The sequence below is a fragment of the Netta rufina genome, assembly GCF_964035555.1.
Source record: "Netta rufina genome assembly, chromosome: 2".
Taxonomy (NCBI): Eukaryota; Metazoa; Chordata; class Aves; order Anseriformes; family Anatidae; genus Netta; species Netta rufina.
In genome coordinates, this window is record NC_140124.1 from 151813767 (window position 1) to 151957945 (window position 144179).

Below are 144179 nucleotides of genomic sequence, written 5' to 3' on the forward strand. Positions count from 1 at the left end.
TTTTCACCTGCATCTTTCACTGGACTGACTTCCTGGAAGCTCAGCCCCTGCCCAAGACACCATGAAAATGGCAATCATGAGGGCAGCCAGCTCAAAACTCACTGCAGCTCTCTGGGATCCTGGTGGGCTGCTACCTGCACTGAGAGCTGCTGCGATGCTCTGCCTTATGCTAATCAGACTTGACCTTTGGACGCCAAGAAACTGGCAGCACAGCTCTTCAGCAAGTCCTGAGAAACTGCTCTGCGTCTATTTATACAGCAGCTTCATCTCCTGTGCCAGATAGTGCCAGAGTCCTCCAGTCACCCGGTGTGCCAGGAGTGCAGGAATTACCACCCAGCTCCCACCTGAAGGCACGGAGCTGTTGAGCACTCAATTAGCGGCGATGAGCTCCCAAGTTCCTTGGCATTGGAGAATTAGTCCTGTTGTTCAGGTGCTGATGCCTTAAAATCTCTAGCTGTGCATAGCTGATTTTGTTTTTAACCACTCTAGCTGTTCCTCGCCATCTCTAAAGCCTCCCGAGGAGCAGTATAACCCCATTGGTTCCCATTTCCATGATGCATGCTCCTAACATGTGCAATTACCACATCCATAATTGCCAGTGCACATAGGCTCAATTATTAGTTTCTAAATCAGGTATTTAACTAGTCCTTTTAAATCACCAGGAGGGTGATTTAAGCACAATTTCGTATACCCTTGTGGTGTCAGCCTTAGTGAAATGGTTTGAGCACGCAGTAAATCACCCAGTATCTAAGTCTTAGCACCTTCTGTTTTATAAGCAGGATCTATCGTCTCAGAACAAGTGAAGTCCTTCAATACAGAGAATCCTTTCCCATTTCTGAGTATCTGGATAAAGCTGTCTTGAACAAAGGTTGAAAAGCAGACCAACATATTCAGCATAACAAAAGAGCATCAAGAGCTCTGAGCACATAGCGAAAACAGTAAGCACGTTCTGCCGAATATATAGCATAAGGGAGTAAGCACAAATGTCCAGTTCGGATGGATCTTGGCTCAAGGAGGAAATATGCAATTAAATGACAATTTGGCTTTACGCTGAGCTCTGATATAGGACATTCTGACATCTAGTGTAGAAACCTTACTGACGCCTTGCAGCACTCAACGCCCTCAAGTCTTTGAGGAACAACTTAAGCATAAAGCACCAGCACTAACAGCTAATGAATGGGGCTGTGAAAAGACAGAATAAAGTAAAAAGCAAAACCTTGTAGCTGAAGACAAAACAATTTGATTCCTTTGAAGAATGGGCATGGGGACAGGTGTTTGGTGGCTTACCCATAGGATAGTGTAAATACAGAATTTTGCTGCTAAACACATAACTCTTTTTAAAAGAAAGACTTGCTTTTCCTTCTTGTGATGCTACAAGTCTGGGCTTTTTGAAAGTATTGTGTCTTTTATATGTGGCTTTGCAGGCTGTGTTCATGCTTACCTTGGTGTTACACTCCTGTCTTGGTATCTGCTAAGGCTTGACACCAGAAGCTAGACTGTAGCCTCCAGTGGCAAGCCAAAAAAAAAAAAAAAAAAAAAAAAAAAAAAAAAAAAAAGTAAAATTAGCAAATAGTGTATCTTGCTTAGTATGCAGTATCAGGAATAGATTTCACCCTGCCTCCTTTTTTTAACATATGGCTAAATAAACACTAAGTTTTCTCAGAAGTAACATCTTGTATCTTTGTAGTTTACTGTACTGCAGGGAAAGCTGGAAGTTCTGCTGCAGCTTCAGGAAAAAGCAATATAAAATACAGTACTAGACTAAACACCAAAAGCATAACACAATCACTGTGACAGTCCCTCTGTTATTTACTTTCTGCTAAAAGTCCATATGCATTTAAATTTATTGTCAGCTAGCATATTTTTTACTTTTTATTTTTTCCCATTCTGATCCAGGCAAATTAAAGCACTGAGACTGGTTAAGGACATTATCTAGAGCTTTGTCCATGTTTTTTTGTTTGTGTTTTTGTTTGTTTGCTTTTGTTTTCTGTTTTATTCTTTTTAATCATGCCTTAAGAAAGAGAGCTATAGTGGATCGCATTCCTAATGTAGATGCTGTTAAGTCAGCACAAGTCCTTTTGCCAGGAAAAAAAATATATATTATTCAGACAGATGGGAAAAGAACTTTTTCAGCATAAAAATTATTTTAAGTAATACAGAACTCTAAAACATTTTACCATGGCACTCCCACCCTTAGTTACACAGTGTAGAGTTTCTCCTGTCCCCATTGCACTTTTTCCACAGCTAACCATAGGGGTTGATAATAGTGAAGTCCCCAGATGCTCACAATCATCAGCCTCCTCAAGGCTGCCCAACAGCTCTGTGAGCAGAGGGATGAGACGAAACCATAAAGTATGACCCAAGGAGAGGGTACGGGGTTAGATTAATGCTCCTGTTTCCTTGGAGTGGATGAGAAAGTTCCTACACAACCTTTATGTTGGAGTGGCCTTCAGCAAATGGAAGAGGAGCAGCACCTGAGGCCCATGCTGTCTTGATGAACACCACTAGGTTCAAAAGTGAACCTTGTGTAGTGCCTCAGGAAGTCAGTGTGGATGTTTCAAGTGTTACCGTCCCCCAGCCTCTCCTGACCTCACAGAACAGCACAGCTATGACAGCAGGACATACAAGGTGTAGGAGCAAGTTCTTGCACCATGGTAGTGCCCAGAAGTTCAACTCAACACCCGAGGTGCTGGAAGCATCAAAGAGGAAAGGAAAGCTCCAGAGGGACTGAACTCTAAGCAGACATGGCTCCACATGCAATTCATTGTTTAAAGGTTTCAGATGTGACCTGAATCTGAATAACTAAAACCAAATTTTAAATAGAGCATCACTATCTTGGCTGCCTTTATGGCAAGGGAAGGGAGGCTGCTTTAGCTGGATAAACTAACTGAGCTTTGATCAAGGGATAAGATGTGTACCAAATAAATAAATAATCAAAAAATAAATAAATAAAAATCCAGAGTTAAAGATAGGGGATTGATCATGCAGGCTTTTTTACATTAGAAGATTAGAATTTGCTAGTATTTCTGAACATCCATCATGTCAGAAGTGGAGGACTGGTTAGCATTAGGTCAGAGGTTGGACTAGGTGATCTTGGAGGTCTCATCCAACCTAGATGATTCTGTGATTCTGTCCTTTACTTCTCTTGAGCCACGAACAGGCACCTGTTGTGATGAAACACAAGCCACAAACTGAAATCAGCAATGATTTCATTTTCCCCTTGAAATACAGGCGTGTATTGCAAGTCCTGAGCTTGTTTCATGATGAAAACTGACATGATGACAACAAATTTAATTATTTGATTTGACTTCCATTCTTTCTCCAGTCTGGAAGTGTAAAAAATTGCCCTGGGGTTATTTACCTCCCACTCAGACTCCAGTTACACCAGTGAACTCTTATCAGCAAAATGTTCTCTTATTTATTTTTTCCCTAAATTCTAATTCTGGCAGCTTGGGTTGGTTGGTCCTAACATAAAACATCTCTCTACAGGGGGGTAGCTTTCAGACCAAATAAACTAAAAAGCCAACTACCTGACACTTGTGTCATCACCAAAATTGCAAATCATATATTCAAAGAAAAGAAGTGTCACAGAACTTGTATTACAACAGCCAGAGAAACTTTCCCACTTACTTACTAATGTATTTTTCAAGTGCTCTGGAGATGACCTAAATTCAGGCCCCACATGGCTGTTAGAAATATTGCTGTTTCAGCAAAAACTGATGTTACTTCATTTCCAATGATATGGTGAATTTTTGACCTGGACCTTTTCAATCATATCTTGAAACTTATTTAATTACCATTAGATGAAGGGAATACTCAATTACAACCATTTGAAGATGGATTTGAATAAGCTGTGTAGCACCCCAAAAAAAGGTCTGTATGTTATTATTAACCCATCCAGCTTTCAGGTCCCAGAAAGTATTTTCAGTCCCAATGATAGCAGAAAACTAAATGCTCTCAAAGCCTAAAAAAAAGGTGGGGGGAAGTATTTCCAAAACAAATTGTACACATATTGACTAGCTCTGTAATCTATGACAATATTTTGTCCTGTATTTCATTGCTAGCCCATAAAGAATATTGAATATTATGATTTAAGCAGCTCCTATAGTTTCAGTGTTGTAGATCTTAAGTAATTCTGTAAAATATATTTACACTACATTTCGTTCTGGGTGCACAACACAAAATGACCCCTTATTTTCCAGAAGATTCCTTGAACTGAAAGAAAAAAAAATATATATAACGAAGTTTGCTCTATAAATTTCTGTTTGATTTCATTCCAAATCACTGAAGATCTTTTGATTCTTTCTTATTTTACCTAGGCTGATAAAGTTATTTCCAGCTTTTCAGAAAAATTCACAGCATTGGAAAAATCAAGCCAAACTCTGTGTGATGTTTTGACTCCAGTTTCCCTCTTCATCCACATTTAGCAAAGAGGACTGTAAAATATTTTATAGAGAATAAAAAACCTCATTTATAGCATTGCCAGAACTGTTTATTTTGTGTTTTAATATTTTATTGGTAACCACCACTCATTTCAAGCCCTGCACTGGACTTTTCATAAGTGGCATAAGAAAATGTAAGCTGCAATCTTGCTCTTATTTAACAGCCCACCGATGCCCATCCCATCAATTACTTCAGAGTAAGCTCTCTAAAGCATCCTTGTTAGGTGTAGCTCAGAATATAAAACAGGTCATTTTGTTCTCCTTTGTTGTTATTAAACGCCTAGAAATCTGAAGTGTAAGAGAAACCTTTGAGGTCAGCTGCCCTACCCTTCCCACCAGGACCAGTCCCACTGTCTGGCTTTATTTCAAGTCAGGGCAATAATAAAGGAACCCAAAAAGGAACCTCAAGTGTGGAGGAAGGAGCAGCCGAGAGGGGCTGGGCTGGGCTGATCACCCCAGCCACTATGCCACAGGAGGAAAGCAGTCGAGTGTGGGATCAATCAGCATACAAGAGAAAGACTCTTTAAATAACTAGGATAACTATTGTCATTGCTTTCCTTCATCCTCACAGACATGAGCTTACAGATTTAAGATGTATTAGGAACCTTAAACTTCATTTAGAGAGAGGTGAAAGGAAAATACGTAGCTGCTCTAAAGCAGCTCGAATTCTTCATCTGGAGTCCCTGCCTGCAGACAGTGCGGTCAGAGCAGGAATTCACTGCCTTGCTGGAGTTACTTGCTGACCAGATGCTGCCGCAGCAGCAGTGGTTTCCTTCTAGCATTCTTACGTCGAGCTTTTGCTCCCCTGTAACTTGAGGGCTGAGTCTGTACCCCTTGAGAAACACATCGCAGCTGATGGCTTTGTATCAATCTGGCACGTCACTCCCGTAAGCATCAACAGGCTCCATGGGCTAAAACCTCTGTCTGGTTAATCAGGTTGGTCATTGGTATCGCTTTCTCAGAAAGAAGTCATTCTGGGACGGTGAGTCTGCGGTGATCTGCCTCATATAGGACTGAGAGGAATTATGTTCACTTACAAGCAGTGCATTTTTATCCCTTTGTGTTTAGCAAGAGAGAAACTGGCATTGCTTTCCTTTTTCTCTGCCTCATCCACTTCGAGGAGTGACTGTGGAGAACATAACAGACTCCAACAGAAGCTTTTGTTAGGAACCTACAACAATGGCTCTGCAATTTGTGCTGCCCTTTGAAATGTGTGGTGCTGCTTGTAATCACTAAAGCCCAACATAGGCAATTTGAGCAGGGACACATGAAAGATCACCTAACCAATTACCTGTACCTTGTGGAATTATTCCCGAGATGAATATGATGCTACATATTCATGTCATAATATCAAGTTTGGCGCTCTCAGGATGTGCCAAAATATAACTCTAAGTGAACATGAAAGTCTTCCAGGATGAAAAGTTGTCCTCATTTCAAGGAAGAAAAAAAGACAAATGCAGTCACACTGCTATTGATGGAAATGATGTCCGCTAATGATGTGAAAGCTGGAAATGCAAATTGAGAAGCTGTCAAGTCATGTGAGGTACAACTCAGTAACCTCCCTGTGATCAGATTATAAAAGGGAAAGGAATATCTGCAGTTTGTCATGTTAGGAGCAAAGACTGTATTTGCAGCATTTTAGCAGCATTACCTAAAGAAAGTGCATTTTTGCTAATGATGCTGTCTGCAAACAAGCTCATGTCTAAAATTTCACATACAGCTCAAACACGCCTACAAAAGGCAGGAACTGTACTGTGGCATCAAAAAAAACCATAAACCAAAGAAAAACAATCTCTGTAATTTTGTGTACAGCATCTGCTTCACTCTACTCTACTACATGCACTCTGATAGCAACCATCGTTATTCTCACATCAAAAGAACAGCAAAATAAAAATCAATATTCTTTCCAATTCAGTACTAGTTGCAGAGGTCTCAGTTGAACATCACTATTCTTACAGAAATAAAACCCCACATTTAGGCAGGGCTTGCTGTCTTTCAAGGCATGAGTGGTTGACAGTGCTACCTCCATGAATTAGGTGCAACTTTGAGACAAAAGTTCTCCTGAAGTGAGACTTCGGTGTTCAGTATGCTTTTATCCCTAGAGTCTGATGTTCAGAAGGGCCAAGTACTTAAAAATTCCTCCTGGGTCAATTTCCACATCTCCGTGGACCTCACTGAAGCTTCAACAAGCTGGTGCAGCAAATGACAAAACTTTTCCATGGGCAGGCACAAAGAGCTCAGGCCAAAAGTCAAACCCTGATTTTGCAGTTGAACACAGCTTCAAAAAGATCCCTTACATAACAAATTCTCTGTCCACTAAGAGTTCATTTCTTTGAAAATTTGAGTATTTTGCAATATTATTTCCTGTACTTTCTTCCTTTCTCTACTGTGGTAACAATACTTGCTTATTCTTGAGATGCAGGTTTGGTTTGTTTGACATTTGTAAAGTACACATCCATATGGTGAGCAAACTTATTGCAATGTGAAAGCATTTTCATTTTCATATAGACTAAATTCTATATGGCATTGCCAGGGTACTGTGAGAACTCAAAACTTAATAACTTTAGGAGATTATGCTGAAGAAATTCATTAAAACATTTTGAAAATCTCAAACTTGCAGCAATGTCATTTCTGTAAACTTGTTTAAAAACATGACACAAAAAGCATTTATTTCAAGTACATTTACATGAGGAGTGTTATTCCTTAACATTGTAGGAGCAATTTCCAGGTAAGTGATAAAGATTCAGCAAAAAGCCTGTATCGGTGCAGTTCCATGTAAGCCAGGATGCTACAAAAGCTGGTTAAAAGCTCTATCACTAGTATCAAGCAATGGTGCTGGGATCAAGGGGCACCACAACTGACCACAGAAAACAAACCATCTGCCATTTGTTGGCAGATCCCATCCTCTTTCGCTACTAAGGAAAGACAAACTAGTCTCTATGGATATAACTAATTAGAAAGGGATGGAAAAGAAAAAAAACTTAGAACACCCAATTCTCAAGCCTTCTCCTGTGGCTTTTGTCCTTGCAGGGCTCACATTTTCCCCTCTGTGTACAGATCGTTATTCCATTCTGTAACACAAGCAGAGATTAGCTTCAAGCATCATTCTTACCTTACATTAAGTAAGACCTCGATGCCACTAAAATTATTTGCAGTTTCCTTCTTCCATTTTTTAAAATCTTTGCACGATTCCAAGACCTATCTCCCCTGTGCTCAACACCTTCCCGGAACCATTTGATGTGTTCTTAGCCCTGCACATCAGTTAGCCCAGTCGCTCGATTTGCGCATGCATAAACTTTTAAAGAGCAATACTTGCTAAGTGTTAGCATAAAGCTAGGATAACTCCTCAGTTGTCAAAAAGGAAAACCAGAAGACTGCATAGAGTAGCAAATGCTAATAAAAATTAGTAGCGTGGGGAAGAATGTATAATTTTCAGAAGCAGGAGCTACTCAACTAAAAGCCATAACTCCTCATCTCCCCTGAACAGGAAAGGTCATCTAATCCTCACAAAAGAAACTGGATAAAAGGATTTGAACCTACATTGAAAACAATCTGTGCTGTTTAGGTGATAACAGAATCAGACCTTGTCATGCAAAAGAGTTAATTCTTACCTTCTTTGTGGTTCCCAGTTCAGACAAAAGACAATTGGAACAGCTGGGGCCTCTCCAAACAAATGACTGGTATGGACAAAGCTGTTTTCTTCCCTCCAGCAACCTGCTTCTGAAAAATAATTCTTTGGATATTCACTTTGTGAAGTGCAGTGACTTACATTCAAGAAGAATGTAAGTCACTCCTTATTACAGCTGCATATCCTAGAAGATGAAATCATTATGGCAATAACAATTTGTACTCAACACAGCCCAAAATCTTTCCTGATTTAGGATCATAGAATCATCCAGGTTGGAAAAGACCTTCAGAATAATCGTGTTCAGCCATCAACCTGACCTACCAAGTCCCATCACTAAACCACATCCCTTAGTGCCACAATCACACGTCTCTTAAATACCTCCAGGAATGGGGACACCACCATTTCTCTGGGCACCCTGTTCCAATACTTTGCTGCCCTCTCCCCATGAGGAAATTGTTCTTACACATCATATGTTAATTTCCAATTCAGGTGCTTAAGTTATTTCTAAAATAAAAAGGTTATAGAAAATTAACACAAATATTTATGCTTTAAAGTCAGAATACCTAAAGTCAGAATTCGTAAAATTTAGTAAAATGAACTGAAGTTTCTTCCTCTAACACAGCAGGAAGTACGGTACTTCCAGTGCTGTATAACAAAAGCAAGTCAAGCCTTAAATTACAGTAGGTATGCATGGCTATGACTTAGTGGAATTAAAATAAAGAACAAAACAAATTAAAAAAACACCCTAACCCTTCCTCTGAAAATTATTTACTTCAGAATTCTTGGATGATATATAGCAAAATACTTTTCCATTTTCCCCTCACAGTCAGGTAATAATACAATACGTTGCTGAATTAACTCAGAAAGGTTTTATGTTAAGAACACAGCTGTTACTACATACAATCACAATGCTTTTCTGATGCTTTTCCAAATGTAGTTTAATAGCAAATGGTCTATTTTCAATAAATTCTAAGAAAACCATTTGAGACTGTTTTCTTCTCTTTTAGATATTAGAAAGTTGTTATTGCATATCGACACTAAATGTTAAGCAGTAATTACAAAACCAAGTTTCTGTTGCAGATTAATCAAGTTGGTATGTTTGGTGCATTATTCTCTATGTTACAATTATTATTGAACACTTCATGGCTCATTTTATATAAGTTTAGTGAAATCAACACTGATATTTGTGACCAGACCCAGAGTAAATGGCAAAAAGGTCTCTGTCCTACAAACCACATGTCCCTGGGACATATAAATTTATTATCACCACAGATAAGGGAGAAGCTAACACTAAATGTTTGCACTCTGATTTTGTATAACATTGATAAAGAACGGCAGAATTACAAGAGGTAGGCAACCAACTCACTGCATTTCATCAATGCATTTAAAAGCTTTTCTTCACTTGTCCACTCAAAATGCCCATAAATAAGCTCAGTCACAAAAAATTCCTCCTAGATTTCTTTACACTACTTTCTTGATTAGAAACTACTGAGTGTAGGAATAATTTGTCAGAGCAAATGCAAATGCAAAACAGCATTCTCTACTTAGCTTTGAAAGGGAAGTCAACACTTAAAAGAAAACATGACAATTTTGTTATTAATTAATAACTTTTATAGCTCAAATTTAAAAATATTAAATCAGAAACAATTCAAGATTCATGGAGAAAAAATCTGGAACTATATACATGCATAATTAAGAATATCTAAATTTTTGTCAATATTTACTTAATTTTTGTACAAGTTCTTTCACACAGTCATATTTACAAACATCTGTTTAAAACATATGAACATACATCTTTAATAGAATTTACAAATCATTTGAATATATTTTTTTCATAAAAACAGAAGATCATTTCACTGAGTTGACAAACATTTGGTTTCATCATATGGTGGGATGGAAAGTTATTATTATCCAATCATTTAAAAAATAATTATGCTATTGGTACCCGAAATTATCATATATGGCTTTAAATATCTCCCAAATTATCAACTCACGAACACAAATGAAAGTCTATCTGTGGAATATTTATAACAAGTGTTGAGCTTTTCTTTGGGTTAGGTCCACAACTCTGCAAACACATTCTAAGCATATACTCAAAAATAAGAAATCCTTCTAATTTTACAAAAATAAAAAAATAAAAAATCCCTGCTTCCAGTAAAGTCAAACACATACTTAGTATCTGTAAGATGGGATGAATGGGAATGAGTTTTCTAGACGTTCTAGCTTCCCATATAGATATATTTATTTATTTTTTTTATTGTGGTATAACACTTTTGAACAGACAATATTTTGGGATATTTACAGGAATCAAATGACAGATTTCTTAAATAACGATGAATATTTATTCCTCAAAATATGTACTTTTTCCAGGGGAAAAAAAATCCAAGGAAGTTTTGTCCATAATGTCTAAATTACTGATGCAGTCCAACCAGATCTAGTATTATGGTCTCACCTCACACATAATCTGAAAATTTGTCAGCTTGATTGTTTTTGGTCTTGTTAGGAAAAGAAATGAAAGTTTTGGCTTTGGCAAATCAGTCAGCTGTCTCCTTTGAACCCCATTCTCTAGAGCTCCTGCACAGATTGTTCCACAGTTTGTTCTTCTATGGGCTGCATTGCTTCCTGAACGTAAACTATGAATTCTGAAGCCTCTCCACCTTGTGTATAGACAGTCACTGTCTCAATTCCCTCCACTTCGTCTGAAGAGACTACCAGGTGATGCTGTTCAGACAGCTCCACTGAAGCCTGCTGCAGAGTCTCTTGTATCATCAAAGTGTGATTGGCTGACTGCTCCTCTTCTTTTACCTAAGAAGAAATTGAAGAGGTTACAGAAGTTTCACCCTTCCAGTAAATAACTGGTACTGTGATGATTAATGCACACACAGAACAGAAATTAGAAATCAGACAGTTTTGAAAGAAAATATCAGTTTTACACAAAATTTGTAATGATCACTTTGAACAAGTGTATAGCCATACAAAATACTGAAAGCAGTAACTCAGAGTCTCATTTATATGCATGGAGAGCTATGAAGCTACAGAAACACAGGACTTTAGGAACAGCTTTAATCTCTCACCAGTCATTCACTCAAAACCAATCTTATTTAAATAAATTGGAAGTCAAACAGCTCCTCCAGAATCACTGATGTGAGAATATGTCTAAAACCACATGAAAAGACACTTAGAACCCCCATTTTTTAATTTATTTTAAAGCTCGTTAAACTACAAAATTCATTGTAACACTACTCATTGTAACCTAAACTTAATGGACTTTTATTTAATAAAAAAAAAAAAGTGAAATGCATTAATGAAATAACCTCCCTAATACTGGTTTGCAAGGCAGCAATTTTTACATGATTGAAAGGATATTTACAGTAGCAACTGAAAATAACAGACTTTTTAATAAACATTTTTCCTGTCAAAAAAACATAATGCAACATATTTTGGTATCAAATTTAAAATAACTCAACTATTTGTGAATTATCAGACTACAGTACTCACTGGGATTCAAGAACAGATCTTAATTCTTCACCCCATCCAGACAACATTTCTGTGCACAGTGCTCCAGGCCAACAACAGCACACTCAAAAACTAAGGAAATGCATTCTTACAAATATTAATGATAAAATAAGGTTCTTTTGGGTAAAGAATGGGATACCTATTTTTACACGTGCAAGAATATGGGAAGGCATTTGTTGAGTGTTTTCAGTACACCACCACTCCCTTTGTTCATTGATTTGTTCATCTATTTTATTTGCTTGAGCATAAAAGCTGACCCACTTGCATCTGCACCACATGGTTAATCAGATCCTCTCTTCCTTTCCCATTTGGAAAACAGGTAGTTTTTATTAAGGCCTATTTCCCTTTCATTTAGGCTTAGCAAATGTTCTATGAAGTGAGCTCGCAGACATAAATCATGTTCATTTCTCACTATAAGAAAGTAACTTACTGAATTTGCAGGACGTCATATTCTCTACAGAAGTGCTTTATTTCACATCATCCAGTGTATCTATAAATCACCAGCTTATACAAACAACAGGGCACGAAGACAGCATCGGTGGCTCACCGACATACCTTCACAGAAAGCAAACCTCCACGGTACTTCCAATAACCACACAAGGGGTAATATGAGGAGAACAAAGAATCAATAAATTATCGGTTTACCAGATTTCAGTGTAAACCTTGTATTTCAGGGCAGCGTATGTTGTGTTCCTGGCAGCACTGAAGTCGTAAGTGATTTTGAAAAAACAGGTCAAACATGGTAGATTCCAAAGCATGGAAGTCTACTATATTACATAGATTAGTAGCTTTCATTTCTATGAAATGTTTCTATGTAGTAGATCATTTCTATGCGCTGCTTTCTAAGCAGTATTATTAGAACAATGAAGTCCAAGAAAATATACTGAAGTTCAGTATTGGTGCTTAAAAGGGGCATGGGAACAGTAGGGAAGAATTACAGAGAAGTGTCCAAGCATGCATTTGGCTCCTTGAAGACTTGGAAGGAGAAAAAGAAGTTCTGTGAGTTTATTTTCTAGGTGCTCTTTTTTTAACTTCATTTTTTCCCCCCAAGCAAGCATTCCCGTTGCTGTACACTGACTTTCCTTATAACGTTTTTCTTCCACGTTTAAAATATCTGTCAGATCAAGAAGATTACAGAGATGCACAAACCCCATAGGACTCCATATCACTTTGAACTTTCACTCAATTCATCAGGCTATACAAAGCTTTTTCTTGAACAATAACAAGCCTGTTCAGGTGTTAAATTATTCAGAGGTCCCAAAGTCAGTATGTCTGTGGTACATTGATGAAATATAAGTGGATTTTAACTGGCGAAAGATTTAACTTCTAAAGAGAATCTTACCATTGTCATTGACCTTACTGCAACAGCACAGTTGTACCTACTGATGCTGACTCTGGCTTTGTTGCACAGGATTTAGATGATACGGATAAAACTATGGGAAAGGGATAAAGCCCTTTCCATGTTCTGTTTCTTTTACCAAGTGTACCTGAACATTTTAATTTGAAGTTATTTTAAACAGCGCTTGCTGGAATTCAAGCTCAATACCCTACAAAATTGGGCAATGCAGGTTGCTTTGTCTTGACACAAGAAAATTTGCAACCACCCTCTGAAAAACAAATTTCTGTTGACACAAAATATGGGTAGCCCCAAAATTATCCTTTACTAATGGAAGCTTTGAGTTTCTGTTCAAGACGCAACAGGCTAAACCATAAAAAGAAATGTAACACACCTTTCTTCTCTTGATGACATACCTTTTAGGATTTTTTTTTTTTCTTATAGTGGGGGGAAATGTTGTTAATTCAGGCAGAACTCCCCCTTTTTTAATTGCATCCTGCTCTTTCCTGAGGCTACTTGCTGAAGTGGCAGCTCCTGTTCAAAATGGAAGGATCCACACAAGATCTACTAATATAGGTTACAACAAGTGGACAGAAGGCTCATCTCTGGTGGATTTAGATAGGTAGCTGCAGTTAAAAATGTCAGGTAATTATAATCTTACAGTCCTTGATCCTGGGGATCTTCAAACATACACAGATAGGAGTCTTCTAATATCATTTGGCCTTTCAATTATGTCATGTACAGTAACTCTTGTGTTAGTGCATGATACATAATCCTCTGACAATGTGCCTCAGGCCAGAAAAATTACACTAAATTTACTAAGAGCAGCAAGAATGCACAACACAGTCTGAAAAGAATCTTGTACAGTCTCACTTTAGTCACTTTAAATCAAAACCCATAAATAATTTCAAATATAGTTCTTTGAGTGTACATAAATAATGAACAAAGGAAGATAAATAAAGCACAGTTGACATGAAAATGAAATGAAACCAGAATCTCATTCAATTCAATAGCAGCAATCTAATACTTATTCAGTTTTATATGCTTTTGAAATGAAAATGGCCAATAAAGAAAGTTAATTTAACCTCCCTACCTACCTTTATCGATATGGTTTTATTACCCTTGTCATGCAGGGTAAAGAAGAGTAATGCCCCTATTTCTAGTGTTTCTAGTTTCCAGTACCTTTTTTTTGGACAGCTATCTGTAATCCTTTTAGTTTGACAAATTACCACATTATTTTGGATATTTACATTTCAAATCAGTTCAATGTTTACATGCTTCTGCTTGGTTCCTATTAGATCGTTCCACAGGGAATCATCTCAAAACGCTAATTTACATCCCTCAATTTGATGAAACAGTGGGACAGCTGCCATCAGAATGAATGAAGTTACTACACTCAATTCTTTTTATTGGCATCTCAAATCTTTTGAAGAGTAGCATCCATGACCTCTTTTCTGTTTGAGAGCCAGCTGAAAAGCATCTGGCTGCTTATCCTTTGCTAAAGAATGGCAGCAAGAATCTGAAGCCATACACAGCTGGCATACTAAACCAATTCATTACCTGCATAAATATTTTTTACTGGCTTAATGTGCCTCTCATGAAAGTTAATGGATCCTCTGCCTTCATGTCTTTATAAAAAGCTCAGAATTTCTAAATTATCTAAAGTTCTAAATGCAAATATCTGAGGGCCATCCAAATGACACAAAAAGTGGGTACCTCTTACAGGAACCTCTTCCTCTAAAACCAAGCAAGTCATTTTTATTTTGAGATAAATTAATTCAAGCCATTGAGGAAAATAATGCTTCTTCCCTTCCCTGGAAAGTAGAAAAAGGAAATATGTACAGTAAATTGCTGCTAAAGCTACTTCTTTATTCTGGAGCTCATCCTCAGAAATAATGATTATCTTAAATTTTCTTTGAAGTCAGCAGGAGTACCAGAGCCATCGTGTTTAAAACAGCCTTGTTAGGCTTGACCCAAAATCCTCTGCGGAATCTCTCCCTTGATTTCAGACTGAATGCTGCCTTTCAGGTTGACATGAAGAAAAAAAAAGTTAATCACAGATTTTGCAGGAATTCAAAACCTTACACTAGGTTACAGTTGCTTCTATTTGTATTGTAAGACACCACAGTAAGAAAATTTACATATTAGCTACACAAAAGCTGAAAAGGAAAAGTGAATATAAGCTTTTTAGATCCCAGAGAGCACCTGGATATGTGACGTGCCAGCTTACATCGCTGCCTACAGGACTGTCTCTCATTTTGTTTGGTGCCACTTGGTAACTTGAACTCCATCCTTTCTTATTTGAGTTTACGTATAGATATATGAAAAATACACACAGACATGCACAGAAAAACGCTGTAATTTGATCACATGAATCTCTATAGAGAGCTACAAAACAAACACAAGCTGGCACACCATAGTTTCAGAACAATAGGAGAATTCAATATGCAAGACTTGCTTTGCATAAAATAAAAAAATGCAAAGTGGCAAACAAATCTTCCTACTGGTGATTTTTAAGAATGTTTAGCCACTGGCTGGTCGAATACACCCTGACAGAGAGGCTGTGACTGGCTGTGTCCCCTGTCTGGCAGAACTCTGTATCACTAGATTTCCTTCTGAGGAAATAAGGCAACGTTGACACCATTTCAAGAGCTCTAACAGAGGGCAGTAATGTTGACAGGAGATTTTATCTGGATGTTATACAGATGACAAGAACTCCACAGAAGCTAAGAAAGCAGGGACATCCTTCCCAAATAAAACTTCCCCTTGCTGGCACCATCAAGTTAAACAATAAAGTGCTCCATGTTCTAAAAGAACATCAGTCTTGATTACCAACCCATAGAGAACTGCATGTACTGGCAAATTTTCTGGATGAACCCAGCATCAAGTAGGCACAAATCAGAGCCAGGTTAAAATACAAAGAGTGTTGCTGAGGTACAATATGCAGGAGCCCTTGACATAACAGCCATGCTAATATTATTAGGTGCTTATTTTTGAAGGTGTGTTATACTATAAAATTCTGTTCTGTGATCATCTTCAAGCTGATGTGTAATCTTTGCTGTGCATTGCTTCTGCTGTCACTTTGAAGAAAGTGGCTGTTGCCATGGTATGATTTTACCGGAGCCTGAAGAGATCACAGAATAAAATGATGAAAGGAACTAAAATAAAGGGTGAAATGCATGAAATTCCAGTGTTTTCCTAAGCTTGATAAAGATCTGCTTGGTTAGTGAAAGAGTTGATATATTTATTCTGCAGAGCAAGTTATTTAGAAGTCCAGGTTGAAAACAGGTTACCGTGCTTTTCAGGAATAGACTTCATCCTAATCCTGCACTCGAAGGTACAGAGATAGTAAGGTCAGTCTGTTGTTTTTGAATGGGAGAAAACAAGAAAGCGTTCATCAGCCAATTGCTCTTCTTTACTGGTAATATTAGTGTAGTGTTTTAGACCAGGACTTGGACTGTATCAGGTGTTCTACCTGAAAAAAAGTATTTCGTGCCCCAAAGGCCTTATATTTTCAATATAAAACATGAGACAGTAAGCAGACGCAGAAGAAGGGAAATGGGTGAGTACAATATGAGGCAGCAATACCTTTGTGTAACAAGCAGCAGTATCAACAGACCAATTGCCTAACCAGAGATGATTGGCGTCATCATATTTCTGAAGACTAATTGAGAGAAGACAATGAGGTACAAATTGTTCTTCATTAAATATCCACATAACTAAGCACAATATGAAAGAAGGCGTTAAGAAACTTGTTTGGAAAAAATAATGAGCAATTAAAGCTTCATGGACTGATCAAAGGTGAGAGTCAAAATCTCAACAGCTAACGAGAGACAGGACACTAGGTCGGAAAGGAGTACAAAATCTTGGAAATGAAAATAAGGCTTTGTTGGATGTGGCAAAAAAGACAGGAAGATCACGTGGACATCCTGTAAGACAGGCAGACTAGAGAGAAGTAATATTTAAATTGTTCTGAGTGTATACAAAGGGGCAAAGCAGCATCTGTGAATGTCAGAAAGAAAGAATATCAAAGTAACTGTAGCATAAAATAATGACAGCTTGGTCAGCCATTTTAGCAGAGCGGATAAAATGAGAACCCAAATAAAAATGAGAGTGCACAACAAGTCAGCACCATTTAGCCCATCACCTGGATGCCCAAGCATCCTACCTGAAGAGGACACTAGCTTTCTGGCTTGATAACAGGAAGGACTTACATCCCATCAGATTGAACTAGAGTCAATTAATAATGACCAGTTGTGCAGAAAGACTGGTATAATCACCTTAGTGACTAATAATATTAATTAGTGATTAATGCAATCTTCTTAGTGATCATCAGAGTGAGCTTGAAGTGATTGCTCTAGAGCCACAGGAAACAATTAGATGATAGATGCTATCTCTAGATTGTGTAGAGTAGCCAGGTAGTTTTGCAAAATGTTCACACAGACAAAGATCCTGCAAGTCAAATGTGTGCTGTATATTACTTAGGACGTGAAGCCCTAAATTTTTGACTAAAGCTTTTACATGTCAATGTGCTAAAAGAACAGTGGCAGAAACAATTCTGTTGGTAGTGGCCACCCAGGTATATTATTGAGAAGAATTAGAAAATAAGGAAAAGTACAGGGATTTGAGGTGGTGAACAATACCTTTGGCATAGGTTAGTTGGATTTTTTCATTTTTGTTTTTTTTTTGTTTGTTTGTTTTTTTGGTTTGGTTTGGTTGTTTTCCTCTCTGAGAGAACAAAGTGTGCTGCTGTGCTCTAGCTGTTTTGTTTCTATATATCAGGCAGGCAGGATTTGTTCTGAATGAAGATGGATCTCCGTAGATTGTTCAGACAGGAAAAATAATATTGAAAACAAGATTTAAAGCTTTAAACACTTATTTGGTGATAAGTTTCTTAAACCAGGACAATAGCTTCTGCTCTAGTAGGACATACAAAACATATTGTGGGTCTAAAACCAGCAAATTAGCAGAATACTTGTTTACCCATATCTATGTGAAAATAGTTCAAAACACAGATAACACGCAACTAAATTTAAATGGCTCTTATGGTATACTTTGAGACTATCTGCTGCTCTGCTCAATAAACTGAGGCAAAAAGAAAAAAAAATAAATTTGGACAAAGCACCCTACATAGAACCCTCTGTTTTAAAGAGGTTTGGTAAAAATAATACACCCTGCAGTTAAGCAAAATAAATGAATTAAAACAAAATGTATCTTGTTACTATTACACATTTCTGCTAACAGGCACTGGAAATGGACAAGCAACAACTCTAACAAAAAATAGAGATGCTGGACACTCTCCGAAAAGGAACAACTCTCTGATGTTGCTGTCAAGACAGAGTGATTCGAGAAACAAGCATTCAAAGACGTTCATATGGTGAAACCAAGAAAATGCATCTTGAATCTTGTCTCTCCAGAGAATAATTTACAGTTTGTTCTGCAAAAATAACACGAGTGCTCATTTCTGAGGGAAACGTTTCTTCACAAGAAGCTCAGTGTTCAAAACAAACAAATGCTTAGCTTATCTTAGAATCATGAAGGTTGGAAGAACCTTCAAGATCATCTGGTCCAATCATCACCCTACTGCCAATATTGTCCTCTAAATTATTCTGCCTGGGAGCTAGGAAAATAGTTCTCCTATGTAAATAATGGACTGAACTGGCTCTGCTAGCAAAACAAACAAAAACACAAACAAATCAGTCTCCACCCTATGGAGTGAGGACAAAAGTGCATCTGTAATAGGTAACACCGTCAAATCCACATAAAGTGAAGTAACTTGTTTTACCATGCTTGTCCCTCCTCCTCCCTGCTACATGCTCTGTTCCTACAGAAGTGCTTTTCCCCCAATTTCTCGTCCATTTTTACTATCCATTATGAATGAGATTTCCTGTCTTTTTAAGCATTTATTAGCCTCTTTCATAGTTATTCTTCAAACTTACAATTCGGTGCTTTAACATTTTCCCTACCTTGTTACATTTTTTTCTTTAAGCAGTGCAGAACAACTCAAACTCTATGCCATAAATAAATACCACCACTAGCTGTAGTGATCCAGACTGAATTACTGTTAACTAAAATGGATTCAAACTGACAAGATTACACTTTTTGTGTCATGCTGCAATCAAAGCTTCAGCGTGGATTTTTGCCAATCTCAGCCCATACTGGCAGAACTTCACACTTGGATCCTGGTATTCACTCAGGCGTGTGCGGTACTTTCCTTAGTGGCAGCATGTTTGCATGGCTGTCACACAACAGGATTTCTCCCAAATTAGATACCTAAAAGTTTAATCTTGATAATAGGGTAATATACTGGCTCTCAGGCAAGGAGGAGCTAAAGTCATTTCAAGTTCCAGACAGAACCTTTAGAAAGGCCTCAAATAAATGGCATGGTCATAGCCAACACCAATTCATAATGATGAATCCTGATTCAGCCTGAGATGTTTTATTGTTACACTGTCAAAGGATTTTCTTTTATAATATCATTCCTATGAAAAACAAATATAAGGTTTCCAAAGCCAAAATTGAATATATATATATATATATATATATATATATATATATATATATATATATATATATATATACACACACACACACACACACGTATATTATTTCAACACAATTCAGGAGCTGGGAGCTTCGAATGGAAAATCTGATCTTGAGTTCAGCTCAATAATAATTTGTATTCATGATCTAATAAACATGCCTTATAAAGGCGTACATCTCAGGGAAATAATTTAATAGAACACTGTAAACATGATAATGTTTCTGTCTTGTGACTTAACAGAAAGAAATTAAAAAAGGAGATATCAGTCAGAGCCAGCAAATGCACTCAACTTATAGCAGTGTACTGAGAAGGACTTAAGGACAAAAACAAAGCTTGTTTCTGCAGGCAGAAGTCTTGCATTGCCATGAAACACTCCAAGTACTGCACACAGAAGACACTGCCCCTAACCGGTGTGCTCAAGGCGAAGATGGCTGTATTACTGATAGGTACATCTAGATTCATGCACAATTTTAGAAATCAAGGGCCAACAGCACTTTTATAGGTGAAAGTAAGGACAAAGTTGGAGGGAAGAAAAGGTAGACAAAGACAGTAATGATGTAGTGTGACATACAGAGCAAAAAATACTTTGAAAATATATAGTAATTTAGGATTTAGAAGAAATTTCTTGGTGCAAATACAGAAATATGAAGATAACTTATAAAGGCAGCTAAAAATGAGAGATGAAGGTGAGAAATGATGGGTTATGTATGTCCTTAAAGGAAAGAAAAAAAAACACATAACAGCATAAAAACCAGAACAATAAATGTTGTTAAGAAAAAAAATGGAGCCAAGCTGCTAAGTAAGGACTCGGGGAGGCCACTGAAGAACAAGAGTGGAAATTTAGTGACAGATGATGCTGATATATTGCTGACACCCGGAATGATTTTTTTTTGTCTCACAATCCACAAGTGAAGCTGAAGGTCACAGAATAGAGTGTGGAATAAATTTTCCAGTGGGAAAGTGAAATATGAACATGTCTTACGATCACCTCAAGGTTAACAATTAGGAACTCAGCATAATTAAAACCTGACAAAGTAGTAGGTACAAGTGAGTGATACCCATAGAAAGCAACCTGGTGTTAAAGAAAGAAAGAAAAGCCGTCAGTTCTAAATAGGAGAGGATTACAGTCATGCTAACGCCATTTAAGAACATTTTCCCTGAAGTTAAAAAAGGATGTGGCTATAATTCTGAAGCCATCTTCTGGTGGAAAGAGAAGAACTGGGAACAGTAACTAGAGCTGTGTAACAGGTCAAACATTTGATAAAACGTCAGTAGAAATAGAAAAAATAAATTATAATAAAAAATGTGGAATGATAATAATTAAAAAAAAAAAATCTACAAAACTCCCTTCCTCTACTTCCATGAAGCCCACTAAAGGCAACTAGGAAGCCAGTCAGGTGTCAGTAGGCCTCCTGCCTCGTGATACCCCTCTGGAAAAATCACAGATCTGCACACTTCTGCACACACAAACTGACAAGTCGCAAAGGCCACAGTCATTCCAGTAGCCACAAGAAGCAAGTTGGCAGAGGAACAATGCTCAGAGCATCTAAGTAAGGCATTAGTAAAACCTGATGTAAGCAGAGGTAGCACACAATCGCTCAGCATGAGATATACTTCAGTTCTGCACCGACTGATTTTGCTTCTCTGCAACTTCAAATTGGGGAAAAACAGCATTTTATAGCAACAGGACTCAAAGTGGGAAAAGAAAATGCAGCAAAGAGATTCTGTGCTCTGAGGATTTGATATTTAATTTGACATAGGAGTGGAGCTTATACCGGGCTTACGTTAGACCAATGAAAGTCATTAACGTATACAAAGCAAGGGAAAAAGCAGTGATCAATGCTTAGCAGCTTGCAAATTCAAAGTCAGAAATATGGATTTAAAAGTGACAGACAATTAATTTGTAATATGAATATTTACTTGCAAAATGCTATCCACACATTCAGATGGTCTAACAAAGATGAAGATAGATTTTAAGATGAATCAGAAATTGATCTGATTCCATACTTGAAAGATGAAAAATTGCTGAATGTTTTAAATTATGTTGTGTTGTTGTTGTTGTTGTTTGTTTTTTTTAAGCTTAACATTCCAGTATCACAAAAGTAATTTCTTCTTCACTGCTGCCACTTACCTAGGTTCCACTTTGTCCTAGACTGTTATTAGAGGGGCCTCAAAAGACACATTTTTAAGAACAGTTTTCAGTAATACTGACAGATAGAACAAACACCAATGGCTGATGCTGCATTCAACCTTTGAAACAGGTCATGTATAGAAGTACAGCATACACATTGGCAGTGACTACAGTTAAAGTTGCTTTGAAATTTGCACATAAAAAGGACTGGAACGTCTCTCCTCTTTGATGACTGAATTTACTTTCCAAATTTGGATCTTAATGAAAGAAAAATCCCATAAACTCTTACACAGTTTCTAAACAAAATACCTGCTAAGTATTGCAAAGTAACATTTGAAAATGCTTTTCCTTAAAATTCTGCCTTGTCTCCCTCAGATCTGGGTGACAATCATCTAAACACTGTCTTCACAGACTATGGACTTTCCACTTCTAGGGAGTTATCACAAATTTAATATCCACAATACTGAAAAAAAAAAATAAATAAATACTGAACTCAAAAGTTAGTTCTGGCATTCATCACAATCACACTTTTGGTTCATTTAAATAACAAGAGCTACATAAACTCTTTAGGAATTTAAGACTTCTCATGTACTTTCCTTCCCTGATGCATCAACCACATTGAGTCTGGGGACCCTGAGAAATCAAAGAATGTAAACAGAATGTAGAAAGGGATAATAAACTAGGGAAATATAATGAAACTGGCAGAACAAACATAGCTTGGAGAACACAATGGGAAGAAACATAAAATGTCAGCATCAAAATTAGCAGACACCTGTGAGGAAGAAATACTGGGCTTGATGTTCATACTCAACAGCCATCTCAAATTGAAAATGATTCACCTTCACTTGGTAATTATGTGTATCTTTCCGTTCTTAATTTCTAAAATGCTTTAGTAACACTGTACATTGCAAATATCCTTAGTAAAACCTGTGCAGTACTATGCTTCAGGAATATACACACATATATTAAAGTTACTTCTACCAGTATCTTGTAAGGTTTGTCTCATTTTAAAAGGAACTATATTGCCTACACCATAATTTCTGTCACTTAATTCTTTATCAGTTGAATCCAGCATGTTTCCCATAAACAGAACCCTTGCAAAAGCCTGAAATTAACAAGTCTTTTTTTTTTTTTTTTTTTTTTTAGAATATTGACCTATATCATCTGGTCTCGCACAATTTCCCTGGGAACAACAAAATCAATTATGTATCTGCTCAACCAACTACAGTTCACTTGATTTTTTCTTTATCTTTCCCCAGTGTGGGTGATCACACTGACTTCTCACATAAGCAACTGCTGTTAAGGAGCATCTGTAAATCCTCTTCTCAGAGCTGTTTCATGCCTGCAAACTGCTTGTGTTGCACCCCTCATTAGAAAGACAGGAGGAACTCAAACTGAGTATAAGTTTTGTTAGCTTGACTTTAGCCCCATATTACTTGACTTTAGTACCCTGAAAGTCTCTCTAGCCACAGGACAGCACTACAAAGACAAAGTGATGGTGGCTCATCACTATATAGGGTCGCATAGTTGTACACAAGCTGTAACCCTCCACACTCTTCTGTTTCTGGAAAAAGTCTGTCCCAAGGATCTCCTGACTCTTGACAGTGGGACTAAGTGATGACCCACAATACAGGTATGCTATTTTAAAAAGTCTGAAAATGCTTATATATATTTATCCATTCACATTTTATGTATTTATGCTGATGACTGTGTAATTTATACACATAAACACACAGGTGTATAGATGTACAAATGTCTGTGCATGTGCATATAAACATAAGTACACACACCACAGAGCCAAAATTAGTTGAGAAGAAATTCTGTACACATTTTTCACAGTCATTCACAATTTAGTCCTTGCAGAACAATACGCATTTCACAACAAATATACAAAAATAAACACCGTTGTTTTGGAGAAGAGAAGAGCTCTTACCTGCTTCACCACCGTCACGGTTCCAGGTGCCATGGTAACTACAGAAGCAACTGCAGTGGCATCATGGGTTTCCGAACCCAACTCAATGATTTGCTGCAGGATGTTTACAGCCGTTGGATCAAGTCTTTCACCTTATCAGAAAGACAGCAAGCATAAGATCATTACCGTAAAACAGCTCTGAGGGGATGTGAATCTACGTGCCAGATACACTCTTTCCCCTCATGCTTTAACCCTGATTCACAGTTCTGTCTATAAATTTCAAACGGCTCAATAACCTGACACTTTAATAATAGATCTATGGGAGGAAAGTATTCACAAAACAAATTTGCCAGAGGAATGCATGAATCAGCAAGTGAAACCACACTGCTCTTTTTTATGACTATTTGAAAAAGATCTAAAGGAATACATTGATTAAACAAACAACGGGTACAACTCATAGCAGGAACTGTGAGTTAGGAAGCTGAGAGACTTCCTAACTGAAATTGAGAACTGAAGAATGTTTGCTTGCTTTATTTTTTTCCTATATAACTGCCTTCAGACAATCTACTACTGTTTTTTATGCCTCGAGGGAATATGCCAGAAGACTGTCCTAAATTGGATGAATTAAAGTAAATTGTTCTACTTTTAAAATTACAGCCTCACGTTTAAAGTCAAAACTGTTATGTACGGCACATTCCAGGATCTTGCTTACATTAATTTAAATATTAAAAACCTAACAAAATTTTCTCCAAATATTTTTACTCATTTGGAATTCTCACTGATTAAAGTAAAATAATACACACAAGTTGTCAGTAGCATAACTGAACTGCAATGTGCTTGGAAATTCTGATAAAAATGGGAGCTTGAGAAACTTATCTGTAGTATGAACGATACAGTTCACAACTATAAAATGCAATCTTCTGATAGCCACTGCATTTATTCATACATTCAAAATATATGAACACTGATTCTAGTCTCTGATGTTTTAACACTCTCAGAAACATGAACTTATTTTTTTTGTCTAGTTTTTCTTATTCCTGACTTAGTAATCATGATCTAAATCCTCTCTTGTTCTTATTCAATGTGATACTGAAACAGCTTACTCTGTTTTCTGCATCATTACAATTAAGTTTGTTAGGACTGTCCTAGGAACACGGTAAATGAGCTATTCCACTGTGTCACTGTGTCACTGGCTGACTTAAGCAGGAAGAAAAATGATAGCAAGGGAATTGCCATTAGATACACACCATCTACTTCGCCAAGACAGCTGATTTCACAATATATTCAATAATACAGGCAGGAAATTCCACACATCTAATAATAAAGTGCAAAGTAGAGTGTGATAAGTATTAATGACTTAAGGACACAGAAATTCATAAGCAATGGTCACTTCTCATTACTTACCCTTGAAGAAAAAATATAAAACCCCCAGAAATAAGTTCTGGATGACAAATTTCATCTGTTTTAATAGTTTCACAGAATATCACATATTGTCCAGTATATTGAAAAGGATATTTATGAAAAAAATATATATTTGGTATTCCAACCCCCAAAAAGGTAATTTACCATTTTCAGAAGTATATCTAAGGTTCTGCAATGCAGCTACAGCAGCTTGAGTGCCTTGAACGTCTTCTCCAGCCTCTGTGATATGGAGATACTGAGTGGATGCTTCTTCAGAAACTTCAGCAGTTAACTTGAAAACAAAAACAAGTCAATGCATGGATAATCAGAGAATCATAGAATTGCAATTTTGTTAGCAAATTAGAGAAGAACTGAAGTTATGAGTTTAAAGGAATGAATTTTGGACAATAATTATTTTAACAAGAGTTACAGAAATCAGGGGTAAACACAATTCATGAGAAATATTATCTAGAAGTTGGGATATCATCTTAAAGTTTTATTCTTCAAGATTTTCCCCCTAAGAATTGTTTTTAACACACTAAATGATCTTGACTTCATTTCTGTTGCATAGTTATTTTATACTTAAGAGACTTCTGCTGTATCATGGTCTAGTAAAGACATTTTGTGCAAAATTAGGCTGTAATTCTTGTCTTTGACTTGTCTTTTCAGATCTGGTAAAATGCTTCTTACGTTTGAAAATGGTATTTTATTTTAGAAAAAAAATATCTTTTCCATAACCATGTTTTTTTCAAGACAAGCTGTTAACATGTACTTCTCCCCCGATGGGACTTTTTTATTTATAGCAGTTTCAATAGCAGAGACAGGCTCGAATCCTTGGGGCCCTCTTACTTTTTCATGTTTGGGCATCAACTGGGAGTGTGGATGTAGAACAGTTTGTGAAATGCAAATGGATACATTTTAAAATACTTGCCCTTTCGTCTTTGAATAAATGTCCATACAGAACCTACTGTGATAGTTTTGAGGATTTTACCCTCTGTTCACGGATACTGAAGAGCTGTTGAACACAAACTTGCAGGATGGCCCTTCCCAATCAGGAATTATGCTTATGCTTAGGGTTAGACAGCCTGAAATCCAGAATGGGTCTTAAACTGTGGAGATCAGACAACTGCAACTCCTGGATTTCCCTGTCGCTGGACACCAACAATAGCCTAATCAAGCATACTCAGCATGCTAACTGGGATTTTTAATATAAGATCTAGATAATTCTGTGGTTTTGTCACAGCTTCTTCATCTATGGTCAACCTTGCTTTATTAGAGTAAGTTTTCATTTTAAAACGAATTGCTACCCATGTTACAGCTTAAAATGTTATGGCTGATTAAGGTAGCTGCACTACCCCACCCAAACTGAGAAAATCCAGGTGGTGGTTTGATTGTTTTATTGTTTTGCTTTGTTTTCCTGACCTAACTTCTAAAGTCTAATTTAAATTTTTAAGCTCTGATCTTAATCATTGATATCATGACTCCAACGTGCTTTGGACTGAAACTAGAAACACACACTAAATGGTGGAAGACTTACTCTCTATAATACCATTTAATATAATTAAATATTTCATATAATACCATCTTTTAGCTGATTAACTTACAAATTCAGGTCTAACATTCCATATTCCAACATTGTCTGGACCAAGTCATAAGTTTCTTTCATTAATTCAGTATAACCTCACAGCTTCGCGTATCTTTGAACTAATATCAATGAATATTTGGCATATAGTAAAGACACTGAGTTTTTTCAGTTTTGTGATTTTTTGCTAAAACTTTTGCTCTTTGTGCAGCAGAGGACTATAGCCCTCCAACATTGTTACTCTTACCAGTTATGAAATCAGTCAAGATTAAGTGACCACAGTGTATGCATTCAAAATGGAGATGAGATACCACATGACCTCCTGATGTTATATAGAGTCAAGAACACGTTTTTGAATATTTCTTAACTTTCTCTACATCACTTTTTAAAATCTTAAGGCCAAAGCCATGGCAACTGTGCTTTACCTCCCACTTTGTCTCCCCGTCGTGCTCCACCAGCTTCATGCCATGCTTGTTCTTAAGATGTCTGTTGAACTCCCATTTTGTACCATATACAAAACTGCAAACAGGACACTTAATGCCACCTACAAGGAAACAAAAATAAATCCTTTGATTATTTTTATATCAAGTATTTTTCAAGGCAGTAAAGACCCATTTGTAAAGGAAAAAAAAAAAATAAAAAAAAAACACAAAGTAGGTGTACTCTTACAGAGCTTAAAAGACAAGTTTGGATGATGGAATTTTGGTAATAGAGGGAGTCTGGAGCAACTCAACTATCTGGAAAGTTTTGGCAATCCTGCTTCCCTGCCTGCATGCTTCCCTGTGATGGATGCAAAGTTGAAGGAATGCTCTTCCCCCATCTTTCCCTCCCTCTACAACTCTCTCCCTAGGAAACCTCTACTACAGACCAAACAGAAAGGAGCAGGAACATGCAGCTACCTGCATCAGTCTGAGATACTGTCTCATTTCTATAATTAGGTCCACATAGAAGGTATTGGTTTTCAAGTCTGTCGAACTAGATGCCAGACTGCAACAGAAAGAACTTAAATTGCAAAGTAAATAATAACTTATCTCCTGGGCAAGAACTTGTGCTTGCTAGCTGTTGCTTTGCTAACAAAAGCCATTTTCCAAGGGAAAAGTTTTTCCAATGAATGACAAAGTACTTAAGTTTGATTGACCTCAGCCCATTCTTTGGTTTGGCCACAAGCAAACTCACTGTAAAACTAGGGGATGTTTCAGCCTGTGCAGAATCATTCCCACGCTCGTGATTCTGCTTGAAACTCAGACTAAGCAGCACTCACAGAGATGACTCCAAGTTTCCAAGGAAAATGTCTTTAAAGACCAAGGGTGCCTATGATTCATATTCTGCTTCAGGCCCAACACAAACAACACCTATCACACGTGTTAAATAAATATAAACAAATACTTTGGTACTTTGAATACTCTTTTATTTGAAACCATAGAGTTCCTTAGAGACTGTTTTTAATATTTGCTCCATTACACATCACTGCAGCTTCAAATGTAAATTGTATGCATATTCAAAAAATCTAGAGGACTGGGTTCTTGAAGCTTTAGGTTTAAATATTGATTTCCTGGTGTCTTAAAAAGCCCTGGTCTGATGGCCTTCAGGATCCAACCCCAAACCATAGCATCATTTTACTCTTTCAGTAAGTGCTGGTGTTTTGTTTTTTTTTTTGCAAGTGCTTATAAACAACAGTGAAATCTTAATATTTAACATGCACAGCAGAGAAATATTTTCATGATTTTGAAAAAAAAAAAAAGTATCTCCTTGAAGACCATTGTTCTAGCTTTCTCAAGTTTCAAGCAAAATTAAGTCTTCTGGCACATTGTTAAAGCAAACCAGGAAGAGTTAACAACATGCCATCTGCACCCAACTATCTTTGCTTTTTAGGGTTTCTGCTGTTTACATTAACATACAGAACTGTAAACCTAGACTTTCTGCTTACCTACAAAGTGATAAATAGTATGAATTTAGCACAATGGTTAGTAAGTGTGCATCAGTACAGATTAAAGGACAAAAGAAAAACAAAAACCAAGCATGATGAAACCGTAAGTGTTCAGATTTATACACTAGATTTAAAAGCCTCTACTTCTTTTTCTCATGGAAGTCATTTGGTCAAATGTCAGATCTTGGTTTCTTCACCAGATGGCAAGTGATGGCTCTTACCCATCATGTTCAAATGCTTCAAACATACTCGCATAAGCTGGTTATAAACCGAGTTCTCATTGCACATAGTCTTTTATGAATAAGGCGATTAGAAAAATCATTTGGTTTTACAGTAATGGAAATTTACCATTTGGCATTCTACCAGGTGAAAAGAAACTTTCTATTTTGGTAAAACAGAAGATCACTACCCTCCATTACAAGGGTGTTTCCACTGACACTTATTATTCCTCTAGGATTTCCCGTCTTTGCTCTCCATCTAGTGCAAGTCTTTACCAGACTTCACTGTTACAGCAGATGTTCAATACTCAGTCCCTGAACAATACTAAAAAAGTTTCTCCGTTAGTGGGCGTAAAATTCTGCAGATCACAAAAGCAAAATACCTTGGTTCAGATTAGGACAAAGATACTATCAGTTAGAGAAAATGAAGTGAAATACTCATTCCACGCTAATCTGTATTATTAGAAAAAACACCATTGTAAAAGAGAGGACTTGCCCACATTATTTGATACTGCAACTGTTATAACAATACACCAGATTAATTAAAGCTGCCACTTTTGTTACTGTGACTTCAATTAAAGAAGAACTCTGGAAGCATAGAATCAAACTGATAATATGTAACTCTGTATCAGCACATTGGTATCAAAGCTCAGGAAAATTAATTTTCACACAATTCTTTAAAATTAATTGGCAATGTATAGAGAGCCGATAAATGACACACCTTATCTACATTTCATACCAAATCTGATGTGTGCATTACTGTGTTGCAGACAAATATTATACAGCTTATGCCTACCATTTTCTTAAGACAGCTGCTACTGTCTGCTAGAGTGGTGGCAGTGGCATAATAGAACACAGAGGCCACAAATGGATCATGCGTACATGCTGCACAAGTCACTACATGAACAAAAGCAGAAAAACTTCTTCCAGAGAATGTAAAGCAAGTGATGGCAGTGAAAATAAGTAACAAGAAAATAAACAATTTGTAGAAAAAAAAATGTATGTGACTGGCCCGGTACTAGAGAGCAAATTAAACTAAAAACGGAAGCTATCAAATGAGTAAGTAGGCAGAACCTTACAAAAAAATTAGCAAGGGAATACCTGCGTAACAGTTATCCCCTATGCACACTGCATCAAATTCTTACAGTATATATTTTTCTTTGTTATTTTAAAATACCAAAATAAATGTCATTTTCATGTTATTTTCATTTCATGTGAAATGAAATTTCACATTTTCATTTAAGTGAAATGTCATTTCACTTAAACAAAACAAAACACCACCCCACCAAGGAATTTTTCTCATCCTGACTGATCCTAATCTCTAACATAACCCAGAAGAGCAATACTGCTGCCTGTCCCTTCTATTCTTTGAGCACTCCAGGAATCTAGAGCAGAAGCGAGCAGTTTACACTCCTGCAGGTGTTTCCAATAGAGGTATTTGGAATGTCTGCAATGCAGTCAGTCATATACCAGGTGATGAGAGTGGAAAATAAAAGATGAGCACATCTGAGATAATTCACTCTGGGCTCAGTAATTCAGAAGAGGCAGAACACAAGAAGATGAATAGGGATAGACAGTTTTCATTAGGTGCTAATCTTTGTTAGTTTCCCTTCTCAATTTGTTTCCAAACCCATCCATTCGCAGGTTCTCCTGCCTTTTCTTGTTTGTCTACAGTCCTTTAATTTCAAAGGACTTGTTTAATACTGGGTCTGAATGGTCTTTTTCCCTTATATGAATACATGAATAATTTTCTAAAATTGCTTTCAGGTCTATGAATATGGTAAATTGAAACTTGATAGAGGCTAGTTAGGTGGCAGGTTGCAACTGCTGAACCAAGCAGCTCAGAAACACGTACCTTGTCATTCTGCATAATACATCCACAATGATCTGTTTGTGCTGTGACCCAGATTCAGAAGATATTATCCCAAAATCAGGAAAAATTTTATTAACTTCAGTTGCATTCGTGTATATCAACTCCAAATGCAAATCCCAATTAACTCAGTCTCCCAAAAGGAACATTCTTTTCCCCAGTGTGATACCACAACATTTTAGAAAAAAAGAGTCATCTTTTTACATTCTGATAACAAATCTGCAGGTCTCCCATTTTTATTTTTAGTCCACAGGTAAGACTCCACACAATGGGTCACATATTAGGAAATGGAGCTGGCAAGGGTGGTTGGATGGAAGAAAAGTGCAGCCACTAGCATGGCTTTCTTCATGATAGAGCTATGGTAAGAAGCACAGACCTGGTAGCTACTACATGGGCTTGAAGCGCCTTTACTGTCCTTATACCCTACACAGCAGGTCAGTATCTGGAAAGCAAGCACTGAACTAGTGGTAGTACAAGAAATATGAATACTCTGTAGGGAAAGGAAGAGAAAGAAGGATGCAAAGTCAAAGATGACAATGTCTACCACAGAAAAAAATTAAAGGCTGTTCCCTTTAATCTCATTCCAATGTCTTCATTATCAGAAAACTCCTGCATTCTCAACTTTAATTATTTTCCACTGAAATGAAAAAACTGTATTTTCAGAAGTGCAGTTATCTGGCTCCCAAAAGGGAAAAGAAAACTTAATATATGATTAATTTTATTTGTTCAAAAACATTGTTAATACAAAATTAAGGGTCATATTTATAGAATTCAATCTATGGACAAATAATTCCTTTCACTGCTCAGAAATTTGATAAGTTAAACAAAGTTCTGGAAACTGCAGAATTCTGCTTTTGCCAACCCTACTACAGAACAGTGACTTTGCATACTGACCAAGTAGATATTACATCTTTGACACAACTGCAGGTTCTCCGATGACCTTCTCCATCTGTGAAAATAATTGCGAAATTCTACAACACATTTCTGCTCAGATATTAACAGACAAAGATGTACTATAAGTTAATTCTGATTTCAGAATTCCTGAAAATTTCTTTTTTTTTTTTTTTTGATTAAAAAGAAAAAAGAAAAACATCTTCCAAAGAAGCAAAGTAATAAAATCAACTCTACCAAACACTAAAATATTTTCAACACAATTTTATATTTAATTAGGCTTTCCATCTTCACCACCAGGCATGAGAACTGATGAAGTTTTGTGCTTCATGAACTGCTAAGTATATTTTACACTCAAAAAAGCATCTGACTGCAGAGTCAATCATTTGCTTTGGTTCATCTGCCCAGTAAAAAGCAGCAAAACTACTTAAGGGAATCAGACAACCAGCACGCTTTCTTTACCTGCACTCAGACACTGCAAGGAATGAGTTTCAGAATTACTAGAAAGTAATAATGATTTATAGCGTAACACCCAATAAAGAAGAACACATATCCTGCAAAAGCTTGTATTTAAATCAAGTTTGCTTCAGCAAAAAACAATAACAAGTCCTATATAGGGGAGCTATACCTTGTTGGAGAAGGGCTTCTGCTGCAGGCTCCCCAGAACCTACGTTTACATACTCCTCATTAGGATGCTTTCTGTTGTAATGCCTCTTCAAGGACCCAGATATGTTGCAGGAATAGTGGCAGTGTGCACAACGGAAAGGCTAGGAGCAAAAAGGAAAACATTAGAAAGCATTTCTTGACTTCTTGGGGAACAAGGTCTAAGCCACGATGTTTAGATCCAAAGAAACCCTGCTGAGTTCCAGATTGGGCATTTTCCAAGGAGACCTTCCAAAATTAAACGTAAATGGATTTGTAAATAAATCTTACCTAGAATTTAGTACTTGTCATTATATGCAGAGCACCACATATTGTCAGGATTATAAGATTAGTACTTACTTTTCATAATTCAATAAACTGCATATTTTCATAATTGATGATCTGACCATGCAGAGACTTTTGACTACAAGTAAATGACTCAGCTGCCATGAGCAAAGTAACTTGTTTGAAAAGAGGGAGTGAGAGAACTAAAATAAATGAAGGTACAATGTGACTGTGCACCCAAGCTAATTAAACAGACACCCACAGATGACAAAGTTGATCGCTTCCCTTTCCTTTCCTGCTCTCTTCAACATGCTTGCAACTACTTCCCTTTCATTGGCACTCATATTCATACTACCAGAGAAGCACAGAATCACTCAGGTTGGAAAAGCCCTCTAAGATCAGCTGGTCCAACCTCTAACCTAGCACTGACAAGCAGTACTGGCTTAGTGGTATGAATTAAGTTTGGGGATCTAAATTAATTAATTTTTAAGAACATGTCTCCCTCCTACTGACAACAACAGACATTGCTAAAGAAAACATTTAGGAAAACAAGCTCTTGTGCCTAAAGCTAGCCTTTGAGGAGCTACTGAGTGAAATAGGTAACTGTTACAGGAGGCTGGGCAGAACCATTTTAGGCCTGAAACAGAACAAGGACATTGACTGAAATACTTCAGGGAAAGTAACAGTCCTCACAATGGGATGCAAAATGCTTCATGCACAGCAACCAGACCCACCCAAATGTAGTCATCAGGAAACAGCTGGTACAGGAATGCTTATTAAGAAGTTGAATTTAAAGCTGGGAAGTGTCTGCTGTGTGGGCCTACTGGCCAGAATGTTCTGCTGAGGTTATTGCTCATGAACTTCCTTCAGGCTCCAAGTAGCAGGAATACAGAAGAAAACTGGTGTTCAGATTCCCTTAACCCTAAAATTCAGAGTGTACTGTAACATTCAGCTATTCATTTTTTCAGAATCATCCAGACGCACTGGTTTGCTCTTGTACCAGCTGTAACTCACTTGCATGTACCGTGTTTTATCTACTACTGGACAGTAGGCCTGCAAATTCCTGGCACAGTACGGGTGGGCAGCATTTTTTTCTTTAATCTGGTTTTGTAGAGTTGAAGGCACAATCCCTATAGCTTTGTGCAAACAGAACCCTTTCGTACACATAATGCACACAATAAACATGATGAATATACTGAATTGTATTAATTCTAGCAGTGGATGTGGTCTTGGTCTCACTGGTCTTGAAGATGATGAAATAAGTACAGAAAAACTTGCTTTGGGGCAAGTTGTACCATGGATATATATCTGTGTTGGCTAATGATTCTAATTAGTTCTTTAGAAGTATTCAGAATAATCAGCCTTTTAAATTCAATTCAGTTATTTCAAACATGTCTAATGGTAATGAAAAGTCTGAACAACATGCAGTCTTTTATCCTATCTGGAAGGCAATTAATTACGATTACTTCACACAGTTCACGTAAGTACAGAGTAAGAAACATGACAAGAAACAAACAAACATGGGGAAATCTCATCTGTGGCAGAGAAATCTTTCCCAGACTTCTATTGTTGCCCATGACTATTCCAGTTTCACCACTTCCTGCAACTTTCATAAGTGTCTCCAAGCCCTAATGGAAAAGGGCTGTTTTCTGAATGTCCTGTTGATTCCTTTGAGCTGTATGATACTGGAGCAACAGCAGCAACTTCACAATACTACTGCTATCTACAGTGCAAACTGATGGAGCTTGATAGAAAAAATTGCTAAAATGTCAAATGACAATATTCTTGACAATAAAAATTATCTGAATGTATCTTACAAAGCTGCCCAATATTGATATTGCAATAAATCTGTCTAAAAGAATGAGTGCCAGAATTTGAGAACAGTAAAAAAAAAAAAAAAAAAAAAAAAAAAAGCACATGCACGTATCACTGTTAAAGTTTTCAGCAGCTACAATGCATCTACATAGAGAGAAATTAATGAATGATACATCTGAATGGATGTTCTCTGAAACACTGTCTGCAATTTTAATATTTGTGAGAATACACTAAATGATGAAGCGTATGTTGATTAGAAATGCTCTTTTCAAAAGAGGTTTTAAAAAAACACTCGACTAAAGGTACACTAAATGCTGAGAGCCATGCCAAACAAATTACATTTTTCTAACTGACCAAAAAAAATACACTGAAGTCGTGTAACAGCAGCACTTTTAATAATGTGGCAAGCATTAGTAAATGGTACGTATGAGCAACAAAAAAGAAAAGGTAATATTATCAAATCTTTAAATTGTTTTATATCAATGCAGCATTTTTTATTTTGATCTGTTCCTCCCTTGTAGCATTTAGCTGCTTCTGAATATCTTTTAACTCACTTAGTCTCTGTTGCCTTTCAGTTTCATGTACCATAACCCAAATACATTGTTAACCTTTAATTTGTTTTCTCTCTGGTTATCCACATCTACTCTACTACTTTCTATGTCATCCTGCATCTGAACATTTTTCTATCTACATCAAGATGTCATTTTTTCTTCAGATTCCACGTAAGTACTGACTGGTTGTTCACCAGAAGAATGTTTGAGCATTTCCTCTCCCGTGTAAAGGAAAATCTCTTGTGACCTGCTTTGGTTTAACTGAAATGAAATCAAAAAGTTCTATACAACATGATGATCTGTAGACTAGAAAAGCAGCAGAACAATAGTCACCAAGATCTCATCTATCTTTAAATGTACATATAAAGAAAACCCAAAACCCAATCCATTTCAATTCCTCAGATACCTAAATTTAAATTGAACCAATCAAATGCTGATAATTGCTTTTTTAATACACATTCTTTTTCTTCCAGTACATCTTGAAGTAACCAGGAACGTGAGTTCATGTGCTACTTGTCATTCTGAACTCCAGCTATCAGCAGTAAGTCACTGTCCAGTTAGAAGAAACAATGCTCAGACAATTAACAAACTAACTTTTGTCTCTGCAGCTCTGGAATTCACTTTTGAAAGTGTCCTGATATCCAGATTCTCTATAGGTACCTGTGAATCAGCAGGGCCTTGTGACTCTAGTGACACAGAGCTTGGAAATAGGCTGGATTAAATTATTATTAGGTCACATGACTACTGATATACCTTTTTGAGTTTGATATGCATGCAAGCAACTATCCCAGAAGGAGGCAAAATGTTACTGAGAGACGCAGTTTTTGAATTCCTTTTCAGCGTTTTGCAGTTCTCTTAATAATGTATTGAATAGCCGCATTTTAATGCTGCAAAGAGGTGCTGGGTCAACAGTTCTAAAACCTATCCTGAGGTCAGAATCATCAGCGTTTCAAGAGCTGCATTACGAGTACTTTCTTCTCATCAGCCATTAAAAAAGGCTAATGTGTATGTCCATCTATGAGAAAATATTTTAAATAAAGGATATAATTATACAGTAAAACCACGTACTTAAGAACGAAAAATTATTTGTTCAAAGTTTGTTATCTCTCTGAATGACTTGCTTCATTTTCTTATTTGTCTTGTCTTCCAAAATTCAAGCCATGATTCAAAAGACTGTCTTCCTTTCTGCCTTATGGAGGAACGGTTGAAGGGTACTCTCTACAGAAGCAAACTAATTTGTCAGATAATGAAAAATGTTGCCTATCAAAATAATATGACATTTTCTATAAGAAATATGTTCATTGCCAAGATAAAATGTTACATTAAAATGAACATTTTCCTATCTACAAAATACTGGATTTTTCTGGAAAAGAAACTGGTATCATTTCTATTTTCTGAATATAACATTTCACAATTCATTACATCAAGACCTATCATGCTGAGAACCAATATGAAATTTGGGAGTAAAACCATACTACAGTTTATTAATAAAAAACATATCTCTCATCTAAACACTTCACAGAAACATTAACAATCTTCAAAACTCTTTCCAAGACACATTTCAGATAAATGAGGTGTTTTAAAATTAATTCTGTTCAATTTTCTTCAAGTATATGAACTCATCTACAGCACATGAGATTGGCAAATTTTCAGAGATTAAGGTGTGCAATGAACAGTGATGGATGGGATTTACTTTCCTGCTTCCCTAGGACATTTTTTAGGTACATATGAGGTTAGATATCTCAAGGAATGACAGTCAGAAAAAAAAATAGCGATGCTTGTTTTATATCGCAAAACTTACATAAGTTTGGTAAGATTCTAAATATAAATTGTCTATGAACAAAACAAATCTATCTCAGAAGCCTGAACAAAAAGGCAAAATTCCTAAAATATTAAATGCATATGTATTTAATTAATAAATTACATGGTAATTACATTAGTAATGGTGAGAAGGAAGGAAAATGTGTTATATTTAAAACTGTTGCCTGAATTTCCATATAGTTCCAAATGTTATCAATAACCATGATTAATATGTTTGGTTACCTTGAAAGAGACATGTTGTTCCATATGACGTAGGAGCTGTGGCTTTTGGGCAGCTGTATAGTCACACACTGTACATTTAAACTGCTTTCCTGAAATGGGAGTAGAAAAAAACAGAATCAATTTATTTCTATTTAATTTCCAAAAACTCCTGGTAATATTTCCTCATAAAGATGATTTCCAAAAGATTTCCAAAATGGTAACAATGAACACTATAAGTCTGGCAGCTGTTCTCCAAAATTTTGGTTATATTTTGGGCTAAGAGCAGTAAGGAAGAAAAAAGGCTTAAGTGTCATCTTTAAATTATAGGCATTAATTAGTCCAGATGCTCCTGTAACAGTCTCTTGGGCGAAAAAAAAGAAAGAATCACTACAGTAGAGCCTAAATGGAAGAAGGAAATGGAGGATTTACAACTGCAGGCACCTTTATTTTGCTACTCTTAAAGCAGATTTGTAAATCTTTAAAACACCAATGTGTGGTCATGTGTTTACCCTACTTCTGTCTCTGACACTGAGCTGTTACAATTCAAATACACTTAAATTTTCTCAGTTTTCTCTGCATGTTTTCTTGGTGTATTTCTGGTAGGGTATGACATGATGTAATATTTTTACCACAAGATTTCCTTTTATATTTAGCTCTACTCTTCCAATAATGATTCAAATGACTTTAGAAGCGATTTCTACAGAGGCTCAAGGAGAAATAAAACGTGTCATAGAATGAAATAGGATTAACACAGCAAATAATACAGAAGCCTTGTGTTCCCACCTTTCACTTTTGCTTACACAGTTTTAAAAACAATGGGCACAAGTTGCTCCATCAGCAGCAGATTGAATGATGCCTGCTTGCCTTGTTCATTATGACTTTTTGTCCTTTCTCATCTAAATCTCTGCAGTAACCCTCAGTCTTACATACAGTCCTACAAGGCAAGAGAGAGCACATACTGGGATTAGCTCATATCTCCTATGTGGTGTCTTGCAGCTACCAAACAGAAGGGAGAACAGTCAGATTCTGTCACCTGTCCTTGAAGTGCTGATTCATATTTCTTTATTTTACAAAGGTGCATATTTCCTTAAAATGTATGGATTTAAAATAATGATCGAAGTTCTTCTCTACTGAATAAATCAATTAAAAAGCAGTGGACAGGAAGTCTAAAGACAAGTGGTTCACATTTGCACATGCTGCTCCCAAAGATACAAAGCTACAAAGTCACAGAAAGATTTGAGATGCTGTTTCTCAAGTACTTTGCAGATGGGAAGTCTGAGCTGTAAGCAGGTCTTCCACACAACACAACACAAATAGTCAATGTAGTTTGAAGGTTACTTCTTGAAAAAAATATTAACTCAGTTCAGAAGTGTTACCCAAAGAAAGGTGCTTCTTTACATTCTATAGAGAAGAAGAGAAGACTACTATTACATGTTGCATTCACAGTATATTTTAAATTTGTTTAAGACCTGCTAAGTCAGGCCTCAGTACTGCAGGTAGTGCCCTCCAACCTAAAACAGCAGCAACAAAAAGGAAGAACAAGAATTGGAATTTCAACTCCTGAAAGCTGATGGTCAGAAGACTGATTCTAAAATAAAGTCAACATTTTTAATAGGGCGCATGATTAACATCAAAGGTAATTTCCTCAAAATCAGATGGATGTCCTGTCACATGAAGTCTTTCAATCAAGTCTGCTAAGCTATTCCTAATAAAATGTATTACAATCCAGCTGAAATGAGATGCAAAATTATTAGATTAAATTATGGCCTGTATTCTGCAAGATATTAGACTGTGTGATCATAAGAGATGACTTTTGGCTTTGAAATCATTACTCTAACAGGAAAGAATTCTGACATTTTCAAGAACCATCTGTTGCTGCTTGTGACTCTGCAAAGAGTGAAACTCGCAAACTTAAAACCATGCTGTAGGTTCCCCTTACATTCCCACCCAAATCTTTCCCTTTTGTTTTAAAATGAAATCTCTCTCCTTTTACCGCTTTCATACTCTCTTGCTTTCATACTCTCTTTCTCTGTGTTTTAAGATTGTATCAGTCCTGCTATGTCCAGCCAAATTGGAAGCTGTACGAAATACAAACAGACTGCATTCTTTTCTTAAATGTCCATGGATGGCAAACTCTATTTGATCAAAGCAGAACAAGTGTGTGTTAAAGCTAGCCAAAAAGCAAAAGAAGCAAAAGGAAGACTGAGGAAGTATTGCCTTGCAGAGCTCAGGTTTCTTTAAATTCTGAATCTCACTCAAAAAATTCAGTGTTTTACACTGAGCGTGAAAGCTTCCATAAACATACCTAAGAAAAACCTTGATACAATTTCTGATATCTAATTAAAATAATGAAAACCACTTTTTCTGGTTTATTTTTAATCACAACCAGTAATAAGCCTGGACTGTTGAATTGTTTTCTATCATGTCACCCTTGAGTGAAATAAAATAGACAGAAAACTACTTTATATTCCACCAGTTAAATTGACTTTGCAGGGCTGATATTTGAACAAAAATTGCCTAGACTCGTAAGTCAGGAAGACAAGACTCGTAAACAGCAGAAACATCTTTCAAATTCATTTATTTGTGAAATAACTGAAGAACACTAGATGCGTGCTAACAAGAAGTTTTGAAGTGCTGTCACTGTGCAAGGAGACACTGGGCAAAGAGAAACTGTCAGCATTCAAGCGGCTGAAATTCACTTGACAAATCATACAGTACATTCCTGGTGACAAAGGTTACCTTATTTTTAACAAGTGTTTGAAATACACAGAGTTCACTGGGGTGGGCTTAGTGTAGAAAATGACTCTAAAGTTCCATAGTGAAATCTGTCCTCACTTGGAGCCAGTGCAAAACGCGTTTTCCAAAGGTAAGAGGGATTCCTAAAACACTGCATTTGTACCAGTCAAAGAGGGAGGTGCAGCAACAAGGAACATGCACTCACCTCAGCCATTACAGCCGATGATGGGCTGAAGCCAGGTTATAAAAGCTCGAGAGTCAAGGATTCAGCCTGACTTGGCAGTAAATGATAGAATATAGCTCCTTGCGCACCAATGTTGCAAACCAGCTTCACACCTTTCAAGCTAATCCTGACAAGACTAACTCCTGCACTACTACAGAGATAAAATTTCCAAAATTCCACGGTGCCAAATTTCCAAAGCAGCCTCAGCTGAACTGCAGTACTTACTTACACACCTATATACTTGTTGAAGGAACAGAACTAACAGGTAAAACAAATTCAATGTTCGTTGCCAAATTTCACTATCTGGACATGAGAGATGGAGAAAACGAAACAGAAAGGTTTTGAGATGAAACTCCATGTGGGGATTTTTTTTTTTTTTTTTTTAATGGCACCATAGGAAGAGATCTTTGTCTGATTGTGCTCCAGCTTCCCGTTTTTATTCAAATACAACTTGCTCTCTCCTCCTGCCAGGAACCAGCGAAAGATTCAACAAGTGAACCCGCTGATTCCTGCATATGTGATTTATACAATACATGCGACATCTGCATGCCACGGACCAAGTTACTTGAAAATATTGGAAAGTGCTTTCTGAATAAGAAAGGATTTACTGACTTGGTAATACTATATATGCTTCCTAAAATATGTACCACTGTAATGTCAACAGAAACGTCTCTTCCGCTAGTAATACATACATTGATGTAAGCGTACATAAAAATAAATAAGTACTATTGGAGCAAAAACTTCAAATAAATTCTAAAGATGTAACAGGGAACATGTGTGCTTATGTGAAAGGACAGTGCTAGTGAACAGGCAAATATTTTATGAAAAAGAATTTAAACGACACGGTCAATAAAGAGTGGAATTAGGTTTTAAAAGGTTGCATGAGTAACAAAGATTAAGGTACAAAGTCATAATGAAGGTTAGCACAACTTCCCCTGCTTAATCATTTAGTTCACTTTGAAAATCACAGCGGAATGCAGTACTGTTGTGGCCCAAATTCTGAAATAAAGGACAATGCTTCCTTCGGGATTTGCATGTCATTTTTTTCTGTTATTATAACAAAAATATTAAAGTCACTGAGCAAATGCATATGCTGTGCATGTGTCTCTTAGAAATATATGCCCAAACTTGCCACTCATTAGACCTGGGAACACAGAGCTGCAGTAACCTTGCCTCTTTTTGGCTACTGGAGTTGGCAACTCCTACCAATATTCTCCCAGAAGACAGTAAAACTAACCATGGAATTATTTGTATTTTCAAATGTATTTTCAAATATTGAGATCAACAGTTCTCTGAAAGGATCCAGAAGGATGCAAAGCCATCACAAAATTTTCAGGAAATTCCAGAGACAGTCATCTTTCACAGAAATTAATTTTGAAAACTTTTTGAATTATGACATGAACGGAAGTATCTCCTGGGAATAAACAAACTTTTAAAGTAGTGCTCAGTGTTCAAATGAAGAAAGCTTATAAGGTCCTATAGTACAGACAGTATTTATTGCCCTAAAACAAACTTGGGTTTATTAAATATGCACTTACCATCAGCGGTATGAAGGAGTTTGTGGCTCTTCAAAGTGCCTTTTGATTTGAACTTTTTCCCACACATATCACAAAGGTGCGTTTTCTCAGTGCTGTGACGATTCATGTGTGCTTTCAAGTTACTCTTGCTGCGAGTGGCGTACTCGCAGAGAGAACATTTGAAGGGTTTGACACCTAAAGAGAAAAAGCGTGCTATGAAACAAGCTATACATTTTGATGAGAGGGTAGACATTGCCCTGAAAAAGAAATAGAGACATTTCAGACTGCATGAGCAACATAAGCAATGAGATCAACAGCTTAAAATTTGAATGTTGACATTTTACACTTTGGATGTTGACAAGGGGTGCCATCCTGAAGGACCCTGTCAGGCTTAAGTAGTGTGCCTGTGCAAACCTCGTAAGGGTCAACAAGGCCAAGCGTGAGGTCCTGCATCTGGGCCAGGGCAATCCCAAGCACAAATACAGGCTGGGCAGAGAATGGATTGAGAGCCACCCTAGGGAGAAGGATGTGGGGCTGTTGGTTGATGAGAAGCTCAAAACAGAATCATAGAATCATTCATGTTGGAAAAAGACCTCTAAGATCATCTAATCCAACCTTTAACCTACTACTACAGTCCACTTCTATACCATGCTGCTTAGTTCTAAATCTGCACATTTCTTGAAGACCTCCAGGGATGGTGACATGAGCCAGCAATGTGCGCTTGCAGCCCAGAAAGCCAACCGTATCCAGTACTGAAGCAAAAGCAGTGGGGCCAGCAGGGCAAGGGAGGGGATCGTCCCCATCGACTTCGCTCCTGTGAGACCCACCCGGAGCCTTGCATTCTGCTCTGGGGCCCCCAGCAGAAGAAGGACGCGGACATATTAGAACAAGTCCAGAGGAGAGTCGTGAAGATGATCAAGAGTACCTCTACTATGAAGACAGGCTGAGGGAGTTGGGGTTGTTCAGCCTGGAGAAGAGAAGGCTCCAGGGAGACCTTACAGCGGCCTGCCAGTACCTAAAGGGGGCTACAGGAAAGCTGGGGAGGGACTCTTTGTCAGGGAGTGCAGCGATAGGACAAGAATGGCTTTAAACTAAATGAGGGTAGGTTTATATTAGACACCAGGAAGAAATTCTTCACTCTGAGGGCAGTGAGGCACTGGCACAGGCTGCTCAGAGAAGCTGTGGATGCCCCATCCCTGGAGATGTTCAAGGCCAGGCTGGATGGGGCTTTGGGCAACCTGGGCTGATGGGAGGTGTCCCTGCCCATGAAAGGGGGGTTGAAATTAAATGTTTTGTAAGGTCCCTTCCAACCCAACCCATTCTATAAGAAATTTAATCTGTATCTTCTAAGTAAATGATACTGAGCTCTTGAGAGCATCATTTAACTTACTAAGAGACTGGGGTATTAGGCTGGTCCTTTTAGAATGAAATACTTCTCTACTGAATGGCAGTACTGAGTTTAGACTCAAATATGAATATTTTGGTCTTGACATGTTCATCCTTCACTTAAAAGTAGAATCTAGTCTGCCTAACCGACTAGTCACAACTAGTCATGACTACCTGACAATGAAATGTCCCTCCAGAAGTCTTCTGATAAGTTTAATTCTCTATTTACTGCAATAAAGAATGTCCTTCTTCTTTTAGGATGGGTTCATTAGGTACTTAATATATAAGCACAGGTTGAATGTTCAAAGCTGTGTTTTATTGTTATTTATCATCAAGTTTGCTAGTGGCTCACACAGTGGTACCTTTTATCCAGTCTAAGATGCAAGCACTTAGAATTTCACTTCTTTCAAACCATCCAAACCACGTAAAAAGAGAGAGACAGACAGTATCTCATCTAGCAAAGGTGTATAAGGACAAAGTAAATCCTTCAAAGAAAAGTTGGATATATCAGAACTAGTGGAGTAGTTCAACAGTTTCGTGAGGCTCTGGCAGTTTTAGGTTGATATTCATGATCTTAAAACTAGATTTACAAGCAGGAGGAATTATAGCCTACTTTTAAGCAGACTTGATTGCATGCTTTGATTTTGGAATAAATGTTTCTTCACCTCTCTCTCCTGCTAGTTACGATGAGATGGGTAGCAAGCTTTCTTGGCAGCATAAACTCTATCTACGGAATCCACAAGCAATTATTCTGAGCTTACAATTTGCATTACCTCAGCTCTTTAATGGAGTGAAAGCTATTGGAGACCACTACTGTGGTACTCAGGCAGGTAAGCTCACAGATAAGGCTTTCAAACAAATACACAGTTCCAGTATAAACATCAAAACTATCTGCATGGACAAAAACACTTTGGAACCAAAATACCAGTTCAAGCGCACCAAATCCCATTATCTGCTTTATGAAAAAGAATAGATGAAGAATCCAAAATAGTGCTCAATGGCCACACGCAATCTGTTGCATAGATTATTAGCTGAAGAGCACATGAACAGTCTTCCACCTGTTAGAATCTTAGATTGGGTAAACAAGACTAAGTCCCAGGGATTTTAAAACTTTGTGCTACCATCTTACTATTTTTTTCCTTAAGTCATATACATCTATATATGATCAGCATTGCCTTATGGGTTTTTCATCACTGTTTATGTCCCCATCAGCTAGCTGCCACACTCTGATGATGTAATTAAAATACACTCAGAAATTGTATGTACACATCAAAACAACAGGATTTCAGTTTCTTTTTATGCCAGTGAAGCTTGTGAAGAATATGAGACTGAAATGGACGAAAACTTAAAACCAGAGTTTTACCTTCATGAGCCCAAATGTGACGCTGAAGGTCTGAGCCATTCTTCATAAAATAAAAATCACAATAGGGACATTTCACAGCTCGTTTTCCAATAAGTCCTTTCAGCTGAACTCTTCTGCCAAGAATCTCTGAAATTGTAGTCATTGAAACCTCTGAGAGAAAAGTAATAGATAATAAAAATCAGAAGGACATCAGGGAATTTGTTCTCTGTTATATAACTAAAACTGAAGAGCTAGATCCTGATACACTTCACATTTTTAAAAGCTTTACTTTCCCTCCTATCACTCAGATAAAACCTAAGCAAAGAACACAGCACTTCAAATTTAGGACCTTTTCTTTTAACGTTTTTAGTGTATTTTTACATTTCTCTCCTGATCTGTGTACTCAATGTCCCCACTGCCTGATTAAAACAAGTAACAGTTTGAGTGTGCCACTGGCTTACAAACTATTTTCCATCGATGAACCTTCCCAACAAACCAATTTGGTGCCTTTTTCTTTGGTATTTTCAGAAGGCTTTATTCAAGATTTCACCTCAGATTTCCAGAGATGTCAAGGATCTCCAGACTCCATTCACTTCAGTCACTGCTATGCTCCCCAGAATGCCTGAATATCAGAAGGAGACTTGTGGAATAAATATGATTGGAAGACCTCTAAGGTCACCTGCTCCAAACAGGGCCAATTTAAGAGATCCAATATCAAAGGTAAACCAAACTGCTTGGGGTCACATCCAATCCTGTTCTGAACATATTCAAGAACAGTCAGTCCACAACCACTCTATTCCAGTGCTTGTTCACCTTCACAGTCAAAGTTACTCTCCTAATATCTGATCAGAATCTCGATGTTTTAACTCATGTCCCTTCACTGTGTGGTTCCAAGAAGATTCTGGCTCTATCACCTTCTTACCCTTATATCAAATAGCTCAGGACAGCAATTAAGATTCTTCTCCTAGCCTTCTTTTATTCAGGCTAAATACACACAACTCTATGTTTCTACTCTATATGATTTAATATTTTAGGTGTCACTGTGAAAAAGCTTGAAATAAGGAAGATTGAATTTAAACATCCCAAATACACATAAAGAAAACATTGCCAAATGCTTCTAAAAATAAAACCAATTTTTCAATGTATTTCAAATGAATCAAAGTGACTCAATGAAACTATAACACTCTCTCATGCCATCTAAACATTAAGACACAGAGTCTTAGTGTCAGAAAATGACTTATCATGCTACACACACACACAAAAAAAAAATTATTAAAATTTGAAATTTACAGTCTAAGCACAGATTTTTACCAAATATGAACTGCCATGACTACTGTCCTAGTAACTGCTTCCACAGTGAAAAACAAAAACCCTGCCTGAACTCATTTTGTACAAGGAAGACAGTCTCAAAAAGGAAATACGTAAGCCTGTGGACTGAGCAAGGTTATGTTTTAAAGCACTCAAACAAGAAAAATCACAGACAAGTCTGAACCCTGACATACCTTCCATGGCTTAGATCCTTGATTCACGACTTCAGGCTAGTGTCTGCTCAGTAGGCATCTATGAATGTTGATACCTCTCACATCTCAGGACTATTAAATTTCACGTTAAATCAGACAGTGGGTGAAAAGGCAGGTACTTCTGACATGGGACCAAAATCCAAGACTCCTTCACGGCTGAGCTCCCTAATCATTTGGCAATAAAGCCAAACTCTCTCCCTTCTCTTTGGTTTGAAATACTGCTCTACGAAAGTCTAAAGAGATAGATTTTTGTCCCACTGCTTTCATGGGACTGGAATTCAACTCCTATTCTGTGTAAACCTAGAAGAGGAAGGAGTACTGGATTACTGGTTAATAACATGTTTTCTACTTGATGAAAATGGAAGAGATGGGAGTGTGTGTGCTGAATGTTATTAAGAGAGGAAGAGTAGGGGAGCTACAGAAATAGCATTTTAATGATAAATATGTAATGACTTCATTTTAAATTAATTTTTGATGTGCCATTTTAAAATTCAATTCCTTTTAACAGTATCCATTGTTTTCTTCCATCTTTATTATTTTCCATTTACATTTTTAAAAACAATTGCACTCATTCCATTGCAGTACTTGACAGTTTATACCAACAGATCCCTTACATTTACTTGGCTTGTAATTAAATAGGTTGTAAGAATAAAGGATTTCCGCCTGATTACAAGGACAGTGTGCACAGGGGAAAGATCTGTGCATTAATGACGCTCCATATATTAAAATAGTTGTTGCATAACTACTGCACAGACATAACTTAGACGTATTTCTTTAGCACCACGGAGATAAGGCAGGAAAATACCAGATTTATTAGATAAGTTCTGTTCACATATATGAATTAGAAATGAGGATACAAGATAATAGGCTGTGCTTTTTTTTTTTTTTTGCTTCTTGTTTTTTTTAACCTTAGTTCTATTATAATCCAGAGTTTTTTTAAAAAAACCCTTTGCCGGATCAAAAAATTTATGCTACGCTTTTAGAGGGATTCAGGTATGAAATAAATTGTTCATTGTATTTAAATTCATGAGTTTAGCACAGCAGGGCGCCGTGCACAGCACAGAGAGTACTGCTAGTTCGCAGACTACATTATTTAGCGAGACCTTGTACATTGCCCGGATGAGACAGCACAACAGCTTTACAGGCACAGCTCTTGAGCTTTAATTTCTATGCCTACTGGGTGGCATACCCACTGACTACAGCACAGCAGAGAAACCTTTCCTCACCTCAGTTTGGTGCACTGGACATTTCCTGGATGTATGACAAGCCCTCCACCAATCATACTGCTGTAGAGTGATCTCCAAATAAAGAGGTTTGGAAACAAGACAGCTGAAGTGGGAGCTAGTCTGAACTCAGAGTAAAAGAAAATGTTAAAAAACACGGGCCTAGCACTATCTAGTGGCAGTAGGAAGATAAGAAACTACTGCTTTACACATTATGTTATATTTCAGAAACAAAAAAAGATATTTTAATTGGATTTTTCCTTTCCAAACTCAGTTTGAGCATGGCTGGTAATTTTCTTCTTAATATCAAATTATATTGGGTGGTAAGTATGACTGTAAAATGAACTAATTAACGTATGTTACCCAATACAGTCATCTCTCCATCATCCACAGCAGCAGTGAGCCTTTCTACCCAACATCACACAAATACTGAGAGGGAAAGTATGGACATTGTACTTGAACAAAATCAGGGCACTGTAAAGCAAGGTGTAAACAGAGTTTGAATGAATTCTAGTGGTCAGCTTGGATCCAGCTATGTTTGTCCAACCCTGCTTAATACTGTCTGTAGAATATGATGGCAGGTTCTAGTCTGAGCCCTTCTGAAGGCTCCACTTGCCCCTGGAGTTTAGCCCAGCCACATCCCAACTGAGCATGCCTGGATTCAGCCTTGGGACATCACATGAATTAGCCTACAATCACAACAAGCTACTTACAGACAAAGTAATGTGCAATACACTCATTTCTGTCAGTTTATGTATGGCCAATACAAATGTTATGTCTCATGTGCTGTTACACAATGTCTGGGGGTCTAATTCCAGACATCCCAATACTTAATTTTGAATTCACCTTCCTATTTTGCTACCTATTTTGGATAGACATTAACTCTTTGCAAGGTGATGACAGACTGCTTAGCACAATTACCTGATTTACTACACAACACACAAGCTAGAACAATAACTCCTTCACTCTAACACCTGCAAACGCAATAGTTAGATTATAATAGATTTTTTTTTTCCTTCAATGTAATCACATTACACTGCTCACTCTAAACTTTATACTTTTATTGTGAAAGACTGAGAAATTTTCCCTGATTTTTTCTTACCAGGGTGATTTGTCTTGATGTGTGATTTTATAAGTCGATCTTCAGAAAATGACTTCTCGCACACAGGACAGGAATAACTCTTTTTATCCTTAAGCAAGCAAGAAAGAAAGAGATTGCATTATCAGTCCACTAGTGTAATCACTGCAGCCATTATTCAGTAATACGTAGTTCTCAACAAAGTTATAACTGACGGTTCTGTTTTTTAACAAAAAAAATAAGGTATTTATAGTGAAATAATTGAAGGAGAAATATGAAAGAATTCTAAGCACGTCATTAATCCTCATGAATGTAGGGTTCCAAGTTACAGCACATGAGAAAATGCACAATAAATGCAAGCATTATCTTCTGGATGACTCTTTAGGGAATCAGGAGTTGAAAGATAAAGTCACATAACAGAGTAAAACTTATTTGATAGAAGCAGGAATATTCAGTTTTTTTTCAGTGATTTCACAAATCCACCCTTCTGAAACCTAAGGATCAGATCTCATTATTCTGAAGACATCCACCAGTATGTGAATTTGTAATACTGCTTAATGGCCTGGAATTGAGCAGAAGAGTTAACAATGACAGATGCCATTACTTACTGGCTACATTTTTAACGTTTTATAAATATTCAGCATTTCACATATTACCAATAAAGCATTATTCTACTATATTGATTTAAAGACTTCCAGACTCCTCTGGCTTTTATCAGTGTCACCGATGTTATAAAAGCGTTAACACCGTCCAAGAAGTTGAACTAGAGAGCTTTGATGCAATTCTATCTATATACAATTTTAATGTAATATCTATTGTAATCTTAGTGTTATTCCAGAAGCACCTGGCTCACAAAAATGCAGGACTTTTCTCCATTAATTGGAGAATTACCCAATTTAAAATAAGCTTTGCTGCTGATATAAATTGAAGAGAGTGCTCTTTCCAGAAGCAACTGCTGACACAACAGATAGACACTCTATCAAATACATGGGTCACCTACTCACCTCTGCACTGATCAGATTAACATATGAGAGAAGTATCAAATAACAAATAGAGTGAAGAAAGTCTAGCAAGTCTTGACAACTAGGCAGATAACCAGATAACATACTACCTTGTGGGAGATGTGTATCTACAAACCACTCACTGGGAAAGATGACTTGAAGCTACAGAACAGATATTTCACTGGTTATTTCAGGAAGACAAATAACTTATTGAAGAGCGCAGGAGATTACTGTACCAAAAAGAGAATGACTTCTGTGTTATAAAGAAGAAATCTGAAGTAAAAGGATAATAAGAATTCTGGACTCTACCAGTTTCTCACCTGCGACCACAGAACATCTCTGAATATTAAGGAAAATAATACAAGGAGATTAGCATTGTCTGTATGTTACGGTTATACGTTTACAAATGGACTTCTCTCTTAAAAGAAATGCAAAAAATGAAGAATTCTCATGGTAAATGGGTTTTGGAACATTATGCAGGTATTTGCATTCAGTATCACATACAGAGCTCTAAGGAAGAAATAACTCATTTCCTGACAGTAGGAAATGGGACACAAAGCTCTTGCTGCAGTTAATATGGCAATGACACAACAAGAATTCTGCCTGCACTGTTAGAAAGTCACCTGCTCCTGTGAGAAAACCATGCCCAGGGACTGGAGACGGCAGCTTCTGAAGGATTAACACCTTGAGTAGTATAAGTAGAGCATCTTGCTAAGACAGAGTTGGGGCAGTCACCATTTTGAGCCCTGAGAATCTCAAGTGAAGGTGGAACAGCAGAGACCACTAGCTGGTTTCTGGAGGAAGAGATTCAAGAAGATTCAATGCTGCCAAAATGCTCTCAAGAAAGAGCTGTTAATTGAGGAAACAGTATCTCTCAAATTACGTTATCTATTATCCCCAACCTGCTACTGATGATTTTGGACTTCTACATGAATACATTACTCAAATGAAAATTGACAGATGAATTCTACTTAAACTCTTTAGCAATATTTGTACTTTCTCAGAGGCTGAGTTGCATGATCACGTTAATAATTTGACAGGTGTAAGAAAAGCATAAGCACAGTATCCTTTAGGGGTTAGGTGAACTTTATGTTTACAGATCTTGGTCTATTCCTCAGACTTGCGATGTAACAGGTTTCAAAAACATATTGTAAAACAAAAAAAATCAACATAAATTTAATTTATAGTTATGCATTGATGGTCTTTTTAAAATTCTTCTGATTGTGCCCAGAATAAGAGGACAAATACACCTTGCCTCACAGAGTTATATAACAAAAGATAAATCCACTCCACATACTACTTTAATGCTGTAATTGTGACAACTTTACTTTCTTGCTATACTCTTCCGGAGCAACACGACATTACAGGCACCAAGAAACATATTTCCACATGATGAGGGTGTAATCTCAGAGCTCATGATGAGGGTGTAATCTCAGAGCTCATTCAGCTCTGAGACCTCTAGCACAGGAAGGACATGGACATACTAGAAAAGCTCAGAGGAGGGCTGCAAGGATGATGAAAGGGCTGGAGCACCTCTCCTGTGAAGAGAGGCTGAGGGAGTTGGGGTTGTTCGGCCTGGAGAAGAGAAGACTCCAGGGAGACCTTACAGCAGCCTACCAGGGACTAAAGGGGGCTACAGGGGAGCTGGGGAGGGACACTTTGTCAGGGAGTGCAGTGATAGGACAAGGGGGAATGGCTTTAAACTAAAACATAGCAGATTTAGATTAGATATAAGAAATTTTTTTCCTCAGACAGTGGTGAGGCACTGACACAGGCTGCCCAGAGAAGCTGTGGATGCCCCATCCCTGACAGTGCTCAAGGCCAGGCTGGATGGGGCTTTAAGCAACCTGGGCTGGTGGGAGATGTCCCTGCCCATGGCAGGGGGTTGGAATTAGGTGGTCTTTAAGGCCCCTTCCAACCCAAACCTCATGACTCTATGATCTTCACAACACGTCCTTTGCAGCGTAACAGCTTGCACTTCTGAGCAGAGCCAAGCTCCAGCGTCTCACAGAATGCATACAGCTGCAGTCAAACCTTTCACAGTTGTTTGTCCAGGTCAGTGTCACAGACTTTCAGGGTTTAAGTTACTAGTTGTTGACTGTTTAAGCATACTTCTGTCACTGCCCTGAGAGCTTGTTACAGCACTAGTCCTTCAGTGTAAGCCCATCACTCTCAAAGCTGGCTTGTAAGAAATCCTCTCTTGCAAATTGAGTATTTCAGAGCTCTCCCAGGTCACAACACAGGGTCCCAAAGAAGGTCCCCCTAGCACAGCTTGAGCTCTTCAGAGTGCCCTTGTCACAGGCAATGACAGAGGCACTTCGAAGGACTTAGACCGAGGTTGTAGTAATACCTTCATCACATTCTCAGCATGCAAGTTTTCCTTTGCTATGAATAAAAGTTATTTATTCTGTGCTTTATCAGACTGCCTGCCTTTTAAATGCCTTTGAGGGTTTGTTTTCTATGAAATAAAGTAACAAGTGCGATGGATCTAGCTTTGTTAGAGCCAGCTGCATAATCTAATCAAGCACTTCCATTTCAGAGTCACATCCATACTTCCTGAGGTTTGCTTAATCCCCCTATTAGCCAACTTGAGAATATACAAGAAGCTAAAATAATTCCAAAGTAGTTAGTTTTCTGACTGCAAATACTGTTTAAATTCCACAAATCAAGAATTAATCAGGTCCATAACTATTTTTAAACCCAGTGAAAAAGTAGTCTGCTATTATCACAGAATTTTCTTGTTTGTGCTATGGTTCATTATGAAATAAGGCCACTTACACAGGAAACACAATGCCTTTCTCTTCATGTAAATGAATTGTGCTAAGAAAGGGCAGCAATATCTATGTATATTATAACATACAGCTCTCTGAAGAGAGTTCTGCTTCTCTGAGGCACGTGTTTCAAGATAACTCCATGGGTAGCTGTACACAGCCATAAAACAACCAACAATGCAAACAAATCTGATAACCCTCTGGCTATTTAAAACAACGGGCCACTATGAAGTTAATATTTAATGAACCAAGCAGTGCCAAACACAACCAACACGGTAAAACATCATCAATGTTATCAGGTGATTAGAATGCACTCACCCATAAAGTGGCATTCTGAATGACACAACTACCTTATCCTGTGAACATACACAGAGTAACAGATGATAGTGAAATTATATTGATATATAGCACCATCTATATGGCAGTACTGCCACTAATTTCAAAAGGGACTATGTGAACTCTTAACTGCTTTGTAAACAGGTTCATTAGTAGTGCAAAATGAAGATCACAGACATTCTAAAATTGTTCAAGCCCAAATGAGACAGATGTGATACGGAAATCAACAATACACTCTAGTCCATTTAGTTGTACTGATGTTATTTCATGAGCAGGAAATGTAACAAAGCTCTACCAGATCTTGGTGCTCACTGCCAAAACTGAATGCTTCTCATCTGCTCGAGGCCTCAGAACTTGATGGCCAGGTGAGCACAGTACTTGGGCCAAATGCATCACACTGGCTTACAAAACAGCTCTTGGCCATCACCACTCCCCTTCCTTAAACAGCTTCTGTGAAGCTAACAGTCAGAGGAATTTTCTCCCAATGCCAGGCACACTGTGTTGGTGAACAAACTAGGAAAAAGAGACATTTAGTATCACTTTCTCCCCATGCTGCAGTATTTGCCTGTTTCAACTCTTCCTGCTTTTTATATTGCACATATATTAAAAAACAAAAACAACTGAACAAAACAAAGGCAACAAGATCTTACAGAAGATGCTGCGAGGAATGCTGAAGAAGATGCAACAAGGCATAATTGCTTTACACAAGCAATAGCATATACATGTCAGAGAAGCATAATAATAAAAAAGGAGAATAAAAAAAGAGGCATGAAAAGCAAGGTACTACACAGAAACTGATGACAGAAGAAAGACAAATTACAGGAAGTGTCTAAGCTAGCATGACAGTAATTTTATTTGCCTCAGGACCAAGTCAGAATACTGTGAAGAGCAAACCAGCACCTACAGTACATAAATATTCTTAAAACTGCTTTCTCCATGTTTAACTCTCCTCCCACACTGTTTTCTCTTTTCTTCCTAGTATTTCAATCTCAGTGCATTTTGATAGTTTGATACTTGAAAATACTTGAATGTTTTGTGTTTTTCTTTTATTTTTTTCCATAGCCGATACAATTAATCTTTAACGCAGAGGAAAACACATGATGAGCTTTTGGAAGCTAGCCATAGTCCTGCAAATTGCAAACACTGTCAGGCATCTGTCGGGGTTATTACATCCTCAAGCTAAAAATCCTGCAATTATAGCTCCAGGTCTTACTCAGACATGCAATTGCAGGCCTTCTTGTAGTAAGGAACAAGCTAAACTGAACTCATGCACATCTGCCCTTGTCTAAGAGTATTTCTAGCAAAAGTTTCCACAATTTGTTAATTAACCAAAAAAAAAAAATCACTGTGTAATTTTGTAGAGTAATATAGAGACAGAGCCTGCTTCTGCACCTGTGGAATCGACAGAAGTTTTAAATACTAACATTAGACAGAACAAAACTGGGCTCGTGGGTTATACTTTTGAGGAGTGAAAAAGTTCAGAAATCCTCACTGCAGTTGTTGTGATGCTCAAATAAAATTAAAAAAAATATATATATCAAGAAAGGTTCCTGAATTCAGCTGATGTTACTATCAAAATGCATCTTTGTTAAGCTGGTCCGATGTACCCAGAAAGTGGTTAAGCAACAGGAATGAAGGAAGCTACAGAAAACTTTGTAAATGGCTAGACAGACTTCTTAGTCTGTCAAGTGGCAGAAATCACAACTCAACAAACGTTAAGCAACTGCATAGAGTACTTTAAAAGCAATTTTCTTGAAATAACTCCTAGTAAAAGTGAATTTTTAACTGACATTTATTTTGGAAACCTGGTCCAAAACCAAAAGCCATTTTCCAACTGAGTGCCCATTTTTCAGTTAATTCTTTCCCTGTCAAGTATCTTGCACTCTTTACTTTGCAGTGGCAACACCCCAGAGGTAGAGGTATCACAGCCAGATCCGTGACAGTGTAAAAAAGACACTGCTGAGGAAGGGGAAATAAGCAATCAGAATTCAAGTGTCTCACTTCCTACCCAAAGCTCTAACCACACTCTTACACAAAAGGTCAGCAGCATAATGAATTTTCTAAGCATCCTTCCAAAGAAGGGAATCATTTGCATCCAGAAACATATGTGAATACACGGAGGCACCAAAGAGCAAGGAGCTGTTCCGGGTCTGCACTCATTTTATAGAGGTGCTTATCTTCAAGTATCACTTATGTATAGATTTAAAATGATTTCAGACAAACCTTTCCGTGATGTTTGCCTGCTCAGAGCAGATGATTGGTGCAATATACTGAGGGCCAGGGATGAACAGAAAGCTGCTTTTTAAAAACCATCATTTACCCTGTTCACCAAATACGACAGGAATCCAGCTGAAGAGCAGTCAGGAACATCGTAATAAAATATGTGCATTTGTATAAGAAGCTGAGATTTTTATATTGACTCTCACTGGGGACGCTTTATTTTTAATATTTATTAATAATTTTTCAAATGAAAATTAACATGAAAGTAGCTTTCCATATTTAATTATGCCTAGTTTGTTAAAGTTCTGTATTTTGGAATGAGCATCTCTGTTTACTAAAGGTAGGCGTTAAGTAAATATAACAAGCAGAGGGCACAGAGACCAAGAGAGCTGCCAAGGTTCGTTACTGAGTAAATGCCAATACATGAATTTTTCAATCCATTTAAATACTCAAATATAGATGACAGTAAGCATCAGTAAGCATAATTCTGAAAGATCTCACTCTCACACTGTTTTTAATTATGAAATGAATTTTCTCAATTCTGTTTAGGATCGTGAAAATGATCCTCCTGATGGGAGCTGGCGGACATTTATCACACTTGAAAAGCAGGTACTTACACAAGGACACGGGATGTCTCATTTCAGCCTCTTTCTTCTAACATGCTCTCACACATCATCTACACAGATTTCTTACACGATTAGGAAGAATGTGCACATATATGGTGTGTTCTACATTGGGTTTATGTGCCAGGATTTTGGTCGCAGGGGGGCTGTAGGGGTGGCCTCTGTGAGCAGAGCCCAGCAACTGCCCCATGTCAGATCAGAGCCAGCTCCGGCCAGCTCCAAAAGAGACCTGCTGCTGGCCAGAGCTGTGCCATGAGCAATGCTGGTTGGGCCTCTGGGAGAGCAGACTGAAAAAGGGGAGACGTGGGGGGCAGAAACTGTAGTGCAACGGTAGCTTGGAGAGAGAAGAGTGAGAACCATCCCTGCAGCCCCCAGGTGAGTGCAGCAGGAGGGCAGGAGGTGCTCCAGGCAGGCAGCAGCAGTTCCCCTGTGGCCTGTGGAGAGGCCCCTGGTGGAGCAGGCTGTCCCCCTGCAGCCCATGGATCCCACATGGAGCAGATCTCCACGCTGCAGCCCCCCCATGGGTGGAGGAGCCCCCGATGGAGCAGGTGGATGTGGCCTGGAGGAGGCTGCGGCCCATGGAGAGCCCCTGCAGGAGCAGGACCTGGGCCGGAGCTGCAGCCTGTGGAGAGGAGCCCATGCTGGTGGATGGGGGGGAAGGTGGTTTTCATTTGCTTTTAGTTCTTACTGCTCTGGTTTCCTAGTGACAGACAATACATTTCATTAATTCCCCCTATGCTGAGTCTGTTTTGCCCGTGACTATAATTGCTGAGTGCTCTCCCTGTCCTTATCTCAACCCTTGAGCACTTTCTGTTGTATTTTCTCCCTCTTTCCCTTTGAGGAGGGAGAGTGAGAAAGTGGTTGTGGTGGAGCTCAGCTGCCCAGCAGGGTAAAACTACCACAATATCAAAGGTGTGTAAGATTTATTTACAAGACAATGCCAGTGAAAACTACAATGTTGTGTAAAGAAGAGAGGACTACCTCTGCAGGTGTTTCCTTGTTCTTACAGGATAGAAGAGTGAGTGTTGTTATTAAATAACCGTTTTTGTTTGTTTATTTGCTTTCCCTCTGAAGGGTAAACTAACCTTTGGAGGTATTTTACTGCATGAACTATTAAAAAGCTAAGTTGCAATGACATAGCCCACGCTAATTTTCAGGTATTATAGTCAAGAAAGTTTAATTACAAACAGCTAATGGGCTTTATGAAATCCTCAACTGTACTTTACTCAATATCAGTATCTTCATATAAAATTATAGAAGACAATATGCTCCACCTAAGCAGACAGCCTCCAGGACTGACTACAGTCAAAAGTGGGCTAAATTCATTATTCCAGGGAAGTAGGCTTCTGCCAAACACCCTTTTCTAGAGGTCAGTTTGGAACTGGAATGCACACCAGTGTTCATACAGGGTATAAGTGTGTTATAACCTCAGTATACACAGGTCTAGCACGCACCTGAGCACTTGACCTTGCAAGCAAACAGGATCCTGCTGCGTGGTATGAAAAGTCAGCCATGGTACACAGACCTTTCCTGACAGCTGCTAAACCTATTTGGCCCAGCCATGCAATGTAATAAAACAACAAGAAAACCCCAGGCAACACTGATGTAAAGAAAGGAATTGTTTTTGCTTAATCTTACAAGAAAAAACATTCAAATGATTTCAGCTGTAAAAACACACCATCAATAACAATGAAAAATAAAAATCTCTTTCCTTAGACAGTTTTAAATTCCTTCCTATTCTGAACACCACAATCTGTTTTTGAAACATACGCAAGCAGGGTTGATGTAAAAAACTTTTTTTTTTCCTTAAAAGATTATTTATCTGATAATGTTGAATCAGAGAAACATCACAAAGCAGTGTCTTACTGAAAGAGGGCTTCCAGTCTGGCATGAAGTCCGTTACACACTCTCAAAGAAAACATGTAACAGGGCACTAGAAAACAGATCTGGTACCTCTTCTAACACAAGAAGCAACTGCAATGGGCATTCAGAGCTGGAAGGCTTACCCAATAAGATCAGAGACTTTAAAATTAGAATTCTTTATCTTTGTAACCATTACAGGAAATGGAAAATGGATGGTAAATGAGCAACAACTAGTTAGACCTCTTGCAAAATTATATATATATTTTTTTTTCTCAACAATTTAACCTTGTTAATTAAAACAGAAAGAGACTTTCATTTTACTATACTCACCTGTAAGAAGGAAGAGATTCAGTTCCATGGAATGAAGTGAAATAAATAGTACTAGACATCATTTTACTCTATCGAGATCCAAAGAATCTGAGAATATTGGGAAAACTGAAGGAAGAAAATGGATGCAGCCATACCCTACTGGATGCAGCACACCCTACTGAAGCTACAATGAGAGAGATCAAATGTATAGTTGCTCTAACTCATGTAATCCCTGCAGAGAAGTCTGTAGAACATGCTCAGGACTCTCATCTACATCTTCAAGCATTGCCACATGATTCCAAACATTAAAAATATGACAGTGAATTGAGACAAACATAGTATTTCATTCATTACTTACCAGCTCTGTGTGAACTTTAAGATGCGCCTGGAGCTTGTATTTATCTGGAGTAGAGTAGTCACAGTGTTCTGTGGGGCATTTCAGCAAAATATTACTGTGTTTCTGAATGACGTGACGCTTAAGGCAGTTTTTGGTGATGGAAGAGTAATTGCACTGGGAGCAGTAATATAAATGTTCTCGAGTGTGGGTACGAACATGCATGTCATAATGCACTTGGTACCAAAATAACTTGCCTGAAAATAAAATCAGACAGGGAAAAAGCAATTTCTAAGCGGTTGTTAGTGAAAATTCCAATGCATACCCAGTTTTCTTTTAGGGCAAAGCATGCTGCTTGAAATCTGCTCCTTTTTTCTGTAATGAAAACTTAGCCTAAAGACTCTTCACTAATGAAAATGTTTACAAATATGCTTTTGTCTAAAAAGGTTGTGTTACATGCCCTGAAACAGCCTAAAAAGGGCAACTTTATTACATATCAATGATCTTTTTTTCCTAATGAGGAAGTCCTTTCAATCTCTTTTCCTGTACAAAGACTCTGAATCCAACTACACAAGTAAAAGTGGTTATCAGAAATCTTTGTAGTTACTTCCTTTCATGTTACTCCTTCCTAAAGGCTTTTCTGACATAACAACACCAAAAAAAAGTAAAATGTATATAAACATACAACATTACGATGTTTCAAAACCAACAATTTTTAACTTCAACTCCTTTCCTTTCTCAAGAAGGGGGACTACAAGATAAATCCCAAGTTGTTTCATCCCACTTATATAAGCACAAAAAATTACAGCTGAAATAAGTGGGGATGGTATATTCTTTCTGCTTCCATAAATTCAAGAAACAATTAGAACTAGAACAGTCTTAATCTTAAAATTAAGTAATGGAAATTTTCATCTCACAGGAACTGGTTCAAAACAAGTCACAAAAATATACCAGTACATGTATCTGCTGTGCAAGAGATCATATATCCTGCCATGCTATAGGAGAAACACTGATTCTTACAGTAAGCTGATAATGAGTGTAAGCATTAAAGCACGAACTGGTTCATCGCAGATGCCTAAATCTGATGAGCTTGGCCTCACTGAAAATTCTGAGCTGGAGAGAGGCAGGTGGACAGCAAGAATCTGTCCAATTCTATCAAGTTTGATATCAACAGAAAATTGAGCAGGGCAAAGCTTTGCTTTGCTATATTTTACTAGTGGTTTTTGAGACTTGAATTATTTCATACTGTTTATACAACACAAAGCGAACCTCCCTGCATCCATACTGAACTGCAAAAATAGTGCTGCTGCAAAGATATACAAACAATACCAAAAACTATAAGCCAGAGGAGCAGGAAAAAAGATAGCCCACAATATAACATTAAAAAGAAAAAAACACAAATCAAAAAATCTGACGTCATTGTACTGCTCCTTACCACAATATTCACATTCCAAATCTCCATAAACCTTCCTTATCCTCTCACACAACTCCGTGTTCATTTGTCTCTTCTGTAAGCTATCCAGGATCTGCATAAAGGCAACAGCTCCACTCCGATTATCTGATGGATCTGCATTAGAAGAGGCTGCCTGTGGGCTGACGGCTGCATTACAATCTGGTGCTAGCAAAGGGGTGGCGGTTTCTGCTGAGTTCTGAACTGACTGATTGCTTGTTTCTGATTCACTAGAAGGAACAGACTGACTTTGCTCTTCAGAACCTGAAAGCTTCTCAGTCACTGCATTGTTCTGATTTAGATTTAAACTTTTGCCTTCAGAGAGCAAAAGCTGCATTTCTTCACCCTGCTCATTTACAGAACTGGAGTGGTTAACTTCCTCGTCGTTTGCAGGAGAAACTTTCAGCTCATCAGGAGGAGAGGTACCATTTTTCAGCAGAAAGCAATCTGATGCTACACAGGACTGAATGTTTGGGGCAGGTGTGTCTGTTGATGCCTGACACAGAGTCTCTCTTACATTCTCCACCAGAGGATTTTCAAATTCTAAAGAAGGGACAGTATCAATTTTTAAGTCACCATTAGGCTGACCATTATGGTTTACATCTGCAGCTGTTGCTTCACCCATACAGGTAGGTGGTTTTGGTGTGTTAATAACATTACTACTCATGATTGTCAATTCATCTGTAGTCTGTGGAAGATGTTCACCAAGGGCTTCCGGCTGGATATCACCTCCTGGCTCAAGCAGGCAGAAGCTTTGATTGATAGAACTGTTAAAAACTGAAGTTTCCTGCATATCTGCATGTACATCTTTGATGTGAGCACGGAGCCTTACAGAACTGACAAATTTCTTCAGGCACACAGAACACACATAGACAAACGGGTGCTTTCGAACATGAAGCTCAAGAGCTTGGTACTTGGTGGCTCCATGACCACAGAGCTCACAAGCAAAGGGCCTTTCATCACCATGAACAAGCATGTGACGGTCTCGATCGAGTTCGTTTTTGAATTTGCGCTCACAAATATGGCAGTCATAAAGAAGTTGCCTTTTGCCCTCTCGTGTCATCAAGCGGAGCTCGTCAAAAACATCTTTCACCTTTTTATCCTGAAGGTCATGTGTTTCCTTGATATGCTTGATCAAGTTTTTAACGTCTGAATATTTCTTTTTGCAGAAGCGACAGTGCTGCTTGATTTTCTTGTGAACTCTTTCAATGTGGACTTTGAGATGGCCTTTGCTGAGACAAGTGAACGTACAATAATCGCAGCTAAACTTCTCCCCTGTATGTTTCCGCATGTGAACGTTGAGGTTGGCTTTGATCGCACTGGCATAACTGCAGTATGAACACTTGTAAGGTTTCTCATTTGTATGAATCCTCAAATGTGCTTGGAGGGAGTGTTTGAATTTGAATACCTTGTTACAGTATTCACATGTAAAGATCTTCAGCTGAGTTGGACCCAACCTAAAAGGAAAGAAAACCATCTGCATTTACAATATTGAAACTCAGTGACATAACATGTCAAAAGCTTTGTAGATATTCATAATGGACTTACCTTTATTTATTATACAAAGATATTCCCCATGGCTTTTTTTTTTTAATTCTGCAACCTATGCACAGAATATTTTCAGCTGTTCCTTTATTGAAAAGGCTCAGAAAACAGGAATTAAATGCTTCTATATTGATTTTAATGAAAGTGAATTACTTTGCATGAACATAAAGGTAAATATTTCAAAATTACCTGCTGGATTTCATTGCCTGTTCATACGGTGTTTGCTGAATTGCATATTCTTGATATCCTCGTCGTTGTGATGGGTCTTGAACTGTTGTCTCTGGAGTTGTGGGTTCAGTTTCTTGGGGAGCAGCCTCAACTGGAACAATTTTTGTGGCTCCTAAAAACAAAGACAATATATGTTCATTAAAAATATTTTATTAAAATGTGCATTGTCTGTAATAAAAAAAAGATAAAATAATGTAATAAATGTAATAAAATAAATCACAGAATACTTTAGCTTGGATGAGGCATCTAAAGATTGTGTAGTTGTAACCCACCCTGCCCTGGGCAGGGACATCTCCCCCCAGACCAGGTTGCTCCAGGCCCCATCCAGCCTGGCCTTGAACACCTCCAGGGATGGGGCATCCACAGCTTCGCTGGGCAGCCTGTGCCACTGCCTCACCACCCTCTGAGTGAAGAATTTCTTCCTGATGTCTAATCTAAATCTACCCTCTTTCTATTTAAAACCACTAGCCCTTGTCCTATTGCCACAGCCCCTGACAAATAAAACATTAAACTCCGTAATCATTAGTTCAGCTATTTTAGTTTCATTTTTTAAATTCATGTGCATAAAATGATAGATACAATTCCAGAAGGCATCAGTAGTCAAACCAAACATCTGTTTAAATATCATTACAGAAGTGATGGTTACACAGAGTAATAAAAATGCTTGATGCCTACTACTGTGAGATCCTATATCCAATTACTTCCACCTTTAAAAACTAAGTTTTAGAAATGAAATTTTAATTTTTCTGTTTCTGCTCCATGCTTTTGCTGAAAACTTCAGCTGAGCTATTTAATCAATTCCACAATGAGGCTGGGGAAAAAAAAAAAAGACACTTTTTTCTATATTTAAAAGTCTGGACATCTTTTCCTTGAACAAATCTTTTACATTTTTTGTTTTGGGGCTTGTTGCCATCTCCTCATAACAAGAGAATATGCTCCATGTGCACATCTCAATTTCCCTTAGAAGCAGAAGTAAAAGGGCTGTGCAGAAAACAAAAAGATCAGATTCTATCCCACAGAGCTTTACAGTTAATTGAGGCAAAACTAAGCACATTCTGAGATGTGATTGAGTTGAGATTGTTTAGCTGAGTGCTCTTTTTTTTCCCCCCCTTAACAGTTGACAGTAGTCAGGAAGAATTTATTGCCAAGCCTCTATAGTTAGCACTGAAGGTAATTACAAATCACATAAATATTAATTTATACTGAAAAAAAAAAAAATCCAAGTGTATCAAACCAAGTATCCATTATTGACTGATCCCCTTTTTAATTTCTTAGTCCAACCATAACTCATCTACCTATGTGTTAAACAAGGGAATTACTGTGCTCAAAAGCTGTAAAATTTATATGAACATTTATTAATTCACATATATATATTACAAAGATATACATATGTATTTGTGAAATCTTCATATTCTACTAACACGTACTATAGAAGAATCTCTGGAAAAAAACTGCTTTCGGGGCAGTATTTCAGGGTATTGAAAAATGAACAGTAAACAAGGGACCATACACTGAATAACAGAACAAAACAAAAAAGCATTAAATATGTAGTAATACATAACTACCCATACCTCCTAGGAAAAAAAAAAAAAAAAAGGGAAAAAAAAAAAAGAAAAAGAAAAAAGCCAGACTTATAAAAAACGACTGTTCTGTGGGACAAGCGAGCAAGCAAGGTTGCACATGAAAATAGTTTTGAATTAAATAATGAGTTTAACAATTTCAGGTAAAACTGGAATCCAGTATGTTCTACTTTGTTTTATTTTTCTTAGATATTACATTAGTATTTGATCTCATTTCAATTCACCTGATTAAAATAAAAGTAACATTAAAAAAAAAGTACCATATGCCTTTATGACAGAGAAAATAAATTATAGTAAGAATCAAAGTAATTTTACAAAAAGACATGGGAACCTAGAAAGCAAAAGACATAATCAATACATTTTTAACAGGTTCTCACTGTTTAATCACGGACATCTTTTCCAACCTAAATGATTCTATGATAAAAATGACACCCATGAATAGCAAAAAAAAGTTTGAGGAATGATACAAGCTACTCCTTTAACATGGGGATGAAATTAAAATCCTTCTTGTTCCATCCAGAGAGCAGGTTTCTGAAGATATTATGTACAAAATACAAGAGGTATAAACACAAACCCTAAGAAACAACAATTATAAGGAGAAGAAAGCTAAAAAACAGAGACAGTACACAGTACAAAGGTTTACACAGTCCAAAGCTAGATGGAGAGTATATTGCAAAATCTCATTTCTAAAAACAAAAAAAAAACAAACAAACAAAACCCACACCCATGGTATACAGGAAAAACAGTAACAGCTGGGGGTTGCCCAACAGTGTGCTTGAAAGCCTTATGGGCATTGCAACTGAGGAGAGCAGCGTTGTCGTAAAGGAGACAAAGGGGAAAGCCAGAGATCCCTTGGCTCCCTCATTAATGATTTTAAGTGGGAACTGAAGATATTTTGAGAAGAGGCACTTTGGGAGTATGTAAGCTTTGATATCAGATGGGGCACCAGCAAACCCTGTAGATAAAGAGACTGTAATTACCTCTGTTGCTCACCAAACTGACTGCATATAAAAATGGCCTTTTTGACTACTGATTTTTTAATGTTTTCTTTTCTGTAGCAAAGATTCTGCCAGTTGATCAGAATTCAACTTCCAGGTTTTCAAATGGAATGTCACCAGAACCTTTTAGGTGCTGTTCTTCCCATCCCCACCTCTCCTCTCTTCCAGGTGCCCAGGCTGCTCCTCCTGGCTCACACCATCATGGCCCTGGGAGATGGGAGCTCGGCACAACAGTGCAGGGGATGTGCTTCAATCAGTGGGTTTGGCATAAGAAAGATAACACTGATATTAGACACCAGACCAATATCGCCTTACTTTATTATTTCAGAAATACAACCAAAGTTTTCTTTATTTAGAGCAATTCAGATGAAAGAAAATAGATCTTAAACTGCTCTGTAAGCTTTGCTATCTCTTTCCAGCCTCCTATTTCCTGCACACGAGTCAAGGATCCTCATTAAATGCTCTTCACTGAACCTCCTCTGTGCCCTTCTGCCTTTCAGGATGTTTGATGGTTTCCTGAACAGGCTGTTGAACTGTTTAATAGACTTTTGTGCTACCAGTGTAAAATGCTAATCACTTAAATTAGGCAAGCTAGTTAAGTACTGCCTTGCCAGCATTTTGCATACTTGGAGTGGACAGAACACTCCAGGTCATCCTAGCACTAAATTCCCTATGTGGTTAACAGATTCCACAAACACAGATGATGTCGAGATGATTTTATGATCCTTTGATCATAACCAAATGACAAAGACGCTTACCCAGCAAGTGAAACTTGATTTCCAGGCTCTACCCAATGTAAGATGTACTGAACCCACTACCCATTAAACCCATTGAAAATATTACATGCTAACAACTAAGGCAAAAGTTTTCATAACTGTTCCCTGAACAATCATTTTAAATTGTTAAGAGCATACAGATATAAAAAAAATAAAATAAAAGTCAACTGCTCTGAACATACCTTTCCAAAAATCCTTCCTGTAGCTCCAACCACCTCGTATCTATTTTATTTTAAACTCAGAATTAACTTTAATTTACTAGACTTCATTTATGTCTCTTGCTTTCTTCTTTTCAGATGGTATCACCTAAGTAAACTTGTTTTAAGGGTAGTAAGGTTTGAGTTCCTCGTGACATTCTGACAGCTACTTCTACAAACAAGTCTTATCCAGCGTGCCTTCCCATGGCTCAAACTCAGCAATGATGGGCTCTAATCTCTGACGCTCTGTCCCTTAGAAAAAGCCAGCTTGGCCTTGCTACAGAGTTCTCCTATAACAAGGCTCATCAACAGATTACAAGGTAATCTAGTGGAAGGGATTATTAGAAAGGAGCAGAAGTAAAACAGGAGATGACATTAACTAAATTCCTGCTACCGCACAACTAAGTTATTTGAACCTTCTACAGTTTTACATACAGACAAAAACAAAACAAAACACAGATCTATAGAAGAACTATAAAACAGGAACAAAATCAAAATTGGAAGAATTTCCCTTGGAAAAGGGATAAATAGCTCAGAGAACTCCAACTTGGAAGTGACATAACTGGAAGAGGAATATCAGAAAGACCTCTAAAATTGTGAATAATCCTCTGTCTCGTAAACCATGCACAAAAAGCATTTCAAAGATATAAGCAGTCAGCAGGCTTAACATGGCACAAAAGAACGTATGGTTTCACCCGGTATGTAATTAAATTATGGAACAACTACAGCAGGCTCTTACAGAGACTGAAAATACAAATATATTCACAAAAGGATTTAGACAAATTAATAGATGTGTATTAAATATGATGATCTAGAAGCAACTCCCAGCTCTTGGAGGCCACGCACCGTAAGGTTCTCACTTCTTTCCTATGGGAATACTGCAAGCTGCCTCGTCTGACTAGACCAGCCTTTAAGCTATGACTTTTTTTCTTTTTTCATTTTGAGTTTAAAAAAAATTCAGTGTAGGTACCTGTGTACATTAAATAACTGAAGTGGATGAAGTGAGTACCTTCTTACAATCTTTTTGAATGAACAGATTTCTTTCTGTTTCTGTAATATCCTAAGGAATGTGTTCCAAATGTACAATGACCCCTGGTAAGACAATTCTGAAAATGAAACCAACAGAAACTAACCCTAAGTTCCACTGTTCCCCATGAAAACCTACCTTCCACCTCCAAAATAAAGCATAAAAAAGGCAAAATCATCTTTAATTGTTCTAATAATAAGGAGATTAAACACATTCTGACTTTCAAAAATAAATAGAAACACAGAGCTACATATGTTGGGATGACGATTGTCCCTTTCAACACAGCTGGCCACTAGCTGACCACATAGCTAAATCCATTCGTACAAGATACCTACAAACACACTGAGGTCAAAGTGTAAATTTTCTTAACCTTGCTTAGTTTCACATTTGCTTTAAATCAACATAAGGCTTGTTTCTTTTCTCTAGCCCTTCACTCAGCTCCATGTTCTTGACACCTTGAATGTGCCAGCACAGGGGTTCATGAAGATGCGGAAAAGCAGAGAAGGGATCTGGCTGAAATTTAAACCATCTCTCCCCTCCTGCAAACAACTGGGTTACTGACTTGGTCTAGCTCACAAATACATAAACGTGTATAATGGTCCAAAGGACAAGAATCTGTGGCCAGGGGCTGGGGAGGGAGAGGAAGATAGCACTGCCTTGGTGACAGCAGTCTACACATATTGGGCTTAATGACTTAAGGGCCTGACCCAGCTACTTTACAAAAGGGTGGTCCCAAGCCTAGCCTTACCCCTGGAAGACCCATTTTGTCACCACTGTCCTTCTTCACACTTTTGACACCTTCATGGCCCCAGTGTGCAATGGCTCACTAAGAAGAAGTGGTAGAAAAACAAAAATTCTCTGATAGAGACAAATGAATATGTACATGTGTATGCTCATGTTTGTATATTTATTTTAGCAGCTTCTGAATCGGCTTGCTGCAGGCTGACACAAGAACTAGTGCTGGTACCAGAAAGAAGTGAACTAGGAAATAAGAGTGATGAACAGGAAAGCTCCTTTGGCAACAGTAGGATATTTAAACCATGCAGATGTGTCATAAGCCTAAAGCCAGAGTTCTGGGAGCTACAAAAGAAAAGTCATTTACAACAAAAAGCACTGTTACTAGTTTAAAGGGAAGTGTTTACATTGTCACTTGGTCCCAAAATATTAAGCAAAAATCCATTCTTCCGCTTCTTCCCACTTCACAACACCTTCACAGGAGAAGGATCCAAGCATCTGTAAGATTACAGCACAAGGAGAATGCAGTTGTTCATCAGCTGAAGTTGAGGAGACAAGGACCTGCACAGCCTTGTGTTAAGAATTTGCAGGAGAAAAAAGTCAACTCCTTTAGAAATCAAGTTGCTAATGAGCCAAAAGTTTAATGGAATTGGCAAAATTACCAAAAAACGCTACCATTTTCCATCTTTACAGAATCATAAGACATCTCTCCTAGTAACAACCTGAACTTTTAAAATAGTACAGGACTTGAACAAAACAAGAAAGTAAACATTAAAAGTAGAATCACTTCTGAATCACACTAATTGAGCATGAATAATAAAATTGGTTTCAGATGCCTACAGAATTTATATATGGTAAATTAAATACAGAAGATTGAGTATTTGGCACTGAGTTTACTCACTGGTTCTTAAAAACAGGCTATGATCATGAGTATTTGTTATTCAAAACAAAGTATTTCTAGACGTGCATGGAATTATACTTATTTACCCTCATTCTTTATTGCAGTACTTAAAAACAAAACCCACCTGCACTCCATTTAACCTGATACACAACCTACACGTTCATAAGCACAACTTTCTCTCTCTTCAAGGATTTATGGTCCCTTCAGTGATGGCTGAAGGTAATTCAGTGCCTGCACAGGGAGAAATACCTACTACTTCTACACAGACTGTACTTGTGAAAGCTAATACAAGCTTTCCAATTCCGAAGGCTGTAAACCTGTTACCTTTCATGTGCCTCCCAAGAAAACACTACAGAAAAGGAGCATGGGGAAAAAAAAATAAATCAATCTTGTCTGAGTGTATTTTCTGAATTGTTAGAAGCCGATTTGTTTGTTCAAAGGGATTTTGAAGAGATCAATTTAGTCATAACCTATTGAACACATGATGTGGAGCAGTGTCCCAAACCTAAATAATGTAAAGTGAAATTAAAGCAAACAGGTAGTATAATACTCCTAAAAGCATCTCTAAGTTAAGAAGAGAGACATACAGTCTGAGTAGGATTTCCTCTGTGCTGTAGATAAAATCCAACTAATTCTTAAAGGCTTCTTTATTTATCTATTTGATAGAATGTTTACAGATCTTCAGCAAGATCTTAGTGTACTATGCATGAAAAGGGGATTTCTATGTGACTTTAATGCTAGGTAACAGGTGGCTACAGAATGCTACGGCTTGCTGGAAGTTGTGTGTTTTTAATTTTATTTTCAACCTACTTTTACAGATGATTAACACACAGAAAGCATGGGAGAGGTGGGAAGTGTTTTATCTATTCATATTCATTAAAAGCAGTGTAAAGAAATAACTCTTCAGCAGGTGATAAATCTCCAGGGAAAAGAAATGGAATGGAAGGGTCTTCCAACCTAGAAATTCTGCAATTCTGTGAAATGTCTTCTGGAAGTCAAATTTCAGACATAAGAGCACTAGTGAGGAAGGGGATCAGCCCAGGAATTATGACAACACAGTAGTTAGACTATCACAGAATGGTGATTAATGGAAATTAATGACAAAATTAATGACAAAAACAGAAGGGTAATCGATTAAAAATAAAGTAAAAATAATTACAGTAAATTAAACACTTTCCTCTGAGTCTTCAAAGAATTATCCATTTGGCTAATATCTTCCAGAATGTACAAGTGCTGAAAACCTGGATGATAATTCATAACTGCTGTAACAGCAATGACTTTTTTTATCGTAAATATTCTACCTGGGAACTTCCAAATTAGTTGGACTACTGATTGTCAATCACATAAATTAAAGGACTTTCAAAAAGAACTGCAAATTCACATCTGACTGTCAATTTCCCTTCAATCCATTACAGCCTTTTGAATGGAACATGTACTATGCACAAACGGCCCCAAAGCTGAAGTTGTTTTTAATATTTTGAGCCATTCAAAAAGTATACGTGAAAGGAAAAGACAAACTTTTTGTTGTCCAAAGAAAAATTTTATGAGGTAGCAATTAAGGTAACCATCATCCCTAAATTTTCATTTCCCTACTCTCTGCATATGCTTACTGTATTTTCTTCACTGTCTATATTTACTATTATTTCATTTGCCTCTTTGGGCACTGCCTGCCATGTCTTTCCTTCTCCTCTTGAAACATCGTTCTAGTCCTTGACAGAAAGGAAGAGATCTCAAAGATAAAAATTCTTACTGTGTTCATAAAATGTAGGACCTGGATAGAGAAGATTAAAATTACAGCTCTTCCCAAAAGCCCTGCAGAAGTGCATGTACAACTCCATTAACCAAGTAAGCCCCTTAACCAACTATCACAAGAGGATGCCTCATGGGTGGCAGTGATGGGAATGGGGCCAGGATGGAAGGAGAAGTTGAATGCAGTGGGGAAGAGGCAAAAGAGGTGAGAAATTAGCATTTAGCAACAGTTGGTGATGTCTAGGGTTACATCACACAAGGGGAACAGGCCTGTGGTTAGCAAAACCAAACCACCACAAAGCCAGGTTGCCATGGTTCCAGTGCCCTCAGGTTCTCCTCTAGCTGTCCCCATATTTACAGTATTGCAAGACCAAAATTTTTTTTTTTTTTAATTTGAAAGTGATTCTTACTTCCCTTCTAAGCACACAGGACATCTGTAGCTCATCCAGCATCCTCTACCATTGCTATGAGAAACGAATCTTAAAAAATAAGGCCCAAACATATCACAGATATCATTATCACAAGACAAAGAACATAGAAAATCCAGGTATGTTCCAACCCACACCATTAAAAGAAATAAATGCATTCCAGTTGCTCTGAGATCTGTAAGCAAAACAACTATCCAGAACTGTTAGCAACAAAGAAGAGAACGCCAAAGGCTACAAAGCTGAAAATAATGCACAAAACTATTAAAAAGGCATTTTGTCAGTCAGGTGAGTACCTGGTTTATATTAACAGACAAAACAAATCTAGGTTTAAAATGAAAACTTTGAAATTGTTCCAAAATTGTTTGATTAAAAAGCTCTAGAGGAAGTTAGGAAGAATCCTTTAATCATTACACTTTAACTTGATTTGATTTTCAAATATAGGTACATATTTTGTCAATCTATTTCTAAGCATAAACATTAAGTTATGTATACACTAGGCTGTTTGTGTTTTCATAATCAAATTAATATTTACCATAAAAAGATACATAAATCAAGAGCTGAAATAAAGATATTACAGGAAAGAACTATTTTCCCTTTCTTTGCTCACTGATATTTCAATTTCTTCTCTAAAACCATTCACAGCCTAAGCATAACTGATGTTAATGCAGATAAATACACCCAGGTCCACAAAGTCCTTTCTTTCCCAGCATTTCTCACACCTATGAAGAAATGTAATGGTAGTTCTAAAATCATATAGCTGTCAGATGCAGAGATTCTGAATCAAGATGACCAAAAAATACTAAATACTTGATTTTTTCACGTAATATACACTCTAAGCAGTTCAGTCTTAGACTGATGACTCTTTTATATATAGTATCAGCATTAAATAAATAAACGGATTGGTGATTCTGATTACCTGGAATAGCTTCATGGGCTGTCAAAACCACACTTATAATAGGATTTTTAGCTCCTGGAACCTGTTCAGTCTCCTTAGTTGATGGAGTTCTCTCTGTCTTCTGTACTCTGGGCCTCTTTGGAGTTTTTTCTCGCTCATCTTCCTTCCTGTCAATGTCAACGTCAGAATCATTACCTAAAGAGCAAACACCAAAAAAATACATATATAACTATGTACAAAAGCAATGCAGGTACACAGTCACTACTGCTACCAAAAAAAAAAAAAAAAAAAAAAAAAAAAAAAAAAAAAAAGATGAGAAAATTAATGCTGCTGTAGAAAGAACTGTATGTGATCAAAACAAGGTGTGCTGCATGAACTCCTAAAGGGAAACTTCTTTTCCTCTCCTTAATGAACCCAGGGTGATACTTGCACAAACAGAGAACAAAGGGAAAAACAAAAATTGGACTCTCAGAAACACTTGCGTTCCTAAATGATCCTTAAATTGTCGCGGATTTTTGTGAAAATTTTACAAACTTGGTATAATGTCTTATGATTTCATCATGAAATAACAAATTGGTTTTCTTCTTTCTGTACATCACTGTAACAGAGACTTTAGGATTATTTCTCCTAGTACCTGATTCATTATGCATCCTATTTAACAGAAAAGTGTTTCAACAATCTCTTAGGATTAGGCTTTTTCCCCACAGTTGTACTAAATCAATAACCAGAAACGTACTTTTATTTTTCAGTGTTGATCTGAGAAAAACTAAGGTAAAAAACTGTTCATTTGGTTCTGTGTAACACTTAGAAGTGCAGGCCTTTAAAAGTCAGACTTTTATGGGCACAAAAGTCTGACTTTTAAAAGGCCTGCACTTCTAAGTTATCCCCTATTTTTTGCTATTCAGAATGTCTTCATCTTCTTAAATTGGATAACTTTTGGACCTGTTATCCTGAAGGCAACACAATAGTTGTACTCAAAATACTCATCTGAAATAACAAATATTTAGAAATTAACTCAGTTCTTCGCTGAAGTTCTTCTTCCTTACAGTAAATGAGGCTTTCCTTATTCAATTTTTTAAACTGCTTATAAATAAGGAATTACCAAATAAAGAATAAAAAAAGAGGGTTACAAGTTTATACCCAGAACTTTCATTCTATCAGATGAAGTGGTAGGAAATGCAGGCTAAAGAAAACTCTCATGGCAAATTAAGGCCTTATGCAAATATTCCAGAGGTAATGAGTAAGGAAAGCAAAAACTGATTGAAGAAAGAAAATTATAAATGAACTCAGTGAATTTCGGAAGGGTATTTTTTCTGCACCTGAAGCAGCTGACACAATCTCCAGCGTAAGTCATTCAATGTATATTCATAACATGCTGTAGCTGCTCTGCTGAGATAGGGAAAGGGTATATAAATATACAGCAGTAACGGCAGAAGCTGTAGTGTGTTGACTTGTTTATGACATGCAAATAGGAAAAGCAGCAGCAAGATATGATGCATGGAAATGGCTGTGTTTTAATTTTGTATTCTGTTAATGCTCGACTGAGATTCTGGACACCCACTGGTCTTGGAACAAAGGATTAGGGGAAGATGACAGTTAAAAACAAAGAACAAAAAGGGCTAAACACAAACCAAAGTAGCATAGTTAGGACCACACCTGTAAACAGTGATTGGCTAAACTACAAGTCCTCTAAGCAGATTTAAAAACAAACAAATAAACACCACATGGAGGCACACAAGGCGCATAGGAGTTAGCTTAGATTTCTTTAGAAAAATTCCTTGATACGTTCCTCTCTTCAACTACCTTTTTCTCTGTAGATTTTCATGGTTTTAGAAGATATTCCTGCTTTGGTGTGAAGGGTCTTATTATGTCTCCATTTAGATCCTTAATATAGTTATTGACTGATATTGAAACCAAGAAATTCTGACAGCAGTATTTGACAGCAAAACTTGAAGGGATATTTGGATATAAAGAAATAACCCCTTTATATTTGAGTATAAAGAAATAAGCCAGAAACTGCTCATGTAGTGTTTTCTTTTGGTGGCATGTAAGCGGGATGGAGGCAAACAACGTTTTTCCACATTTCCTTTGTGAAACAGCCTCCATTAGTTTACTATCAACAACAGATCTTCACAAATTTCAGAGCAGGACTGGGCCACCAGCAGAAGAATGTATTCTCATAGAGAATCAGAATACACATGAATGTACGCTGCCTGTTGAACTGTGTTTCCTTGGGGCTATTTTATGTTCTGGTAAACAACCAATACAGACATTGATTAGGTTAATTACATTGCTTATATTCAGTGGACAGCAAGTTAGTGACAGTTTTAGAAAAAAAATGTTTTGATATTTTGCATGTTTAGCTAACAAAAATCCAGAACTATTGACTGAAGGGAAAGATGAAATTAGGACAGCAGAAATTTCCCCATTTTGCTTCACATACTAAATTCATTGTAGGAATATGAACAGATTCCAAACACCCCACCCATAAGTCGTCTTTTCTAACTATTACAAAGGAAGAGTTAATCAGTTTAGTGAGAGAACAAAAACATTTTATGGACTTCTCATGCTTAACTTGCAACTCTATTAACTTTACAATATCAAGACTCTACTAGAAAATAGAAAAGGAATAAAAGAGTTAAGTGTGTCAGTGATAAACACTAATGAGTAACTATTACCACATTAACAGCTAACAACTATTTCATGCTGGTTTTCTTCCTATGTCCCTCTATCAGGCACAACAGTTTTCTAGTTGCTTCAGGTCAACCAAGGGTACGAGCTGCAGGAAAGACAAGGCCTGTTACAACAGAGTTGACAATAACTCCCTGCCTTCAAAAAAGAACTCCAAAAATGCTATTACAAAGTGTTTTTATAATGATATGCAGAATTGCAACATAAAGTTCTGATAGTTAAACTTTAAAATCTATCCACTAATCCAATGCATGTTGACACAAGTAGTCCTATTCCTTCCCTTTCTGAAAGCAACAAGCACCTTCCAGAAGTGATTTGTTGATAAGGAGCTGGGGCTGCATGCATGGGCAATACTTTTTCCTACAAGCACAACAACGTCACAGTTTGTGCATGAACTGAAAGAGATTGAAAACAAAAACAAATGAAAAAAAAACAATCAACCACCCTCCATCAAACCATCTTGCCTCCCATTGCCAGCTGCTTTCTTCCCGAACTCTTTGTAAAAAGACTTTTATGAAATGACAGAGGGAGAGGAAAGAATGTTTTAATGAAAAAGATAAGCTTCAGCTTTGACCCCTGGGCTCGCAGTGCACTGCCACAATACAGGATGCTTTTCCATCTCAGAAATTTAGTGTCTTCCTGGAAAAAAAAAATTACTTGACTGTTCCCACTGGTTTGGAGTCAAATACCGGTGTTTTATCTTTCACAACTAGTACAATTCACCTGTTACTGTTCTTCGTGTATTATAAAGGAGCATCCAACAAATAAGAAGATCTAGGAGCAAATGAAGTTATACACAACTCAGAATAGCTAAGCAAACTTCCTCCAAGTGGAAGGAAGTCTTTTGCTTGCTCATAAACAGATTTATTTAGACAAACTGCCTCACTGTGTCTCTCTTGGTAAGCAGTCAGCTTAGCACCTCGTCAGCTGGCACTTCAGCAGACTAATAACCTGACCTTCCCCAGCTAGCGACAGGCATTTTTAATGTTGGTTGTGCTTGTGCAAGAAACATAACACGATGCCTGCGCCTTCTGACATGTTTAAGGAATGGCTGTGTCTGCGTTGATGAGGAAAACTCCTGTCAACTCCGAACGAACTAGTACCTTCAGAGTCCCATCAACTTATGCTGTTCATCTGTCCCCTGCCTCAGTCTGAGCCCTTAACTGCGAGTACTGCTCGCTGCCTTCATAATTGGATGTACGACACTGTGCAGGCACAGCTACACATTCCTAATTGGTATGTTTTTCAACTGCTCTTCATTCAAATTATTATTCTTCTCCCTAAAGCATACCGGTATTTCATAGCAGCAAGAGTGTAGTTTGAGGAGAAAAAAAAAAAAAAAGTAGTGAACTGGTCATTCAAAATGAACACATAAAATTGTTTCTCCCGCACAGGTTGACACGCTACAGACAGAACAAAGTTATGTAAATAAGAATCCTGTTGATGGCAAAAATATTTTAAACTAAGGCTCAAAGTGACACTTCTTAAGAATTACACCGGCTCCTAATTCACTACGAATCTTCTCAAAGTGTCTAAAAGAATATCTGGACTGTCTGCAATAAGATCTGAGCAGTAGAAGAACCACCTGGAGTCAATTTTACGAGGTCAGAAAACCTTATGAATTGTATTAAGATGTACAATGGAGTGGTGGTAATCAGAGGAATTCTTAAACTGCTTGAATATGCTAATTATTTAATACTAAAAGTTGTGCTGTTAGACATAAACTGCTTTAAAAAATGAACTTGAACTGATGCAAGCCTCTCTGCTTTGACACAAAACTGATCTGAATCAGGCACTTGTTTAATCGAGATTAAAAATCCTTTTCGTTAGCTCAAGGTGGTTTATTCCAGAGAAGAGAATCTAGGCTGACCACTTGCAATTCATCTACCACCCAAATCCCATTCCCCAGCCATCAAATGTTCACTCTGGTACCTGCCAGAGATTCACGTGTGCTGCAACGTGGTAAAGGGAGGCAGGTTAAATTAATGACCTGTTGCCTCTCTCAAAACAAGAGCGTAGAGGCAGCTGCTGGGGAACTGATCCAATCCAGCAACAGCCAAAACACTCAAACCCATCCCATCCTGGAGGCACAAGCTCTGGTAGCTCCATTTTTTCGACTGTTCAGGCAGATTCTCAACTCATCCAGTTTTGTTTTAGGACAAAAAGAATGGATGGCAGTCCTTCCTGCCAGCCCATTAACCAAACCATCAATTTGGCTTAATCAATAGGAACAAAAACAAGCATGCAAACAGCTCTGCTTAAATCATCAGCAGAGAAACCCTCTAGGAAATGTGTGTATATACACATGTACATTTACTGAGTGTGTATAAGGGACATTTAAAAAAAAAAAAAAAGGCATTTTTTAATTCTGTGCAAATAAACAAACACCCTTTTTTTCTTGCTGTTCCACTGAACAGGACCACAAGGTGAAGGCAACCTGTACTCATCAAGGCAGTAAATTAGCTGCCCAGAGGATGTCAGTAACCAGTAAGGCTTGGTGACTCCTGAAAAAGAGGGGAGACCACCTCAGCGAGAAACTGATCTCACAGAAGTCATGTGGCTCGCTGGTCCCAGAAACAAAACAACAGCAGAGGCCAATTACATTCACCAGTTATTTCTGGTGAAATGGTATTCAGCCCAATACGTGCTGTTGTTTCCATACAGTTTTATAGTTGTTTACCCACTGCAATTTTAGACATCCATTATGATAAGTGTTTCAATAGCTCCCTTAGGGATCTATAAAAAGCAACAAATTTTATTATTTGGAAACCTGATCTCTTAACTTCACCTTCAGGTCAATCCGCTTATTATGTTTCTCTCAGTGAAGAATATCACAGAGAATATCAATATACACCGTCTCAATATTTAGCCTATTTTTGCAATATTTAAAATATTAGTGTATTATCAGTGTTATTTTGGTCACAAATCTAAAATGCTGCACCATATGAAGAAAACCAATTCCGTCCCTGCCAAACCCAGTACTTTATTTTTAATCGGATACCCATACAGTGATAGACTCTGCACGAAATTAAAAACATGAGAAAGCAGATGAAAATAGAAAAAAAAATAAATCAAGAAGCAGTGGAGAAAATGATAAAACTAATTTCAAGTTGGAATGGCAAAAGCTTAAACATTGGATATAAAAGTGGAAGAACAACCAATAAGGGTTAGGCAAGAGGTCAAAAATTACAGAAGAACTTGCTGTCAGAGATCCTTATGATTTTAGCCATCTATTCTTAACTGCTGTGTCAGAAATGAGAGAGGATATTTTAATTCTGAACACTTCAAAGAGCCTCAACAAAATTCTCCATCCAGCTCTTAGAATTCCAGCAACAGAGAAATGTCATCAAATCAGAAGTTTCAGTCCTGCTTTTCTCATACACACCAAAACATGTGTGATTTTAAGAAGTATTTGTCTCACAGACACTTTAGTCCAGAAAATGTTGGTGTCAATCACATCTATTCAAGTAACTGAAATATTTTTTGAACGTTATACACACACAAAAAAACACAAGCAAAATAAATATGTTTATGCCACTGCCTAAATCAAGGATGCTCTTGCTTTTTGAACACCACTTGTATTTGTGGTCCTCTATCTCCAAACAGATACAGCAGAGCTGCTGAGAGGATTGATATGACTGCCTAGATATACATGTATAAGCAATTTCCGTATCATCTAGTTAGTCTGCTACTTAAGACTCACACCAAGTAAGAATAATCTGATTGCAACCATGAAGATTTCTAAATTATGAACCTTATGCAAGAGGTTAATGAGAATTAGTAATAACCATTTATCAGAAGTATACAGCAAGATGGCAGCCACGGAAAACCAGGATCAGGTTTGAGAAACAATCCGAAGAAGCACCATTTCACAAACAGTGCAACAATGCTCCGAAACTCACTAACACCGAACATACTGACAAGTAGAAAACCAGACAGCTCTATAACCCACTTAAATAAATTAATGAGCTCAGCAGCTGTCATTGTGACTGATCTGGGTGAAATCTCCAGCTCACAGGCTCTGCCAACAACTTCGTATCTTGGCAAGTTTGTGCAAGTATTTTTAAGTACGAACGGGTCCCCATGAAATTACATGAACAGATTAAAAAAAAATAAAGGCATTTACAACTACATTATTTGTTTGCCTGTTTAATTTTAGGCTTTTTTTCGTTCACTTTTACAAGTTTCACCCATTACCCTCAAAACTTTCTTTGTAATAAAAATTGAGTCTGATAATAATACAACTCCAAAATCCCCAAGTTTGAAGAACGTATGTTCTGAGCTGGTAAAGCAACAAAACTATGACCAACAATCCTCGCTGTAGACCATATTGGTCTTGTACATGCATAAAAAGTTTTGAGCTACTCAACATGATCACATTTTCCTAAAGGATAACAAAAACATGCATGCTATGTTTATCTACACATTCAGAAGTTGGGAAGTTTTGCCAAAGCAGTTCACATGACAAAACCAGAGATGAGAAGTTTCCCTCCGATAGGTTGGTTATCAGCAGACGGCAGAAGACAGAATTTTCCAGGTGTAATCCAAGAACAATTATCCCTTTAGGATAAAAACCTGCCGGCAGTAGCGTTACAGTTAGCCACCAAAGTACAAAGTTTTGGGCTGGAGACATTCTAGCTGCACTAATCATCAACAACTGAAAGCCCTTATTATTAGCTCTGCAAGAATGACATTTTTCTTGATTGTTTTGCTTTTGCCAGAAAGTAAATAAAAAATGTTCCATTCACATGAAATTGTGGTTGGTTTCTTTTTTAAAGGAAAAGACTGAGCAATTTACTTTGAAAAATCTGGCAGTGGGTTTTCTAGCATAACGAATCTAGGTAAGATTTAGCAGCTCTAATGAGCTAACAGGTAATGGACAGCTAATTTGAGCTTATATTCTGATTTCAGATTATATTTTAAAAGGATGCTTAGGAAAGGCAATGCTGACAAAATAATGCAAATGCTAACATGGTACCTAGCACAGACAAACAACAAAGGGTCCTGACACTTGTGATGCCAGAGAAAAGACTGCTGGAGTAAAAGTCTCTACACGTAGCTGAAAAATCCAACCAATGATGACAGTAAAAGAAAAAAAAAGATCAGGTAATTTATGAAAGCAAGAGTTTCTGTGCTCTGTCAACATATTCTAAGCCCATTTTATTGTTAGCCGCAGAAGTTAAATTCTACAACACACTGGAAGCAAAATGAACTCGGACTAGTTGTGCAGCATAATGATAGAGTGGGCAAAAAACAGTAATGGAAAACAGGAGAAAAATCAATGGCAAATTTTTGTGTAAGTAGAACCAACCAGATAATATGCAATGTAACTACAGCTGAAGAAAAAAAAAAAGCACACTTCATTTTAACATAAACACAAAGCTCATATAAGTTTAGATAACTTGGGCTACTGTATTATTTTGTATTCACATGACATTCACCTTGGAGAAAAATTAAATGAATTTTCAACATTTTCTTTTTAAAACTTTGGAGAGGTTGAATATATTTGAACCCATCTTAAAGCTGACAGTGAACTCTCATACTTCAAAGACAATAAACCATATGAACTTTGGTGAAATAGAAATGTGAGTTTTGAGTTATTTTTCATACAGTAAAACAAGCCACCCTGGAAGGCGCTTATAGATCTATCAAAAGAAAAGAACTTAATTCAGGTTTCCCAGGGTGCACAACAGAAACATCTCTAAGGAATCATCCTTCTTCATCAATGGATGATACTCACCTTCGTGGTCCCTATCACTTCTCATTTGAAAAGTGTAATCCTCTGAGAAACAGAACAGTTTCTTATCTAAAATAAGTATTTCAGTGAGTTTAAGACAACTTTAATGCAAGTGCAATAAATCTTTTGACCTTTACGGAAAAAAAATAAAATAAAATAAAATAATCTTGTCTAATTATATTCTCAGTTGTGCTTCGACATGGTTTTTCTGTTAAAAGAAACAGACAACTCCTTTCAATTGAAAATTAACACTAGGGCTTACAGCTTGTTACCAATCAAGCTACAGGACAGAAACACGCTGATTCACTTTGCGTCGTTTTATTGGGTATTTTCTTACCTCCATCTCCTTCTTCTTCTCCTTCATTTAGCACAATAATGCAGATATGCTTCCTCAGCTGTCGGGTGTTAGAGAACTTCCGATTGCATTTCCTACATTCCAAGCTGCCTGGTGAGACTTCAGCCGGTTCTGGTCCTTCTTCTGTCCCCGTCTGAGTTTCTTCATTTGGAGTAGAGTTACTGTCTGCCACATCCTCATCTGCACAGAACTTCTTAGTAGACCCTTTGGGCCTGCCCCTTTTCCTCTTCACTGCAAGGAGCTCTAGAAACAGAAAGTTAAAAAGAAGCTATAATGAAATTTCACGGGGTTACTCTGGTAATTAGCTAATATCCATCAGATCTTTGAAAGCTAGGAATATTAAATAAAATTTCAGAGCCTAAAGCTTAAGAAAATGGTAGCTTCACACAGCCTTATTTTTAAGCAATGACATTTGTTGGCATTTCTGCTAGCCACAAAGTAATAACCAAAGCAGTAACATGTGTTATTGAGATCGACAGATATCAGAGTGCTACAGTTTTACGGAAATTACACTGCAAGCATTCTTTTAGACTACCGCATAATTGTATCAGCATGCAAATTCTACAGAGTTGCTCTGCTGTGTTCTGACACTCCACCAAAAAAAATAAATCTCATTTAAATTAAAATCAAAGAAATTGCTTAAGTATTTGAGATACATTCTGTAAAAAAAAAAAAATAAATAACTCAGTTTATCTTTTAAAACAAACATTTATCTTTTAAACCTCATTGTCCTTGTAATAATTTGAGTAATTATACTCTTAATAATTCAAGGCCAGGTTGGATGGGGCTTTGAGCAACTTGATCTAGTGGGAGGTGTCCCTGCTCATGGCAGCAAGGCTGGAACCAAACCATTCATGTTTCTAAGATTCTGTAACTCACATGATTTCTTATTCCTAGCACTTTCTAGCTTCACACCCATATCTCTTGCTGGTGATCTCTCTCATCCTTACTCTAGTTACTTCAAAAGCAATCTTGCTATCAGCCTCTCACAGACAAAACTTTTCAGGATTGACTAAGCCAGTTAAACTAGAAGAAAGCTTTTAGCTAACAAAAGCAAAAACTCAAAGGGGAACGAATTTTCCAGATGGTGACCGGATACCTTTAGGAGATTTCATCCTAGCTCTCAGTTCCTCTCATCTGTTAGGTGATGCAATGAAAAGTATCGTTCACCTTCTTTTTAATCTCAGAGGTTCTCTGGTTTTTGTTTTGGTTTGGCTGTTTTTTGTTCTTTACTCTGAAGTACTTGAAGAATTATCTGGTTTTGTATACGTTTTGGTTTGAACCTGCTCTTCTGCAAGAAACTCAGTTCACCGAAAGCAAAGCATGCTCACTTTTATAGTATCTTTTTGAGTCTGAGCAGACATCTGGTGAAAAAACAGATCTATTTCTGCAGAGCTCAGAGAGAAAAATCTGCGTGCAACTAGAAGAGTTTGCCTGATGGTGTATGGAGAAACAGGACAGAGTTAGGCTACTTCCATGCTTTTGGCATTCATTTTATCCAATGTTAGACACCTAAGCTCTGAAACTAGTCATTATTTGTATTTCTGTATTGAATGAACACAGAAAATACTCTCCAGAATGCAGTGCCCGAATCATTCTGGACCCCAGAGTGTCCAAAGTTCCAGTTTAAGAACCTTCAGCTGTGTGCAATGGATTTAAGCTTTCAAAATTAAAAGGCAAAATATCTTGATACAGTCATAGGAATGGCAAAAACAAACAAACAAACAAAAAAACCAACACTGTATAATATGCATTAAAATGTGAAAAGTGGAATAGAACAGGTATGGAGTGCCTCTCAGCCATCACACTTGTAGTATGAGAGAAAAACAAAGGACTGGAAAATATTAAAAAATTGCCAACCACTCTGTTTTTGATGCTCTGGGAAGAAAAAAAAGTATCTCATATGTTTCGGCTTATGGTACTCACATTTTTGAGATCCCTTAAAGATTTCTTCAAGGGAAAATTAAATTGGTTGACTTAGAACATAAGGAAAAATAAATGACCCCAAGGAATCTTAAGGCGAGAGAACAGGAGGTGGTGGCAGCATCATTTCAGAATCTGTTAATCGCTTCCCTTATGTATTCCAGACAAACAAAAACCCACATACAGAGACGGCAGTTTTGAGATAAATCATGTAACTGGTATCAACTGAGCAAGAAAGCATTTTGTCTCGTTAGAGTAGTGATGGAGAACCTGCCTACTTAACCATGTCTTAAGAACACTAAAAGCCTCATTGTGAATGGGAAAAAAAATAAATTAACTCTTTCACAAATCTTTTTGCAATTATTCAGGAGCAGCATTCTGAATTTCTGTGCTACTGCACTCCAGTGAAAGCAGTTTGGTGAGTTATCAGCCCGAAAGAGGAAGGTGATTTCAGTGCTCTCAAAACTTCTCTTTGCTACTATTCACGTTATTTTGACTTCCATTAACTGTGGCAAACAGTACCTGGTGCCTTGAGTTAATCAAATTAACATGAAATTAGAACAAACAACATATCAATGTCAACCTGTAAGAAGGTCAGATTGCTGTGCATCAAGCATGGTATCAGGAAGACAGATGCTGCTCAAGTTGCCATTAAGCAATTAAATCTTAGGATTTGAAGAGTGGATACAACCACCACATTCTCTGTTTATTACGTTGTTTTCATTCGTTTGCAATTCCAACTCTATGAGAGTACCCAGCATATTTTCCAAAAAGAAATTGAACAGAATCAGGCAAAAGAGGTTCGTTCACCTCTCGCTAACTGGTTTTAATGTAAACGTAATGAAAAACAGAACAGCATTTTCTCATTAAGACACAAATGGAAAAAGTCCTGCATACAAATGGAAATGTGAGAACTGCTCCTTCAGAATGTTGGTGATAGGTCTTTTTCTGTGGGCTACCAAGTTGTAGTTGTTACCAGAAAGATTTCTAATGGTGCAACCAATACAAAGAATGTGTAAATTTACATTGGTTTGTAAATGAGCCTACCAGCAGCAGAACTGCCAGCAGCAGAATTACCAGCAGTTCTCAGACATTTTAAAAGGCTTAACAGCAAGTGCTGGGAAACAACATACATTGGAACAGGAGGCCTCCTGGATAACTGATGTATCACCAAAATTCCTTGCTTCTTTTATCCCCTCTTTTTCCAGAGCCAAACATACCTCAAGCTACTTTGAATTAACAATGCCAGAATTCACTGTTTAATGATGCACAGGACTATAAATGCCAGCTGTCTCTCTGTACCCAGCTTGCCACTAGCTATCCATTCATTGTACTAACGACAGTTCAAAAAGCCACCTAAGAGTAACAACATGCAGTAATTGAACACTGTATTCATCTGTTCACACAGAAATAAGCCAAACAGAAACATCACCCCTTGCTAAAAGAAAGTATCAGACAAACAAGAAAAAAAAATACAAATAAAAAGCACTTATTTCAAGGATGATTAGCAGGAAGCTCAAGTTTTTAATTTGTAATCAAAAAGATTTTAAAAGTGAAATCTTGTTCCCCCCAAGAACATCTTTGTGGTTTGTAGGGATTTTTACACCCATCACAGATTCACTAAAACTAACCTTTATGTTAACTGGCATTGGATGTACAATGGCAATATTCTAGGAAGACTTCCTCTGCTATGCTATATATTATGTACTCAAAGGCATTAAAAAGGACAGTTTAGAAAAAGAACAGTAAAAACAAACAAACAAAAAACAGCTACTATTTAAGTCTACTCCTGCACTGTTCCTCCACAGGAATTATTCACATAAGCTTCCTCAAATAAGCCCATTTAATAATCAATAATCTCAGAAATGTTCAGAATATGAGTAGTATGCAACATTTCTATTTATGAGGTCTTCGTGTTATTATACAGCAGAATTAAATGCAATTATTCCCTTGAAATTTAACTAAGCAAAAACACACACACACAGTTTTTAACTCTTTGTAGGTTAGAGTGAAGAAGATGGCAGCACTCCAGGACTTTGGATTTAGCTGGGCTCAGTGATCCTCACTGAAGGGGTTGTGTAGCTTGTATCAAAAATCAAATTTAACCAAAACTGGTTCACTAAAGGACAACACCCTTACAAAGTAGAATCTTCTAAAGTTAGTTGTTGTTTTTTTGTTCGTTTGTTTGTTTTTCTTACTAAAATAGATTTTTCTCTGGTTTTCTAGTCCTCAGGTTTAACTCAATTGCATGGGTAATTAGAGCTAACGATGTAGAAAACAACTGTCACTAAACTATGTTAAAAGGCAAATATCTATGACTCTGGAAGAGTAGGAGACATAACAGATCCCTATCAAATGGCTCTTTTTCTCCCAGAAAAAAAAAAAAAAAAAAAAGGGAGCTGAATTCAAACAAAAAGTTTGCCAGAAGTCACAAAACACTTGCGAAAGTTTTTGCATAAACATCCTAACTGAATGCTACTGGCTAGATGTGTTCTGCAACATGAACCCATCCTCATCTGTCTGATAAACAAACAAAAAGCTCATCTTCTTTTATGTAAATAATTCCAACACTACATGGAAGCATTCAGAATCTGCTGCACAAGGCATCAGACAAGAATACACAAATAAATTTCGTCTGCAGGTTCCTTATGCAGTTATCGTTCCCTGTGCACATCACAGCACCTAGGCTTTTAGCCCTGAAGCTGTTCAGCCTGCTCTAGTTACAGCCCATCCTCAAGTCATGAGAAGGCTGATGCATCTGCTCCATTTTAAAGTGACCTTAATGAGTTAAAAATCTCTGGAAAAATTACCATAGGCAGACTGTAACTTCTTTCCAGGTCTTAAAATCAGTAGGTCTTAAAATCAGTGAGGCCTGGAGATTGTGTTGCAAGGAGCACATATCCCATAATACAGATACAGGCTAAAGCATCCATCATGGAATAATAATATTACAGACAGCTGTAAAGTTGGAAGTTAGGACTATCTACGCTGTTCCTCAAAGCATTACCAATGTAAACCAGAACATAGCTGTCCGTTCCCAAACAAAGATGCCACACCAGACAAGTCATAACCTATTCATAACCTGTACAACAGCAACATCTGCCTGGTACCCCTTGTTCCACAATTCTAACATCAAATCAAATCAAAATGTTTCGAATGAATCAAGTCTAAATATATCATCCCTTAATTATTATGGGAAAGTGGCGTGACTAACTAAAATTCAGCAGAGAGTACTGCCAATAAAATAACTTCGGAGTAATAAACACTTATTACTTGCCTAGCGTTTTACTTTTTCACAGTACTTATAAAATCATTAATTTAGTATTCAGGCAGAACAGAGCCCCATTAACAACATTCACTCATCCATACTAATTCTGGAGGAACTACACCATTTACCTGTACTTGGAAGAGAAACTATGATTTCAAAAGACAGAAATATGTTCATCTATCAGCCAACAAGTAGCAAAAGGAAGTTGTAATTTCCAGGCTGTCATTCATCAAACACTTCTCCCTTACTGACAAGATTGAAACACTACAAAAAAGTACAGAGGAGTTCACCAAGAGAAAAAAAAAAAAGTATATTAAAAACTTTTGTGTTGCTGATTCTATAACAGGAGGGGAAATTTTCAAATTCCTACATTCAGCTGTGAAGTCTCCTAATTTTTTTAAGCAGAACATAGGAAAAATTCAATACGACTTCAGGACACACTATCCTCTTTATCCAATCAACATGCGATAAGAAAGAAAAAAATATATATTTCATTTCTATAATACAAGTTGAAATGATAAGTAATTCACCTTGACATTCCTACTAACAGCAGGTGTCAAAGAATTGGGCTTCATAATCTGAAAATGGTGGCACCACATGATCACGGCAGATATATTCACCAAGAACAATAAAAAAGGTAACATAATATGACTTTTTTGCATAATTAATTTATGAAGTTATTCTCTTCAAAGCTGGATAAGTCTAATTTCTGCTCTTTCAGATCATAACCATAATTATATACTAGTCTGATAAATACAATGTTTGCTTAATGACATATAATATAGTGCAGATAGTCCCTATCACAAATACAACAAGCACACTACAGAAGAGCCTATTTACTTAAAGGAATACGAATATGTTACACGGTACCATTATCACAAGGCTCAGAGTGAAGTGCTAACAGGAAACAAAATTTTAAGAAAGGAAGATATATTCCATACGCCTGAAATACTCATTCTTTACTATTAAAATTAGAACGTCATTTTAAAATGGGATGCAGATCTAAAATTTATTCGTCTTCTAATGTACTGTTAATTTTAGGCATTGTGTGAAACAATGATCTAGTACAATTTTTTTCTCAACAACGATCTGAGGAGATAACAGCTACAGTTTAATACTATATGACCATTATTAGAAATATCTTCTCATATTGATAAAGTTAATAGAACTGCTGAATTTTTCTTAGTAAGTAAAGGAAGAAATATCACACACATACATTAATGATAAAATGTTTTCAAGTATGATGTTAAGAGTGTAGGGTTTTTTTTGGTTGGTTGGTTTTTGTTTGTTTATTTTGCTTTGTTACTTATAAACACACACGTTTTAAGATCCAGCAACCATAATTATTAAGTACTTTGGAAATCCTCATAGGCATGTTGAAATAAGAGGTTGGCCAACAATATAAACCCATTGTTCAATAAAGGTCTAAAAGAAGATATAATTAGAAAGTCTGAATTATTTTGAACCCATTGCTGACATTACAAGGGATTGCAATTATAATCAGTTAAACGTGGTCACAAATATAACTGCTGCTGCTGCAGAGGAAAACCATTCTGCATAACTAACTCTCATTCTGCATAACCTTTGACTACCAGATTTTTTTTTTTTTTTTATTATTTACTAGTGCCAACACCAAAGCACAATTATAAATTATGAATCATGCCACTGCCTTTTTGGACTAGAACTAATTTATATTATCTAAAACCCAACAAGCAAGGAGTTAGATTACTCAAAGCATGCCACTCTTCCAAAACCTCCAGACCTCCCTCCAGTCCACGGTGCCCTGGCTGCTTGCCTAAGAAAACTTAATTGTCTAGCACTAACAACACTCTTCCCACTCTTGTTAGGGCTTCAAATTAAAGCTGTAGGAAGCAGCCTTTGCTATACTTGACATTTAAAATTAATGGAGCACTGTAATCATCCCCTGTCACATGCTGAGTTTATCCACATCCATCCCCTGATCTAATCTGCACTGACTGAAATTCAGGCTGGCAACGTACAGCGACCATCGCAGAAAGAAGCTATGTAAATCATTCCACACACAGTGAAAGCCCACCACGCCACAGGTTTCATTAAAAAAATGAAATGACTGTTAGAAAATGACACGTCATTCAATTTATCAAAAGTACCTTCTCCGTTTCTGTTTATGTTTGTTGGTGCTGTTAGAGGCTGGAGTGGAATAATGATGTCATTAACGTTAGTCCCTTCTTCTGTGTGCTTCTCAGAGACGTGAGACAATAGTTCTGACTGATTCGGTGAAAACAAGTTACAAAGCTTACACATGAAGATGGAATTGATCCCTGAAAAACAGGTTTAAAAAGAGAAGTTAATATTTACAAATTTTAGTCATTTTTTCATATTACCACTAGTTATTGAGATTTTGGTTAACACATTTAACAGGCAGTGAGTAGTTAAAACAAATAATATTGCATCATTAAATGAAAGCATTCACAATAAATCACAAACAGAATTGAAGAAATGGTGAGACTTCCACCCAGATCTTCACAGGGCAAAACATTTCACCTGACTCAAATCTTGGCAACAAGACCTAAAAGGAAGTGGGACAGATGAAGCCAGTTTTTGCCCTTTCAGCCTCAGAAAATGTTGATTTCACACTTCTTTTAAACAGCTGATAAACATAAAATTATATAAGATAAAGACATTGTCCATTGTTGATGTGCATCCTGTTGGTACAAACACCGAACATTTTATCCTTTACAAAGCAGTTCTGCGATAGAAATGCTGGGCTCCATGTCTAACACCTGGTCCTCGACCTTGCTGTTCTTGAAGTAACAGCCGATGAAGAACTACATTAAAATATTTCTTGGTCAATGCTTTAACCTGAAATTTTACATATTTTTTCAGACAAAACTTTTGATTTTTTCAGTTCAGTTCCAAAGTAGTTGAGGTGTGATGTGAACACAAACACACAAGAGAGTAAGTAATAAAGAAGGGTTACTATCAAATTAATAATTCAGAAAACTTCAACTAAAAAAAAAAAAACTTACAAACTTTTGGCAGAGTTAATTTGAGGTTCTTTTTCTGCTTTCTAAGACTGCTGTCGTTCACTTGAACTTTTTGATTTTTCAACATGTTTTTTCCACAGTCCCTGCTCCCTTCTGTTTCCAGTAAAAACTAGTAACAGCCAGGAACCAAATTTAACAACATGCCAGTTCCTCAGCTCTGTATAGAAACCCCCGGTCCAGACATCAGTTTCAATTCCTCCTCTCCCTCTGTTCCACTAAGGAAAAGTAGGAACGTATCCTCACTGAAATCAAACCAAAACAGCCAATACTATTTAAGGTACAAACTAATCCACAGGTTAGCCGGGTAAGTACAGAAACAAAGTGATTTTCTGTGAGTCTTGGGATGAATCTGGGGTGAAAGAGAACGAGGAAGCTGTACTTTGGAACCTAGTCCCAAAACAATCCCAAACAAAGATCACTACCCCTATTTGACGTTCTTCTCCTCCCTCTGTGACACACTAATTGTATGGTTCACCCCACTCCAGAAAAACCTTTTGAATGTTCAGAATAGTGAAGCTGGCTCTCATTTACAGTTGTTTGCAATGAAACTCTAACAAAAGCAACCTAATCCTTAGAAATAATACAACTACTTCAAAAATAAAAGGCAGAGCATGCCTTCATCTCTTAAAATAGCTCTGAAAAGCAGTTGAAATACTATTCCTGCTGTACAGAATATGCTGTATCCTACACACACACAGCTACGTAAAACGTATAATATACTCAGCATGGTCTTTTGAGCTTGGCAGGGATCCTTTTCAGGCATTCTGTTGTCTCGAGCACACACACATTTTTATTTTGGTTGCAGTAAGTTTATAATGGAAATGTTGCTTTGAATCATTTCTGCTCTAGTTATTTAGCAGTATTCTTTTATTAAAAAAAGAATGATGCCTGTTATTAACACAGTGGATGATGATTCTTCTGTCTAAATATGTGTTTAATGTTCCCACTACAAGACCTATCAGCATCTATCAGAAAAGTTTAACCACAGCCGAACACTGAAATCCCACGATGCAGGGGACACTTCTGTTCTGAGGCTTTCTTTGCCACTGTTCCTGCTTCCTGACCTTCCAGCTGCTTTCTCTTCAAGTTCATGCTCACTGCTTTGTGTCTCCTGTCTCTTCCTTCAACAACTGTGCTCATAAAACATTTTATTTATCGTTCCTACCAGTGAAGACCTGCAGAGGGGCTGAAAACCAGAAGAATGCCCAAAAGTCAGTTTGTTTTTTTCAAGTGCCTGATTATACAAACCTCATCTTAAGGCTTTTCTAAGAAATTTGTGGGATTAACACCAAGTAATAAAAACATGGGAAATAATCAAACAGGAATAAAGCTGAAGACCAGAAGAGAACAGCGCAGGTGGCAGAGCACGGTGGGAGTGCTGGTGAAGGCACAGAGAAGATGCATGAGCTCTACTTACAAGTGAGATTGAAACAAAATGGATGAAAGAAATGATTTTAGGAAGAATAACTGGAAAAGGAGGTCAGAAACCAGAAGATAAACTGTGCTCAGTTTATCATGGGCCTAAACCACTAGATTAGGAATAAGCAAATTATAATTGATTACCTGTTTGCTAATTAGGTAGTATAGCAATAAAGCAATGAATTATAGGCAATTAACTGTAAAAATCAAATAAGCAATAAGTCAATTAACTATGCAGGGAATCAATGATTAAGTAGTGGATAATTAATTATGTGGGAAATCAACAGAGCAATTAATTAGACAGCAATTAAATATGCAGAGAATGAAAGGAACAGTAATCAAGTATGCAGGTAAACAAACAACAGGAATTTCGGCCAAAACCAATTTGGAGCATTCCAGTTACTGAGCTTGCCTCGTGTTAATTCGTTATCTTCACTTTGCCCATGTAAACCCTGATAAATGTATCTTGAAATAAATATTACCAGTGACTTTCTTCTTACACGTAAAAGTGGCAAATTAAGCTACAGTGTAAATAAAGCCTTTTTTTTTTTTCCTCCATTCTTCCAAAGATCTCAAGGTACTTCTTAAATAGACAAAAAAAAAAAATAGTTATACTGAGCCATGTAGACACAGAAGGGAGATTTACGAACAGATCACTGAAGACAAATAGGGAGCTGCAGACTAGGCTCACCTGTTCCCAATCCCCTTCCCAAAATATAAGAGTCCGCCCTCTTTTTCTCTAAAGCAGTAATATTAGAAGAATTACTGAAAATAGAATTATTTATGCGAATAGGTTATTACCTAATTGCCATATATGCTTTTGATCATTATATGACAATAACTTAAGAGTTTATTTTAACAAGTCACAAACTTTCCTTTAGCACAAAACACAGGCTGGAGGTTTATTTGTTGTTGGTGGTAGTTTTTTGTTTGTTTTTAATATTTGTTTTCACAATGAACACAAATAAGGTAAACAAAAGGGAGCTTTGCCACTTGATAGCTAGTTTTTGTTCACTTGATAGCTAGTGGCCCAAGGAATAAGAAATTTGACCAAGAATTTTCTGAACAAAAAAAAAAACGAAAACTTATATTTAAGATGCTCAGTCGCATCACTCGATGTGCAGGTCCAAAATGCTGCTTCCTCTTTACCACTCAGCTTTCCCAATTCTGGAATAAGTCATGTCATAGCACACAGGATTTGTGGCAAAATCAATTACTAGGTGAGTTATTTATTTTTTTAAAGGTTCTCTATATGAAACCTTTTAGAAGCAACTATATCAAAGTCCTTCTGTTGCCCATCAGCCAGGAAATAGAATATGGTGAGCCAAGAAACATCAATTTCTTAAAAAAAAAAAAAGACCTCAGTCTTTTTTCAGTTTTAAGGACACGTGGGAGGTGAGAGTCAGCTAAGGTCATCTGATCAGGGACATTTTCAGTGTAGGAGGTCAGTAAATTAATGGGAGAAATGATGAACAGGAACACAGAGACACAAACCTGGCAGCCAACGCACAACAGAGCTGATGCCAAGGACCAAAATACTCCAGTTACTAAACGATGGGCCACCAAGAAACTGCAGGCACAGCTGTGGAGAAGGCCACCAGGACTTTGGAACTGGTAAGAAAAGGGAAAGGAGGAGCAGAAAGATTTGGGATATTTGAGGAGGGTCTGTGGAATGATGTTAAATAAATGAAGGAATGCTTACATGGAGGGGGAAGGAATGGAAAATGGCATAAAAGGGACCTGTTGTGTGTAAACTGTTACTGGAAAACATGCTTGTCTGACCAGGTCCTGGCCTGATCACTGCTGTCTGTCCTGTTTCTCATTAAAACCTTCCATAAGAGCCCCTCCGTGTAACCTCACTGTCCAGCCCACGTGTGAGTCCCATAGTCCTTGCACCGAGTGAAAAAGCCACCAGACTGCAGGGCTGCCACCAGCAGCAGCTGCTCCTAGCACCCCCTGACAACAGCAGTGTTGTTTCTGATCTTTCTCCAACAAGTTTAACTTCCTCAGATATTGTGCTACCCTCAAATCTCCAAGCCCACTCTTACAAAACCAGCTACACTTGTGGACTAAGGAAAATCAGTTCCCACCCAAATATATCTTGGCACTACAGTATAGTCAGCAATAACCAACTGCCTAAAATCAGTGCCAACTTAAAAATATTTCTAAACTTATTATTATTAAAAAAGAAAAACTCCTGATAACTAACAGCTGATCGATGTCTATATCGAGCAAGTATATATCGACTATATCGAACAAATGTTACAATAAACTCAGAAACAAGTTGTAGCTTCATCTACTAGCAAAGCACAGCACTACCTGGGGATACAAACAAGCTTATAAAAGATATTCATGTAACTTCAGTGCCTGACCTGGTCACTATCTTGTCACTTCTCCCTGTCCTGGGCTATGTTCCGCCTTGAAACCTGCAAGCATTCCATCACGGCAATATTAACCACAAGCTTTCTTTACGTAATACAGTTACATTTTCCAGTAGAGTTAAATTTATGACACAAAACATTGTAATTACACACTGACATGAAAATTACTGAGAATATGTAAGGGTTTCTGCTCAAGTTTCAAATGCAATAAAAACAATACTGCCTATCATATCAGAAGAGGGGCACAATTCTTCCCTTAAAACGTTTTTATTAAAGATCTCTTCCTATACAAATGCTGAGTACATAAGGTATCATGATGTCCCAGAAAAATACACAACCCTTTTCCTTGGTAGTTTCTTTAGGGAGAAGTATTCATATACTGAGGTAACAGTTAACATGAGAGCAATATGTAAAAAGCCAGTAATTTGTGTTTAACACAGGCAGAATTATTCCTCTGTATAAAAAATACTTTGAACCACATATAAAGGAATTGGCACAGCCAGTGCACTGAATTCTGATGCCTTTGCTAATACCAAATATAGTGACAATATTTGTCATAGGCATCAGAACCTATCACTCTGTGCATGTCACACTTTTTCCATTTTCAATGATATTTCAAATATATGAAATTTTGAAAAACATATTAGTAATATGTTTTTATTGCTTCACAGAAATGACACTTTTTTTGGTTTTTAATTAAATTCTACTTTAATCTGTTTTAAAAAGAAAACACTTTTTTTAAATACTCTGAAATGCATGATTACATGTTCTTAATACCTTCAGGTAATCAGCACTATTTCATAATTCCTGTAAAAATGTAAATAACTCTCAGCTGCATTTTTCTATCTCATTAAAAAAAAAAAAAAAAAAAATCTCTAAATGAATGCAAGTTTTGATTCCATATGCTTTAACTCCAAATGGCTATAATTTAGCCACGGGTTTATTCCCTAGACCTCTTCCTCCACCTTATAATACTTCAGTTATCATTTTAATAAAGACAGTAGTATAGACTAATTTTATTTCTCTTCATTTGATGGAATTAAAAGCAAGATCAATACTTGTTTCCTGCTGTTTTCTGAATTATGATTCACCAAGAATCATTGGGTGGGGGGGTTATAGCACATCTCCAAATGAAAAGCAGGATCCTCACTAAGCATTTTAAAAAAAATAAAACCTGTATAAAATATCCCACTGCCTGCTACTGCTCGGGAGCTGTAGCATCCCCCAAATCCCCTCTATAATGGCTAAGTACACTCAGATCCACAACCAAGAAAACAACTGCACTGAGAGCAGCAGGCCAGAGAGAAGACGAAGTGGTTTTAGGGCTACCTTCACCTGAACCCAAACTCGTGTTAGCAACTGGTTTTGCGCAATTCACCAGTGCAGGATGACCACGGAGGAAGAAACCTGCAGCACAGCACTTCTCAGGAAAAGGACACCTGGCCGTGTCTGTTTTCACTTCTAGCTGCTTAGGTGGGAATAATTCATTTAATTACTACACACCACAAACATTTTTCATTTTGATATAAGAGAGAAAGTTACAGAACTGTAGTTGTAGAAGACATTGCTGTAAACAACCAAATCACACTAAAATCAATACAAATTAATATGATCTTAAAGTAAACCTAATCATGTGCATTCGCCACCTTTTTCCAAGACAACCAGAAGTTTGCTTTTCGAAGCAAACTACGTCTATAGAGGTTCTCAGATGTTACAGAGAGATACACAGTATAAGACTAAATCACACTGGAGTGCGTGAATGCATCTGGTTAATAAATAAACTGCCTTTAAAAAAAAAGATACAATACAAATATACCAAGGACAGAAAAAGCAAAAGCTGTGGAAAAAAAGCAGCAGTTATGGAGGGTGCTATTAACCCCCTGGAACACGAGTGCTGTGAGCTGGGCTGACAGCTTCATCTCTGCCTACGGGAGCATTATAAGACGAGCAAAGAACACTGAGAGGTAACAGGCTACACCCAACCCAAAACTTATTATGGAAAAGTTTTGGAATTGAAGACTGAAGCAAGCACAACAGACCACAAAGATGAAAGAGACTCGCCTTGAAGTGGTAAAGTCGATTTTCAAATTAAGGATAACACAGAAAAAAAGACTTCAACAGGAAACAACAGAGAGCACAGAGTTGAGATAAACTGTTGTTTTTGTTTTCCATTTCTTTGTAGTTGCTTTAAAAAAGGAAAAAAGAGATCTACATGGTACCACAATAACGTGCTACACTTAGGAAGGTGTCAAAACCGGAACGCTGAGCTGTAAATGAGGATGTTGACAGATACACATCCAAACAAGTTTCTGATAAATATTCTTCTAACACCAGTGGGATACCACAGCCTGCAAATAAAAATTAAAGAGAAAAGAAAGTAGGAAAGTAGCTGGTTGTGAAGCAATGCCCTGTTATCCCAGCCTTAGCATCAGTCCCAGCTAACAGGCTATTTCAACAAGGAACACAATGTCTGCAGGTGGAAACTCCTGCTCTGTGCAGAACAGCAGTGGCAGAACCACATCAGCAACAGCCTGACCGTGAGGGTAGGAATGGCCCTGGCACACTGAAGGAGATAGAAGAAGTTACAGAGATGAGAAATAACGATGCACGTTAGGTTTCAATTATCCTTATGCAAATGTCAGGTCAGGACAGGAGACCAAGATTAAATATTTAGACACCGTGAACGGCTGCTTTGCTCAGCAGGGAAGCTGCAAGAGGAGACACAGTTTGGGATGGGTGACTCTCCTTGGGTCTGGAGCTTAAAGAAAGACTCCGAAATCCTGGGCAGGAGTGATAAAAAGCCAAACATTTAACTTCAACAATGTGAACCACATAAAGATTAAAAACATCCTTAACAGAACAAAAACAAAACACAAAAAGGGCTCCAAAAAGAGCTAAATCAGCATGAAGATTATTTAAAAGCATCGTACTTGATACTAATTATCAAAGGTTTTAGAAAGGACAAGAAAAAAGAATATATATAATTTTAATTGCCGAGCATGGTACATAGCAGTGAGAAGAAGCTTTAGTAGAAGAAAACATTCTCAGAAAAGAAATGAGGAAAACAAACAGACTGCAAATGGTGACGAATTAAGAAATAAAACCACAGTAATGCAGGTCGATATAGATTATTTTAGCAATGTGAGAAATAAGAAAGCAGAATGCAGCCCTTTTTTTTTCCTAAACACCTCACCAGTAACAGGCCTGCCTGAGAGCCTCTGTAATACAGAAGTAATCTGTGTATGAAAGGAGCCTTCAAAGGAGGTAAGTCCCTAGCAAAATAAGCTTTTCAATTTACTTTCACTCTATAAGGGCTTGGAGAGGTTTCTGTGAAAGCTCTCTTGACAACGGCAAACAGTTTAAAGACAGCCTCAAAATAAAGGTAAGAAGTGCACTACTCTAAAACAAAAACTTCAGAGGTACAATACACAGCCCTACAACGAGATGGTCCTAAAACATAGACCAACAAACAAAAAACAGCACAGGTTATTGCTGCAGAAGTCCATTTTCAGCTTAGAACTCTGGATGCTTTAACTTGAAAATCTAAAAGAAGGGGGAAAAAAAGTTCTTTTAAAGGTATAAACGTAAGTACAGCCAACTACACAGCACAGTTCAGTAGCAGATGAATGAATCAGAATCCTCCTAGCTGGGAAGGAGGGAATTGGAAGGTGGGGAAGAATGAAGAGTAAAACAGTTATGAAGGAGGAGGTGACCAGCAAGGGGCACTGATTAAACGTCTGACACCTGGTGGCACTAAGGGACAGGGCTTACTGAAGGGCTGCAGTAGGCCAGGTTGCTGTTGGATGTGGTGATCCTGAAGGTCTTTTCTGAGCTAGGGGATTCCAGGACCCTGCTGTCTGCTCACGTTAGTGGATCTGCCCTCAGTGTTGAGTTGGAAAAGGCAGAGAACAAACAACGGGAGGCACTTCTTCATATAACTCTGGGGCTGTAAGGTGAGTGAATGTCCGTGGTGATAGCAATGTGGTACACAAAGCCTTGGAAATATTTGACACAACGATTTCACATCATCATCTCCGATAAATAGGTAGAGAAAGAAAGGAGTAACAGGCTGCGGTACTGCCTTTTGACAGATGCATCAGCTTCAGGTGGTTAACGTGAGTTACAATAGACTGAGTATTCCAAATTACATTGATTTGCTTCAGAGCTGTCCAAGATATCACCAGAAAGCAGAACCTGCCTCGTCATGAAGCTGCCCCAACAGGGAAAAGGCACAAGGCTCTTACCCTTCTTCCTTGTCTGAAGCACATCCTCACAAAATCCAAAAGCACTGTATTTAACCTCTGCATTACTAGATTTGTCAAAAGAAATCTTACTAAAACTACTAATGCTTAACCCATGAAGGCAGATACAAGCACATGGATTTTTATTAGTTTCTGCACACGCTAGCTTTCTGTAACTTTTTTTCCAGAAGTATTTATAAAGTTCTTCAAAAGAAGACACCGCCTACACACACTTATGTTGCCTAGAATACAAATTTAGGACTGGATTAAAAGGGATCTTCTACTAACAAGTTTAAACCACTAATAAAGGCAACAAGTTTTCTCCACAAATGGCTCTGTATGAAAACATAATAAGGGAAGAAGCTTACCTGAAGCAGTTCAGAATAATCAATTTATCTAATATATAAACAAAGTAGCTTTTCCATCATTTAAAAAGATACATATCCATAAAGACTTGGTCTTGTTTAACGTTCTAAGATCGCCCTCATGTGGTTAAACGCAACACTGCAGGAATCCCAACAAAAACACTAGGGCATGGTACTGTAATACCCAAAACATGTGGAACCTCAGAGAATGAGCGAAGAGGATGCACTCGGCCATCACTTTCAGGATGCCCTGGCTGAAATGCTCTGAACCTGGCTTCTGGAAGCACACCCAAAGGAAATGCTCGCTTTGGGTGCAGCACCTATTGGGCACTGGCCACTCACGGCAGCTCTCGGTTCAACTACTCTCACAACACTACTTTTATTAAGACAAACGTGCTTGAGTAAATGAAAAATTATTATTTTTAGTAATAGAATTACTTTCCCATCTAAATCATAGAATCACAGAATAATTAAAGCTGGAAAAAACCTTCAAGATCAACTGGTCCAGCCATCCCCCTACCACCAATGTCACCACCAAACCCTGTCCCCAAGCACCACGCCCAACCTTTCCTTGAACACCCCAGTGATTTTGACTCCACCACCTCCCTGGGCAACCCGTCCCAGTGCCTGACTGCTCTTGCTGAGACGATATAAAGTGGTCCTGGAATGCTTTTACAAAGTAGTACTTAGGCAACACAACACTTGTCGGGTATTCCACTGGTTAGATTCAAGTTATTCTCCTGTTCCCTCTCTGGCATAAAATTCTGAGCTATGCTGTCTATGAACACTGCCCAGGCGAGCCAGAAATAATTTGGGATTCTAAATATCAATTAAAAATTCATCTCCAGGAATGACAGCTGAAAGCTAGATGTCAGTCTACAGGGCAATTAACCGTGATTAAAGTATTGCTACATCACCTCACAAACCCGTACAACAAACACAGGGTTGTGAAAGGCAGACAGCACATACACAATATTATTTTGGCTGTCATGTCTACGTAACTTCACTTCTTGGGGACACGGTTTATGGGCGATGGCTGGACCAGATGATCTCGGAGGTCTCGTAACGACTCTGTGATTCCGCTCGTAAATCCCCACAACCCCCTGACCAACACACGAAGGGCTGAGGTGACAGAACGCAGGTTTAACGATCACACCCCGCTGAATACGGGGGGCACAGCAGCTCCAAGGAGATGCCGAGAGCAGCCCCGGGCCGCTTCAGGACGCGCCGTGCCTCGGCCGCCCCTTCCCCCAGCGGCCCCCTCAGAGCCGCAGCACCTCGGAAGCGCGTTATCCTTCCGCCGCCCCACTGCTCCGCGCTGCACCCCGCTGCTCCCCGACCCTTCCCGAACATCCCCGGCCCCCCATTGCCCTCAGCGGCAACACGACGGCTGCTGAAAGTGGGTAAGGTGAGGTGGCTGCCCGCCTTCCTCGGGGGACTACTTCCTCACGCGGAGGGGTACGCAGCCGGGACTACTTTCTTTCCCCTTTCCCTCAGCGCTCGGCCCCTGTCAGCGGCTCTGTGCGCGCTCCCCCGCCCGGCCCGGCCCCGGCCCCGCTCACCTGCAGCCGCAGCCTCCATCACCGGGCGGGGAAAGGGGCTGGGGGCGGCGGGAGGTGAGATGAGGCGGGGGTGGGCTGCGAGCTGACTGAAACCCCAATGCAGCGGCCTCGTCGGGAAAGGGAAGAGCCCAAATAATAATAAAAATAAAAATCGCTCCCAGCCGCAGCCCCGCGGGCCTCCCTGCTTTAAAAAATAAATAAATAAATAAAATTATTTTGATGGATTTAGGGGCGGTGCGGGGGGGGAGGTGAGGCGGGTTATGGCGAATCTGCGGCGCCCGACACGGCGGCTTCTTCCGCAGCGACGGCGGGCGGGGAGGGGGAGAGGGCGGGGCCCGAGGGAGGGGGGGGGAAGGAGGGAGCGGGAGGCGGGGGGACGCGCGCGCGCCCCGCCCAACGGCTGAGCGGCGACCGTTGGGCGGGGCGCGCGCCGCGCCCTCCCCTCAGGCGGAGCGCGGGCTCCCGGCTCCCCTCAGCTCCCGTCTTTTAATCAATTTACTTCTAAAGCGGTGAAGAAAAAAAAAAAAAACACAACAGTTTATAAGAACACGTGTGGCCAAACTGGAAATTCAGTGGCTGATAATACTGCCTCGTGTCTAATGGAGCCTAGTTGTACAAGTTTAAAATAAATGTCCACAACATTAAGTGATCTGTAAATAAACATTAGTTCTCAGGGATGTTTCACGTACTGTTTACTACCATGCTGTGTTTTTTAAGTTTATTTTTTTATGTAAGTGCGCCTCAACACTTTTTTATTATTATTATTTTCTGCATATGCCTTATCTGCATATGCCTTATTCTGCATATGCCATACATCAGCATGTGTTAGCTGTGGTGAATCACACGTGTTTTTTTTTCACTCAGCTCCAAAGTTTTTATTCAGGTAGTAAGTTATTTTTTTTAATAACTTTTTATTCTTGAAAGGAGCCTGACGACAGATACTTCCATGAGGGAATGGCCTCAAGTTGCACCAGGGGAGGTTCAGGCTGGAAATGAGGAGACATTTCTGCTCAGCAAGAGCAGTCAGGCACTGGGACGGGTTGCCCAGGGAGGTGGCGGAGTCACCATCCCTGGGGGTGTTCAAGGAAAGGTTGGACGTGGTGCTTGGGGACATGGTTTAGGGGGTGACATTGGTGGCAGGGGGATGGTTGGACCAGATGATCTTGGAGGGCTTTTCCAACCTTAATGATTCTGTGATTCCATGACAAAATGCAACAAGTTCCGTCGGAGTACTCACAAACACACACTTTTGCCTCATGTTTTTCTGTTTTGTTGCTTTTCTGCTTTGTTTCTACACTAATAATCACCGAATATCAGTTTTATCACCTTCACTCTTAAATCATCATAAATGTTGTATGCATTCAATATCAATTAATTTAGTATTGAACTCCATAGAGCCTGTCACTGTAATTAATTTCAGTGCAAACGTCTTCATAGAAATTGCATTATCCTTCCTAAACATTGATGATATTATATTTTCTATTTGATTTTTGTTGTTGTCATACTGCGGATGTATTCAGTTAAGCATAGAGAGCAAAACTTGTGAAGATAAGAATTCATTTTGGCATTAACTCCAGTAATAAACCTAAATAATTTCCTGTTGTAAGAGAAATAATGCATACATATTTACTGAGAAGTTGTCTTCAAAATAACTTACAAATAACACTGCTTACATGGAGTTATGATGAGCAAAATTCAGCCTCAGGTAGAAGGCCTCAAAACCTATATGTTCCTTAGACCAGTTTTTAATTAGAAAACAGCTCTACAATGATCCACATTTTCTAAATATTCTTAAATATTCAAAAATTCTTAGTTGCAAGAGTGATCGGTCTCAGTGCTCTTTTTGTCTTTGTGGATACAGCCTCTGTACTACCACCATGTCGTTAAAGATGGTGGGGCTGATGTCTGCAATTTTGCTCTTTGCGTTGCTTTTTTTTTTTTTCCTAACCTCCTCTGCCAGACATTGAAAGAATTAGGGTTTTTATCCTAACAACCAGCTTCACTATTTTACCCCATACTTTATTCTTGTAGGAGTTTTCTCTCTCAAAAGGAAAATCCCATCACGGATAAGGATTCATCGAAGCCATTGTCTTTAGATTGCATCTAAAAAGTAGACATAACAAACTACAAGGCTGTACCCAAAAGGAATAAGGGGCCCTGTGACTTAAGCCACCAGTGCATATGGAAAGCGCACTGTTCCTGATGACTTACAGCGGTGGGGCAAGATGAATGCACAAAAGATGAAAACTACTGGGAACCCCTAAACAACACAAAAGACACATCCAAACACCACATATACCTGTCAGGCAAACTCAGGACACTCAGGCCACGTGATGGAACTCGTCCTCCATGTCACAAGTAGTTTAAGCATCCTGGTGCTTATGAATATGAGAAGGCAAGTGTGAGGAAATGAAATAATTATGGTGTATAACAAAGTCACCTCTCCTAGCTGGTGCCTCATTCTGTTTTGTTACGCTGCTTGCAGCCTCACAGCGCACCGCACGCTGTCAGTCGCTACAGATGCCACATGAAAGGACAGAAGGGCTGCTGCCAAGGAGGGCTTGGACACAGCCAGAATGAGCCTTAGGCCCTAGCAGAAGGGCTTGGAGAATCTGTACTGCACGAACGTTCACCCACAGATGCTTCTCTGGAATGACTTTCATAAGAGAGCTAATATAGAAACGAAGTGGTTTTGTGTGTGTGGGTGGGTGTTTACATCAGGTGCCCAAATACTAGGCATCAGAGAAGGAAAAGACAGCTCTTCTGTGAGCTGTGGTCCCATTCCTCTGCTAACTTATCTCCTCTGATCGGAACGACAGAGCAACATTTTAGCAGGATGGATATCCTGACCTGATGACAGGAGACATTTAGGATTATGCCTTTGTCTTCAGCTGCCTTAACTCCCACTTTTCACTTCCTGGGCTCCAGCTTCACGTGCCCTTTTTTGTCCTTCCTGACATCCCTGCTTGTCACTGTATCCACCAGCTTCTGGAGAATGTTTTCTGCTTGGAGCAATAAAGATCAAAGCACGTGCGTGCTCAGACACTCACCTCCCCTGAAAGGAAGGGCTTGTGCTCTTTTTAGGACATGAGTAATATTCATCCTTACCTTGGCATTGAAAGAACATTCTCTGGTCCTTGAGTCACCAAGCCTCACAACAGCAAGTAGGGTGGGCTCTCCTGCCAAGAAAAGTGCTTGTCCCAAATCTCTCACATAGTTGGAGTCGCTGCTTGAGCATCAATACCACACATGGTGTGTTGCTGCTTCCATGTGGTTGTTTCATACAGCTCTGCTTTGCACAATCACAAGCCTGTGTTAATAAATGCTGCTTCTTTACCAAGGATGAAAGAGAAGGAAAAAATCAGAGCTGGAGCTTTGGTGTCTGGCCTAGTCAAAACGTTTTGGGAGCTCTGTCAGAGATCAGGAGCAAAAAGAGAGGTGCTGTGAGGGTGCTTGGCCAGGTCACGGAGCCAGATTAAAGCAAAGTCTTCACAGCTCTGACTCACAGCTCCACAGCCTAAGCAAGAATACCCTCGGGTGCTTCCAGAAATTCCACCACACGCTGTCGCATTAAAACCCACATCACTCAGGTGCATTTCAGTGGCACCCTCAGAAAACAGAGGAGCAGTGCAGTCTGTGCATCAGGTCACACCCTGCAAGGCACTACGGGCCCTGCGCCCTCATCCTGTCCCTCACCTCATGAGGGAATCTGATCCTGGCCTGTTTGCTCAGCTCTTTCTGCCCTACTTTCCCTATTTACTAAACACACGATCCACTCTCTACCTGCTCATGCCTCACCTGCCTATCTCCTTGTCTGACCTCTGTTGCTGCCTTTCTTCTCTCAGGTGTATTATTTTCTTTAAAGGCTTTTTCCAGGTACTTTCTGCAGTTGCTCTCTTGCCCCAGCTCTTGTCTAGCTACTCTCAGGTAAGTTCCTGCATGCACCAACATTTCTCCAAGTACGGCTGCAAGCCTCCTTCAGTCCCTTGAGTGGTCCCCTGTTTTAGCCACCACGTCTAGCCCACAGCAGTTGATTTCCTCTTAAACAAATCTCTTAAAATAAAAGTGAGGGGGAAAAAAAATAAAATAAATGGATGCAAAGTTCCTGTGCAGAGGAGTTAAGTATCGCACAGGGCTTCAGCCTACTTCTGGAGCTGGGATCGATGAAGAGATGCCCCTTACCTGGGGCACAGCGCAGATGCTGACTCCTTCTCCCAGCTACAAGCTGGGCTTTACCACCAGGAAAAGGGCAAAGCACTTTACTGAAAAAGCGTTTTCAGACATGTGAAACCATGGTGCACCTTGCTAAGCTGTTCAATAGAGTGGCTCCACAGAATTAAAGCTGTAAAAATCAATTACAAGTTAGAATTAATATCGCCCTGTACAGCTTTCATTTCCTTTTGGTTTTGCAGAAGTTCTTTCTGGGGATCTTTAACATCGTGTATTGAATTTCTGCAGGATCTCTGACTCAGCACTGCAGATGGACCTGACCTAAACATGAATTAGGGCTACACAGAAAACGCGTTTGCCTGTAAAATAAAACTACCTCTTTGCTACAACAGCTGAAAACTACTGAGAGGGAAACGTGAGCCTTGGCTATTCTGGAAAATCTATTCTTACTTTTCCCAGAGTTTATGATTTACACCCAAGTGATCATTAACTGTGTGTTCCTTCTCATTTGATTGCTCACCACAGCATATTGCAATTTGCTTTAAAGGCATTATGTGCATGCAAAGCTGATTTTTTTTTAATTTTTTTTTTTTTAGAATCTGTGCTTAAAAATGTGATGATTGCTTTTAAAAACCCTCATCTTAGATGTCTTAAATTGAACGTATACAACCAGAGAAACTTTTTACCCTAAATTCCAATGCATCACTTTCCCTTTTTTCCCCACAAGTGTTTTGTGAAAATGTTTTGTTGAAGAAGCAAATCAATAAAAATGCCACATAAGCACCCACAAGAAAATTAATTAAGCCACAGGGAGGCTGCAAAACTCAGTATAGGACACAAACGAAGTGCTATTTAATTGCCTAAATGAAGCAGTAGTCCTTTGAGAGAAACCATAAATTGTGTTCACAGACCTAAGGCTCTGAAGAAAAAATATTGGCAGGAGGATAAGAAGTACACCGAGTGTTGCCTTTAACACTTACCAGCTCCCAGTGCTTGACTTTCAAACCTTGCTTATTTTTATTATAATATGAATATTGAAAAAAAAATGTAAGCCAGGATGTCCTTAGCCTTGTTCACCACCTGGGCATACTGCTGGCTCATGTTCAGGTGAGCACTGACCAACACCCCCAGACCCTTTTCTTCTGCACAGCTTTCGAGCCACTCTGCCCCAAGCCTTTAGTGCTGCATGGGGCTGTAGCCAAAATGCAGGACCTGGCACTCTGCCATGTTGAACCTCATCTGAAAATTGAACATAGCTGATGTTCGATAGATTTCACCTGCCTTCAAGATGATACTTTAATACTAATCAGAACATTTACTTCTTGAGCCTCCCCTTTGCATGCTCCCACTTTGAAATGCATCTCTATTACTGCTGAATTTGAAAAGTCTTCCAGAAAAATTTACTTTTTTTTTTTTTTTTTTTTTTCTTCCTAATTGCTAGAGGAAAAGGCACAGACACAATTCCAGGTTTCGCAGGAATTAGCGGGGTAGCACAGCTTCCTGGTGACAACACGGCTTAATGTTCTTCCCACTCCTTCCCTTGAGCTGCTCAGTCCTTGTCAGCAAGCTGGCTGCCACCTAACTCTGCCTGTTAAACTCCGTGCAGCCCAGTGTTCTATATTCATTTTGCAAACCCATCTAGATAGATGAATAAAAGGCTTGAATTCAGAGTTATTTGTAACCTGGATTAGTTATCTCAGGCAGCCTACTGGCAACTGCACCGAAACAAGTGAGTGGCTGGGGACAGGAGTTGTGCCCAGCATCGACCTGTAACCTCTGCTCTGCATGTCTTCTGAACCACATCTCAGCAGTAAGGATCTGGGTAACGTTATCCAATTAAGCAATCAATACAACTATCAGCATTCAGGTTACACCACAGAGTCCATCACCTTCGCCCCCAGCTCAGAGACCTGCAGGAACTCACTTGGCAACAAATTTTACGTGCAGAGGTGCTTTGCTCAACCCCGCTGGAGCGGGACGTGTGCGTGCACAGTCACCACCGTGTGACAAATTGTGGAGGAGAAGTAGAGATGGGAAAAGCCGAAAACTTGATTATGCAGCCTGTAAACTGAGGGGGAACAGAGAGAAGAGCCAAGGGTGCTGGGGACAACACCCAGAGAAGTCCTTCTTTACAGGAAGGTACAGACTGTCAGGCAGACAGCATTATTATTTCTTCCTATAACCAGAAGAGCCAATGAGGCCCTGAATGTTAACTATTTATTTTAAAAATCATTATTTCTCTTTATTCCCATTTCATGTATTATCATGTAGGATACTTTTCGTCATTTTAAAATAAAAGTACCATTGCTTAATGAGAGACCAAGTTTAAGTTCTTGAACACCTTCTCCTCACACACACACCTCCCAGCCTTATGCTTCTAAGGGTATAACTTAAGGTATATGATATATGTTTTAAAAAACTACGCATAGAGATGGATTCCTCCAAAAGCAATGCTCCAAGCAGTATTTAAAAAAAAAAAAAAAAAAAAAAAAGTTTTACCTTCACCCTCTTGTGAATAATTCTGCCCGTTATCCCCATTCCATCAGTTAGATCAAATCTGGGGCTTATGCGAGTCCACCACTACATAGGCTTAAGACGAAGTTTCACAGACATTCAGCATTTGATTCTCACTTATATTCCCACTGATTACTAAGAGGAAACCATTCCAGCTGACGCTGTGCACTTTTGAAAGTTCTACTTGAAAAATTCAAGGAGATTAACACTTGGAAATTATAGGAGGTTGTTTTGCAGCTAGTTCTGTGCTTAACAAAGAAAAGTTGTTATTGCTTTACTGTATAGGGCTCATTTTTTTATTCCATAGTATCTTTCTAGATTAACTGTATAAGCTTATTTTTATCTGCTATGTTTAATATGGAATTCTCTGTTTAGGACTGCATAATTGCTCTTTTTTTGTTACAGAACATTAACTTTCTGCTTCCAGTAACATCTTTATAATGACAATGCTAATAAAAATGGGGCAGTGCAAACTGCACACTTACAAATCTCTCCAGAGCTTACTATGAGGTTTATCATAATTCCTGCCATCGCAGGATTGCATAGTCTACTGATATTGATTGCACCGCACAGTTAATTTAAATACATATATATATATACCTCCTGCAGGCCTGGAAGAAAGGCAACAATTATAAATAACTTCAGAAAAAAATACATACACACTGAAAATGTTTCTAATAAACAGATTGTAGTTTTCTCAGTATAGCAATATAATCACTGCAGGGCTTCGAAATACCCTGTATTAATCACATTTCTGCTCGTAGGTTTATACTGTTTAATCCTATTACAACTGTGCAGCATGTTTTTCTTTGCTAGGTGATGTCAGACTATCTGGGGACAGCAGCACAGCTGGAGCTCTGTGCAGATTTAAATGGTGTTTTTCCTTCTTCTTTAGAGACTTCTTGATCGGGGGTTGCCTTCTTACATAGGCTCCTATGAGACAAAAATTATATTTAAAAATAAAGGTTAAGAATAATCATTACTATTTGATTAGTCTTTTTTTTGTTTTGTTTTGTTTTGTTTTTCCTCCACAGTTTAGTCCTGTTGTGGTTTAATCCGGCAGGCAGCTGAGCACCGCAGAGCCACTCGCTCACTGTCCCCGGGGAGAGAATTAGAAAGGTTAAAAGTGTGAGTACTCATGGGTTGAGGTAAGGACAGCTCACCAGGTAAAGCAAAAGCCACACACACAAGCAAAGCAGAACAAGGAATTTATTTGCTACTTCCCGTCGGCAGGCAGGTGTCAGCCACTTCCAGGAAAGCAGGGCTCATCATGCGGAATGGTTTCTTGGGAAGACAAACGCCATCACTCCGAATGTCCCCCCTTCTTCCTCCTTTCCCCCAGCTTTTATGGCTGAGCACAATGCCACATGGTGTGGGACATGCCTTGGCCAGTCTGGGCCAGCTGTCCTGGTTCTGTCCCCTCCCAGCTCCCTGTGCAACCCCAGCCCCTTGCTGGCAGGGCAGCCCGAGGAGCTGGAAAGCCCTTGGCTCTGGGTGAGCACTGCTCTGCAACTAAAACGTCAGTGTATTATCAACACTATTTTCATTTCAAATCCAAAACACAGCACCCTCTGAGCCTCTATGAAGAAAAAGTAACTCTATCCCAGCCAAAATCATGACAAGTACAAGAACAACACCACAGCTGGACTAGGATAGAAATGCACGCAAGAAAGCAAACTTTGCTAGTAGCTTTTGAGAACATAATGCTGTCAAAATTAAGATTATTTATATATGTGAAAGTGTCTAAGAAACAGAGTGCAAGCCCTGATTTCATTCTCTTCACCTTTACTGTACTACGGGGAAATAGCTAATATATGTGTCAAACGGAAAAAGTAAATCCACAGTACGTGAAAGCTCATCCTCAGTAGTAAGAGCCAGCAGTACTGAAAAAGGCACAAAGACAGGTGTAGGAGACAGACATCTTTGTTATCATATCCCTGCTGGGAAAGCTGCCACAATTCTCACTGAAGAGCAAGCTATTTATAGGATAGCAGAGCAAAGAGAGAAACAGCACCAATTGTGCTGGGTTTGATTTATTAACTGTACAGTAGGAATTATGTACCCAAACTGCAAGCTGTACAAATCTAACAGTTCATAGACAATACGCAGGATTTTGATTTGATTTCTCTGCTCCAGCAGACCGCTGTTCTACTCCTAATCCCCATCAACGCTCTGCAATATTAGCACATCATTAAATACTTCATACTTGAGTTCCCTTCTAGGAAAGTAGGAAGCACCACAACTACATACCTAAATAATTTTACTTCCTCCAATTAAATAATACATATTTACAAATAGATAATACACACACAGGACCTACATTCTGTTTTCCACATGTACCTCATTATAAAATGCATGTCTTGGGTTCTATGAACCTTTGGTGCCTTTTTTTTTTTTATAAGCTTAAAAAATATGATATGCTTTCATCTACGCATCAAGTTCTATGGTTAAGGCAACCATAAGTTTGTTCAGAACTTGTTACTTCATTACTAAAAAAACAACAAAACAAACAAACAAAAACAAACAAACAAACAAACAAACAACAAACAAACAAAAAAATAAATAAATGGGTGCATACGTTACTACACCCTCAGGACTTTCACCCAAAAAGGGAGAGAAGAGAAGTAATTGGGACTTAATGGGGATTTACATGCAAGCGAATAAAAAGTAGCTTGTTTCTTCTGTTTATTGAAAGCTCTCCTTTTCTGACTGTTAAAAAACAAACACCATCAATAACAAAATCCCACCAGTTAGTTGTGAACTCTGATGGTTGTCTTTCAAATGCACGTAACTGAATGTTCTGAATGTTTTGACTCAAAGATCACTGCTCATTCTCATACAACATCACCACGGAATTCACACAGTCTGATAGTGTAATATTCGCTATCCCTATTCTTCTGATAACATTTTTTAACATTTTAACTTTGCATATACTTTGCATAACATTTTAACTTTTATCACACTGCAAATTCCACATTAACAGCCCAGTAATTCACGCTTTGACAGAATAAATATCAATGACTGAAAACAATCCTTAAAAACAGATTGGAAAAAGCTGTAAATAAAATCCTTTTCAGACTAGTATTCCTCGATTACAAAAGGTTCCATCACCAACAGAGTATGGACAGGTTACAGTGGGACATATTTATACTACAGAAAGTTCATGCATACTTTCCATTTGTACTACAGAAAGTTCAGTCTCATTAAGGTCAACAGCAAAACTCCTGTAGATTTCCTGGGGGCCAGAAGCAACACAGTTGTCTCTTTTGCCAGCTTATATTTCATACCCTGAGAAATGTAACAATTCTGTATTCCTGACTCTAAGACATTTCTACGTAGAACGAGCAGAATTCGGATCTCCAAAGTTTAATAATAAATACAGCTTGTTCTGACAGCATCCAGCAATCAGAAAGCTGTTTCCTTTGGGACTCCAAATCTGAACATAATGAACATCTGTTTAAAAGGGGCGGGAAAAAAAGGAGGAGGTAATTTAGACTGTTGTAATCACCCACGTGTCTGAATATGTTGGGCAACTCCTAGCAATGTCGTATGATGTGAGATATCTACCTATTCCTTCTTTGTTCCTTATGAGGAGGAAAACACATACACTGCACTCTGTGGAAATTTTAACCCAAACCCCTCCATCTCTCTGACAGAATAATTTAATGCAGAGGTTCATTTACATTTTTTTTTTTTTAATTGAATTTCCTAAATCACAGATAAACTCCTTAAATGGTATCAGGTCTCCAAATTTCCTTCTTTATTACTCCTTCAGTTTAAACTTCTATCTTCAGGCTTCATTCTATGATATCCCCAAACTAAGCAACTGTGTGTTCCATCTAGGATTCTTCTCCTAGCCATGCTGGCAGGGTTTTCCTGGTCTTACAATGATTTTTTCCTCATACAAATTCAATGCGCTGAACAAGTTCCTAACTCCAGTGCTGCAATGTGATAATTACTCAAATTAGATGGTAAAAGAGTAAGTTTTGTAGCTTGCACACCTGAATATTTATCCTATTTTTGGAATGTTCTTCACGTCTTTTTCTGTTCTGGCAATGAATGAAAAATAAGCTTTAAAGGTTTAGCTATATTTCTTTCTGCCTCATTTATCTTTCCCTGAAAGAACAGCACAGTTGCATAATACGTTTAGTACAACCCCTAAAAACCATCTGCTCAGTCTACTTTCATTAGTACATCACGTCAAGGGTTTTGGGTTGGGGTTTTATTTTTGTAACACAGACACCATTACTCAAACATCCAATAAAAATACACAACTTCAGTTTTCATGTTCGTACTGAGAAGCTATGCTAATAAATTAGTCATCCCTGTCATATCTTAGCTGAGAATTTTGTAAAACTTTATAGTTAAATCCACTTATGTAGTTATGTGCACACTCCATGTGCTTTTACATTTGCACATACTTAGTTTCTTCAGTTATATTCTGACCTAAGCCTGATTCTAGTCTCATTTACATTAATGAAAACTAAAAGAAGATACTTTAGGAATCAGTGAAGTCATCCAGACGTAATGGAATCAGAATGTGGACTTCAGTCACAACAACTCCTGACTAAAGACTGTTTCATCAATCTGTGCTATTATTCTGCAGTAAAAACCACCACCAGATCTAATTAATGGTTGTGAGCCATCACTGGAAACAAGGTATTGGAAGCCATTAGTTCAGTGTGACTCTACTTACCTATTTTTCTAGCAGCTCAAACAAAAACTCAGGGAATGTCAGTACTATAGGATTTTCTAATATCCCATCTGGATGCACTAGAGGAAATCATTCTGAGGACCCAGCGAAACCTTCATGTATTTTATGGTTCCCATGCATGTAGAACATGGTTGAAATGGCTCCGGTACCAAAGCCATCAGTGAAGGGTCAGAGCTTGGCACAGTGCAAACCTCCACATGCCCACTGTCCGACAGAAACCTATGTTTTAGTCTTCTCCCTGACTCCTGAAAGACAAGGAAAGCTTCTCATCCCCACCATGGGGGAAGTCTTTTGGTAAAAAAGGCAAACTCAAGTCTGCCAACTATGGCTTTGGGGAACGCTTGAGGTTTCACAATATTTCCCTCTCCCCAGCCCTCAAAAATAGTAGAATATCCCATTTGAAAGGACTCACAAGTCCAATCCCTGACTCCATGCAGGACCACTCAAAAGTCAGATTATGTCTGAGAGCGTTGTCCAAACACTTCTTGAACTCCAGCAGACTCCTTGCTGTGACCACTGACCGGGGGAGCCTGTCCCAGTACTCGACCACCTCTGGGTGCAGAACCTTTCCCTAACCCCCAGCCTGACCCTGCCCTGTCCCAGCTCCATGCCGTTCCCTCGGGTCCTGTCACTGTCCCCAGAGAGCAGAGCTCAGCGCCTGCCCCTCCTCTCCCCTCATGAGGGAGCTGCAGGCCGCCATGAGGCCTCCCTTCAGCCTGCTCTGCTTGGAGCTGGACAAACCAAAGGACTGCAGCTGCTCCTCATACACCTTGCCTTCCAGACCCTTCACCATTCTTGTAGCCCTCTGGACACTGCCTAACAGCTTTATGTCCTTCTTGTACTGTGGTACCCAAAAGCTCACACAGTACTCAAGGTGAGGCTGCACCAGCACAGAGCAGAGCGGGACAATCCCTTCCCTTAACCAGTTAGCAATGCTGTGCTTGATGCACCCCAGGGTAAGGTTGGACCTTCTGACTTCCAGGGCACACTTGCTCAAACCCCCAAGCCAGCCACATGGTGGTACAATGTCTATAACCATGGACAGACCCAAGTAGGATACACTGGTGACAAGACAGCGGGTCTAAGTACACACCCATGTATTTGCCCTATGGCACTACAGCAGTAGTAGAGAAGATCCAAAGTCAAGTACTATGCAGCGCAGGTGCAGTCAGGCTAGAGGAGACAGCCCTAAGCAGTGTGTGCAATCTTTTGGTGGTGGTAGGAAAAGAGACGGGAAGGAATCAGTCCCGAGAACAAGCATATTTCAGTATAGATGTAGCTTGTGCATTGGTCAGGCTAAAGTCCTAGCCTCTGTCTCAGTCACAGGAGAATCTTTCCCTAAACCAAAAACCCTAACTCCTCCTGACTTCATACAACAGTTCGCAGATGCCCAGAATATAATTCCCTGCTTGTAAAACAAAATATAGTTATCTTAAAAAAAAAAAAAAAAAAAAGGTATGAGGCTTAATTAAAATGCTTCGGCATCAAAAGTACTTAATGTTACTTCAGCTGAAGAAGCTACAGTAAGTTAACCTTATCAGCGTAACCTTAGAAATACCTTCACTAGATCTTGATCTTTCTTACCACTACTATATATGCAGACTTTCTGGTACAATATTTTAACTTTGTCCTTTAAGCAGTCTAAAAAGAATAGGTAGATGAAGATCTGCATGGAAATTAACCATGGAGACAGGGCTCTGTCCTACCTGACACTTGTTATGACAACTTGTCAGAGATGAACAGAATATCTTCAGAATACCAAGCAAGCCTTTTGGCCTTCATGGAAGTAGTTTCTGAATTAGAGGATCTGGTGAAGCAGACCTCTTTGCACTGAAGATATTACCTGCAATACCTGGCCGGTATCTTTCCACACCAAATAAAATGCCGTCTTGTGAATGCACCAAGAGATACCCCAGGGAAATATTTGTAGTTGCACCTTGTCCTGATAAATTAATTAAAAAAAAAAAAAAAAACCAGCATGGTATATCTTACTCCATGCATTTACATTTACAGGACTGAGAACAGGCTCTTTTCCAAAGAGTGAAAAAAATATATACCTGTTCCTGGTATTAGATCTAAGCAAAGGGAGCCTGAAATCGCTCCATGCCTTAGAGATCGAGGCATCCTTACAATAACCCTTGTTAGGCCACAGGAGCTCTTCAAAACGCCACTCAGGTGCACCAAACAAACATAACCATCAGTCAAAAAGCTATCCCCTATAAAAACAAATAAACAAAAAAAGATATGGGACCTCACGGACATTGCTGGACTTGTGTCTTCTGTATATTAAAATATCTCAGTTCATGGGATAATCCCTTCTTCTGCTTACTGTCTATAAATAAGGTTTGTGTACTGAGGAAACTTTGGAAGAAGAAAAAAAAAAAAGCTCCCTTTTATAGCTCTTTGTTCAACTTTCAGCATTCCCTCCTCCCTTTCCTTTCCTGTATTTTCAAACTAAGGCCACCAAACACAGTATATTCGGTTTTGCCTTATCAGCACTTGCTTCCCCATGCTCTTTCCTCAGGAGGGAGAACTCTTTCCTTCTTTCTGAGGGGAGACAAGGAAGAGTGAAAGTCAAAGAATTCCTGTACTGCCATGGAAGGAACTCTTCATTCCCTTTTTTTCCTAAAAGGAACCAACTAAAGTGCTCTAGGATTTCTAAATCTCAATAAAACTCAAGTTTATTTTTTGTGAGTGGATTAAAATCTTAAGAATTGATATTATACCCTGCAACATAAGAATGTTTGCCGTAAAAATGTTTTTTCATTTGCTTTAAAGCTGTCTTTTTAGAATGGCAATCTGGGAATTCCCAAAACATCCTTTCCTAGCAATGGAAATGTCAGTGTTCTTATTCTGGGAAAAAGAAAAAAAGACAGGGTACAGTTTTAAAAAAATAATCCTTTACTGCCAGTACAGCAGGATATTCACAAGTCTAGCAATTCTCATTTTCTGTTACACAGACATACACAGTAGGGACCACAAGTTCAGGAAAAAAAAAAAAAAAAAAGCCAAAGTATGACATGCCAATATTTCTTGGACAGATAGATGGGGCAAATAGGCAGATCTATGTGTGATTAAGTGATTTAATACTGTGGGCTTTATTAATCTGTCTTTATAGAAATACATCAAACTGAAACAGCTGTCCTGAATTCCTGCAAGTAAATTCACTCTACAGTGATCTTGAGCTGTGAGGAACACCACTGCTGCTTGGGACCATGCTAAACTGTGCTCTGCTTTACTGCTACTTTTATTTTTAATGTTCCTTATAAGATAACTAGTCCTTCTGGCTACTGGGGTAACCTTCAAGAAGGAAAATCAGTGATGGTTACCCCAAAGCAGTTTTGTTCTGATGATGCAGCTAGCTGGCACAATCCTGCATGCTAGCAAAGCTCCGAACTGCACCCAAAAGCCTGAATATCTCTGTACAAGTGGGTGAAGACTGAGACTGCTCCTCAGTCCCACTGTTTTGCTCTGTATAAGCTCAAACACAAGATGAGGACCCTGTCACATTGCTATAACATCTCACCACAACAGGGAAAGAAGACAGTTTTCAAAAACCCATTCCTTCATTTAAGTAACCTTACTTTAAATAGATTTTGTATGAACGTAAACTGTCTTGTTTCCATTTAGAAAACCCCTTCATTTATTCTGCCATAAGTACACACAAAATTTATCTGGAGCTATTTTAGGACCCAAAATTCAGTGTAAAGCAGGACGTACATGGAAGATGATGATGTTCTGCCAACCATTTACTCTCTAGCTGCAAACTGCAAATATCATCCGTTGTCATATTCACATGTTAAGAATGAGAAAGAAAGCTTATATGGCAAAATTCAGTAAAACCAAAGCTACCTCTGCATTTTAATGTTACCCCCAAGAAGTTTAAATAAAACCAGAAGTCCTGCTCTCCCTGGAGTTTGAACTGGCTTCAACAGCTTTGTTTATGTATATAACAAGTATAAACCCCATTTATGCACATCTCCCCTGTAGACAACAGGAGTTTATCCAGCTATTGAAAATATGGAACAGGTGTATCAGCCAGCATTAAACATCTGAATGTTTCTTGATTGCTGTTATAAACAACTTATTTGATTCTTAAAAAGGGGAAGTTTATTAACGTTGCCCCAAAATAGCATTAAAACCTTATCATACCTAATGCAAATCCAGCACTTGAAGGAGTAGCCATTAAAACCTCTTATTATATGGTTTAACTACACACGTGCAGTGGCAAACAGTCATGTATGAAACTTGGTATCTGAAGTTGAGCTCCTGTAACTACTATACAGCCATCACTTGAAGACTGCTACTGAGTGGTTAAGAGTCGATTGAACCTTGAAGAGCTTAGTCCTGAATTTTAGAGCTTGTCCTTCCCTAGGTCTCCTATCTGGAAGTAAATTTTCTAGAGAACAAGTCTCTACGCATTTAAAGATACCTATTTATTTTTCCTTTAATTAATTTTAGCAAATAAAAATGGGAAGAAGCAATGCATCCAAGACATGAAGCAGAACATCTCAGTTCTTTGAAGGATAGGTTACATCAGTTAAAAGAGCCATTTTTGGATTACCTTTTTTCCTCTTGTACATCTTTTCAAAGGCAAAAAAACAAAAACAAAAACAAAAACATGAAGTGATTTTCCTGAGCTTGTATCTGAGCCATACCTGCAGCTTTCACTTGAAAGTAGAAACCAATGGATGTTCTCTTGGTCTTGGCCTCTACCACCAACAGTACACACGTACACAAGTACATCTGATCTGAAAACTCTGTATTAAATTACTTTTATCATCCCCATGCTCGCAAGGAGACCTCCTTCTGCTATGGTCCAGTCTGTTTCCCATTTCACTGTCTCTATCCTGTAACATCAACTTTTCTGGAAGACTGCAAATTATGCAAGCATGTGTGAGGGGCTCTTGATTGAGGAGAAGCAAAGTTTCATCAACACCTCTGTCAAGGCGCCTGTACGAGGTTCGTACCTCCTAGCTGACAGAGCGGGACCAGTAGGGCTTGGTGATGGAGAAGCGCCTACGCCTGGAGAACCAGAATAGCTTTGAAAGTGGAGACACCGGGCATGTGGTGCATCTCCACCACGCTCAGGAGTAAGGGTGTAACCTACGATGGCTACAGCAGGCAGTTTAATGGTATAGAAAAGACCTCGTCTAGTCTGTAAAACTGTCATATTTCGTGAAATCGCATTCAACCACAGCGTTTCTGTTGACTATTTAATTCTAAACTGGAATCCAGGTTAAGAAGAGATTTGCCAGCTTATCAATTCCTTACATTGTAAGTGTGAAACATCTCCCCCAAAAGATAATTAATGCACCACATTTCCTACTAACTGGTAGTTAGCCAATTCTACCCTTCATTAGTGTTTGGGAAAATGCATTTAAAAAAATGTAGTAAGCTATGCATTTAATGGGTACATTTTCTGCGTGTTTTCCATAACCTTAAGTAAACACAGCTCAGTTCACAAAGCATCTTTCATCCCTGCCACCTCCCTTTCTTCCTGTCAGAGAAAGATAAGGCTTGTGTAAAGTTTGGAAAAATAATTTTTCACTTTATTAAAACGGCAGATTCCTATGCTAGATAAAGCCATATTGTTTACAGGAAATTATTTCTCTACCGAGAAAGAGATGTTATCAGGCAACAAATGATCCCGACTGACACAAACTACATTTCCTTCATGGTGCATAGAGCCCATGCATTGTCCCTTGGGTTGGGCTTTCCTGCTTTAAACAGACACATTGGGGGGCTACTGTTCCCTAATGAAGGACCAAGCTTACCCCGTGTGTTCCTGGACTGCCTGAATGGGCTTCAACATCAGAGCTAAGACCCACGTTACTGATACTCACACCCTGTAGAATCGTGGAAGATTTAAGAATTTTACCTATGCCCTTTGCACAGAAGCCCCAGAAAACATCAACCAAGCTGGATGTACCTGGCATAGTTGGTTAGGAGGAGCACGCATGTACTGGAAGAAAAATGTAATGAACAAAGCAGACAAGAAAAATGGGTACTAATGTACTTTTATTTAAATAAGTTTGGATTTTTGTCATAAACAAAACAAAAACAGGAAGAATTAAACAGAAGAGTAAATGCCTGTTTTCAAAAATGCTCCCCACCCCCCAAAATACATTAACTGTGCCTGCGTGTTTTTCTAAGAGAAATTTAGTTTTTGACTAATGTTAAGGGACTTACCTTTGCCACCATATCTATGTAAAACTTCCGGACAATCTTATAAATCATACACATTGCAGCCTTTTCCCAGCTATTTTCCAGCTTTGTTTTATGCCGTCACTGGCGCCATGGGATTATGACTTATCTGTTTAGAAAGCACCAACACAATGGAAGAAAAACGATCTACATGACCTAATACATTTCCAAATTGTGCAATGTTATTTTATGCTTAGAACCTTTAAACATACTCTAGGTTAAGTTTGACATTTTGTTTTACTTTAGCACAAATTAGAATGGTGAGAATTAACCAATGAATATGGCTAAGGAGGAACAGAATTAGTCTATTTAACTCTCAAATTAGGATTTTCACAGATAGTAAATGTTAGCACTTTTAACACCAGCACTTGCAACCAAGCACAAGCAAGGATGCACACATGCACAGTACACAGTACTCATTCTCTTATCACATCCTCACTTTAAAACAAAACCAAACAGCAGCTTGGCTTACTTTCAGAAATTTCTTCTCAAGACACTTTTCAGTGGGTTGTCTCCCTTAGGATCAGCCAAACTACTTGGAATACTTCGACAACAGGACCATTGTGATCTACTCCCACGTGGGTTTATCCAAGGAGTAGACAAACTTAAGCCCCCAAACCTGAGACCACTGTAGAACTCAAACTCCTGCAAGTCCCAGATACTCAAAAGATAGCCTTAACTGAAATACAAGCATCAATAGGCTCTTTGGTTTTTACCAAATTTAGCTTTTTCTACTACTTATCTTCTAATAGCCATATCAAAAAGTCAACTTTTTTTTTTTTCCTGTAATAAAAAAGACTGCAGTTTTTTTCATACATTTCTGCAGCATGAATTTTACATCTCGAATGCACTTACACCTGCCGAAACACCAAATATCCACCCCTATCTGATTTGCTCAGATCACTTACTTGCTATCCGTAGTACCAACTAGCTCCAGACAAAGGCACTTGCCAAAAGGATGACTCCCTATGCTTTGTGAGCAGTGGCAATGCTGATCTAAGGAATCCTTCTGGCTGCAAATTCCTTGGCTACATGAACACGAGCGCCTGTGGGGCCGCACAGTGCGCCAAGCCAGGGACCTGATCCGCACTGAGCAGGAAGAGTAGTGCGCTACGCTGCGCTCTGTGGTGTGGTATAAAGATGTGTAGTGCAAACTCCTTGTGTTCCTTTATATAAGAAGCAAGAGGAGAAATCACCAGTGACCTAGCTCAAGAGCATCCACCAACATGAATCACCGCTTAATGCAAGAAGCTGCAAGATGCGGTGTTACAGGTAAATCCTCCTCTTGCCTCTGTCCTGCTCTCAACATCCACCAGTCCCAGAGCAGGGCGACTTTCCAGAGTGGAAAACAGAGCTGCACTAGCAACAATGAAGATCCCTCATACTTCGCAATGCCACAGGGCATTTAACTCTAGGAAATACAGTAGAGAAACATTCTGCAGTTAAGCTTTTTACCCCCATTACATGATCTCTTCTGAAGAGGACGACTCCTGTCCCTAATACTTCCTTAGTTCACCCCAATTTGAAAATCCAGGTTTGCATCAACTGAACAGATGCATTCGATCAAGACCTCATAGAACTTTTTTTTTTTTTTTTTTTTTTTTTTTATGTGCATGCACCTGTCCATAGTAAAAACATGGTTGCACTGCAGTGTTCACAAAGTTCTATGCAAATACTGAACTTCTGATGCATTTTTGTGTGTGTCAGTGTTTGCAGTGCGATGTATTTTATAAAACGTGCCCAGGACAACAATACTTCCTCAGCTTAAAAATAAGAAGCCCAGCAGTGTTTAACTGTAACAAAAAAAGTGCTTGTATACGTGAACTTAAATGAGAAAAACCCTCTTGATAATTTTCATGTTCGCCTTAAGTGGTTACATCTAAGGAGGCACTACCTTTCTAATACTAAAATTTTGTATTTTATAATAATTCCATGAAACGTGATCCTCAAGAAACTGAGTTGTATTTCATAATGGTGATGAATCCAAAGTCCTTCATCCTTCAGGTCTGAAGAAAAATATTTTTGAACTTTTTTTGAACAGTTAGACCTAATATTTAATATTGTCCAATGCTGGAGCTGTATTTCATTGAATATACCCATCAGTATGAGATCAGTATTTAATTCATCATTAGGAATGAGATTCTAGCACATGTGATGTAAAAAGAGTTAAATGCAAAGATAGAGTAGATTAGCTCCTTTGTTCTGCTACACAATTTTTCCCCATCAAAATGAGATGCTTTTGATTTTGATACAAAGGGCAACAGAAACGGTTAAAGGAGTGATTTTTTACCACTTTAATGTTTCATATATTTATTTCTCTTTATTTACCGTTACCCAGTATCATCCCTTCTTCCTTTAATAACAAAGAAGTAGATGACAAATAACAAATCACTGCTGCAATTGAGAACTGAACATCCAATATTAGATTTTAGGTATCTCCCTATCACCAGCATATCTTGGGTGAACTAAGGACACCAGAAGTTTACTTTTCAAGACAAGGAAATAGGAGCACAGTTTATTCACAATCAGAAAAAAAAAAGATACACATTTTTGCAGTTAAAGACTGACTTACAATAAACACATATGTATTTACACACTCAAATTAAGGTTTATATTGCCTATTGAGACATGTATAGAAATACATTGCTTCCACAAAAGAGTATTTACAGTACAATGAACTTATTTGAATACTACTGGAAAATAGTATTCCGTTCTTGCCAATATGTCACTTGATCATTCAGGAAAGCTGCCTTTCCAAGTCAGTTGAAGTAAACATCCACCCCCCAGCCCTACCACTTGTTATAGCTGAGTGTAGGATGTTTACAGGAACTAAAAGTTAGCTTAACAATATAAATACAGCATTGGCTTTCAAGATATCCAAAAATGAATCGGCACAGACATACTGCGATACATTGTGTGAGCTACAACTTACGCAATTCGTAAGGCGCATGCAAATTACTAAGCTTTACTGATGTAAGAAAGTTGGAACGCTTAATTTTTTTTTTTAACATTTAACCTTATAAATATCAGAACAGGAATATACATGTACAGTCCCTAATACTGTAGAGGTATCAGAGAAAAAGTAGGAAGAAAAAGAGTTTCTCACAGACCATGGCTATCAGCGTTCTCTGTTGCACTTACCTGCCAAGACTCTTGATGCTGCAAGTAGGCACCTTCTAGAAATCTCAAATTCAAACCATTTTCAAAATCCATACCCAGCACCAAGACACACACTGAACATCCACAGGGTAGCATAAATTGGATAACTGTCCTCAGAAATATCCATCTCAAATGGTTTGTGCAAAAATTCAACTCCTGTAGTATTAAAAATTTCCAGTTTCCTTTATGGGCTAAGTTTTATTGCTTCATTTGAACATCTTCCTATTTGTATTGCATTTTCTTAAGTTAATTCCCATTCCAAAACTTTTTCAAGGTACTCTTCTTGTTATTTCAATCTTCTTAATTCTTATTTTCCTCCACACAGATTTAGTTACTCAGAAATGAGTCATTTTAACAGCAAGGGAACACGACGCTTACTTAAGCTTCAACATCTTATTTTAAATGTGTGTCTAACTTAGCATCTACAGTCTTGAACAAACAAAATATTAGCAGTCCAGGAAAAAAAAAATTACTTCTACAGTATCAACCAAGAGGCCAAGTCTCAACCTTCTCAAAGCTCTTTGCTGAGCAGGTGTTTTACAGATTTACTGGGAAAAAGGCACCACAGATGCAGATTATTTCATACACAAAGGCTGGGAGAAGACCTCCAAACATTAACAATTGGTTCACTGAATTAGAAAGAAAACAAAACATAAAATCAAGCATTTCTACTGAATGCATCTGTGAGTTCACAGCAAGGGGAGAGTGCTTGATGCAGTCTAAAGTTACTGAGGACTTTGATGTATTGCTTTTAAGCGGTCAGAAAAAACACCCAGAAGAAAACCACAGGCAACTAATCCAGACCCCAAACACTCAGCTTCACAGGCATTCTACTTGCTCAGCAAACAAGGGCCATGGTATTCACCCTAGCTTCTATTTCTGAACATTGCACCTGCACTACATATAGTTGTTGCACTACGTTAAGATGTTCAGTAGTTTGTATTTCACATACAGAAAAGAGAGATCCTTGTATTTCACTTAGCAAGAAAACCCCAAAGAGAAACGCAGTGTAGGCTTTTTATTTATTTCCTACAGTCACACACCACTTCAGTTTGTTTTTGTGTGAAGACATGATAGCTGTCTTTGAGTATATGTATTAATACTATTACATAAATAAAGTTCCATGGGACTGGACTGATAAACTGCATGTAAACTAATGGCGTGTTTTTCCTCTACACTTATCTGGCATGGGGAAAGACAGCACTAAAAATGACTATTAGATTAACAAAGAGGTAACATTTACTTTGATCATTCAGTGAAGAATGTTAACAGGCAACACTTCATTTCTTTTAAGTTCAAATACTATACAGAGCTAGGAAATGCTAAATATTTACAGTAAAGAAAGCTTGGAAAATGACTATCAGCACTTGTGTTTTTCTTTGAAAAAAGAAAACCGAGATTTGTAGACCCTTCTTCAAAGTATTTTTTTTTTTTTTTTAAATAAGTACACAAACCAAACATCATATTTAAAAAAAAGATTTTAACTGAGTCTGTTGTATGTGCATTGCTTTGAAAAGAAGTTGTTGTAGCAGTGCTATCTTCTATATCGATATAGAAGTTCAGAACCTTCTGTAACCACATGGTACTGTTACTGGACAGATGAAGCTCGATATTTATGCTCCTGGGACCACCATAGAAGAATGGCTGTCCTTGGTTCACACGTGGCCATTCACTACCTGCTTCAAAATCATTACCCTTCCAATGCTTGCTGTCTAGCTTTTCCAGGACTAAAAAACAACAAAAAACAACAACAACAAAAAGGATTTCTTAAAGTATTTTTACCTTTGGATGTAATCTTCTACAGAATCCCTATGCTGAAATTAAAAAATACCCAAGGTATTACTATAATCACTAGAATAATACTATCAAATAACTAAATAAAGTTTGTCTTTCACGTGTCAAGGAATATCAAGTTAATATTTTTTCAGAGGGGGAGGAGTGTAGAATTAAAGCAGAACAGGAGTACTTTCAGCCTGAACAGCACAGTTTACTCGTACATGCAATTCCCCTCCCTATCTGTTACAAGTAAAGGACTAAAGTGAAACAACGGAGAAAAATCCCAGACAAAAATCCAGGAAACAGCATTTGCAGGTCTCCCTTCCTAGTGAAGAGAAAAGTGAAGAGTGGTGAAGCTGTTTTGCAGAGTTGTTCTTGTTGAAATGATTGCTTTAAGTCAACACCTAGTGAAGAGTTAATTTTGAAGTACTTTCAAAATCTGTTTTTTGTGTGAAGAATAATCCTTTGTAAATGCCATGGTGAGGGTAGCACAAACCAAATCGACCATACCACAAACAAGTGTATACGTTATGCATTGTTACTACAAAAATACATCCTGTGTTGTTTTTTTTTTTAAACCTTTATTTTGGCCTTGGGTTACATCCAGCTTGCAAACAATAAGAGCACCACCCACTCATAGACCCAGAACATGGAATTTCAGAAAGAACAACAAGAAGCAGTGCACATCCGATGAAACGCCTGCTAAGTACTTGACAGCATATTATTTTTTCATAAGAGTCGCAAGTAACAGAAGCTGTTAAAACAGACAATTTATAGAAGTCTGGTTTATGGATAGCTGTACATGAAATCAAGCCCCCCTCGCTGTCACGTCCCAGTGAGGCATAATTCCGTAGCTCGCACCACAACGCAGCAGAGACTCACTTCTGAGTGACACAAGTGCAATAACTTTGCATCTCCATTTCTAACAGATTAGATTTCAATGGATCATAGCAGCACTATTAAAAACAACCAGGTTATCTTGCTTGAAGGCAGCTCAGCTGTGTCTATAGAAACTAACAGCTAGGTATCTATGCATGTGTTGTTACAGCACCTTTTCCGTCACACGCTGCTCAAGAGTAGCCGGGTGCAGCAAACATCTGACTGAAAGCTAGAGCTGCTACAGCTTCCAGTCGGGGATGTTTACAGCAACAGACTACGACACATCACTGCCACTGTCTAACTGTACAAAGCAGCTGGTGACCTTTAGAGGAGGGGAGATAAAAAAAAAAAAGATTTAAGACATGGCTCTGTAACATTTCCACAAATTGCTGTTCAACTAATTCCGAAGAAAATCTCATTTTCACTTTGTTAAAACAAACCAACCAACACAATTCTAGATCAACATATACTTACTTAACCAAGTTTCTAAATGCAATATATGAAAAAAATACATGTACTCAGTTTTAATACACATTAAGACCTCATTAGGTTCACATTTTTTATATAGAAATTTATACTTTTCTTCCCTGTACCTTCATTTCGAGAGCTCTTAAAATATAAGGAGAATATAAATACATATATAATATATATATAAAGCTATATGCAAAATTGAGCACACAAGCAAAACAAGTCATACTCATAATGAAGACAGTATTAGAAATAAATCTGGCAGAACTGTGAAAGTATGTTTTTTCCCCAGTGTTAGAATGACTGATCAGTTTATGGCTCTGTTTCAAACAACCAAATAAATATAAACAGCTATCTTTGAGTTAAGTGTTAAAGGAGAGGGACAAGGTGGGAGGGAAACAAAAGAACTCATTAAAAATATTTACAATTCAAGGTACTATTAAAGAGAATTTAATTTAAATTACTTTGGTTTATTAAGTGTATCAGAGTTGCTTCATGTTCTATAACACTTTGATTCTCATTTTCTGCACAGAAGAAATTCAAAGTCCAAAGGACTTTAGTGGTGCTCCTGACGATGCAAATGTGATAGACCTGGAGGGTCTGAAATGCCTGTCAGCAGATTTAGATTATTTTTTTTTAAACCATATCATTCTGGCTTGATCATATTCATGTGCCTTTATTATTAAAGGCCTTTATTTTATGGTTTATAGTGGAAAACCTTCCTTTAACTAACAGATGAAAACACAATAACATTCTCATTTAATATTCTTTAACCATTTAGAAAGAAGACTGCAAGAAGTTTTCTATGGCCAGACTATATGTAGACTCCTGCAATTTAAGCTTGCTTGTTCTGGGGCTCTGTTAAGGCCTCCAGAGCAAGCCAGAAAGTGGAAATTATGACAAGTAGTTTAAAAGTGAAGAAAGACTACATATTGAAGATTTCTTAGTTACAGAAACTAAATCACGGCCTGTTTTCAAATAAAGGTTTCGTTCTGAAACGTGAAAAGTTGTTAGTAGTAAGAGAATTTGGTTATTACACGAGTATGCCAAGATTAATGAGGAAGCTGCATGCAGTCACTATGGATACCATGCTGACCTTCATTATTTGAAGAATAAATAGTTAAAAAGCCAGTGGTCATTTGTAACAAAGGCCTCTTCAGGCTGTTCCAAAACTGAAAATTCCTATTTTACCTTGGAAAGAAATGGGTTATTTCATGCAGAGGTAGGCACATGGTATTTGGCTAATTAGGCTGCTGAGCATTAAGTTGCAGTGAACCATTTCTTCCACTGCTCTCCTTTAACACTTGCTTCTTAAGGAAGTAATAAAGGTTACTGCAATGTCACCTAAAGAGAACAAACTCCCTTCAGCCTCCTTTTGTTTTAACACGTAAATCACCACAAACCAGACACTATAAAAGACAATGAAGTCTCCTACTGCTTTATCAAACTCACTGTCAGCTACAGATACTTGCACAGCATCTTACAATGTGATTATATTTGTATAAAGGAGTTAGATTTTCTGTTCCATCGAGGTATGGTATTAAAAGGCATATACAGTACAGATCATTCTGTGCAGCTATATGCTTGAGGGATTCAACTTCTATAAAAGCTCTTTGCTGTAGCGAGGTGGGGGTTGGCCTGTTCTCCCACGTGCCTGGTGACAGGACGAGGGGGAATGGGCTTAAGTTGAGCCAGGGGAGTTTTAGGTTAGATGTTAGGAAGAACTTCTTCACTGAAAGGGTTGTTAGACATTGGAACAGGCTGCCCAGGGAAGTGGTGGAGTCACCATCCCTGGAAGTCTTCAAAAGACGTTTAGATGTAGAGCTTAGGGATATGGTTTAGTGGAGGGCTGTTAGCGTTAGGTTGGACTCGATGACCTTGAGGTCTCTTCCAACCTAGAAATTCTGTGATTCTGTAAAACTGAAGCCAAGTATTCATAAAGAAACTGCTTAAGGTGTTCTCCCATACACTTTTAATAAAAGATAACTGACAGCATACTCCAGCTTCTGTTAAAGGCACCATCCTTTAATTTCAGTAAAGCTTACAAGCACTGAAAACAAGTAGAAATTATTCTAATGTTATTGCAAGCTGAAGAATATTAATTGCCGTCTTTGTAAATTCTGTTAACAGCTTTTGTTAAAAACAGCAATAAAGATAACATTACCTGCACTATGAAATCTACACTACTATTCTTTGAAGTGTCAGTTGGCACACAAATAATTAACTGAAAAAGGAATTAAAGGAGTCTATGTATGCATGCTCATGTGTGTTTTGGAGTCAAGGTCTCGTCCATCAGTCTACCTGTCAAAGCAGTTTAGCCACAGATGCTTGATGCAAGCAAAATAAAAAAGTTACTGCTGACAAAGGAATACAGATCTTAACTACTACTCTGATTATTTTAAGTCATGCTCATTGACCAGAACAGAATTGAGAATTAAACATTAAATCCTAAATATAAAGGAACACTTGAACTGCATGTAAGTTAGAGAAAATGGTAGAACTTCACAATGAAAATCAACACACAGCATACACTGGTTTTCTAGTAGTAAAGATTTAGATTTTAAAACACTATAGCATGCTACTGTATAGTCTGCTTAAAGACTGATGCTTTGTGGACTGATACGCTCTCAACGTGCTCTTTCCTTCATTTCCCTCCCCCAAACTCCTCTTGTAAGTCTAAGCAAAAAAAAATATATATATACATTTTTAACTGGCCTTACAGTTTACAAGTGTTTTTGTTTCACTTTTTCATGGATTACAAAGAATAAATTAAACTATTTGTCCTGTACAAAGTAAGGCATCTGAATCAGTATTTTATCTTAAGAATAGCTTTCAGCTCTTCTGCACTGCAAATCATCTCCAAAAGCTCTTACGTCATGCAGCGGTTCAGATACACCTGAATGCTGACTGTGTGTCCTAGTGTAGGTAAAGGCTCTGATCGTAGAATAGCCCCAGAGAGTTCATTAGGGCACTAAACACTGCATGACAAATTATGAAATAAGAATTATATGTAAGCAGTTTTAGAACTGCTCTTCCTCAGGAAACTATTCACCCTGCTTATGATCACACAGTATAACTACCAGTTTTACGGTAAAAGTTAGAGATTTTTTTAAATTGGGCTATAAGAAAGCAAAAACAGAGTCTCATTTCAAGAATGAATGGGAAGTGTGAAAACAGTATACTATTAACACAGCCAAGATGAAGTTAAGTGAGGGTTAGATGCAAATGCCAAGTATATCATCATTTCAGAAAAACACAGGCATTTCACAACATCTGTGTTGAAAAACAGAGTTCTCATCTGACAAAAGGAAGGGATAAGCTGCAGAAGACAATGATAGCGTGCGCCAAAATGAAGTTCAGATCCTGATTCAGAAGGGCGTCCACCCGGTTGCCCCACAACTGAGCATGAGCTAACTCAGACCAAAATTGTAAATTTTGTCTGCTGTGGCTACGCATGATGAGGAAGCAGCAGTTGTCTTATGCATTCCCTTCCATGATTCACTGTTTCAAAGAATAAAGGTATAATAGGGAAGAAAATAATTGACTATTAATCTAGAACTACAGCAAAGAGAATTCCTACAGTATAGCAAGCCCAAGCACAGACACAGATGCAATATGCAAGACAGACTTAGCCCTTTTCTTTCATTAATTCTCCAGAATATACACCAGCAACAACTAAATAGTGAGATTGCTCACTGTTATTTGCCATAACTGATGTAAATGCAGATATGAATCAATTATTAACACAGGAACAATATCCAGAAATTGCATGACAAATTGCACACCTACAACGGATTTCACAAGTTTTTCTCCAAAAGAGAAAACTTCAAGTTGCCTACAACGTCTAAGATCACCCTACTCCAAAATATTTTCCTGCTAAAATTTAGTGCTGTGAACTGTAAATACATAAAATTGAAGTCGAAAAACAGTAACAGAAACAGCACAGCAAGAGCAGCTTGGAAATTGGTTTCACCTTCTCAAGGCTTGACTTGGGCAGATCCAGTAAAGATGAATGCATTCAGAGCTCCAATGCAGCAAGACTGCAAACAGCAGCAAGTCAGTCAGTACATGCTTCACAGAAGCACTCTCTGCAGACCCCATTTCTGACTCCAGTGAGTACAAGTTTAAAAAGTAAGACATCAGCAGTCATTACAACAGAAGATTAGAAAGAGAGCTTAGAACAATGCTAAGCCTATGCTTGTTGAAGAAAAAAAAAATTCAAACTAGTTACCAAACAGAATCCAGAAATATCTTACATTGAAAGTGGCTTCTGGACATCACTTAGAGCAAACTCCCTGCTCAAAGGAGAACTGAATCTGAAGTAGTTAGGTTGCTCATGTCTTTTCCACTCAAATTCTGAGCATCTCCAAGGACACACAGATATTTCACAACTTCTCTGAGCAACCTGGTCAAGTGCCTGACCAGCCACAGACTGAAGAATTTTTTTTTCCCTTACAATTTATTGAAGTTTCCTGCTGCAACTTGGGTCCATTGCCTCTCATCCTTTTGCTGTATACCTCCAAGAATTATCTGGCTTCTTCTCTATGATTCATTAGGCAATCAAAGGCAGCAGTTAGACACACACCCTCCCCTCCTCCCCAAGCCTCCTCTTCCCTCTGGCTGAAGAACACAGTTCAGTGTGAAGAAATCATGTATTTATAACACACCTTGTCTCTCTACTTAGTACAACTACATACCCAAGAAGTTACCCAGTCAAATTAAGTCTTTATTTTAGGTAACCTAGGAAATAAGTTCTGCAGTACTCAGTCATCTTTGCTGCCAACTCAGGGGCAGGAACTGGCTGATCCAAGATCACTTTGCTTTAGAATTTAAAAAATAAAAGTCTTTCTGTTATTAAGAACTTAAATGAATTGTCCTCGTAAAAACCCCAATACTAGGTTTACCTGCAATCAAGAGCAGAAAAAGGGAAAAAGAACAGTAGCATCCTTACTGGTATAGTTTTTTTCTCCCCTCCCAGCACAAACACTTAACAGTTTGTTGCTATTTAACATACAGCCATACATGAACTGCAGTTTTTTTTTTTTTCCTTGAAAAAAAAAAAAAGATTTTAAACTTTCTTAGCAGGAGAGCTACATCAAAACACATTGACCGGAAGAGAAACATGAACAGTTGGAACTATAAGCTTAGGAGAAACATGAGTACACAGAATGCATTGGGTCTCCTTTCACAAAAGTATTCAATGCCTTTGCTTTTTTTCCCATTGAAGTACTCCTTCAGATTTGTCCAGAAACGTTGATTATAAAAGCTCAACAGGTTTAAGATTTAAAACAAATACTGCTGTTTGCAATACAGGTCTAATTTCACAGCTTCAGCTGTTCAACTTCCTCTTTGGTCCCTATAACATAAGAGATTTTTGCCTGATTCCTCAGAAAGAGCTGCAACAAAATCATATCATTTCATCCAGGGGATTCTTGGAGATGCTTTACTAGAAATTATTAAAACAAATCACTTCACATAGGCTACAGGTACCTCCACATGACAATTCATTTGTTTTATCTTGAGAGTCTTCCAATTCCAAATCTGTGCCCACAGTGTCTTTTCTTTCAAGGTAAGAAGGATCTCTGGTCCAAAATTATGAAGTTGTCTGCAGAAAGCGAGCTCATGGAAGGCATCTTTGAGTACAAGACAGAGATGATCTTTCAATCTGGAACATACAAGGAAAGTTCATACTGCTGAATACGAAATAATGGATCTGATAATGTCTTAATGAGAGCAGAAGACAGACACAGGAGGGCAAAAACTAACCCTAACACTTGTCAAGAAATAAAAGCATAGATTTAACAGATGTTCTTTGCAGTAAGAGCTCTACCCTTAAAAAGTTAAATAATTATTTATTTTCTGGTTATTTAAAAACAAAAACTGAACAAAAACACATACACACTATGCCCACTACGAATTTTGCTAAAACACTGAAGTCCTCCCTGCCTGCTGACTCAAATATAGCCAAGCATGAATGGAAAAACCTCCCCTTAAAAAAGCTACAGATGTCACTTGTTAGGTTACGCTGTTTTCTCTTCACATCTCCCTTTCCTCCCCCTTTGTTTTGTAAGCGGATATCAATTGAGTCTGGCGTAGCAGACTCCAAAACAATGGCACATTTAGCACACTTCATCTACTGACTTTTCATTCACATTTGCAATTATAATTTTCTGGTGATATCAGCTGCCAACAATAGCCCTCTGTACCGCTGACGGAAACAAGCTCAGAACTGCAGTGAGAAATCCATGCTGCAGTCCCACTGCTTACCTTTGCTGCCTGAGGACACCCTTGGATGCTCTGTAGACATCAGAAATCCAACAGTTAAGCCTACACCATATTACCAGATAAGATGGTAAGTAAATACTCAGCTTGGGCCAAGCCACCAAGAGATCCAGAGGCTACACAACACAACAAATGCTCCTGTTTTAAGAGCAGCCCTGCATGAGCATATTCTAACCTTTTCAAGCTTGTATAGCCACAAATATGACAGATTCTGACGTTCCCTCGGCAGTAATTTCAGTAAGCAGAGCCTGAGATTGTTACTGCAGCCTGGTGAAAGGGCAGTGTTGCAACAGCTCATTTTCCTTACTGGATGAAGTGCAGCTCAACTCCTCCACTGCGCTTGAACCTTGAAGGAGATCAGACTGAGAAGGGATCTGCATGAAACTGTAAATCTTAACCTTGCTCCCAGCAAAGCATATACAGGATTTTTAATTACTTCAAAGAAAATAAGCTCAACCCAGCAAGCATGCAGGTCAAGAACATCAGATAAGTGTGTGGCATTTGCTATTACAAGTTCAAAAAAAAAAAAAAGTTAATTATTTGTTTTGCTGTAATACCCAAGAGGCCCATTCATTTAAGTGCCCCTATACAGCCTGCTTCCCCAAAGGAAGCAGTCCACACAGGAACAGCATGTAGTCGTGGCATCCATTTGAATATCAACCACCTCACAAACAAAAATCATACAGCAGCAACAAAAATAACTTTAAGAGTACTTGGAAGGTCTCTCTAAAGGTAGGATTTCATCAAGTTGCTTTCAGGATATTAGCTTTCAGGTAATACTGACAGTAACTGAAAAGACAACACATTGCCAAAACAGCTCATTTTGAAATTTCTCCAGAATCTCAAGTCAGTCTTGCATAGGATCTGGCAAATATCTATAATAAATGCTATTTTCATAGCCTTGCAAACACTTGTTTGAGAATCAAGCCACCTCCCTATACAATTTATAACACAATAAGCAGTAAGCTATACCCCTGACATATTTATAGATCAGTAAAGTCTATCTGGTGATTTTGAGTCATATTTCCCTACTTGGAGCAAAGTAACATTTAGTTACTGGACTACAATAAGAGAAGGCAATCATTACTCAGTTGTTGCTTGGAGAAGACAGAAGCAACTTTTAGCTGGATTGTGTTTTCTACATCACAAAAACAATCTTTTTTATGCTGTTGAAGACTTTGCTTAGCAACTACCAAATGCACAAGCCTTCTTTTTCTGTACTCTAGACAGAGCTACCAGCATCATCGATACAAAATGTCACGGAATTCACAGAATTCCATGTGACAAGCACAAGAACCACCAGACTCCCATCCAAGGAAGTCAAAAGAGGGAACAGAGATTACCACCAGCTTCTGGAAGACACATTTGAGGCACCCACGTAGAACAAGCTCCGTGTGGAGGTTGCCAGAGTGAGCGGCAGCACTTCTACCAACAGTCAGAGACCCTGATAAGCCCAAACACTGGGCCAAAAGAAAACCCATCAGGTTCAAGAAGGAAGAGCACAAAGCTCTGCACCCAGGGCAGAATAACCCCAGGCATCAGCACAGGCTGGGGAAAGCTGGCAAGGGCCCAGAAGCTGGGGGAGAAGCCAGCTGAAACGGGAGCCAGCAGCTCCCTGCAGGGAAGGCAAACTGCACATGGGCCTGTGGGTATGGGACATTGTCCCCTCTCCACAAGGACCCCTATAGCAGTGGCTGCAGCCACCAAGACGGCAGCCGTCACAAGATTCAAGCCAAATGCTTTCTCAGTGTTGACATACAGAAAAATCAAAGGCCCCAGAAGGCACTGCTCTCGTCTCCCACAAAAATTAATTTTTAAATTCCTACTCTTAAACAATACACAAGAAAGGTTTACATTCAGGGATAGTTCTCTATTCTCCCCATTCTCTCAGGAACCTGCTTTGGCAGGTTGGACCCAATGATCTCGAGGTCCATTCCAACCCCTACAATTCTGTGATAAACTACAGATTTCATGTCTCTGTTTTCCCTACTAAGTCTCAATTTTGTTTCCACCCAGTAGCAAGCATGGCTTTCCAAACCATAATAAACTAAATCACAGAAGATTGATTGCATTACTCTCCGAACTGTTCTTCTGTCACACTACAAGAAATTGACTGATGCGCAGAATTAAACCAATAAATTAGCAGTTTAGGAGTACCTGTGGAGCAGAGGAATTTGTTCCTCCTCCTACTAACTCTTAGGACCTCCTGGATTAAGCAACAATTTGATGCAGTTCACAGAACAGCTTGGTGAAGAGAAACTTCAGTTACTCAGACCACACCACAATCCTGCTCTTCGGATATTCATGGTCCAGTTAACCTTGAATCACCTCATGCTGTCACTGAATTTCAGAATAAGAACAAGATGTACCCAGTCGATAGAGAAGCAGCTAAAATGTACTCTCTTCCTTGCATCGACTTTCTTTTCATACCTTTCAGTGAACCAATGGATTCATCTGAAAGAAATTCTGCAGGTGGCATAGCGCGACAGGAGGGGATCTGCAAAACAAGGCGGTTTGTGCTGAAGAAAGTGCTCAACTTACATTTAATCCATGAAGTTTTACTCCCAAATCAACTCTAGTGCTGTCTGTGGTTTAAGTATCATTTATCTGAATGTATCATTCAAACCAATTTTGTTTCATCCAGAAGGAAGTGGCTTTATATGCTCCACAAGAACTGCAGAACTGTGACTGGAGACCACCAGAACACAAAATGGCATTCCTGATCCCAACTAAAACCAGTGCAATCCACTACATCACCTTTCAACTACTGCGCCAGTTGAGTCAGTTTAGCGAGATGTCCAATAAATGCCAAAATAAATGGCAGGAGAAGCACTTCACATAAGAAATCTCTCCTGAAGTAGTAAGACATTGGACTGGGCTGCAATACAAACTTGAATACTATCCTAATGCAAGGGTTCGTTATGCAGCAATTTATCTAAAAAGCTGGAAATTTACAGGTCCATTCTTGGGTTCATAGTGATGTCTGCAATATCAAAACCATTCTAAACCTGCATTGCCAAATGCCATCCAGTCAGAGTAACGTCTGTTTGGAGAGCCCTGTTCTGAGCAGGATTTCCAAGAGCTGTGTGAGATCTGCTACAAATTATACTGAGACTGAATTTGGGAAAAGTGTTCTCTCAAAGAGAAGGAGGTAAACTTCATCTTCTCCCCATCTGCTTTTCATGTGAAACCAGCCAACCAAACAGGGAAAACACAAACTCACTTCTGAAGAGGGAAAGCACGATTAGCAGCAAGGAACGCCACCACCCAGCCTACAGTGAGAAGCATTCTGCAGATGAAAAGGCAAAGTTACTCCAAAGTTCATCCTGAAGACGTTTTTACTAGCTAAACTTTAAGTCACAGAACCCAGACACTTGAAATGTCTGCATGCCTGCAAAATTCAGAGCAATGTATGAAAGCAAAAGTTGTGTGATATGAACTTCAGTGACATTTAATGGTGTTTATTGGGCTGCAGCTGCACAAGGCCCATTCCAAAGACACAGACTACTAGGACGCTCACACCAGAGTCTGACTACTGATGCACTTTCAGGATGGTTTAAATTGATCACAGTAAGAGCATAGTAGCAGAAGAGTAGTCTTGCTAGCTCTCTTCTGGGTAAAGGATTCATGTTTCCGCTACTGTTAGAGATTTAATACAATTCTGGTGCAAGTTATTGGACCCTGGTGCAAATTATTGGACCAGACACTGTATTTAGCTGCATACTAATCCTAGAAAAAAAAAAAAAAGATCAGTTTTCTGCTACAGCAGGTAGCTGGTCTCAGTTACTACAGCAGGACACCCCGTGGTGCTGGCAGGAAGAAGCCACTGTTTGTAGTTCCTGGGGGGCAGGACTCTGTTTTGGTAAGAATACAGCAAGAAATCAATATAGGTGACCTGTGAAACCACAGCAAGAACCTGCCCCCACACCACAGCAAACAAAACAAACAAAAAAACAAAAAACAACACGAACTTGGTAAAGCCGCACTCCCTTAAAAGAACAACTTTATAGCCATTTAAGACCCAGCATCAGTACTTCCAAAGCTTGCAACAGGAAACAGACGTGTAAAACAGCAAGTTACCTTTCACTCTCTGCTTCCAAGTTCATCGCAATTGCAAGCCTGAAAATTGTCCTTCAACATTTTTTGGTAGCACTGCATCACGTTAACGTGGAGCTGTCCCCCAGACCTCTATGCCAACAGTCAGACTCCACCTCCATGGAATACAACTGTGTAAGACGTGCATGGCAATCGCTTTTCCAAAATGCTGGAGGGGCTATGTTCCTACCAACCATCTGACCTCCAAGTGAGAAGTCCATTTTACGCTACCGATGCTCCACCTGCTGGTATACGTGTAGTACAGATGAGTCCACAAGTACTCTGACCTTAAGGAAGATTACAAAAGAAAGGCCAAATAAATGCAACACCAAACAGAAAGACTTCCAAGCATTCCTAAGCACCTCAAGCACCAAAGGCAAAAGCTCCCCTGGAGAACTTGGCAGTGCAGCAGATTTCGGAATGCTACCCTTCCTAAATAATATGTAGGAAAGTTTCTAACCAAGAATGTGGTTTGATCCTCCTTTAGCAGCTATTAACAAATGAACGTAAGTTGCTTCATTAGGCCAAGGGCACAGGTTGGAGGAGAAGTTTGCCCAAGAGATTCAAGCCAAATTCGAAGAGGAGCTCCCACACAAAAAGATCATTAAGTCTCAAGGTTCTACATGATGAATTTGATTTTATCAGGATTTATGAAGTGAACTTTCCTAGAGGACAATGATCTCATTAAAAAGAAGGCCTCTCTCCAACACAAATCACAGAATGGTTTGGGTTGGAAGGGACCTTAAAGATGACCTAGTTCCACCCAGCTGCCATGGGCAGGGACAAAATGAACTACAAAAGAAAAAAAAGAGAAGAAATTACAAAAAGAAGTAATGCTGCACATATCAACTCATTTCATCACATTTGTACATAAACAGTAACATGCCTACAAAAAAGAAAAACTTCTTACAGGAACACTATCACACTCAGTTCATAAACTACTTGCCATTCCCTGGAAGAGGTTTCAAGCCCGTAAGTCTTATTTCACTTACTGAAGGATCTGAACACTGTCTTCATTCAGCTTCCCACAAGGGCTATCATCCATGATCTGTGTCAACTGACACCCCCCTCACACGCTTTTGTTTTTTTAAAGCAAGCCAAAGAAACCAGGACAGTGAGGAAAACTCCGAGTGTTCAGAGACTCACTCAACTTATAAATCAAGCTGCCTTCTTCACCTTGTTCAACGTATGTTTGTCCTCAAGTGCAGGACAAGTTACTGAAAGCCCTTTTCACAGACCCAGTACTTTATTGTCGTTTTAGTGACCAACTGCAAATTCTCAGTTGGTTTTGCAGAAGTTCTGCACTTCAGGCAGGAATTAGCGAAAACCATATTCGCTCTCCAGACATGTAAAAACATCAAGAAATTACTAAGAATTAGTTCAGTTTCAGAAGTCAGTTTCATGTGGAGCTTGTGACCTTCCCCTCTATGTGAAGAATGAAGATGTAACTGAAACTAGAGAAGTGAATATTAGCCCCCTCATTTCCACAGCAAAGATGTTCTGTGAAAATAAGTAAAAATTAACCTGTTCAATGGGACACTTCAGGAAAGGCTGCAAATATAGGCTTCTAATCATCATATAAAATAAACTTAAGCACCATTAGCACACCAAACCTCATTGCCTTTGCACAGACCCAGTTAATTGCCTTAGACTCCACTTCAGTGCAAGAAAATTAGTACTACACTTGGCAATATTTGCCTTAAACTTTCCATATGCAAACAAAATCTCACATTTAGTCTAAATCCAGTTTTATGATACTATTCAAAAGCAGAATGCCTCAGACGAATTGTATTTTCTAACTCACAGCAGTAGCTTGAAGACAGAAAACATCACAGTTATCAGTAACCTGCACAACACAGGGCTTCAGTCTCCACTGACCTAAAACTCCTACCTGTGCAAATATTTAACTAGACAGCTAAAATAAAGTTTGCTTCTATGGGGGGGGGGGGGGGGGGGGGGGAGAAGGGAATGAAGAGTGACTGAAGCCACAGCCACATAGTTCTATTAACAGCTTACTGTTAAATATACTTCTACAACAGTGCAATTATACTCTATCAGTAAACTGACATAAAAGTAGTATTCATTTTCATTTTAAGTAGCTGATTTATGAAAACTCACGATTCTTTTTTCTTTTTTTTTTTTTTTGTGCAGTTAATGATTAACAGTCTTTGAGAAGTGCAGCAGAGATTTGGTTTTATTGGGATGCCTGCTATTCCTACGTGAAATTTACAGGTAATACTATGCAAAGCAGCAATTCAAGCTGTGTAAACACAGGTCCCCTTTGTAAAATTTAGATATAAGCAAGAAATCAGATATCAACCACAACGATAAGGAAGTTCACGCTGAAACTTGTGTAAGAAAGAGAGGCAAATAATCCAGCAGTTCTTCCTGCTACTCTAGTATGCAGCTTCATGCTAACACTCAAAATCACAACTTCAGTTTGTTAGAACCAAGGATGGTTAAGTACACAGATTCATTTCTCTTTCCTGAGGTTTTATTGCTTCTAGTTAATATTTGGCACAGCCTGCCTTTTAACTGAATCACCAGGTTAACAGATCCTGGGGCAGGGTGCTTATCAAGACGAGTCATCTGGTCACCAAATTCAAACTGGAAAAAAAAACACCACATTGTAAAAGTTGGATTAGGTTTTTGAACCCAAAGCAGTCATACAGGCTGAAATCAAATGCAAAATGCCAGATTAGACAATCATGCCTAATCACACAGCAGCTCAGGATATTAACTATTACAGCCATTTGTAATTAATTGCATTAAAAGCATCGGATCAGCTGTGGCAAGCCATTTGACAAGTTACAGAAAAATTGAAAAATCAGAGGGGAAAGAGACAAAGTAAACAACTGGGTATTTTAAGCAAAGAAAGTTTCTCAAGTTTCCTTGTTAGAAGAATCTGTCTTATCTCACAGCTGATTCAAGTTCTGAACACTGCAAGCTCTGTTTAGTGTCAGAGCCTTCTTTTCCGCTAGAAAGCCTACAGACAGCACACCCATCTTCATAAAGTTCTCGGCATCACCTTAACTTTCCTTGCCATTTCCTTGAAGCATTCCCCGGATACCTTGGGAACAGATGAGGGACAGGTTGCAGAAGAATTAGCTTCCCCGATACCAGAACATTCCCAGTGTTCCAGTGACCTGAATCCACCCCAACGTGCCTGATCCTGTCAGCAGACAGCTTAGTTATCCCACAGCAAAGGGCTGTGTGAAAATGGAGGTGTCCTTGACCTACAGAGAGACTGGAGAATTAGGCTCACAGAGCTGCCATCAGGAGAAACATTCTTGAAAACACTGCCTTCCTCTCCCCAGATAGCAGACAGTCCCGTCTGAAACTAATATTAAAAATGAGTTAGCTGGGTTTCTTGTCTTAACCTGATTTGGCAGAAGAAGTGTGCTTATTTATCCTTCTAGAAGTGAATGTAATGTTGATTACTCAAAAAAGTTTTAATGGTTAAATCTCCAAAATATTAATTTTAGATAAGCATTTTTCCTCATTGTTGCCCCTCAATGTACTGCTTTGGGAGTTGCATTTATTTATAAGCATGGTCCATATATGATCAGATCATTTATCAGTAGGTTTTATGATATATTATTAGCACTGCTGACATGTGCCCTGCACAGGAAGCTAGACACGCTCTCGGAAACCAGGAGGTTAACAAAACACATTACACTAAGTACACATGAGGATGTTGTAAGAACATTTTAAAAGGATGATGCATATCAAACATGGACCACTCAGCAGAATGAATATGAATAAAAAGAAAAAAACCTGCCTTTAAGCATGGAGGTGCCCATCTCCAGGAAAAGCCACGAACAACTTCTGCAGCTGCAGCCAAAGCACCAGTAAGTACAAGAAACACAGAAAAGAAGCTAAGAAGAAAAAATATACTTAACCAAAAGCTACCCAAAGTTAACACTGACATGAGGCTTTTGCTCTAAGCACTCCAGGTCCAGTATCTGAGACACATCTTAGAAATTCCAGGTAACAGCAGCTGAATAGCTAGAAAGGTCACCATTAAATGCAAGAGCAGAGTTCTCCATCTGTTCTAATTTCCCCTTTTACTTCCAATTTCTGTTTTACTAACTAACTCTGTCCTCTGTTTCCCTCTTATGCAAACACACGGTGCCAGCAGCCCTGAGCAGTCAGTACCCTGGGATGTATGCTTAGGAAGCTCACACGCACAGGAGCATTTTCTGCCAAGCCGCAGAGGGTCAGCAGGGCATCTGCTGTTGCCAAGCATCAGCTTTGGGAAACAGTAGTAGTTTCCAGAAGGTACAAATTCGAGTCCTTTCTGGAGATTATCATCAACAACACAACACATCTCACTATTCACCCGAAACTGTGGGCTCTCACCGTGACTTCTGCACGTGAAAACACTCAGTTTGTGCGTTAAACAAGCCAAGCAATACACTGAACAGCTTAAGACAATGCACAGAAAGAAAAGAGTTCAGTCTTCAAAAACGTTTAGAAAACACTTTGAGCATCAGAACAATGATGACCCTGCATTTGGCTGAGCTGTGCTGTATCTGCAAAGAAAACAATGAAGTGAATAGATGGAGAAAGTCCTCTGAGGTTCATCTGGCATTTTGATTTATTATACTCATCTCAAGCCTCCAGCGTTCACTCTCCACACAGCTCTTACACAGCAGAAAGATCTGGTTTGGACTAACTTGTTTTATTTCTATATTCTTTGTAGAAATGCCAGCGCTCTTACAAATGCCATTAATAGCACTTCCTTATCTAATGCAGTGTTGATTCAGTGTGAAACATCGGAATTAAACAGCCCTTCAGTAGTTTAGCTTCCTCATTCCCACAGGATCCAATATGCCCCCAGACAGGAAACAGATCTTAGCTAGGACATTTCTTGTGAATATTTTAAATCTTTCTCCTTTATCTCTCTAACCTTCAGTTCTGCAGAAAGAGAGACCTTCTGCCCTCAGCCCTCCCGTGCAGTCAAGCTCTTAACTGGTGTCATTCAGATCGAGGCATCGTAAGACGACAGCATCCAAGGAGCAAACTGATATTCCAAAAAGAGTAACTTCAATCATAGAAAACTTATCTGTACCAAGTAATCTGCTAGGCTTGTGCTCCTGCTAAGTGCCAGCTTAGATGGAGCGATTCCCTTTTGTTAGTAGGGCATTCTCCAGTTGGACCAGCTCACAGCTGGTGTAACTTATCGAACCCTAAAAAAGAAAAAAAGCAGGAACATTGAGGCAGATATTTAAAAGGAAAGATCAAGATTGCTGCTGCCTTACTGAAGTTACTGCTAGGCACATCACCAGGATCTCAGTGGATCCTTACACCTGCAGGCCCTTATTAGTATTAGAAACTGATACCATAAACTTCCTGAAGCAAGAACAGGGGTGGGGACGGCGTTTCTGCTTCTGGATATTTTTTATTATAACACCTAGCACAATGCTAAGGGTTAAGGGATCTACCATCCCTCCCTACAGCCATCCCTTTGTCCTAGTGCCTCCAAGCAACAATCTGGCAGAGATCAGGGCGCTAGGCAATGCGCACTCGGGCAGTATTCTGGTCTAGGGAGTTTTCAAACCAACTGGGTAAATTAAGCAACTGAAGTGGCACAAACAGGCCTTGCAGTCTCTAGACTTCTTCAGAACAATCTGTCATCAGGCAGCAAATCTGCATTATCCAAGCACTATGATTTGAGTGTTTTCTTAATACTCCGTATTACACGTGCCAAAGTAATCTGAATAAACTTGCAGGTGAAGGGTACAAACTGGGTTTTATACCTGTTTTCTCCCAGCTCCTAAAGCGATGACTGTCCCATTCATCCCAGCAGCCGTGCTTCCACCATTACCTATGGTGCCAGCTCAGGATTTTACTTTTCCTTTGCACAGATCATAAAAAAAATCCCTATCACTTAACCAAACCACAAACGCAAACAGCACGGGCGGCTGTGAAGTCTATTCAGCCTGCTCTCAATCCAATCACTCACCTGTTCTGCACTGACTGCCACCTGCCCACTCCTCCTCCCGGCTGCCTCCAGCACAGGCACTGTACCAGCTCACGAGCACTTTTTTTAGCACCTTACCTTCCTGCACACTTCTGCCAGGTCACCGAGACGTACCGTGAACAACCTTAATTGCAAGATTGCTCCCTGGGGCTCACCAGTCACTGCATCTCAAGGAGACCCCAATGGAGAGCAGGCTTTGCTACGCAACTCTTCAAAGAGCTAATCGCTATACATTTCCTGTCTTAAATATAATTTATTTACATCCATAATTCATGTATATAAATGTAGTTATGTAGATATTTAAGCCAGGAAATAGATTCAAGCCCAAATCAGCTGCTATTCACATTTAGCCTCCCATTTAAACAGTGCTATGAGTCCTAATATGGGTACTAATCACCCCAAAATACGTACATTTATGAGAATAACCACGTAGGTATTTTTATTTTAGGCAAACAATCCTCTGCCTCATGTTATCTCCAGCAGCTCTCCGACTGCCGTGGCCAAACCTTATCATGTGTTGAAAAGGGATTAATTATGCAGTCCCAATCTGGCCCTTTTATTAGTATCAGGAACGTTCGTTTCCGACGCTGTACATGACAGGCGCTTCAAACTCCATCTGGCTTTATGATTTACACCAGCAGCTTCCGTGCTAGGAGTTCAGGAATATATTAACTGCGCTGATCTCCTTTTTTCTCTCCTAAAAAAATTAAAAGTTTTCAATAAAAGCCTTAAGTGGGAAGGGACCTGTACGTACCTATTAGCATCTGGAAACATCGGAAGTAACAAAGAGAAGTTCCACGCCTCTTTACAAAAAGAAACTTCTTCCCCCCAAAAAAGAAAGCAGGAAAATAAATCCAGAAGAGCCTTCACTTCACTTTGTCTGCCACTGACCTTTGGACCTGACACCCACTGCATCCTGTGGGAAACTTGCTCCAGGAGCCAGCTCTCTTAGAAACATTTCAGCAGATTTAAGCATCCAGAATAGATTTTGTCTACGTCAACAAAGCGAAAAGGCTACTGAGTAATGACAACATATACGTGGACCTGGATTTTCACATAAATATCCATAAAGCAACAAAATACAGTGCCATGCAATCCTGAATGTACACCACACAGGTGGCTTTTTCAATAATTTTTACACTCTTGCAGCTGCTGCGAGTCTGCTAAAACGCACAAAACTATGCTTCTGCACAAGGTTTGAAAACAGATTTCATATCCTCAAAAAAAATAACAAAAGCACTAAAAGAAGCCAGCGCATTCCCAGATTTGTGTGATAAAAGCAGCAGAGATGATTCAATTCCCTACTCAGAATGAAAACCTAAGTCCCTCTTAGATGTTTTGCCAATAATTTTCCTTAAACTCTGCACGAACCACTTGCTTACAGGAATTTGTTCAGCTTTTGAGCGTCTGCACCTGCTCCTGTTCAGAGAGCCGGTCTCCTTGTCTTGTATTCCACGCGGCTCCAGCACAATGAGAAATTGTTTCACGGCTACGGCACAGATCACATGGGGGAAGCTACCAGAGAGATTTCTGTGTTCCTCCCACAGCCTTTCCAAGCGAGCCCTCCAATCCAGCACACTTCTCCTCCAGCCAGCCCCCCCGGCCCTGTGCTCAGGAGCAAACTTTCCCCAAACAAACCCGAGAGCCAGACAAGTGCTCACCAGGACAGGTGAGCAGGAATTTGGCTGCCTCACGCTCGTGGAGTGACAACAGAGGAGACGAGTATTTAAGAAGTGGCTTTTTAAGAAGTGGCTTTGCTTTGTAACTGAAGCATTAGGTTCACCTTCTTTTTGAAGATCGCAATTCACCTTGAATCCAACAAGAAACCACATGTTCCTGCAGGATTTTATGCCAGATAGTTTCAGCTAGATTTAGAAAGGAAGAAAAACCAAAAGGGATGTTTGTTCCTGAAGCCTTACGATGGAAGGTTTGCTTCAAGCCTACCCAGCTTCAGTACCCTCAGTATGCACGACTAAACACTAGCTACAAGAACAAGGTTAAAGCATCGGTCTACCTGAAAGCATCTCCCAATTTCTTCCCAACACCTTATAGCAAGAAGAGCACAGTAACAGTACATAAAAGCCTCTCTTTTCCAGTCCTAGATATTACTGAAGCCGCTGCTGAAACCCTAGTCCTTTGGTTTCCATGCCTGTTTTATCAGCAGCCATCAGAACAGCGCTAGTGGTCCATCTGTGTGCGATGCAGCTCAAGCCTTCTGCCCAGCACCTCCTCACTCACCTTTACACCTCCAGCGCTGCCTTGCTTCCATGCCAGTTACCAAAAGCAGCAGGAGGAGCTGCGTTTCTCCCCAAGTCACTCCTCTGCTGTCCCCGAGGAGGCCGGCATTATGCTCTTGGCATCGACCTCTCCCTTCAGCTCGCGAGAGCTCTGTGTGCAGACACTTGAGCCAGCGAGCAGCCGGTAAGTGCCCCGCTTTCGGGGCACACAGTAAGGTAACAACGATTTTCACGCATGGGAGCAGGGACAGGATGTGCAGTGCAAGCTTACATAAGGCGCACGGCGCTGCTGGAAGCAGCAGAAGCAAACTGAACAAGTAGCTCTGCTGATGGCACCCGGCTACACGGGCTTCCCACATGCCAAGTTGTTCTGCTCCTAAAAGCGGCATCCCTGTTTGGAAAACCCGACAGTTTCCTCTGTTTGCCTGAGACCTTGAAAAAGAAGTCGTTCTCAAACCCCCGTGCTTCTTACTGCTATTAAAATGAGAGATCAGAAACAAGCACAACAAGAAGGCCGCGTTTACTGCAGCGTTTGTAAGCAAGAATCTGAAGGAAAACAGAAAATGCAGCGGAGGACTGGGAAAAAAAAAAAAAAAAAGCATGTGACTGCGTACACAAACACTTGCTCCTAATACTTGCTGAAAAAATAGTTCAAGCACAACTTATCTGTGTTGAAATGTGACCTCTGCAAACCTGCTAAGGTCACTGAGACTTTGAGCAGTTACTCAGCGAGCCCTGCTTGCATAAAGGAAGATGCCTAAGGGGTGGCTGCGAAACTGGGTACGCGATTTTTCCAGGACACCTACGTGGTATGAACTAATGGCGTGTTGCCATTTAGCTAGAGCAGCTTTCAGTTTTGTCGTTAAAAAGCTAGAACCAAGTCATGTGTTGTGCTTACCTCCTCCTCCTCAGCGCAGTGTTCCTGCTCAATGCTATGGAAGTCTCACACCAACTTCAGCAGACAAGTGATAAGCCACAGAACAAATTACTCGCGAAACAGCACCCAAACTTCAGATATCAGGCAATTAGCGCTTCTGCCTGGCACGTCCTTCCACGACAGATTTAAAAACAAGTAATAAAAGAACAAAACAAAGCAAAAAGCTACTGGATGAGTAATCCAGCTGCTCCAGCTTGCTGGAAGCAGAACTGCAGGGAGGGAAACTCAGCTCCCAGCTCCGTGCCCGGCTGCACTCACCTGTCCCGGCGGCGGCTGCGCACCACTGCACAGCAGCATGAGAACCACCGCCGGCAACTCCTCCACAGTTTTCAGATTCCTGCACTGAAGGGCTTGCCTATGGCACGCTTTAGACATTGGATTCTCTACACAGAGCATCATGTAACAGGAGAGGGAAAATGTTGTTCCCCAAACTGAGCTATTCAGTTTGTTTTTGTTGACGCATGGAAGGAATTTGTATTTACTTGTGAACACGGAGCCTGCCCTAGACAGCAGCGAGTTATTGCAAGGACTCAGCCCCGGCAGGTACAGCTAAAGGCATCACAGTCACTTCCCAACCACTTCCTGAAGTCATTTCTCCATTGTATTAATACATGGCCAGATATATCTGAATGCCTCCCTTCTAATTCCCTACCCCAACACCAGCCCTACCACACAGCTCAGAGATAAATCAGCCACGTTAGAAATTCACAGGGCTTCCTCAGCAGTGGAAGGGGACACCAGCAGCGTCCTAAGCAAGGAGGAGGAAAAAAAAAAAACACAAACTATTTGCACTGTGCAATGGCAGCTCTTGAGACGCAAACTGGAGCACGCTCCACATAAAAGTATGGAATATAGGATGGCAAAACACCGCACGGCAGGCAGCAGCACACGTTATAACGTGCTTTTAGGAGCAAGTGCCTGTTTCCACCCCAAGGTTAGCTACTACAGGAAAACCTCGCCCGCAGCACACAGACCTGGCCGCGGCGCCCGTTTCATTCCCGTACAAACACCGGCGCTATCTACCTGCTATTGCCATAGCAGATAAGCACTTCAGTCATCAGGGTATTTATTCAGCACTTCAGTCATCGGGGTATTTATTCACACCGACTCTGGAAAGCGCTACTCCTTCTGACTGATAAGCAGACGCAGAACGAGGAATCCAAGGTCACGGAGTCAGCCCAGGACCAAATAAGAACTTTACCTGGTTTTGCCTCAGCACGACTAATGCTTCCTATTAGCAAACCTCTCCTGCCCCTATAAATCAACCCCTGAGTGCGGGGACAGGGGCAGCACCGAGCCCCCCATGCTGACAGCAGCCTCATTCCTGGGTTTTCTAGCAAGAAGCACGCCCAGGGCCTGGCTGCGCGCGGCCGCAGCATCCTCCTCCAGCACCGGGGGGGGGGGGGGAAAAGGGAGATGCAGAAACACCGAGATAGGGTTAGAGTTATGTAATTAGGCAGCCTGCTCGCCTTGAGGTACAGGGCTTTGGCTAGGAAATAAAATAAATAAATAAATAACAACAACAAAAAATAAAAATAACAGCAGTCCTCACGGAGTTGGAGCTCACCATGCTACAGGGTGCAAGGTGCTGGGGGAGGTGACCCTTTTTGGGGGGTATCCTCCTTTTTGGGGGGGCTCCTCTTTCTCTTGGGAGTCTCCCCTCTCCTGGGGGGGGTCCCCTCCTCTTGGGTGGGGGGTGATCTCCTCCTCTCGGGGGCTCCTTTTTGTGGGGGGGGGGTCTCCTCCTTTTAGGGGAGATGGGGCTCCCCTTCTTGGGTGTGGGTCTCTCCCTGTGGGGGGGTCTCCCCTTTTCTTGGGGGAGGGAGGGTCTCCTCCTCTTTTGGGCTCCTTTTCATTGGGGGGGGAGGTCTCCTCTTCTTGGGTGGGTCCTCTCCTTTGGGGTGGGGGTCTCCTCCTTTGTGGGAGGGTCTCCTCATTTTTGGGGGATATCCTCCTATTGGGGGGGGGAGGGCTCCCCTCTTCTTGGGGAGGCCTCCTCTTTTTTGGGAAGATCTCCTCCTTTTGGGGGGGGGGGGAGTCGGGCTCCCTTTGAGGGGAGACCACGACTCCTTGCGGCCCTCCCAACCCCCCAGCCCCCCTCAGGGAGGCCCCCCAACCCCTCAGCCCTCTCCCAACCCACCAGACCCCCCCCCATCGCCCCCAACCCCCCCCATATCTCCCCAAACCCCCCCCATATCGCCCCAGACCCCCCCCCAGCCCTCCCCAATCCCCCTCCCGGTACCTGTGAGAAGCGGCAGCGGCGGGCCCCGAGCAGGGGCGGCCTCCCCCGGCCCCCCCAGACCCCTCAAACCCCCCCGGGCCCCCCCCGGCCCTCGCCTTTCCTCTGACCTCTGCCGGGCCTCCGCTCCCGCTCCCCGCCGCCCTTTGACGTCACTGCCATGGCAACCGGGCCCCGCCCCGCCCCGCCGAGGCCACGCCCACTTTCGCCCTCCCTCCCCCGGACCCGCCCTCGCGGGCGCACGAACGCGCGCGCGCGCGCGCGCTGAGCGAGGGGGGCGGGGCTAAGCGGAGCCCCGCCCACGCGGCTGGTGGCGCGCGCGGTAGTGCTAGGGGAGGGCGGGAGCGCGGAGTGCACGGGGGGGTGCGTGGTGCGCAAGGGTGGTCGGGGTGCGGGGGGATTGCGTGGTGGGTGGGGGACGTGCGTGGTGCGCAGGGGGTGCTCGGAGTGCAGGGGGCATGCGTGGGGCATGGGGGTGCCCGGAGTGTGTGGGGCGTGCATGGTGCATGCATGGTGCATGCATGGTGTGCAGGGGTGCTCGGAGTGTGTGGTGCGTGCATGGTTCATGCAGGGGGTGCTCGGAGTGCGTGGGGCATGCGTGGGGTACAGGGGTGCTCGGAGTGTGTGGTGCATGCGTGGTGCATGTGTGGGATGTGCATGGTTCACAGGGGTGCTCGGAGGGCGTGGGGCATGGGGCTGCTCAGAGTGTGTGGTGCGTGCATGGGGCGTGCATGGTGCATGCATTGTGTGCAGGGGTGCTCGGAGTGCGTGGGGGCATGCGTGGTATGTGTATGGTTCATGCATGGGGGTGCTTGGAGTGTGTGGTGCATGTATGGTGCACACATGGTGTGCAGGGATGCTCAGAATGTGTAGGGGCATCTGTGGTATGTGCATGGTGCATGCATGGTGTGTAGGGGTGCTCGGAATATGTAGGGGCATGCATGTGGTATTGGGGTGATCAGAGTGTGTGGTGCATGCATGGGGTGTGCATGGTGCATGCATGGTGTGCAGGGGTGCTTGGAGTGCATGGGGGCATCTGTGGTACGTGTATGCTTTATGCGTGGGGGTGGTCAGAGTGTGTGGTGCCTGTATGGTGCACGCATGGTGTGCAGGGTTGCTTGGAGTGCGTGGGGCATGCATGGGACATAATGGTGCTCAGAGTGTGTCATGCATGCATGGTGAATGCATGGCGAATGCATGGTGTGCAGGGTGCTCGGAGTGTGTAGGGGCATCTATGGTATGGCATGGTGCACACATGATATGCAGGGGGGCTTGGAGTGCATGGGGCATGCGTGGGGCATGGGGGTGCTCAGAGTGTGGTGCATGCATGGGACGTGCATGGTGCATGCATGGTGTGCAGGGATGCTCGGAGTGTGTGGGGGCATCTGTGGTATGTGTATGGTTCATGCATGGTGGTGCTTGCACGGGGGTTCATGCATGGTGTGCTCGGAGTGTGTGGTGCATGTATGGTGCACACATGGTGTGCAGGGGTGGTTGGAGTGCATGGGGTATCTGTGGTATATGTATGGTTTATGCATGGTGTGCAGGGGTGCTTGGAGTGTGTGGTGCATGCATGGGGTGCTTGGGGGCATCTGTGGTATGTGCATGGCGCATGAATGGTGTGCAGGGGGTGCTCGGAGTGTGTGGGGCACGCATGCCGTGTGCATGGTGCACTGGGGTGATCAGAGTTGAGGTATGTAGGGTGCATGAATGTTGCATGGGGTGCTCAGGGTGTGTGCTCTGTGCATAGTACACAGGGATGCTCAGAGAGTGTTGCATGCATGGTGCATGCATGTGCCTGGAGGTGCTCTGAATGCATGGGGGCTGGCATGGTGCATAGGGAC

General features: G+C 39.1%; 1 protein-coding gene across 1 annotated transcript; it reads right to left on the reverse strand.

Moving 5' to 3' along the window:
- Window positions 1-9972: 9972 nt before the first annotated feature.
- ZFAT (zinc finger and AT-hook domain containing) lies at window positions 9973-96696 on the reverse strand. Its single transcript, XM_084283235.1, has 16 exons — window positions 96673-96696; window positions 85808-85978; window positions 78470-78730; window positions 69726-69899; window positions 60380-60530; window positions 58631-60102; window positions 57220-57452; window positions 47763-47850; window positions 43939-44088; window positions 41211-41384; window positions 36735-36823; window positions 32027-32165; window positions 26918-27036; window positions 25076-25202; window positions 23531-23661; window positions 9973-10875 (listed from the first exon to the last, which is right to left on the reverse strand). Exons 1-16 carry the CDS (start codon window positions 96689-96691, stop codon window positions 10636-10638), a joined length of 3738 nt encoding a protein of 1245 aa, XP_084139361.1. The 5' UTR covers window positions 96692-96696; the 3' UTR covers window positions 9973-10635.
- Between the last annotated feature and the right edge of the window lie 47483 nt (window positions 96697-144179).

Coding starts and splice junctions, on each gene's coding strand:
- ZFAT (XM_084283235.1), bottom strand. Junction 41,385..43,938: donor TCACATTTGGGCTCATGAAG/GTAAAACTCTGG, acceptor TTTTCTCTTTAG/GTGTCAAACCCTTCAAATGT. Junction 10,876..23,530: donor CCGTGACGGTGGTGAAGCAG/GTAAGAGCTCTT, acceptor ATTTCTTCTTAG/GTAAAAGAAGAGGAGCAGTC.